The 144,179-nt window shown below is 38.8% G+C and overlaps 3 protein-coding genes and 8 pseudogenes across 8 annotated transcripts in view; 3 read left to right on the top strand and 8 right to left on the bottom strand.

The window, feature by feature from the left end:
- The first annotated feature begins 5,698 nt into the window (after positions 1 to 5,698).
- On the top strand, positions 5,699 to 8,135 carry LOC143548516 (DNAJ protein JJJ1 homolog; annotated as a pseudogene). The gene is made up of 3 exons (XR_013137969.1): positions 5,699 to 7,308; positions 7,393 to 7,458; positions 7,871 to 8,135. The product of XR_013137969.1 is annotated as a DNAJ protein JJJ1 homolog (transcript).
- Positions 8,136 to 8,216: 81 nt separating this feature from the next.
- LOC143548515 (histone deacetylase 5-like) lies at positions 8,217 to 12,067 on the bottom strand. Its single transcript, XM_077039653.1, has 14 exons — positions 11,918 to 12,067; positions 10,974 to 11,175; positions 10,738 to 10,884; positions 10,539 to 10,648; positions 10,245 to 10,456; positions 10,097 to 10,161; positions 9,851 to 10,021; positions 9,679 to 9,765; positions 9,472 to 9,574; positions 9,268 to 9,392; positions 8,998 to 9,191; positions 8,775 to 8,901; positions 8,632 to 8,696; positions 8,217 to 8,558 (listed from the first exon to the last, which is right to left on the bottom strand). Exons 1-14 carry the CDS (start codon positions 12,016 to 12,018, stop codon positions 8,393 to 8,395), a joined length of 1,875 nt encoding a protein of 624 aa, XP_076895768.1. The 5' UTR covers positions 12,019 to 12,067; the 3' UTR covers positions 8,217 to 8,392.
- Positions 12,068 to 43,303: 31,236 nt separating this feature from the next.
- Positions 43,304 to 44,483, top strand: LOC143548489 (uncharacterized). The gene has a single exon (XM_077039642.1). The coding sequence runs from the start codon at positions 43,334 to 43,336 to the stop codon at positions 44,243 to 44,245; it is 912 nt and encodes a 303-aa protein (XP_076895757.1). The 5' UTR covers positions 43,304 to 43,333; the 3' UTR covers positions 44,246 to 44,483.
- Positions 44,484 to 62,178: 17,695 nt separating this feature from the next.
- On the bottom strand, positions 62,179 to 67,874 carry LOC143548505 (chaperone protein ClpB1-like; annotated as a pseudogene). The gene is made up of 4 exons (XR_013137963.1): positions 67,686 to 67,874; positions 63,527 to 64,190; positions 63,086 to 63,281; positions 62,179 to 63,043 (listed from the first exon to the last, which is right to left on the bottom strand). The product of XR_013137963.1 is annotated as a chaperone protein ClpB1-like (transcript).
- Positions 67,875 to 71,589: 3,715 nt separating this feature from the next.
- Positions 71,590 to 72,451, bottom strand: LOC143548504 (chaperone protein ClpB1 pseudogene; annotated as a pseudogene).
- Positions 72,452 to 76,779: 4,328 nt separating this feature from the next.
- Positions 76,780 to 79,927, top strand: LOC143548512 (chaperone protein ClpB1-like). The gene is made up of 3 exons (XM_077039652.1): positions 76,780 to 77,995; positions 78,083 to 78,264; positions 78,350 to 79,927. Exons 1-3 carry the CDS (start codon positions 76,846 to 76,848, stop codon positions 79,754 to 79,756), a joined length of 2,739 nt encoding a protein of 912 aa, XP_076895767.1. The 5' UTR covers positions 76,780 to 76,845; the 3' UTR covers positions 79,757 to 79,927.
- A 1,687-nt stretch (positions 79,928 to 81,614) lies between these two features.
- Positions 81,615 to 85,798, bottom strand: LOC143548514 (chaperone protein ClpB1-like; annotated as a pseudogene). The gene is made up of 6 exons (XR_013137968.1): positions 84,584 to 85,798; positions 84,305 to 84,486; positions 83,656 to 84,230; positions 82,720 to 83,260; positions 81,873 to 82,648; positions 81,615 to 81,753 (listed from the first exon to the last, which is right to left on the bottom strand). The product of XR_013137968.1 is annotated as a chaperone protein ClpB1-like (transcript).
- Positions 85,799 to 93,628: 7,830 nt separating this feature from the next.
- LOC143548513 (chaperone protein ClpB1-like) lies at positions 93,629 to 100,255 on the bottom strand (annotated as a pseudogene). The gene is made up of 5 exons (XR_013137967.1): positions 98,029 to 100,255; positions 96,563 to 97,802; positions 96,313 to 96,494; positions 95,143 to 96,223; positions 93,629 to 95,066 (listed from the first exon to the last, which is right to left on the bottom strand). The product of XR_013137967.1 is annotated as a chaperone protein ClpB1-like (transcript).
- Positions 100,256 to 104,303: 4,048 nt separating this feature from the next.
- LOC143548503 (chaperone protein ClpB1 pseudogene) lies at positions 104,304 to 104,784 on the bottom strand (annotated as a pseudogene).
- Positions 104,785 to 105,830: 1,046 nt separating this feature from the next.
- Positions 105,831 to 117,264, bottom strand: LOC143548502 (chaperone protein ClpB1-like; annotated as a pseudogene).
- Positions 117,265 to 144,156: 26,892 nt separating this feature from the next.
- Positions 144,157 to 144,179, bottom strand: part of LOC143548501 (chaperone protein ClpB1-like) — a 3,324-nt pseudogene continuing 3,301 nt past the window's right edge. Inside the window, exon 5 of the transcript XR_013137962.1 lies at positions 144,157 to 144,179. This exon is cut by the window's right edge and continues 557 nt beyond it. The product of XR_013137962.1 is annotated as a chaperone protein ClpB1-like (transcript).

Here is a 144,179-nt window from a genome sequence, read left to right as displayed (position 1 = left end):
ATCTTCTTGGCGCAAATAACTTCGGCGCGATTATGCGTAAGCCAGTCCATACCAATGATAACATCAAAGCTCCCAAGAGGCATGGGGATGAGGTCGATTAGAAAATCGTTTTCGTTAAGGTTAAGCGTGCAATCTTTAATCACTGAGTTAATTAAAACAGTTTCGCCATTAGCCAATTCAACTGAAAAATTTTCTTTTAAATCGTTGCGCGGATCGCGCAAGCTTCTGCTCAAACGCGCGAGAAATAAAACTTCGATCGGCGCCAGTATCAAAAAGTACAGAAGCATAAAATCCGTTAAGCAAAAATGTACCATTAACTACGTCATTATTCGCTTGCGCTTGGTGCGCGGTTATGCTAAAAGCTCGTCCGCGTGTCACTTGGTTCGAAATCTGGTTCACCGGATTCGCTTGCGTAATCTGAACTTGTAGTCTCGGGCACGCGTTCCGGAAATGACTGGGTTCACCGCAGTTATAGCACGACCTGGGTCGTGGGTTTTGGTATGTTGGTTGTGGGTTCTGCGGGTAGGCTGGTGGTGTTGGCGCGATTGGGTTGGCGGGAAGGACTCTACAGAACTCAGCAGAGTGGCCAACGCGGCCACATCGATTACATTGACGACACGGGGTTTGGGTTGGGTGGTGAAGTCTACAGGTTGGGCAAAAGGGTTGGTTTCCTGTGTAAGGTTTCTTAGGTGGCAGGGCAGGGAGTGCGGGGTTGGTTAAGGCATAGTTGTGGACTATAGGGGGAGTTGGGTAGGCTGACAAAGGGTTAGGCGCGTATACTGGAGGTTGGTAGGCGGGTTGCTGGACTATGGGCGGGTTGGTAAGCGCATAGGCTTTGCGCCTGCGCTTGAGGTTGTTACGGTTTGAGGGTTCTGGTTTGGTTTCTGTTGGTTCAGGGGCAGTCTTGGTGGGTTTGGTCTTCTCAGTTCCCCGCAGGAACAGGGTTCCTGCTCTGACATGGTTGTCGCTGAGCACAGCGGCCAACTCGATGGCGTCAGAGAGGGTTAGTGGGTTTCTGGCCCATACAGAATCTTGAATTTCCATGGGGAGACCCCCAAGGAATTTCTCTATGGCTCGGCGGGAAGGGGTAACAAGGTGAGGGACAAGCAGGCTTAGTTCATGGAAACGCGTCGCGTACTCGCGCGCTTCACCGCTGTATTGCTTCAAGTTCCAGAATTCCTCCTCCAGGCGCTTAACTTCGTTGGGAGGGCAGAATTCTCGCGTCAGAATTTCCTTGAATTCCTCCCATGTCATGCTAGAAGCAGTTTCTGCGCCACGCGCATGAGCCACTCCGTTCCACCATGTAAGCGCTCTAGATTCCAAGACACTGGAAGCATATAGGGTTCGTCTGTCTGAGGGGCATTGGGTGTGGAGGAAAGTGTTTTCTATTTTCTCAAGCCACTGGAGCATCACGGTGGCTCCTTCAAGACCTGTGAACTTTGGAGGGTTACCCGCGTTAAAGGACTTAATGTTGTAACCAGAGGTGTTGGTATTGTTTTGGCTCAAAGCTTGGGCTATTGCGGCGGCCATTTCCTGGGAACGTTGCTGCGAACGTCTGCGCGCGGCTTCTTTCTTGAGATGGCGAGCTGATAGCGGAGGCATTCTATAAAAGTTTTAATTTTAGTTAATATCTTGGTTTTATCGCAAAGTATAACCCTATAAAGCTTGGTTTCGCGGAGTTAGATACTATCAAAAGTTAAAGTAAAATAAATGACCCTAAATGCAGACTTAATAAAGGTAACAAATCCGAATCAAGAATCGACAATTCATGTATCACCATGACTTTCCGAATTCCCAATTTAAAATATACGAGCAAACGAGTATTGGGGATTGACGATTCATGTATCACCATGACTTTTCAACCTTCAATACAAAACATACAAGAAAATGAGTATTGGAGGTTGACAATTCATGTACCACCATGACTTTTCAAGTCTCTAACCTCAGAACATAATCGTAAATGGAAATTGAAAATCAACTATTCATGTATCACCATGACTTTTCGGATTTTCAAATCCAACAAACGAATATGTAAGTAAAATCAATAAAAATCGAAATTCGACAAAAATCAAAATATCGCGGAATAAAACATAAAATCATATACTGCGCAAGCGCGAGCATATTCATAAATAACGAGTAATTAACAATAAGCGTGCAAACATGAGATTTCTCTCATGCGCGAGAAGGGACTCTTAGGTATTCTAGGCCGTTACGTCTAACCACCTATCCTAAAGTCAACGAGCTCTGATACCAATCTGTAACACCCCGACCAAAGGCGGATTATACATCGGGGCGCCACATATTGTTTCATTACTCGTGACACTATTGGGTGTCAATATTTAATAAATACATTCATTCGCGCACAGCGCAAGGTAAACATAAGATAACATAAATCATCATAAATCAATATATTATAAATCATAATATTCGAACAGCAATAACTTGTCTTGATACATTTTAATCTAGGTCCAAAATAAAGAAAACTTCCTACGTGTTCTCAAGCTCCAAAACAGCTACTGCAAACCTGAACATGTGTTAAAATAAACGTCAAACACTTGCGTGTTGGTGAGAAATCAAGTTTAATACAATACATAGATAGCCATAAATCTGCGCGCAACACGTGTATGTCTGGTGTTTAACAAGGGTGCAATCAGATTGTGATCAAGCCTAAATAGATCATAGCTCATAGTTCATAGTTCAATCCGTGCTCCCAATTGAGCACAAAAACAAGAAAACATCTGTGCAAGTGTAAACAAAGAAAACCGTAAACGATAGGTCTCCCGTGTTCATCTAATGGATCCATGAAAACTTCGGAATAGGCCGAACAAAGCGGTTAATGATACACACATACAAATAAACAGCCAAGTAAACGTCCTCAACACATGGGATACTGCGCGAGATAAACAAGTTTGACTCTAAGTTTGTACGAACACATGAACATCCCAAAACGTTAAAAATAAAAAGGGATTAAGTACGAGATTACTCACTTGATAAACGATGCGGTGTAAGATAAAGCAAGAACCAACTTTAAACAAGCACAAGTTAACCTATAAATAAGATTATTGTTTTAATGATTTGTTTTAAGTCTTGATTACAAGTTAGCATAATTAATAAGTAAATTATTATATATAATATATTACCGGAAAAGCAGGGCAGAACAGGGAGGAAGACGGAGGCAGAGAGGAAGACGGCAGAGAGAGCAAGGAGGAAGTTAAATTAAGTGTTTGTGTGTGATGTGTTAGGAAAATATTATTATTATTTATAGAGAAACCCTAGGGAACACAATCCCTAGAAAAAGGGGAAAAGATCTCAAAAAGTAAAAGATTCCAAAAGCAAAAGATATCAAAAGATATGGTAGCAGGGAAAAGAGAAAAAGCTGACAGGGAACAGTAAAAAGCATGGGCGGATCAGATAACGGTACTGGTCAAGCATGGAAAAAGCAGATCTCAAAAGATAATGTCAGTCACTTTTTCTGTCAACCAATGGGGTTGGTGCGCATACTGCGCCAAAAGTGGCTTTTCAGACATAAGATAGGTCAGGTCAACAGCACAGAAGATAAGACAACACAAAAGCAAACGGCTAGATTCAACAGAAGAAAACTCAAAGGGTTTAGCGCGAGAAGGCTAAGGCGCGCCGCGGGAAGAATCACATTTCTTAGCGCGCCGCGGGAGGAACTATAATTCCTAGCGCGCCGCGGGAAGAACTATAATTCTTCGCGCGTCGAGGGATGAACTACAATTCTTAGCGCGCTGCGAGAAGAACTACAAATCCTTAGCGCGTTGCGGGAAGAACTGCCGTTCTTCGCGCGCTGCGAGAAGAATTACAATTCTTAGCGCGCTGCGAGAAGAGTTCGTCTCGCGTATCGCTGGAACAGATGGTCTTCACGCAGGCTTCCTTGAAAGGAGTCTGGCGCGTGGAGCTGCGCAGACAACCTTAGGCGGGAAGGAACAAAGGACAAGCAAAGAGAGGGAAACAAGGCTTAAGGGCGGGACGGCGACAAGAGGGAAAAGAAGGCGGAGAGAGAAGAGGGACGGGACGGCGGAAAGAAAGAGAGGGAAAGAGGCGGGAAGGAAAATATATTATTATTATTAAAAGTAAAATATAAGTATAAATAAATATTAAATCATAAAAGAAAGAGATCGGGTCAGAGAAACGGGTACCTGGGTCAGGTCGGATCGGGACAGATGTCACACTAAAGGGTTAGAAGTTAGTCATAAGTGATATGTATAATAAGTTATGTGTGTGTAAATATATATCAAGAACACGAAGTCCTCCATGAAGCCTTGCCTTATGACATTCGAAACTTAACCAACCAAAGTCGGTGAAGTAACAAATAAAGGAAACAAGGGGTGTGTATTATATATATGTTGTACCACCATATTCAAGAGTTAGTAATGTTAGATGAACAAGTTAGAATGAAAGACTATAGTTAGTTTGACTTGAGAAGTCAAAACTTCAAGAATACATAAGAAATAACAACCTTGAATCTATGGAGTTTTGAGAGAGTTTTTGGATATGTAGCAAGAGTAAAATGAAGAAGATAGGTGTGTATATATAGAGAAGGAGTGAAGGGTTGGGTATAAAGATAGTTTTATGGTTTGCATAAAAATGGGTATGTTTAAATGGTCAAACAATGCATAATATAAAAAAAACAATATTTTATATATTTTATATATTTTAAATGACAAGATCCAATATTTTATATATTTGAAATGTTCGGGTTACAAACGGGTCGGGTTTACATAACAAAAGTGACCCGAAATTGACGAATGTCACACATGTACTTTGTTTCCTTGGACTTGGCACCACCATGGTGTTTCCTTACCACATTAAGTTTGTTTCTTGCCACATCACCCAAATCTTTAGGGGTGTGGCTTGTTGTAGATGCTCTTACTCATGATTAGTTCCTTTTCTTACGAGTTAAAATTACCAATTGTTGCACATAGGCACTCATTCTTTCATGTCTCATTGCTGAAGAAAGCACACGCTTAGCATACTAATCCTCAGTTTCCTCATCCCTGGCTTTCAAAACTATCTACACAAAAGGGTCCCTTATTTACAAAATGTGTCATCATGAATACATAGGCTAATCTTCGCCCACTTGGAAGATCTGTCATCTTCTAATTGGTTTGAACATACTTACTTTTCAGCAGGCTAAAAATCTGAACGTGTAGGCTAAATTTATGAAACATGTGTCATCTTCTGACTGATCTAAACTTACTATATATAATTTTTACTGCCCAAAAAGTGACGACTAAGACTTAACCTTCTTAGCCGACTTATCTCTCATGACAAGTCTAGAAGTGGTAGAGGTATGCCCTCCTTGACTCCCTTAGTGGAGACAAGCTTTGATTTCACTTGAGCCAGTTTGAAGAATATATGGATGAATGGACGAATCATGATTTTAATTTTAAGTTCGAACCCGACATGTGGCGAGGGTTTACGAATTTCATTCGGTTCCCATACATCTGAGTGTACAGTCTCAAGGCGGTCGAGAAGTCAACCTTAAACATATCCTTCAAAAAATAAACTTACACGTAAGATTTTTTACCGTTTAAAAAAACGACTTAAAACTAAAAGTCAAAAGTCTATTTCTAAAAATAAAAATAAAAAAACAATATGCCTATTTAAGTAATTTCCCCTGCAATTTATACTTCCGTTTTATTACGTATCACAGGTTACCATTACCATTCACCCACCACCAATGACATCGCCGGAGAAGCGTTGCCTATACGAAGTCCTGGGCCTCAGCCGCGACTGCACCGCCGACGAGATCCGATCAGCCTACCGCAAGCTCGCCCTCCAACGCCACCCAGACAAACTTATTAAATCCGGCATCTCAGAATCCGAAGCCACCGCTTCATTCCAAGAACTCGTCAACGCCTACGAGGTACTCTCCGACGTCAAAGAACGCGCCTGGTACGATTCTCACCGCTCACAAATCCTCTTCTCAGGCACAAACCCATCATCATCGGCATCAGCTGTCGTTCCTGATTTGTTTAGTTATTTTTCGAATTCGCTGTATTCGGGGTTTTCGGATAAGGGTAAAGGGTTTTATAAGGTGTATGGTGATGTGTTTGATAGGGTTTATCAGAATGAGTTGAATTATGTTAGGATGTTGGGGTTGGGTGGTAGTGTGGCGGTGAAGGAGGCCCCGTTGATGGGGAATGCGGAGAGTCCGTACGCGCAGGTGAATGCGTTTTACAGGTATTGGTTAGGGTTTGTGACGGTGATGGATTTTGCGTGGGCGGATGTGTATGACGTGATGGCGGGGGGGATAGACGGAGTAGGAGGAAGATGGAGGAGGAGAATAAGAAGGTTAGGAAGAAGGCGAGACGGGAGTTTAATGAGACGGTTAGGGGGTTGGCGGAGTTTGTGAAGAAGAGGGATAAACGGGTGATTGATATGCAGGTGAAGAGGCAGGAGGAGGTTGAGAGGAAGAGGGAGGAGGAGAGGGTGAGGAAGATGGAGTTGGCGAGGGAGAAGGCGGAGAGGGCGAGGGCGTATGAGGTGCCGGAATGGGCCAAGGTGGAGGATGATGATGTGGCGGATGAGGTGGATGAAGTGAGGAAGAATGAGTTGTATTGTGTGGCGTGTGGGAAGAAGTTTAAGAGTGATAAGCAATGGAAGAATCATGAGCAGTCGAGGAAGCATAAGGATAAAGTTGCGGAGTTGAGGGAGGCTTTTGGGGAAGAAGATCAAGAAAACCAAGATGATGACGAAGATGAGTTTGTGTCGGGTGATGAGGTTGAAAAGCTAAAAGAAGAATTTGAAGGTGTTGATATACGGACGGAAGAAAAGGATGATGATGAAGAAAGTCGGTCAGAGGAGTTTGTTGATGTTAATGATAATGGAAAGGGAACGGATGATGACGACAAAGAAGAAGAAGATGACGATGATGAGGATAGTGTTTTGAAAGCAATGTTGAAGAATAGAAAGAATCTTGGAGCGACAAGGAAGCTGAAGAAGGTTTATGTTGAAGTTGAAGATGAAGAAGAGGTAGACTTGATGGAGTATAATAATAAGAAAGGTAGACGAAAGAGGGGAGGTAGGAAAGAAACTGCTAAAAGAGATGAAGGTGAAGAACAGGGAAGAAGTGATAAACCCGAGATTAGTAACAAAGTTGAGGCGGATGAGAAACGTGAGGACGGTTTACACACAGAGGAACCATCTTGTGCAAACAATGAGAACAATGGTGGGCCGACGGAAAAGATCAAGGTTTCCAAGCAAGCTCCTGCAACTAAAGTTACAACCAAAAAGGAGGCAAATTCTAAAGCCAAAAATCCGCCCAAAGGGAAGAAGCAAAAGGTATTACTAACATAGTTGTTAACCTGGTTTTTCAATTTGTGCAACGTTTGGTCTAAAATCATGTTATGTCTTGTTTGATTGCAGGCAACATCAAGAAATGCTGGGACTGAATGCGATACTTGTGGAGTAGACTTTGAATCAAGGTGTGAAGTTAAGATTCTATGTGCTGCATGCCCCTTTATCCGTTCTAGGAGTGCAAAGTGCAAATGAGTCAAGCTGAGCCCGAGCCTGAGCATTACACTACTCGAGCTTGGCTCGATTTAAGTCTACGTTTTTGGGCTTGAGCTCGGCTTGTATACAGAAATTGAAGCTCGATTTTTGCTCAGCTCGAGTTAATTTAAGAAAAACCTTAAACGAGGTTGGACTGAATATTAGTTAGTATATTGAAGTCCAAAAGTAGTTGACTTAAAACATAAAATCACATAGATGAGCCCGATAATTTGAGGCTTGGCTCATTTAGAGTGTTTTATCGTTTTGATTTCGAGTGACTCGTGAGTGGCTCAGCTCGTTTGCACCCGTTTCTGTTGGCAGCTGAGCTTATTATGGTTGTTTATGTGGCAAGACTAAATTACATAAACATTTGAGTGACACGGGTCATGCTACACTGAAATCACGTTGACAATGAAGTCAGAAAGAAGTTGCAGATGTTTACTCTCAATAAGTCATTCCAGGGTTCCTGGGGCTTGAGTGGTATCAATTTTGTTTACATTTATACTATTTTATGCAGAGTAGGATTCTATTTATTAATGGTGCTGAGTGAAAAAGTGCCAAGTGCTTTATAGTTGTAATTGAGTTGATATAAAAGACAAAAGTATTCAAAATTCTGTTTTAAATGTTTGTTATTTGTTGGTGTATAACATCATGCTCTATTTAGAAATAATTTCACAATTCCTATAATTAAACAGACCTAAAAGCCTAAAAGGTCTTTAACATTAACAGAAGTTCAATACCAAGTTACAAAATAGAAGTTGTCAGTGGACTCCAGAAAGTCAAAAGCATATATCTTAGTTGAGAAATGAGAGCTACCAGCACAAGTTGTTCAAGCAACGTCTTTAAAGAAAATACACATAATTTAAGGTTGCAATCATAACGGTTTAGTAGCTGCTTCCTGTATATAAGCAAAAGCTTCATCTTCTGACAGTTGTTTCCCCTGTACAAGCCCTCTAACCAAGGTGTCCGCATATCCTTTAGCCGGTGCACAAATTGGTATCTTTCCAGATTTAAATCCCTCAACATGAGCATCGGTGCACCTGAATTTGAATAAGAACTGTTCAAAAACCTTAAAAGAAAGAAATTTACATTTTCCAGGCAAAACAAGCTTACGTCATTGTTAAAATTGGAATATCATTCTCCTTCCCCAAGTAAACAACATTATGGTACCAACCGTCCTGTGCAAAATCGACATTTGGTTAACATTATACTGTTTTGACTTTTGAAAGTCAACTCAAAGAAGTTGCAGTGTGTACCTTGAGAGCTTTCAAAGAAATATTCTTTTCATATTCAATGGAATCTAAAGCATCCAGGTCAAAGAAAGGAGAATTTGTGTCTGTACACACATTTTCCTGAAGTAGAACATCATTAAACTGCTCAAGACTGCAAAATTGACAAATCAAAATCAATGTGAGAAGGATTATTGATATAAAGATATAAATAAAATAAAAATATGAATAAAATTTTAATATAACATACGTGATCCGATAAAGGCACATGAAGGTCTTTTCCTGATTATTAATTTCAGGATTAAGAAAAGCAACACCTCCAGGACCCCAAGTTACTGTACTCTCTCTACCAAAGAATAAACGATGCGGGACCATCTTCCACATTACCTCTGTTGGCTTCGTTTTATCCACCGCACCTCGACAAGGTTTTTTCATACCTTCCGCCTGCAAATTAGGTTAAAACAAGGGTAAGGCGGTAATTTGACCCCCAACATTATAAATGGTTATGCAACTGTTTTACCTGGCCACCTTGTATGTAACAAAGGAATCTTGACTCGCTCATGTTTGACCCAAAAGATGCATACCAAACATGAACTGTTGATAACTCGGATCTCCAAGCTCGAGAAGAAGTAGCAATAACTTTATCTAGATTCAGTTGCAACTAATTAGATTCTAAAGGACAGATAAAATTGAAGATTTTTGGAACAGGAATGGAGAATTCAACCTGCAACATTACCGTCTTCACTGAGACTCAGTTTTGAAAGTGGTATTGTAACATCCTCTTGAAGATCATCATCATATTCGTCTTCTGATTGCGAGCTATATATCTGTAGTCACATATGGAAAGAAAACACCCAATTGTTTAATCTAAATTTGATGATTATGACAAAAGTTTCTTAACATAAATAAAGTAGAATCGCAAAACTGCCACCTGAAGTTGAGGTGTTACTTTAGTGGTCAACTCTTCAGGCAACTTTTCTGCTAGTATTGGCCAAAAGGTCCTTAATTCCTCGCGAACCTGAACAAATGTAATGTGTAACGACAACCATTATTATGCATAACTGCGTAAGAAAGATGAAATTTTGAAAATTTCTGGATCTTACCGCCTTGATCACGGTCCATGTGGATTCAAATGGATAAACATCAACAGATTCAGAAATAGGTTTGTCTTCTAGCAAAGTTTCCACACAAGCAACTACTGAATTTGCTAATGAGTTGAGACTGTATCCTCCTTCTAATGCCATGATAATCTTTCCACTGCTAAACTTCATCAGCTAGACAAATCACCAAAAATACTGTTAAAACATGTAAACTGCGAAAAACACAATCCTAGGCTATTGGACGCTAACCTTTTTCAACAGTATAGAATAACCATGTGGTGTGATACGACAGCCTCCAAGTGGGTCACCAATGGCTGCTCAATGATAAGATAAAAAGTTTCATATACATGCGGACAGTATATATATATTAAGTTCATTGACAGTTAGTAGAGGTGACCTGCATCAAATCCTGCTGAGATTATTATTATGTCAGGGTTGAACTCTGTTGCAACTGGGATTAATATATGGTCCCAAACCGCAATGTAATCTGCATCCCCACATTGACCATTCTCCCATGGAACATTTATATTATATCCAGCACTGGGTCCCTCACCAATCATGATGTGTGAACCATCATCACCAGTAGGATAAAAACTCCCAAACTCATGCCTGCATGTTTACAGTGTATCTATAAATAAGCATCATAAATTGATTATCTGTTTTACAAACAAAAGGAAATCATGTATTTTACCTGTGAACAGAGAAGAAAAGCACATTGGAATCTTTATAGAACATCTTTTGAGTACCGTTTCCATGATGAACGTCCCAATCGACAATTAGTATCTTGTTGATACCTAATTCCTAAAACATAACAAGAGTTAAGTTACTTAATGATGCACTATGGTCATGTGCGTACATGTTAATGATACAAAAACGCATATCACTCTCACTTTTTGGTTAAGAAGAAAGCTGGTTGCAATTGCAACATTGTTGAACAGGCAGAACCCCATTGGTTCATCTTCTTCTGCATGGTGTCCCGGAGGTCTAACTATAGCAAAGGCAGAGTTAAGTTCCCCCTTTGCAACTTTCTCAGCAGCCTGTTAAACACATCTTTTATTAATACTTTACAGTCAAATAAAATATATCATATAACACGTAATTACAAGTATGTATCAGAGGTTCTCACCTCAAGCACAGAACCAGCAGCAAGATAAGCAGATTCTGATGAACCTTCATTGAAATATATAGAATTGTATTTACTAGCTACCCTGTTTCTTTTTGAAGCTGGCTTTTGGGAGCTTATTGTCTTGATCAGATTAATCTGATTACTGGTATGAACTGCAGCTATATATTTGTCCTCCACTTCTTTGGCATCAAAGACCATGCATCTGAAACACAAGTTCAAGTATTAAAAAGGGGGTGGCGGCGCAGCTTGTTGCCCGCTTACCAGCCTCTCTGTTGTAATTTGGATCCTTTTGTTCAGTATTAATGAAAAGTAAAGTTACAATAATAAAAAAAAAATCATGAATACATCACAAAACCGATTTAACACTTGTTAATGCAATCCAGATTTCCATCATATGATAAGGGTAGAAAAAAGAAACATTTACAGAGTCACTACAGTCTACAGTAACAAGATAGCCTTCTAGCATCCGTTCCCCCCCCCCCCCCCCCTTCCAAAATAATAATAATCAAAAAAAATCTTTCCATAGGTCAAAAGTTACAACTTAAGGATTAAGATACAGATATTGTTGATTAAATAAAAAAAAAAAAAAAACTGGTACTGAAAATGAAGTTTCTTTGTTTTTTTACCTCTAATCATGCTAGGTAAGAAAAGATTTGCATAAACTTAGGTGGCAATGTGAAATGTGATAATTAAGTAAAAACAGTAGCAAGAAAGGAAATTTATTTACTAAATAAATACTTATAATTGTAAGCAGCACAGTCAACATGAAAATAATTAGTATCAAATGACAAAGCCATTAGAAACCCTAATAATTCCATTAAAAACTAATAATATAAAGTATCAAACACTAAAAGAAGCTTACAAGTACATATACATTATATATAGTGAAGTGAAGGTATGCATGTATTGAGTGAGTAAGAAAGAGAAGTAAGTGTGCGAGTTACCTGTGAAGAAGTTGAGTGGAGGTAAGTTTGTTCCAAATAGCACGGATACGATTGGGGTTTTCGGGATGAGGTTCGCCTTTAGGTGTTGAGTGCTTACACATCCTTTCATCGTACACCAAACCAACACGACGTTGAGTTCCATGGACGTGATCGGGCAGAGGCGGAGGCGGACACTCCATGGACACAGAGGTTGAGAAAGAAAGTGAGGTTTGAAATTTGAAACAAGGCTAGGCTGTGATTGCTACTTCCTCCGAGTAAAAGAGCTAAAGCCAAGTAATCATATCATCCACTTTTTGTTTCCGTAGATTGTTTGACGGGCCACGCAAACTAAATTTGGGATTTTTGTTTGGCTATGGATGATACCATAGTCAAATGGTTAGTTAACTTTAGATAAGTTTTCGGTTAAGTTTAGTTACTTGTCTAATGTATTTTATTTTCCTTTGTACTAGTTGAATATGGTTTAGTTATGATGATCCAAGCTTAATTATAAAGTTTTGAAGCGAAATGTATTTTTTTTTTTAAATTTGGCTATGGTTGGAACATGAAGATGGAAATAGAGGTATAAAACTTACAAACACACAAACATAAATGTTATGTTTGGTTTCGGTTATCGTCGGTTAATCAGATTCACATAGCCATTACTATCGATTTTATTCGGTTATTGGTAGTTTCGGTTAATTGTTTGTTTATTCATTATGGTTCGGTTTTTCTCACCCATAACGCGAATGTAAGTAGATTAATTACATAAATGACTCAATTGAAATATGGGTTTAAATAGAATCTCGAATTGTGTAGTAGATAATTTTATGTATTCAAATTTGTCTCGTTTGTTAAATTAAATGTAAATACCCTTTTTCATTTACTTATATAAATTGTTATTCTGATATCCAAGAATAACTTGAAGTTAGTTCTCAAGACCAAGTATGATTGGTTATCTTTTTGTTTTCTATATTTTCATATTCTTTTTATGAACATTCGTTCCAACACTTTTACTAGGCTTTTATTTTTAAAAGATTAAGAAAGCAAAAACATATTTTGAGTGGTTAATCTATACACACCAAAAAAATCTTAATTTCAAGATTAAACCAACATATTGTACAAAAGAAACTTGAAAAACTTATATTCTCATTTTACATTACATGTATAATGCGATCATGAAAGCCAAATACCAATGGTTTATCCCTTTCATTATGTATTATATACTATAGATCAATGTTGTAAAACTCGCTAGGCGGTCCTTAGGCGGCTGACCTCCTTGTAGGAAGTACTCGGAGTACCCGGGGAGTACTCGGCGTGTACTCGGACATGATAAATATAACATAAAATATTTATTGGATATCTTACAATACTAATAAACAAAAATAATGATGCATAGGTGTCCTAACCACATTCATTCCTAGATTAAAATTTCATATTAATCTTCTAATCTCTCTTCTCCTTAATCCATGTTATCCATTGGGTTATTGGTGAAAATGGTTTGACCCATGAGTTACGTCTCAAGATATAATACATACATTAATGACTGTTTACAATAATATAAAACCTAAAACATAATTTTGCTCTATGTATATATTACTTTTTATTAAAAATGTCAACACATGTTTTAACAATAAGGACTTGTGAATTCAGTTTGAATTATGCGAGACTTCTCACTTCATATATATAAATTCTTAATTATTCTGTTTAATTTAAATTTCCAATTAATGTGATTATTAATTTTGTATCTTTAATTTAATATTCTAAACGTAGACATACTAAAAAAAATTTAAGCATTAAAACAATTATTAGTTATACCTAAAGAAATTTGGAGTCCTGTAATTGTAATTCATATTTTTTTCTAAAATGTTAAAAACCCGAATTCTTTGTTTTTTTGGAAACTGTAAAATTTTGTTTTTTTATTTCATAAACATTTATTACATAATCAATTTCAACAAAACAAATCTTATGTTACTCTACTAATAAAAAATAAAGTGTTAATGCTTAGGTGTCAAGACTACATTCACTCATAGCTTAATTTTTCTTCATAATTCCTAATATCTCATCTCATTTATCCTAATTATCCATAGTCAAAACCATTTTATCAGTTGGGTTATAGGATAGTTAGATGGATTTTATTAACTATTTAAAGGTGTATAAATGTCACGTTTATAATCACCATTCAAGAAGAATTGATGCTAAATATAATCAATTATTGGGTTGGTTGTGGTTTTTCAACATCGCATAAAGTATATATTTAGGTGTGCATATATGTAATCTGATGACATTATACTAAAGATTATTGTCTATATACACATTGATCATCATCTTTTAAACATTGTTACACAAAAAATTACATTAAGTTCATATTATCCACCATGTGTAGTACACGTAGTGAAACATGAAGAAGATACATTTTATAAGTCATGAAACGTGAAAATTTTATAATTCATAAATCGTATACTTTGTCTAATACATTAATATCCATGGTAAATGAAACCTTAAAGTGATTATTACAAATTCGAAAATACTTATTTGTATAGAAAATTTGTATCATATGTTGCGTTTAATATGAAGACACATTTTGGACATGCAATCGTATTACCAAATTGTGTTTGTCGCATTTCGAACTACAATTGTATCTCATGTTTCGTTCTGATTTGACATGAGACAATCATCGAATACGTACGGGTCATTTTAAAAAATGGTGACTTTGGTTCATTTCAAAACAACTTCACTAAAAACTAATATAGCCTCAAAGGCTTGTGGATGACCTTGCATAAAAACAACTCGGTTTATCATCATCAATGAATCTTTTAGATTTATTATATGGTATGTTAAGCTACACATAATATCAATCATGAGAAGTATTTTAAGATTCATAATTAAAATATCATACCTGATTTATTTAATTTATCTTTACCTTTCATTTTGTTTATTTTTTTTAAATATCAGAATTTATTTATTTTTGTCGTTTGACAAATCCCGTGTAATACACGGGTTCAAAAGCTAGTTATATATATGTTAAGATAAACATAATTCATGTCAAGATAAACATAATTCATATGAAAAAAACATAATTCAAAAATCCATGTTTTGTTGTTATTTTTAATTTTTTACTAAAGTAAAAATAAATAAAAATTATGGCCGAGTTGACCTTGGAGGCCGAGTAATCCCGAGTACTCTGACTTTTGACCGAGTTGGACCTTGGCGAGTAATGGTGGCCGAGTTGGGAAAAAGCTGCAAAGTTGATGTCCGAGAACCTTGGAATCGCCGATTCCAAGACCTTGGAATCCGACTTTTACAACACTGTTATAGATAGTAATTCACGTGTCGGTGCCATAGAAAATTAATGTGCTCCTCTTATTAGTTTTTAATGGTTTTATCTGACTTTTAATCAATTGTGCTGGCATGATGTCTTGGTTCTTAGTAAATGTTTATTTAGACTTGAGCCCACATTTCAACCCAAGTTCAGGCATATATTTATTAGCTTCTTTTATTATGTGTTATATTTTTGATTATTTTGTGTGGTTTTCTTTTGTTTTATAATTTTAATTTGATGAATTTGTTATTTGGGTTTATTTGTTGAACCATCACGAATATTTTTGATATCGGCCGAATTCACATTGAATTGTTGTCGCAACGTCCGAGTTTTATCAACACCCTGGTTATATCTATCGAATAAACATCGTTTTAAATATGTTATTTTTGTGTATTATTAGCTATACGAGTGCTACCACTATTATGGGGTCTACTAACTTAAGTGTCAATACTGTAACGAACCTAACCGATACCGATCAAATTCTTGTCATTTTGATTATAAGTTGTACATTGTCATTACCATTTTGGACGTTTACAGATTTATCCGGTTGATTTAGTGTCGGTGTTGTAACGAATTTAACCGACACCGACCGAGTTTGTCGCCGCGACGCGACGGATATTATATAGTTACCTTTTAAATAGCCATTTGTACATCGTTGTCAAAACTGTGTGAAAGGCCCCTCTTGATAGAAGAAGAATGTGTAAACACACTAGTAGTAGTGTGATGATTTTTTTTTCTCTTATTTACTTTTGTTAATTAAAATATATTGATACTGAAGAAACACTAAATGTCTCCGGTAGATTACGAATAATCTTAGGGTTAAGTAGATGTTTCCCACGAGGGTTAGGTCCGGCAAAGATGGTTATTCTTCTCGACCTGCAAAACAGACACCGTGAGCTCGTCACTGAGAAGGGGGGGGGGGGTTCCTCCTTGTGACCACCCTCCGGTGTGAGAATCAGACTAGATTGCTCTGAATATAAGTGTATATTGAGAGAAATAGCTAGAGAGAAGATAAGATGCTGATACCGTTCCAAGGTGTTGGAGTATTTATAGCCGAAGGTAGGTTTCCAAGCAGGTACGACCAGCTGTGTATAATATTCCTTTTCCACCAACTACAGGCTACGTACGTGCCACGATGGGAGTTGGTGGGTAGGCAGCGGCTGATAGTGACATTTTGTACTGGAGCGTGCTCCTCCTCGTACTATTGTCGGTGAGCTGTCACCCTGTGATTGGTTCATGGGCTGCTTTTGTCAGATCTTGTCTATTTTGTCCATACCTTGGCATGTATAGTACAAAAGATCATCCAGAAGCGTACGGACTAGCTCTTTGGGGCGGGAATATTCTCGCCTTGCTCATTCTTTCCTCAGGTGACATTGCTGAAGTATGAGTTAGTGCCTTATGCGTGTAGCTTTACTGTTAGTGCGGGTAGCCTTCCTTCTTGGCTTGTACCCACAGCTGCGGGAACAGGTAGGATACTGTACCAAGGGAGGCTATCCTGCGGGAACAGCTGGCTTACTGCGTGTAAGGTCTTCATCTCTGAGCATGGTGGGTCCTACGGAACCAGCTGGTCTAGACGTACCTCTTCAAGGTGTGTCTTGCGGGTCCAACTGGGCTTTGCGGGGACCTACCGCTGGTCCTGACACCCAGTTGGACCCGCAAGACACACCTTGAAGAGGTACGTCTGCGCAAAGACCAGCTGGTTCCGCAGGACCCACCATGCTCAGAGATGAAGACCTTACATGCAGTAAGCCAGCTGTTCCCGCAGGAAAGCCTCCCTTGGTACAGTACCCTACCTGTTCCCGCAGCTGTGGGTACAAGCCAAGAAGGAAGGCTACCCGCACTAACAGTAAAGCTACACGCATAAGGCACTAACTCATACTTCAGCGATGTCACCTGAGGAAAGAATGAGCAAGGCGGGAATATTCCCGCCCAAAAGAGCCAGTCCGTACGCTTCTGGAAGATCTTTTGTACTATACCTACCAAGGTATGGACAAAATAGACAAGATCTGACAAAAGCAGCCCATGAACCAATCACAGGGTGACAGCTCACCGACAATAGTACGAGGAGGAGCACGCTCCAGTGCAAAATGTCACTATCAGCCGCTGCCTACCCACCAACTCCCATCGTGGCACGTACGTAGCCTGTAGTTGGTGGAAAAGGAATATTATATACAGCTGGCCGTACCTGCTTGGAAACCTACCTTCGGCTATAAATACTCCAACACCTTGGAACGGTATCAGCATCTTATCTTCTCTCTAGCTATTTCTCTCAATATACACTTATATTCAGAGCAATCTAGTCTGATTCTCACGCCGGAAGGTGGTCACAAGGAGGAACCCCCCCTTCTCAGTGACGAGCTCACGGTGTCTGTTTTGCAGGTCGAGAAGAATAACCATCTTTGCCAGACCTAACCCTCGTGGGAAACATTTACTTAACCCTAAGATTATTCGTAATTTGCCGGGGACATTTAGTGTTTCTTCATTGGCGCCATCCGTGCATAAGCTAGAACTAATTCTTCTTTTCTCAGTTTTTTCAAAACTTCTGGAAAGATGGTTAACGTTACTCCGATGCCAAAGCCACCGGGTAACCAAGAAGCTCCGGTAACCACAACCCCAGCCACTGGGAGGAACACCGGAGAATACACGAATGTTACGAACACTACCCCGGTTACCCAAGCCGGGGCAAGTGCAGTAAACAACCCTCCCCTATGATTCACTGATACCCAGGTAGAGAAGCAACAGACGAGGCTTCCCCGCCAAACACTAGATCAAGTTAAAGCTTGGGCGGAAGCACGTCAGAAAGAATTCCAAGCTGAGTTGGATGAACGTTTACGTTCACTCCAACAGGCTAATGACGAATTCGGAAGCACTCGACAACAGCTCAACATGAGCAATGATTGCGAGTATTCGGATGATGAGTGGGAAGAATCTGACAGTGACGCAAACCTTCGTCATAAGGCGAAATGGAAGCGTAAAGAAGCAGACTTCCGCTCGAAAAGAAGTTTTGGAGAAACTTTCAAGCCAAAGAGCGCGGGGGGAAATCCACGTGACTTCTCCAAAACTTTCAGACCGACTGTTGCAAACGCGGGAACGTCCAAGTTTACACGAGACATTGCGGAAGCAATCGCTCCAAAGAGTGCCAAACAGATGTCCAAATAGGCACTTACGACGGCGTATCTGACCCGGACGATCACTTGAACAAATTTATAGCGGGGGAAACCGTCAGCAATTGGACGGAATCCACATGGTGCTACATGTTCCAGATGACGCTCGTCGGGGCAGCCAGAGCGTGGTTTGATCGTCTACCGGTCCACCACATCTATGATTGGGCAGACTTCCAGCACAAGTTCAGCCAGCACTTCAGTCAACAAAGAAAATATACTGAAGAGCAGTGGACGATCCTCAACTGCGTCAGAGATGAAGACGAATCTTTGCTAGACTTCATCACTCGCTTCAACTCAAAGAAGCTAAGTCTGGGCACCATCAGTGAAGATCTTGTTCGCGCCGCTTTCATCCAGGGCGCTAAGTACCCAGAGCTTATCCGCACGTTGACGGGTAAAGATGGCATGCCATCCACGTGGGATGCCATCATGACGGCAGCTAAACGCTTTGCCGAGACGGAGAAGCAACTGGGTAGAAATCTTCCCCAGCGCACAAATCTCTACACGCAGAAGACCAGAGAAAATAACGTCCGTACTGCCCGACAAAATAAGAAGAGGAAGCTTGGAATTTGGCAGTCAAGGATAAACTTTGACACCTCATCCAGCTCTCGCCCTCTCTTAGGCGGAAGGGACAACACGCACTCATCAAACAGGAATCCCAGATGGACGCCACTCACCAAAAGCGTCACCGAGATATTTGCCACCGAGAAACTCCCATGGCCAAAGGCTCCAATAATCCGACAGCGTCATAACGCTGATCAGAGCAAATCCTGTGACTTCCACGGGACCAAAGACCAGACCACTGAGGAATGCACATCTTTGAAGGATATCGTCGAAACATTCGTCAAAGATGGGAAACTCACACACCTCGTGGCGTCAATCAAGAACGGAGGGAGGAACGACAATCGGTATAAGGGCAATGGACGAAAGCCCGTCGACATCAGCATCTACATGGTTCATGGCAACATCAGAAAAAGAAAACGATGAACAACAGAGCCAAGTGCGTGGAAGGAAGCTGAAGTGCGCTTCCCGCGTGTGCCAGGAGGGCCCAACAAAGAAGGCCCCATAGTCATCAAAAGCCAGCTGGGGCACTACATCACTTCCCGCACTCTTGCTGATAATGGCGCTTCGTCAACCGTCATGTATAGGCAGTTCTTCGACAAACTAGACAACGAAGACAAAGAACGCCTAGAAACGGTTTACGCCTCGATGGAAAGGTTTGACGGCAGCACAAACACCCCCTTGGGGATCCTATCCTTCCCCGTCACTCTCACAGACGGGAAGTACTCCCGCACAGAAGACGTGGACTTCGTCGTAATGAGGAAGCCACACCACACGTACGACATTCTCTTCGGGAGAGACGGGATGGCAAGGTTCAATGCTGTGGTGTCGTCGGTCCATGGTATGATGGGATGGCCAACAGCTGAGGGCGTTGCTATGATCACGGGCATTCCCCAGGTATGCATCGCATCTGTCACATCCAAACCTAAACCAAAGATGGCTAAACCAACAACCTCTGAGCCAGAAGAATGGGCCTTCAATGGCAAATACCCTGACCAGGCTGTTACCATTGGCCCAACGATCACTCATCCCACACGCACCCTGCTCAAACGCTTGTTGCAAAAAAATGCTGACATCTTCGCGTGGACATCAGCCGACATGACTGGTGTACCCCGAAGTAAGGCTGAGCATAAGCTCAAGTGTGACCCGGCGTTTACGCCGGTCATACAAAAGCGTCGCGTGATGGGGACTGAGCAGGCTAACGCGTGTAGAACCCAAGTCAAGGAACTCCTTGACGCAGGCATCGTACGCGTTAGTAAATATCAAACATGGGTTGCAAATCCCGTCATGGTACCGAAGTCAAACAAACAATGGCGCATGTGCATAGACTTTAAAGACCTAAACAAAGCATGCCCCAAAGATTGTTACCCGTTACCCGAAATTGACCTTAAGGTAGATTCGTTAGCACCGTTTCGCCTTAAATGCTTCATTGATGCGTATAAGGGATACCATCAAATCCACATGGCCGTTGACGATCAGGACAAAACCGCATTTCGGACGCTCGATGGCACATTTTGTTATCAAATGATGCCATTCGGACTTAAGAATGCCGGGTCCACATACCAACGCCTGATGGACAAAGAGTTCCATGCCCAAATCGGGAGGAACTTGGAAGTTTACATGGATGACTTGGTCATCAAAAGCCTTGAGCCAGAAGCGATGTTGAAAGACATCGAAGAAACTTTCAACACGCTCAGACGGATAAACATGAAGCTCAACCCGAGCAAGTGTTCCTTTGGGATGGAAGAAGGGAAGTTCTTAGGAGTCATCGTCACCAAAGATGGCTTCAGAGCGAACCCTGAGAAGGTCAAGGCCATTATGAAAATGGAATCACCTACTACCATCAAACAGGCTCAAACACTGAATGGACGACTAGTCGCACTTAACCGCTTTTTGGCAAACCATGCGGATAGGTCATTCCCATTCGTGTCAACATTGAGAAATTGCTTGAAGAAAACGCACTTCCGCTGGACACCAGAAGCGGAAGCAGCTTTTCAAGAGATTCGGTCACGCTTGATCGAACTCCCAACACTCACAGCACCAGAAGTGGGGGAGGAATTAATTCTTTACCTCTCCGCCACAGACAGAGCAACCGGGGCAGTCCTACTAGTAGAACGAAAAGGCATCCAGATGCCTATCTACTATGTTAGCCGCGTCTTAACAGATGTAGAAACCCGGTACTCTACCCTGGAAAAATTAGTCTTAGCGCTTGTACAGGCTTCACGCAGGCTAAGACGATATTTCCAAGGCCACCCAATCACCATTCTCACCAACTTCAAACTTGCAAACGTTCTAGGCAAACCCGAGTTGTCAGGGCGCCTAGCCAAATGGGCAATTGAATTGGGAGAATACGCGATAAAGTACAAGCTAAGACCAACCATAAAAGGCCAGGTCTTGGCCGACTTTATTGTAGAAGTCCCCGCTTCGCGGGAAAAAGAGTGCCAGGAAGAGGCTCAACCCTCTCCAGCACAGGACATTGATGATGTCTGGCGACTCTATACTGATGGAGCAGCCAACAACGAGGGTTCAGGCGCAGGGTTGAAACTAACTAACCCAGCAGGTCAAGAGTACACTTAAGCTATTCGGCTGGATTTCCAAGTACGAATAACGAAGCGGAGGATGAAGCATTCTTGGCCGGATTAAGAATTGCGCGTAAGATGGGGGTGAAAAACTTGGAAGCCCACGTGGATTCCATGTTAGTAGCCAACCAGATAAACGGGACGTACACGGCCGTGAACGACACAATGGCCCTGTACCTCGCACAAGCAAAAACCCTTATGCGCGATTTTAACGATTGCAAAGTTATGCACATCAAGCGAAGCGAAAACAAATATGCGGATGCGTTAAGCAAGCTTGCATCGTTAGCCTTCACACACTTAGGAAAGGACATCCGCGTTGAACTTCTTGGAGCACCATCAGTCCCGCACAAGGAAATTTGTGTCATCCAAACCGGCACGGAAACATGGATGACACCAATCATAAATTACCTTGCAACGGGTATATTACCAGAATCGAAGACACGGGCAAGAAAGATACGCTGTAAATCACTGAACTATCAACTTGTTGATGACATACTTTACATGCGTAATTTTCTTGGCCCACTACTCAGATGCGTTGACAACCAAGATGCCGACTACCTCCTAAGGGAAGTACACGAAGGCATCTGTGGAGTACACGCAGGTCCATGCGCAGTTGTAGCTTAGCTAAACAACACGGGATACTTTTGGCCGGGGATGCATACAGATGCGCTGGCCTACATCAGAAAATGTAGGTCCTGCCAGCTCTACGCACCCAACACGCATCGCCCGAAGAACGAACTTGTTCCAGTCACTTCTTCATGGCCATTTCAGAAGTGGGCCATCGATGTGACAGGCCCATTTCCCACAGCAGCAGGGAACGTTCAGTTCCTAGTGGTAGCCATCGACTACTTCACTAAGTGGATAGAAGCAAAACCCTTAGCCCAAACAACCGCAAAACATATCAAAAAATTTATTTGGGAATTTATTATTTGTCGTTTTGGACTTCCACAGAATTTGGTGAGCGATAACGGCACCAACTTTGCTGACCAGAAGCTACAAAAGTGGCTGAAAGAACTTCAAATCACCCACACCTTTACCTCAGTGGCACACCCGCAGGGTAATGGTGAGGTGGAAAGAGCAAACAAGAGCATCGTCGATGGCATAAAGAAAAGACTCTTGGAACATAGATCCGGCTGGGTGGACGAAGTTCCACATGTCCTTTGGGCGAACAGAACGCTAAAAAAGGCAAGCACGGGCGAAACCTCGTTCAGCCTCACCTATGGCACTGAAGCCATGGTCCCGGTCGAAATTGGTCTACCCTCACCAAGAGTCATAACTCAACCAGAAGAAAATGATGCGGAAAGATGGTGTCACACCCCGACTAGGTAGTTGCGGAAGCGTAATACGGGAATGTAACAGATAACACTGGTATCAACAACATTGTTTATAAAGAAAATTCAACAGCTAATTTACATCATATTACATGGGTAGGTACTATGTTTACAAACTAGGTGAAAAACACATAACCGGTTTACGAGCTTCTTAAACAGTATTATATCAGCGTCTATTCACAGCTATTCAACTTGTCTTTCTAACACCAAGCATGTAAGCAAATCATTCCACTTTTGCTTTACCTGAAAATCATGTTAAAACGGGTCAACTACGTCTAGTTGGTGAGTTTCAAGTTTCACGAGTTTCAATGAAATCAGTACACGAGTTCGTAAAGTTTACAGTGTGTATGTATATATGTCTGTGTATGATGCATTATACTAAGCCACAAGTGAAACCGAAACGAGCTATACTGCATGGCCTCTCCTGCCCATGCACTCCTGTTGGCATTTAACAGCCAATTTGCCCCATGTATGTACTATGTCTAACACCACATAGCAGTATGTAAATATATAATGACAATGTGCAACTGGTTTTTACATATGTTCCGGCTTACCCCACCGGCTCTGTCACAGTTGGGTTTGTCAAACCGATAGTACTATCCACACGCCACCGGCACGAAGTTAATCACTTGTGTTTGTGGGGACTTGTCAAGTGTTAGTACTTAGATAATCCACATCATCACACGTTTTCAAGTATATCAGTATATGTAAACATGCTTTTCACCCCAAAAGTTCGTAAAACAGTTTAGAAAGTGGGGGTCGTGAAACTCACCTTATCGTAGTTCGCACAGAAATCACGTATCAAATAGTCAGATGTCTCGTTTATAGCCTGATTCCTATAAACGGTATCGTATTGTTATTACTAGTACAGTGTTTAAGCTAAGTCGGGCTGTATAGATAATCTGGGTATAGCTGTTAGGCCCAGAACATGACCATAGTCTTAGATTGTGACGTTGTATACTATGAAATGTTTAAAACTGGATTTGGCTCAGTTTCACCGTTTTCCGAGCCTAGCTCAGTTGATCGTTTATACGTTTCGGGATTAGGTAAGATCACATAAAACTTAAGTAAATATATTGATTGATAAAATGATTTGATTTATGAAAGAATTTTAAAGTTTCGGTGTCTGGTTTGATTGCAGGGTTCGTTTCCGTTTTTACACGGTTTTGATTATACAAAACGCGCACAATTCACCCGAATTGTCCGGAATTTTCGTAAAAAGTTCGTTTTTATTAATATCATTCAAAAATATGATATTTGGCCACTTTTGAGATTTTGACATACCAGTCAGTCCGTTAAACACAAAACTGCCGGTTTCGTTAAAACAATTATAATTTAAATCTTTGATTAATTATAACTAAATATGTACTTATATATAAATTATGTAAATTTTTGTAAAAATACATTAAGACATGGAGAATTTTATAAAAATATTTTCAGAAATTTTATGATTATTTATTTATTTATAAAAATTCATTTTATAGGTTATAATCGTGTAATAAATGGCCCGTTTATATCAAACGACCTCCGAAAAATCCGATAATTTTTACCAATGGCCTTAATGTCATTACATAGCCCCTGAAAAATTTCCAGAACCTAACTCTTTTGACAAAATGCCTTTTTGTGCGTTTTTCGGCTGTTAAAATTCGGTTAAGCCATGATCGCACAAACCATACTTAGACATTTCCAATGATTCCCAAACTTTACCAGTGATCTTACCATCCCATATAAAACTCCAAAACCAAGTTTCATAATTTTTCAATATGTTTAGCTATTTTTCCCAAATAAACGCTCATAAACGGGAATAAATTCACCAAATATTCTCCGTTTATCGAAAAATTACCAAATTTGAACAGGGACTCATTTATATGATCCCTAATGTCCCTGAAAGTTTTCACAAGCTAAAAACAAGCACGTCACAACCTAATACTAAACAGCCCCTAAACGAGTATTACGGGTTTACCTTGTCGGTTTTCGATGAATTTTGCTAGCTTAAACGACTTTCCGGGTCTCGGGTTGCAAACTCAGTATATCTACATATCATGTAACATCAAACCAAGCATAAATCATCCATGTAACAGCCTTGATAATTAGGGTTTCGGTTTTGGGTTCAAACCGAACTTTCTAACCGTAAAAACGTTGTATTCATGTTCTAATCCGCGTTTTTGACCAAAAAAGTATATGTTCCTGGTTTGTAAACATGTTTAACATCAAAACATAATTTTACTTGATTTTTAGGGTTTTTGGATGGTTAAACATGTTTAAAACTAATTAAAACATGTTTATATGTTAATCATATGCATCAAACTTTGTTAAAACTTGATAGAATTGGATCTTACCTTAGGGTTTGAAAGGAAGTTGAGAGAACAGAGGTTTTGAGCTGCTGGACTTGAAAATGGTTTGTATGTTAAAATGAATGAAAATGACTTAAGGTTTAAGTTATGTAAAAAAAAACAATTGTGTGGTATATGGTGGGGCTAGCGATCGGAACTTTGGGAAACCCCTTAATGGGCTGTTTTGGCCCATTAACCTGATTATACCAGCCCAAACATGAAAAGCCCACTTCAAGTTTAGTTCGGGTTCGGTTTTTCGCAAGAAAATTAATTCGGGTGTGAGAGATAGCGCAAAAACGCGTGTTTTTCAGCTTATTTTTGTAAAATAAGAAAAACGTACTGACTCGTTGTAAAATTCCAAAATATTTTCACGGATTGCTTAGAACATATCATATAAGTGTTTTATAAATCTTTTTCGGCTTAACGGATGCTACAATGCTTGTTTTGACATTAACGATTGCGTTTAAGCTTATAGCGTATCGATAAACGAAACCTTTTTCGTTTAAAGAGTTTTAAACGTACCGAGGCCTAAATATCAATATGTTAGCCTCTATAACATATATATAACTCGTATATGACCCCTCAGTATGTATACGGGTCATAGTTAGTATCAGTCGGTTACTCGTTTAAGCACTACGAATTAACCGATTTATCGTTTACTTGTTACATAATGAATATAGTGTACTTCGTTTTATTATGAATGTCACATTCTCCCCCCGTTAAGAAATTTCGTCCCCGAAATTTAATGTGTCATCGGTTTTCTAGGGAACAGGTGTGGGTATTTCTTTCGGAATTCGTCCTTTCGTTCCCAAGTATATTCGGGTCCTTGTTTTGAATTCCACCGAACTTTTACCAATGAAATTTTGTTGTGTCGTAACTGTTTGGTTTTCCCGTCTACAATTTCTACCGGTTCCTCTACGAAGTTAAGCTTTTCGTTGATCTGAACATCTTCCAGTGGTACTATTGTCGTTTCCTCAGTCAAACACTTTTTCAGATTCGATACATGAAACACGTCGTGAATAGTGCTCAGTTCTAAGGGTAGTTTTAATCTGTAAGCTACGGGACCAATTTTTGCGACAATCTCAAAAGGTCCGATGTATCTCGGGGCTAGTTTCCCAGTCTTTCCAAATCTTATAACACCCTTCCATGGCGATACTTTTAAGAATACCTTATCACCTATTTCAAAAGATAACGGTTTTCTGCGAATATCGGCATAACTCTTTTGTCGGTCACGGGCAGCTTTCAATTTTTGTTTAACCTGGTGGATCTTATCGGTGGTTTCCTGAATTAAATCGGATCTTGAAATTTGAGTATCACCCACTTCTGTCCAACATAGTGGTGATCTACATTTTCGCCCGTATAGAGCTTCATAAGGTGCTGCTTGTATGCTACTGTGATAACTGTTATTGTAAGAGAATTCAATGAGCGGGAGGTGTTGATCTCAATTCCCTTTGAAGTCCAGTACACAAGCATGAAGTAAATCTTCTAAGGTTTGGATGGTTCGTTCAGATTGACCATCGGTTTGGGGGTGGTAAGCCGTACTTAGGTCGATTCGGGTTCCTAAGGCTTCTTGTACTGCTTGCCAGAAATGTGAAGTAAAGTGACTGTCTCGATCGGAAATAATAGAAAGAGGTACTCCGTGCCGAGATACTATTTCATCGATGTAAATTTGAGCGAGTTTTTCGGTGGTGTAGTTGTTACGGATGGGAATAAAGTGTGCGGATTTGGTTAATCGGTCCACAATTACCCAAATTGCGTTGTGTCCTCGAGAAGTTTTAGGAAGGTGTGTCACAAAGTCCATGGTAATTTGTTCCCATTTCCATTGTGGGATTTCGGGTTGTCGTAACATTCCCGAAGGTTTTTGATATTCCGCCTTTACTCTTGCACATGTTGCACATTTACTTACATACACGGCTATATCCTTTTTCATACCAGGCCACCAGTAAAATTCTTTGACATCCTTATACATCTTATCAGTACCTGGATGAATAGAACATTTGGATTTGTGTGCTTCATCAAGAATCAGCTTTCGGAGTTTATGAAGTGTTGGAATCCAGACCCGGTTTTTGTAATAATATACTTCATCGGTTTTCTTCTCAAAATTCCTTTCATTTCCATGTAGTTCTTCTTTTTCTAGCTGATTTGTCTTCAAGGCCTCATCTTGTGCAATGCGAACTTGTTCGGTTAGGCTACTTTGAACAATCATTCCGAGTGCTCGTACCCTTAATGGTCTGATTCTGTCTTTTCGGCTTAAAGCATCAGCTACTACGTTAGCCTTACCCGGATGGTATTTAATCTCACAATCATAATCATTTAACAGTTCTACCCATCTCCTTTGTCTCATGTTTAGCTCTTTCTGATCGAATATGTGTTGTAGGCTTTTGTGATCAGTATAGATGGTACATTTAGTGCCATACAAGTAATGTCTCCAAATCTTCAATGCAAAGATAACTGCTCCCAATTCCAAATCATGGGTCGTATAATTCTTTTCATGTACTTTTAATTGTCGGGAAGCATATGCTATTACTTTCTTTCTTTGCATCAGTACGCATCCTAAACCTTTACGAGATGCGTCACAATATACCACCAATTCATCAGTTCCATCTGGAAGGCTTAATATTGGAGCCTCACATAACTTCTGTTTTAACGTTTGGAAGGCCATTTCTTGTTCTTCTCCCCATTCATATGCTCGATCTTTTTGAGTTAGGAGGGTTAGAGGTTGTGCAATACTTGAAAAGTTTTCAATGAATCTTCTATAATACCTGGCTAGCCCTAAGAATTGACGAATTTCTCTTGGTGACTTAGGCACTTGCCAATTCTTAATAGCCTCAATTTTACTTGGGTCTACTTGGATTCCTTGATGGTTCACAATGTGTCCCAAAAACTGTACTTCTTGTAGCCAAAACTCACATTTGGACAACTTTGCGTATAACTTCTCTTGCCTCAATAATTTTAAGATTTCCCGCAAATGTTGTTCGTGTTCCTCCTTACTTCTCGAATATATCAAAATATCATCGATAAACACTATCACAAACTTGTCAAGGTAAGGTTTGCAAACTCGGTTCATGAGGTCCATAAACACTGCAGGTGCATTTGTCAACCCAAACGGCATAACCAAAAATTCATAGTGACCATACCGAGTTCGGAAGGCTGTTTTTGGTACGTCTTCTTCCTGAATTCTCACTTGATGATAACCAGATCTAAGATCAATTTTTGAAAAATACTTCGCACCTTGGAGCTGATCAAACAAGTCATCAATTCGAGGTAAGGGGTATCTATTCTTTACAGTCACTTTATTCAATTCCCGGTAATCAATACACATTCGAAAACTCCCATCCTTCTTCTTTACAAACAACACTGGTGCTCCCCACGGTGAGTAACTAGGGCGAATAAAACCCCTATCCAGTAACTCTTGTAACTGGTTGGACAGTTCTTGCATTTCAGAAGGTGCATGTCGATAAGGTGCCTTAGCAATGGGTGCTGCTCCCGGTATCAAGTCAATACGGAATTCAACTTGTCGGGTTGGTGGTAAACCAGGCAACTCATCGGGGAATACATCTAAATACTCGTGTACCACTGGGATGTCTTCCATTCGTTTTTCCTCGGGTTCCTTAACTGTTACGCTCGCCAAGTATAAAGTACAACCTTGGCGTAAATATCTCAATGCCTTAAGTTGAGATATGAGAGGCAGTACCGTACCAGATTTCTCACCTTGAACAATTATAGCCTCATCATTCGAAAGAGGTATTCTAACGGTCTTATCCTTACAGACAATTTCAGCTTTATACTTAGATAGCCAGTCCATACCGACTATAACATCGAAACTTCCCAATTCTACTGGAAGTAAATCAATAAGGAATGGGTGGTCGTTTAGGATAAGGGAACAGTCTCGGACTATTCGGTTAACAAGTATAGGCTTACCGTTAGCGAGTTCTATAGTATATGGTTTTGTTAGTTCACTAGCCGGCATATTTTCTAAAGGTAAGAAATTAACAGATACGAAACTTCTATCGGCACCCGTATCAAACAAAACTGAAGCATACTGACCCGAAACTAAGAATGTACCTGTCACCACATTAGGATCATGACGCGCTTCACCCGGTCCTAATACAAACGCGCGTCCCTTATCCTTACAGACAATTTCAGCTTTATACTTAGATAGCCAGTCCATACCGACTATAACATCGAAACTTCCCAATTCTACTGGAAGTAAATCAATAAGGAATGGGTGGTCGTTTAGGATAAGGGAACAGTCTCGGACTATTCGGTTAACAAGTATAGGCTTACCGTTAGCGAGTTCTATAGTATATGGTTTTGTTAGTTCACTAACCGGCATATTTTCTAAAGGTAAGAAATTAACAGATACGAAACTTCTATCGGCACCCGTATCAAACAAAACTGAAGCATACTGACCCGAAACTAAGAATGTACCTGTCACCACATTAGGATCATGACGCGCTTCACCCGGTCCTAATACAAACGCGCGTCCCTTAGCTGCATTGGAGGTTGATGTTTGTGCTTGGTTCTGCCTTCTCACTGCACCCGAGTTCAAATTGGGGCAGTATCTCCGAAAGTGTTCCGTACTGCCACATTCATAGCAGGCACGGAGGTTCGTGGTAGGTGGGGTTTGTTGGTTGAGTTGTGGGCGGTTTGATTGAGGTCGAGGGAGTTGAGTTGATTGCGGTGGACGGTTAACAGTGTTGGTGGGAGTTCTACAGTTGGGGGCATAGTGTCCCGTTCTTCCACACTTTTGACAAACGATCGGTTTGCAATCACCCACATGATGAAAGTTACATCTTCTGCACTTCGGTAACGTCCCTTTATAGGCCTCTTGTTTTATATTAGAACAGGTCATGGCATAACTTCGGGTATTCGGACGAGCCCGCTTGTTTTGAAGATTCCCTTGCATTCTTGTCCCGTAATCAGTTCGTTTTAAACTTGTTGTTTCACCTGGCATTCTTATCACTCCACTTCTCATCAGATCAAAAGTAACGACACCCGTTTGAGATACAGCACTTTCTAATGTCGGGTGGGCAACTGAATTTACTATACTTCTCACAGCAGGGGTCAGTCCCCAGATATAACGTTCAATTCGCTTCGCTTCCGGTGTAACTAACCATGGGACTAAGCGGGACAGTTCGTTAAAATGATTCGTGTATCGCACATGATCTGCTCCTTTCATTTCCAGATTCCATAACTCGTGTTCCAACCTCTGAATCTCACTTTTAGGACAAAAATGCTCTAGCATGAGGGTTTTTAATTCAGTCCATGACATACGATTAATAGCATCTTGTCCCCTTATTTGGACTACTGTGTTCCACCACATCAGCGCTTGGTCTAGAAACATACTGGTAGCAAATTTGACCACGCGGTTCGGTGGACACTCACTGATATTAATTACTGACTCGGTCTTTTCTATCCATTTGACTAGTCCACTAGGTCCTTCAATACCCTTAAACTCAATCGGTTTACATGATGTAAATTGTTTGTATAAGTACTCCTGACGCGGGGGTTCTCGGTTATTATTATTGTTATTATCGGTATTGGTCTGAGTATTATCATTGTTAGTTGTGTTAGCAACCGGTACAGGGTTCGGGATATTATCAGGGTGCACAACAGGTTCTGGGTTCCCAGTGACATTCATAGTTGGGAGAGTGTTATTATTGTTTATGACATTATCAGTATTCACCGGGGTAGTAACACCCGGGGCTACATTAGTGTCCGGCGGAGGTGTATTAACAGTGGCCGTGGTGGTGCTCGTAGGTTGATTAACAGTATTGTTAGCACGTATGCCTGCAGTGACTTGGGCTACAATTGTTGGTATCACTGCTTGTAGTTGACGAGCAATCATTGCGGCCACTTCCGCCTCAGACAAAGGGTTTGTTTTCCTCGGGGCCATTCTATAGAATAATCAATTATATAATAATCAATATCGTTTCACTATGATCAACACAACTTTACGATATTACACCTTCACAACACATAACTATGCCAAAGAAAACACGTTTGTATTAATTATAATCATTACTGTACATATGCATCCAAAATTAGCGCATAGGCTTAACCTGGTATAGGCCAGCGCTTGTATATGCGTATCAAAATTTGTCACTAAGTGACATGTAGACTTAACCCGATAAGGGCCAGTGCTTGAGATAGTACTAAACCACAAACAACTCCCAAGTCAGCCCAACATGCTGTAACAAAATGCTGCTTGGGATATCAAAAGACTATATACATAAGATCAGACTACGATGTCCTATCCATTCTTTGCGACATGGAACCACAACCAAACAACAGCAGCCACTAGGGCCGCATTAACCGCTAAACACGCTCCCAGTAGTATCATCGCTCGATCCTGACGCCCATGGCTGTGAGCACTGGATCTTTGCACAATTCTGATTTCCTGTTGCATATACCTCATGTGATCATACATATCATGTCTATGCTGGTTTAGGCTATTTATCGAATGTGAGTGTTCTAAGAGCTGATCAGTTGCTAAACCAAACCATGCTGAATCAGAATGACGAGGTGGCTCGGGTACCGGGGCGTGTAAACCCCAAGTAGGAATAGGTATCTCGGTTACCTGGACACGCGATGTTTCTCCCCTATGGTACGTAGATCGAGGTGGGAGAGAAGCGTGCTCAGGTGGACGCACTGAAATGCGAGCGGTCTGACGGTTTCTAATAGTGGGTGGGGGTACTGGTGTATGCTGTACAGGTGGAGTAGGGGATCTGGGTGCTCTAACAGGTGAACGATAAGCACTAGTAGCTCCCTGTCCTGTAACATTCCTAGGGGATTCCCTAGGGGGATAGGTGTCACAACGATAACCCGATAAGTCGTGTTGATCTGCGGGTACCTCGTAAGGAACTACTGCATCTGCACCTTCTCCTATTTCTGGTTCCTCCTCGGTTTCCTCTTCCGGATCCTCCTCTTCCTCCTCAGGCCCTGTTGGTAGGGTATTAAGTAAACGATCAGTAGTTCTTGACATATTCCTGCACAATTGTTAGTGATAAGAATAATATCCTTCTATATTAATCATAGTAGAATACATGTAGGTATTTATACACATAAGCACAAATAATCGTTTATATACACAGATATTTATCTATTATTATATTTTATACACATATGTTGCTGTTTTTACCTATTCGATTGTTTATCGACTTCTTCTCGAATTTCCTCGTACAAACAAGTCTGTTATTACGTTCCGGACCATAATAACCCACTTGTCCATTCGCGTTCATCACGAGAATCATTGGTGTATATTAATTAATATTATTTTATTCCCAGAGTTAATCGAGCCTACGGTTATCTTAGGGTATCCTAAGGGACATCCTAATTCTTTATAACCAATGGCTCTGATACCAACTTCTGTCACACCCCGACTAGGTAGTTGCGGAAGCGTAATACGGGAATGTAACAGATAACACTGGTATCAACAACATTGTTTATAAAGAAAATTCAACAGCTAATTTACATCATATTACATGGGTAGGTACTATGTTTACAAACTAGGTGAAAAACACATAACCGGTTTACGAGCTTCTTAAACAGTATTATATCAGCGTCTATTCACAGCTATTCAACTTGTCTTTCTAACACCAAGCATGTAAGCAAATCATTCCACTTTTGCTTTACCTGAAAATCATGTTAAAACGGGTCAACTACGTCTAGTTGGTGAGTTTCAAGTTTCACGAGTTTCAATGAAATCAGTACACGAGTTCGTAAAGTTTACAGTGTGTATGTATATATGTCTGTGTATGATGCATTATACTAAGCCACAAGTGAAACCGAAACGAGCTATACTGCATGGCCTCTCCTGCCCATGCACTCCTGTTGGCATTTAACAGCCAATTTGCCCCATGTATGTACTATGTCTAACACCACATAGCAGTATGTAAATATATAATGACAATGTGCAACTGGTTTTTACATATGTTCCGGCTTACCCCACCGGCTCTGTCACAGTTGGGTTTGTCAAACCGATAGTACTATCCACACGCCACCGGCACGAAGTTAATCACTTGTGTTTGTGGGGACTTGTCAAGTGTTAGTACTTAGATAATCCACATCATCACACGTTTTCAAGTATATCAGTATATGTAAACATGCTTTTCACCCCAAAAGTTCGTAAAACAGTTTAGAAAGTGGGGGTCGTGAAACTCACCTTATCGTAGTTCGCACAGAAATCACGTATCAAATAGTCAGATGTCTCGTTTATAGCCTGATTCCTATAAACGGTATCGTATTGTTATTACTAGTACAGTGTTTAAGCTAAGTCGGGCTGTATAGATAATCTGGGTATAGCTGTTAGGCCCAGAACATGACCATAGTCTTAGATTGTGACGTTGTATACTATGAAATGTTTAAAACTGGATTTGGCTCAGTTTCACCGTTTTCCGAGCCTAGCTCAGTTGATCGTTTATACGTTTCGGGATTAGGTAAGATCACATAAAACTTAAGTAAATATATTGATTGATAAAATGATTTGATTTATGAAAGAATTTTAAAGTTTCGGTGTCTGGTTTGATTGCAGGGTTCGTTTCCGTTTTTACACGGTTTTGATTATACAAAACGCGCACAATTCACCCGAATTGTCCGGAATTTTCGTAAAAAGTTCGTTTTTATTAATATCATTCAAAAATATGATATTTGGCCACTTTTGAGATTTTGACATACCAGTCAGTCCGTTAAACACAAAACTGCCGGTTTCGTTAAAACAATTATAATTTAAATCTTTGATTAATTATAACTAAATATGTACTTATATATAAATTATGTAAATTTTTGTAAAAATACATTAAGACATGGAGAATTTTATAAAAATATTTTCAGAAATTTTATGATTATTTATTTATTTATAAAAATTCATTTTATAGGTTATAATCGTGTAATAAATGGCCCGTTTATATCAAACGACCTCCGAAAAATCCGATAATTTTTACCAATGGCCTTAATGTCATTACATAGCCCCTGCAAAATTTCCAGAACCTAACTCTTTTGAAAAAATGCCTTTTTGTGCGTATTTCGGCTGTTAAAATTCTGTTAAGCCATGATCGCACAAACCATACTTAGACATTTCCAATGATTCCCAAACTTTACCAGTGATCTTACCATCCCATATCAAACTCCAAAACCAAGTTTCATAATTTTTCAATATGTTTAGCTATATTTCCCAAATAAACGCTCATAAACGGGAATAAATTCACCAAATATTCTCCGTTTATCGAAAAATTACCAAATTTGAACAGGGACTCATTTATATGATCCCTAATGTCCCTGCAAGTTTTCACAAGCTAAAAACAAGCACGTCACAACCTAATACTAAACAGCCCCTAAACGAGTATTACGGGTTTACCTTGTCGGTTTTCGATGAATTTTGCTAGCTTAAACGACTTTCCGGGTCTCGGGTTGCAAACTCAGTATATCTACATATCATGTAACATCAAACCAAGCATAAATCATCCATGTAACAGCCTTGATAATTAGGGTTTCGGTTTTGGGTTCAAACCGAACTTTCTAACCGTAAAAACGTTGTATTCATGTTCTAATCCGCGTTTTTGACCAAAAAAGTATATGTTCCTGGTTTGTAAACATGTTTAACATCAAAACATAATTTTACTTGATTTTTAGGGTTTTTGGATGGTTAAACATGTTTAAAACTAATTAAAACATGTTTATATGTTAATCATATGCATCAAACTTTGTTAAAACTTGATAGAATTGGATCTTACCTTAGGGTTTGAAAGGAAGTTGAGAGAACAGAGGTTTTGAGCTGCTGGACTTGAAAATGGTTTGTATGTTAAAATGAATGAAAATGACTTAAGGTTTAAGTTATGTAAAAAAAAAACAATTGTGTGGTATATGGTGGGGCTAGCGATCGGAACTTTGGGAAACCCCTTAATGGGCTGTTTTGGCCCATTAACCTGATTATACCAGCCCAAACATGAAAAGCCCACTTCAAGTTTAGTTCGGGTTCGGTTTTTCGCAAGAAAATTAATTCGGGTGTGAGAGATAGCGCAAAAACGCGTGTTTTTCAGCTTATTTTTGTAAAATAAGAAAAACGTACTGACTCGTTGTAAAATTCCAAAATATTTTCACGGATTGCTTAGAACATATCATATAAGTGTTTTATAAATCTTTTTCGGCTTAACGGATGCTACAATGCTTGTTTTGACATTAACGATTGCGTTTAAGCTTATAGCGTATCGATAAACGAAACCTTTTTCGTTTAAAGAGTTTTAAACGTACCGAGGCCTAAATATCAATATGTTAGCCTCTATAACATATATATAACTCGTATATGACCCCTCAGTATGTATACGGGTCATAGTTAGTATCAGTCGGTTACTCGTTTAAGCACTACGAATTAACCGATTTATCGTTTACTTGTTACATAATGAATATAGTGTACTTCGTTTTATCATGAATGTCACAGACGGTTAGACCTTATGCTGACCGAAGAACGCAGAGACTTAGCCGCAGCGCGTGAAGAGAACTACAAGCGACAAATGCAAAAGTAATACAAAACGCGGGTAAAACTCTGCAACTTCAATGTCGGAGACTACATACTGCGTAACAACGAGGCTTCGAACCAATAACGCCCAGGAAAGCTGGCCCCGGTCTGGGAAGGGCCATACATCATTAAAGAAGTTTTGGGAAAGGGCGCATACCAGCTCGAAAGGCTCGATGGCACTCCCATCCCAAGAACATGGAATGGAGCTCAATTACGCAAATGTTACATGTAGATCAATTCCAAACTTGTAAAGAAAAGGCCTAGAGCCACTTCTAATGGAAATGATTCTTCTTTCACATTATGTTGATAGCCTTACCTTTATACTTATGAACTGACCACACTGATATGCCGGTATTCACCGCATAAATAAGTGTGGGAAGAAGTAAGTCGTTGCGTGTGGAAAGCGGCACAACCCGCGTAAACACAAAAACAGTAAATATTTCTAAGAGGAAGATGAGGAAAACCTTCACGCATGTCAGATATAGGTAAAGTTTGGTCATCCTACTAAGTGAAAGTGACGGTTCTACCCACACAACCATATAGAGGAAACAGAACAGTAACCTATTATCCAACACGCGTCGAAAGGTTAACTTATTCAAAACACTTAGAAAATTGCTAAGTTAAACTAAAATATGCATGAGCAATTCATATAATGTTTACAAGGCAAGGCGTTAACAAAATATTTATATTTACAATAAAAATTCAAACATTACAAGAATGGCTAGGTATTTACCCGCCTACAAAAATACAAATCTATCCTAACGGTTGGAAGGGATCTCAAGGTTCAAGCTTCAGGACCACTCCCTCCAAACCCACTCGAACCTGCACCATCAGTTGTCTGCGGCGGTTCGAGGAAAGCCTTGAGAACAGCTAGCCCGTCATCAGCAGCCGCAATTTCGTTCACCTTCTCCACAACCGGATGCGGGAAGGCAGCATACTGGTTCACAGCTTGGTCGTAGGCAGCTTCAGTGTCTACATCGTGTAAAGGAAAGGTTGAAGGCGGGATGCCCTTCTCTGCAAATCCTAGACCAAGCAGGAAACCAGCCTCCTCTCCATCCTCATGAGAAACGTTGAGGGCTGCACTTATGGCATCGTCATAAGATGTGTTCGCGAAAATCCGATGCACAACCTACAAAAAAAAGTATATATAAAAGAACTTTTCTAAGTATAAAGAAAAGCGTAAATAAATTATGGAGCTACGCGTACCTGCGGCAACGCTTCTCGTAGAAGCCATTCCTTAGTGATCAGAGCTTCTTGGAGGGTAGCTTGAGCTTGATCGCGGGCGCGTTCGGCTTCATTCTTGTTGAGGTTGGCAAGCAACACATCCTTAGCAGCAGCCTCTTCAACGCCCTTGAGCTTGCGCTCAGTGCGATCAAGCATACCCTTCTGATCCAGGAGCTCTTGGAGCTTCTTGGCATCTTCTAAAGCCAAAGCATCATGAGCCTGCTGAAGCTTCTCTAGTTTGGCTTTGAGCTCTTCGTTCTCAGTGCGCAGAGGCTCAGCAACGGCTTCAGCTTTGGTGGCCCTCTCGGTCGCATTACGCGCAGTTTCCTTGGCCAACCTAAGCTGTTCGTTAACAGCTTGGGTAGCTTTGGAACGGGCCTCATGCCTGGCCTGAATCTCGACCTCAAGGTCCTTGAAGGCCTTCTCCTTCTCTGTGGCGGTGGCAGCAAGCCTCTTGTTCTCCTCCCGCAATGCTCGCGCCTGAGCCACTTCCAGGCTACGCGCAGTCTTTAACTTGTCGTTTTCACGACAAAGTAGCTCGACGCGCGGCTGCATCCGGGCAAGGAGGATTCGGAGCTCGTTGGACAGCCTACCCTCCTGGTAGCTGGCCATTGCCTCCCCTAACGCACCGCTTGGGGCGGCATGGCGCGCCTAGTCGACGCAGTCCGCAGCCGTTCAGAGGGTCGTTCCCCGGCGGATATTCCACCGTGGAGCGTACACCTCATTGGAATCCGAAACTACAAAAACAAAAAACAGTTAGAAAAAAAAATGACAAAAATGGATAATAGGCCCAAATAACCCCACGCACCTGTAGGGTCGATAACAGGCCGGTAGCCGCCGAACCCGTCACCCGAACCTAAGGGATATCCATCCAAGAGGTCAGGGAGATGGGAAGGAGGCAAAGATTGGCTAGAGGTCCCAACCCCAAACATACCTGAAGAACCGGCCATAGACGATGTAGTCGCTGACACCGGAGGGGGCATGGTAGAAGCCACCGTGGTAGAGACCATCGGAGGTGAACTCAGTGAAGATGAACTCACAACCGTGGTCGCCGCTGCGGATGAGCTTGCAGAAAAAGTCACCGCCGGCCCAGTGAAAGATGTGGTAAAGATAACACTGACGGCCGGCGGAGATGAAGTAATAACTGGAACAGTTGCCTCAACAGTAGGGGCAACTGAACCAGCACCGGAAACAGGCGCAGCCTCCTGGGTCATCGCCTCGGATAGGTTGACCAAACCTATCGTCGTGGGTCCTAAACTGCTTCCTCCCGCACCGCTCTGAAAAGCAGATACGTCCACTCCTGCATAAAGAACAAAATTATACTTACGGGTTTTCTTAATCTTGAAAGACCTGACGGGCGGAGACGAACCCGATGGAACTGGCCTCTTCACGCCAGTCACCATCGCAACGCTTGGTTGCTCGGAGGTGACAGCCGTCTCAACCTCCGAGACAATGGTCTCGCCAGCACCAAGGTCCCCCGCCGCCTCCTCACTCTCAGTCTCGGAATCCGACTGATTCCCCAGGTCGACGACGGAAGCGACCTTCGCCTTGCCCTTCCCGCCAGCAGCCTTCTTCTTCCTCACAAAGAAGGGCCCATCTGCAGATTCCTCATCAAAAGATGACAAAATCAGAGGAATTCCAGCAGAAGTTTGAGCATGAAGAGGACGAGGATTGAAGAACTTATTACCTGGCCGAGTGGCGCTTAGGATCTCATGACCTGCCGGATAGACTTCTACGAACCTATCCGCAGTTTGCTCCTAGATGGGCAACTCGTTCTCGTCAAGATCACGAGTACCCAACCGTGCGGGACCACCAGTCTCCCGCGGATGCAGGGGCGATTGTAAGTCGTTCCCCTCTGAAATAAGAAAAGATAACAGTGTTAGTAGAAAAACCCTAAACCAACACAAAAAATGGAGCATACCGTAAGGAGTAGAGATCAAACCGTATTCAAGGACGATGGGTATTTGCGGCGTCCCAGACCCGACATCCTTCCACACGCGGCTCATCCCGAACATCACCATCCCAGACTCCGCGAAGCGATAAACCGGAGTCTGGATCTGGGAGATCTTGGCGAACCATTCCGCCTCCTGTTAATTGGAGGCGTGAAGGTTATGGAGCGCCCTCCCGTTCTTGAACGTCATCGCGATGGGGACGACGCGAGCGGAGATGTAGAAAAACTCCCGCTTCCAAGACCGAAGACTGCGCTCGGTAGCGCAGATCTTCAACCCCTTGATCCGAGTGACCAGGGTATACCAACCTTGGATGCACCTCCAGGAGTAGAAGGTCATCAAGCGGTCGACGCGGGACTCGATGCCCAGAATACAGCACACCCATTCGAAGTGGCGAACTTTAGCAATCGCCATCGGGTGCACCTCCGTCAAATGCACACCGTGTTTCTCCAAAACACGGTATACGAACTTCGTTAATGGGAATAGATTCCCATATATGAAGAATGAGACATAAACCCCTATCTTGCCCTTAGGGGCATCATACACCGTCTGGTGGGGCTCCGGAAACTCAGGCTCGTAAGGATCGAGCATGAACTTCTTGACGATATAGTGGTATAAATCGACAGAAAGAGTACACTGGCACTCGCCAACAGTACTCTTATCGTCCTTATCAGACGTGGACGTCGGGTTCTCGAGGTATACATCGGACTCCTCGACGTTAACCTCGGGATCATGTGTAGAAGAAGACATTTTTTAGATGTTAAAGAGCGATTTCAGGAGAATGCTCGACGGAAAATTTAAGAGTATTCGCCGGAAATCGCATAGAAAAAGAAGAGTGAAGTGAAAGTATGGAATGAGATACACCCTCCCCCCTTATATACTCATCGCAATGAATGCGATGAATTTAATGCGGAGGAGAGAGAGAGCGCAGGTGCAATGAAACGGCGACACGTGGATAAAGCAAGCTGGCAACATGTGTCAGGATGGCGCGTGACATGAAACTCGCGCCCACGCGCCTGAAAAAGCGTCCTGATTGACCACATGCTGTCACGTCATCATAACTTCCTGTACGTCCTGAAACCGTCAGAAGACGCCAACGTCCCTTCAGCCGTTTGGACTGTCCTTATCCTTTCACCAACTCTTTGAATTTCAGAAAGATTCAAAAAGATTCAAAAATAAGAGGGAATATACCCCCTTACATTGGAAAACAAGAAACCATAAGACAAGTGCGGGTACAGTGTCAAGGTGAAACCCTTCACATACTTAGCACTTGCAGGGAATTGAAGCCAAGATACCTTGGAAAACAAGGAACCGTAAGACAAGTGCGGGTACAGTGTCAAGGCGAAACCCTTCACATACTCAGCACTTGCAGGGAATTGAACCCAAGAAGGATCTTATGGGCCATGCTTGCGGAAAGAGAAATAACACCTCCGCATGGCGGGAACGTTGAGAACTAGATTGTTTGAAGCTTCAAGGTGGAATTGGTGGTTTAACATAACTGATCACTATGTCCAAAACTACCAAAACCTCGTGAAGAATCTATACAAGTGAAACTCAACGCTCCCGACTTGCGAAGAGGTTAAACACCTACCCGCATCATAACCAAAGATCAGGCAGAAAAGTCGGGAATTTCTGCAAGTGACATTAGGAAAACCGCGGGAAGAATCCCCACGGAAAACCTAAAAAAAAAAAAACCCCTCTTTAAAACCCCTTGCTTAAAGTCCAAAAGTTCACCTCACTTATTAACAATTCATGAGAATAACAATGGACTGGGGGGACTTGAAGAGGTAGGTCCCCGCAAAGCCCAGTTGGACCCGCAAGACACACCTTGAAGAGGTACGTCTGCGCAAAGACCAGCTGGTTCCGTAGGACCCACCATGCTCAGAGATGAAGACCTTACACGCAGTAAGCCATCTGTTCCCGCAGGAAAGCCTCCCTTGGTACAGTACCCTACCTGTTCCCGCAGCTGTGGGTACAAGCCAAGAAGGAAGGCTACCCGCACTAACAGTAAAGCTACACGCATAAGGCACTAACTCATACTACAGCAATGTCACCTGAGGAAAGAATGAGCAAGGCGGGAATATTCCCGCCCAAAAGAGCCAGTCCGTACGCTTCTGGAAGATCTTTTGTACTATACCTGCCAAGGTATGGACAAAATAGACAAGATCTGACAAAAGCAGCCCATGAACCAATCACAGGGTGACAGCTCACCGACAATAGTACGAGGAGGAGCACGCTCCAGTACAAAATGTCACTATTAGCCGCTGCCTACCCACCAACTCCCATCGTGGCACGTACGTAGCCTGTAGTTGGTGGAAAATGAATATTATATACAGCTGGCCGTACCTGCTTGGAAACCTACCTTCGGCTATAAATACTCCAACACCTTGGAACGGTATCAGCATCTTATCTTCTCTCTAGCTATTTCTCTTAATATACACTTATATTCAGAGCAATCTAGTCTGATTCTCACGCCAGAGGGTGGTCACAAGGAGGAACCCCCCCCCCCTTCTCAGTGACGAGCTCACGGTGTATGTTTTGCAGGTCGAGAAGAATAACCATCTTTGCCGGACCTAACCCTCGTGGGAAACATCTACTTAACCCTAAGATTATTCGTAATCTGCCGGGGACATTTAGTGTTTCTTCAGATACTATATAGTAATAAATTTTATACAAATCCAAAGAAATATATTCATCCGATTTTCACGCTTCCATCTTACATAAGTTAATATTCTCTTTTGACGGTCTGCATAAGAAATATGTATACTTTTATAAACTTAAAAAGTAGTTACTCCTTACAAACATTGTCTAGCTTGAGTTCGACTTGAGTTTCAAGCTGAAGCTCAATGAATTAACATATACTTTTGAGCTTGGCTTAGCTCTAATATAATAAATTATTTTATGTTGGGGATTTTAAGTTTGGTTTGGCTCAATAAATTATCATTAGTGGTTGGGGATTTTAAGTTTGGTTTGGCTCGACTAGACGAGATAACAAAATATAGACTTACATACAAGGATACGCATGTAAAACAACACAAACCTAAAATCAAGTCTTGTATATTCTATCTACAAGTACTTTAGATTTTTATATATACTTAAGGTGCAAAATATGAACATGTGGGAAACTTGGAGGGTTGAAATGCAACGTGCGCCTAACCACATGGGTCATGGGCGGACTAATTTAGGGTCACTCTGCCACCACACGACCACCTTCAACAATATCTCGCCGGCGGTAGATCCACCGTCCGTAACCACCGTTCACTTCTGATTACTATGCTATTCAGGTACGCTTTTCAATCCGTCACTAACTGTTTTTAAGAGCGAGGGTTTAAATTGCTAGCCATTTTACTCTCAAATCTAACCTATATCTATTTTGCCTTTGAGATTACTAGTTTTAACAAACTTTGTGGTGTTTATATTAGACTGTTTAGGATCAATCATGACAGATTTTTTCATTACGAAAGCTTAAGTAAGCATGATCGTGAGTATTATATACACATATTTTAGGTTAGTTTCAACATTTTCATTTGTGCTTGTTTGTTTGATAAATGATAACATGAACAAGGGATTCCGTTCGATTAACTAAATGAACGAACACGAATAGAGGCCATTTTCGTTCAAGTGTGTTCGTGAGCGTTCGATAATGGGTTTGTTTACATCCGTTAATGTTTGTTTGCTTATGTTTGTTCATTAAAGGTTTTTTAATACTTTTTGATTGTTTTTTTTTTAAATTTATCATATAGATATAAGCAAAATTATTAACTATAAAATATATCTAATGATTATTAAGTGATAAATTATATGTAAAGCTAACATATGAATATGAATGCTAAAGATATATATTTAGAAGGGTGTGGTACTTGGAAAATCCCAAAATCAAAAAAAGATCTATCTTTCTTTTCACAAAATGCTTAACACGATTAGATTCTTTCATGATTCTTTGCCTGTCCCAGCTGATGTTTCTACTCCCAGCGAGAGAAACCTCTCATAGCTGAGGTTGTTCAAATAAATGTTCTAATTCCAGGGTAAGACACCCGTATAGAACTGGGAAAAGCCCTAGTTGTATCCATGCTCGCCATCTAATCGTATATCATGGCAACACAAACTTGGTATCCGGACTGAACCGTTGACCCTGACTATTCTTGGTTACCCGAATTAAATAAAACATTGTTTGTGTTCATTTGTGTTCGTTGAATTAACTGTTTGTGAACCGATCTTTTGTCCGATAAAAGCTTGATGGATGAACATGAACAAGACCTTTTTCAGTTTGGTTTGGTTCAGTTCAGTTCGTATACAGCCCTAAGTTGTTGCCTAAATCTAGTTGAATGAGTTTGTCTTTCTGTAATTAGTCAATAAACAAGTTAGATAATGAAACAAGAAAAAAGCGACAAAACCTTCTAGTAATATCCTAACCAAATTACATGGTGTTTCAGGCCATAATCATACATTCATAATCGAGTTTAAATGAGTGGTGCTTCTACTTCATGCAGCTTAAAAGCTGCATTTTCACACTGTGTACAACAAGTCAGAACCTATGACTACCATCACTATCTCTGCCTACTTGAACTACCTGCATGCATACGCAGGGCCGGTTTTGCTCTGCGTGCCTTTAATGTTGAAACATCTCGAGCAATGGACGTTGCTTCCGACCCCAAAATTGGGTTGATGCGTCTTCTTTGGTGGCAAGATGCCATTGACAAAATCTTCAAAAACAAAGTTATTGAACATCCAACAGCCCAGGCTCTTGCATCTGTCATATCTGAGCAAAAAGTTAGCAAAATCTGGTTGAAACGGTCCGTTGAGGCGCGTATAAATGATGCTCAAAGGGGTGTTGATGATGTTTACCAAACAGTTGAAGAGCTGGAGAAATATGCAGAAGATACATCTTCAACTATATTGTATACGACTCTTCAAGCAGGCGGTATAACATCCACTGCAGCAGATCATGCAGCTTCACATATTGGGAAGGCGAGTGGATTGCTTTTGCTTATTAAGTCACTTCCTTATCATGCGCACCGTAGCCACCAGTTTAGTTACATACCGGTTAAAGTGGCTGAAAAACACGGGTTGGTTTTAAAGCAAGGTGAGAAATTGGAGATAAGAATGGATTCACGTGAGAGACTTAGTGAAGCGGTTTTTGATATGGCATCAACGGCTAATGCTCATTTGCAGAAGGCTCAAGCCTTGGTGGAAATCGTGCCTAAAGAGGCTCGATCGGTTCTTTTGCCTGCCGTGGGGTCGCAAGCTGTTTTGGATTCTTTGAATCGGGTGGGGTTTGATGTGTTTGATCCCAGGTTGAATCGAGGGATTTTGGGTGTGAATCCGTTGGTTTTTCAGTTGAGTTTGAAGTGGCATTCATGGAGGGGTGTGTACTAATGGATGTTTTTACAGAGATTGTTTTGGACCATTTTTGGTGAGTAAAATAACACAGGCATTTGGTACTGATTATAGAAGGATGTCTTAAGAATGTTTATTCATTTGTTGTTTATGATGTTATGGCATGTAACAGTTGTTTTATGACTCAAGTTGCCTATTGTTCTTCTCCAAACATAGAATCATTTGAATCAACTTAAATTATATAGTGAATCTATTTGAGTCTACTCAATTTATACAATATCTCTTGCCATTAGGATGTGTTTACATGCGGGAAGAGTGTGCAGGGGTTGAGGTGGCACCTATGTGATCACAGGGAACACTGCACGCTCCTCATCACTCGCTTTTGCATTTGAGAAGTAATCATCATCATCATCGTACTCAGTATATCCTGCCAATAGCAAAGCTATGGTAGGGTCTGAGGAGGGTAAGATGTAGACAGCCTTACCTCTACCCCATAGGGATAGAGAGGCTGCTTCCGGTGAGACCCCCGGCTCGATAGTAGTTTTGCATCAAGCCTTGGATATAAGGCACATAACACTCAATCATCGGGACATCGGCTGATTGGTGCATGTACCCTTGTCTTTCGGCTATCAACGCCACCACATGATGCCTGATTAATCTTCCGTCACTTTTAACGTTATTTTCACGAGATTAGTAAAATAACGTCAAAATTAGTGTAATTTCACTTTTGCCCACCCGTGGGTTCACACATATATACATTATATGCGCGCACCGCAAGCAGGGCGTGCATTTGAGAAGTAATTCTATTTCAATATTCAACACTGTGAAAGAGGAGGGTTGATTCATCATATAGATTGTACTATGCTAGATTGTGCTACTCACATAAGGAGCGTCATGAAGTTTGAAATAGGCCGGTTTGGATTGTCGAAATTCAACCTTGCATAAATAAAATATAATCGGTTTAAAAAGAAATTTCTCAGGTACAAGTGTAAAATACAATCAAGAAACTTGAAGAAAAGACTGAAAGTACTAATTTTTTTAGGCTCAGGATCCTCCCACATTACCTATGATCCTCACAAACCATTTTTTTCCTATACAGCTCGTATAGGGCTATACGGTCGTATAGCACCTAAATGGTGTCAGTTTGTGTCTGATGTTGTCCGCCATCGTTTATAGTGCCTCGTATAGCCCTATACGGGTCGTATAGGCCTATACGGCTGTATATACATTTTTTTTAAAAAAAATGTATATATTATCTGACTTGCATCATATTTTTTTTAGCAATTTTAAACGTTCTTCTTTTCAACCCTTTCATATGTTGTATAGCACCACTGAAAATCTCTCTATACGGCTCGTATAGTCGTTTTCTGGCAGCAATTAATAGTGGTCAAAAGGCAACTTAAATTTTATGCAAATGTTTTCTTTACGGTCATATAGCCTTATACAACCGTATAGGTTTTATGGTTTGTCAGGGAGGAATACGAGCCATTTAATGCCTATACGAGCCTTTTTTCCCCTTGTCAGTCATTTGTACACTATACGGCCGTATAAGCCTATACGAGCCGTAAAGCATATGGGGGTGGTGTATGAGTACTCTTACTGATGAAAGCAGAGGCGGCCCAACCATTTTGGTGGCCTAAAACGAATAAAATATTCGGGGCCTTTTTAAAAAAAAAATTATAATGCGTTTCTACGTTTTAATTTTTTATTTGTTCAGCTCCACATTTAATTAATTAGATGAATAAGTTAAATATAAGACCATAGTTTCATTTATCTTTTGACCCTTTATTCTATAACATAAGTTTGTACATGTTTGTCTCTTAAAAGAAACCAAACAAAATATAAATGTTTTGAAACACAACATGAAAATAACTTGATTGAAAAATATTGAAAAAATTTGTGGATAAAACTAGGGGTGTGCGTGGTGCGGTTTGGTGCGGTTTTTGACTGAAACCGAACCGAAAACCAAACTTTCGGTTTTATGACTTTTTAAAACCGTTCGGTTTCGGTTTTTTGTTTTCGGATTCGGTTTGGTTTTGGATGCGGTTTTTTCGGTTTTGCTTCGAGGCAAAACGTTTTGGGCCAAAATAAACTTGACCCAGGATATTGAAATTGGGCATGATATTTGTTTTTTTATTTAAACAAATGGTAATAGAATATTGAATGTTTAAACCTCAAATATTATTAAAAGCTTATAAAAGATAGATTTAAAATCAAAACTAAAATTACTAGTACTATTATTTAGTAATATGTAGAAAACAAATATATTTGTTATTAACCATATGTTAAAACTAAACAAATAGTTATCGGTAGATTTTCTTTTAATGGTTACAGTTAAGATGTTATGGTTATTTTGATTTTTTTTTGTTATTTCGGTTCGGTTCGGTTTTTGCGGTTTTTAACAAAATACAAAACCAAACCAAAACCAATATTTCGGTTTTTGCTAAAGTTCAAAACCGAACCGCTGGTTTCTAATTCGGTTTGGTTTGTTCGGTTCGGTTTTTTGGTTATTTCGGTTTCGAATCGGTTTTTTGGGTTTTGTGTACACCCCTAGATAAAACCCTATACATTGTATAAAATAATTGTAATGTTAATATATCATCCTAATTATATAAAATAAAATAATGAAGCATATAACTAATGTAATGTTAAAATTTAATCTTCTTAACTCAAAATATTTTGGATGCAACTGAAAACCAAATGTAGGATTATTTTTATTATAAGAAAAACAAAAAGTATTTAAAGCATTAGCTGAAATTATTGAGCTAATCCTTTTTTCTAAAAAATAAATGTAGGATTTGAGCTGATTCCAAAAACTAAATTTAAGAAAGATACTGACGGAATTTGATGCCTGGTGACCCAAAGTAAAAGAACTACCCTAAACCATTGCATCAAAGCCATCTCGTTTAAACTGGATTCAACTTAAAAATTTATACATACAATATATACTTTTTATATTTCTTAAAGTTAGGGTCTCAAAATTTTGTGGGCCTAAGAGCATTCCCAACTCATTCTCTGTATTATTGTGAGAAGATTTTGTAAATTATAGGGTAATGTTTTGAGTGGTTGTAAGTGTAAGTTATAGGGTGAAGAGAGAAAATGTAGTGATTTTTTGTAAATTTGGGAATACTTTGTTTGAACATGAGAGAGAAATGTAGTGTTTTGTAGTGTAATTATAAAGATGGGGATGGAGATCCGGATAAGAATGCTCTAAAGCCCTTGCTTTAGTTTCTAACATATACGGGCCGGCCCTGGATGAAAGCACAACAGAACAGAAACAAGCGTATGAAAGGTGGGAAAGATCTAACCGAATATGTCTGATGGTAATCAAGAATTCCAACTCAATTGCTATCAGGGGAGCAATGCTTAACTCTGAAAATGCTAAAACTTATCTAGACTCAGTGGAAGAGCAGTTCAAAGGATCTTCAAAAGCGCATGCGAGCACCTTAATTCTGAAGATGCTTAAGTAATGTCAGGACTCGGTTGGGTGAAAAAAGTGAAACTGGGAATTGAACATATGGGCCATTGGTCCATATTTGTTATTTCTTCAATTAATATACTCTAATTAATTTGTGAAATTAGTGATTCTTCAAAAGAAGTGCAATACAAGATTTGCATTGTATTTTAGTACCACCAGACCACGAATACTGTAGTTTTAACAGTTCGATAAGATATAACTTTTGTATAACTTAAATTAATCCAAAAAAAGTCAATAAATAAATTGCTATAGTGGTTACTATCTTTGGAACACAGTAGTAGACTACTAGTCTTATTTAAAATATTTGAAGGGGTTGTTTTGCTTACTATTTGAACTTCTGTTAGCAGAACGATGATAAAAGAACGCAGATAATATTTAATCCTTACAATGTAAGACGATATTTACAAACACCAATGGTTTCCATATAGTGTTGCATGATTTCTATGATTCATTTATGTGATGTTCAAAATAGCCATGTGCGGGTATCATTCATGTCAGATTTGGTGTTAAATCTCAAGGTATGTTTGGTCCTGTTCTAAAAGACTATAGATAATCTAGACAGATTATAGATTTAACACCTTGAGATTTGGTGTTAAATCTCAAGGTATTCATGTCAGATTTGAAAACCTAATGGCACTATTCCATGTTTAAAAAATAGCCTAAACCAAACCATTTTGAGCGGTTTGCCGTTTGGCCTACCTAGCCCAGTGAAGAAACACTAAGTGAACCCTGGACAGATTATAGATAATCTAGACAGATTATAGATAATCTGGGGGTTAAGTAATGTTTCCCACGGATGAGATCTAACTGAGAAGGCTGTTCTTCAGGAGACCTGCAAAACAAACACCGTAAGCTCGTCACTGAGAAGGGGGGGTTCCTCCTTGTGACCACCCTCCGGCGTGAGAATCAGACTAGGTTGCTCTGAATATAAGTGTATATTAAGAGATTGCTAGATAACTGGGTAGCAGATGATCTTACCATTCCAAGATGTTGGAGTATTTATAGCCGAAGGTAGGTTAGGAGGTATAGCCGGCTGAATAGTATTCCTGTTCTACCAACAGTGGACTATGCACAGGCCATACTGGTTGGTGGATAGGTTACGGCCAACAGTAACTATGTCGGCTACACTATTCCTCCAACTGTAGGTTATGCACGTCCTACCTACTGTGGATTATACGCAGGCCATGCTGGTTGGTGAATAGGTTACGGCCCACAGTAACACTATTTCACCAACTGTAGGCTGCGCATGCCCTGCAGTAAGGGTTGGTGAGTAGGCAGCGGCTAATAGTAACAAACAGTACTAGAGGGTGCTCCTCCTCGTACTGTTGTCGGTGAGCTGTCACCCTGTGATTGGCTTATGGGCTGTTCTGGTCAGATTGTCTGTCCTATCCATACCTTGGTAGGTATAGTACAGATCTTTCAGAATCATACGGACTGGCTCATTTTGGCGGGATTGTTCCCGTCTTGCTCATTCCTTCATGTGACTACTGAAGTATCTATTGTCTTGTGCGTGTAGCCCTGCTGTCTGCGGGTAGCCTTCCCATCAGGCTTGTATCCGCAACTGCGGGAACAGGCGGGGTACTTCACCATTGGGAGGCTTTCCCTGCGTGTACAGCTTGCGTACTGCGCGTAAGGTTCTCTGAGCATGGTGGGTCCTGCGGAAGCAGATGGTCTTTGCGCAGACGTCCCTGTTCAAGGTGAGTCTTGCGGGACCAACTGGGCTCTGCTGGGACCTACCTCTTCAAGTCCCCCCAGTCCAATGTTCTTCTCATGAATGTTTAATAAAGTGAGGTGAACTTTTGGACTTTGAGTAAGGGGTTTTGAAAAGGCTTTTTAGTTTTAAGGTTCTCCGTGGGGATTCTTCCCGCGGGTTTCCTAGTGTCACTTGCAAAAATTCCCGATTTTTTTGCTTGATCTTTGGGTATGATGCGGGTAGGTATGTAACCTTCTCGCAAGGCAGGAGCGTTGAGGCTTACTTGTATATAGTCTCCATGAGGTTCTGGTGGTTTTCAACATAGTGATCAATTATGCTAAGACCACCAATTCCATTACGGAGTTTCAAACAATATAATTCTCGACGTTCCCGTTATGCGGGGATGTTATTCCTCTATCCGCAAGCATTGCCTAGAAGATCCTTCTTGGCTTCAATTCTCTGCGGGTGCTAGGTATGTGAAGGGTTTTGCCTTAACACTGTACCCGCACCTGTCTTATAGTTATTTGGTTGCCAAGGTATTCTTGGCTTCAATTCCCTGCGGGTGCTAGGTATGTGAAGGGTTTTGCCTTAACACTGTACCCGCACCCGGCTTATGGTTACTTGTTTGCCAAGGTAAGGGGTGTTTTCCCGCTTACTTTTGAATCTTTTTTGAATTTTGAATTTCAAAATTCGAAGAGTTGGTAGAAAGATAGGAACAGTCCAAACGTCTGAAACGTCGTGCGACGGTTTCTTCTGACTGTGTCAGGACGTGCAGGAAGTTATGGTAACGTGACATTATATGGTCATTCCAGTCTCTTTTTCAGGCGCGTGGGCGCGATTTTTCGGGCGCGTGGCCGCGAAATTGCTGGCACACGTCCTGTCAACAGCTGTTGCCAGCCTGCTTTATGCCACGTGTCATAGTTTCATTGCACCTTCGATTTCTCTCTCCTCCGCATTAAATTCATCGCATTAATTGCGATTAGTATATAAAGGGGGAGAGGGCTGTTTGTAATCCACACTTTCACCCTTCTCTTCTTCTTCTTTAGCGATTTCCGGCAAATACTCCCCTTTTCAGGCTAGCATTTTCCCGAAATCGCTTTCTTTTTTCTGCACAATGTCTTCTCGTGATCTTGAGTCTTCGGCCGATGACAAGAGTACTGCTGGTGAGTGCCAGTGTGCTCTGCCCGGCGATCAGTACCGGTATGTTGTTAGGAAGTTCATGCTCGATCCTCTCGAGCCTGAGTTTCCTGAACCCCACCAGACCGTGTACGATGCCCCCAGTGGCAAGATCGGGGTATATGCTGCATTCTTTGTTTATGGGAACCTTAGGTTCCCATTGACAAAATTTGTTTACCGTGTCCTCGAAAGGCACGGTGTTCATCTCACCGAGCTGCACCCAATGGCGATCGCGAAGATTCGCCACTTCGAGTGGGTGTGCCGGATATTGGGTGTTGAGCCCTACGTGGACCGCCTGATGACCTTCTATACTTGGAGGTGCATCCAGGGGTGGTACACCCTGACAACCCGAATCAAGGGTTTGAAGATTTGCGCGACAGAGCGTAGTCTCCGATCGTGGAAGCGGGAGTTCTTCTACATTTCTGCTCGCGCCGTCCCCATTGCCATGAAGTTTAAAAATGGCCAAGCCATTCCGAGCCACCACGCCACAAACTACCAGGAGGCGGAATGGTTTGCAAAGATATCCCTGGTCCAATCCCCGGTTTTCCGGTTTCCGGAGTCCGGGATGGTGATGTTGGGGATGAGCCGAGTGTGGAAAGAGGCTGACGCGCAAAAGGTTCCAATCGTCCTCGAATACGGTTCGAACTCTATCCCTTACGGTATGCTCCGTTTCTCTTTGCTTATACGAGTTTATCTTCTAACTGTTTATTTTCTTTCAGAGGGGAACAACTTGGAGTCGCTCCTGTACCCGCGGGAAGCTGATGGTCCCGCGCGGATGGGTACTCGTGCTCTAGACGAGAACGAGTTGCCCATCCTGGAACAAATGACGGATCGGTTTGTGGAGGTCTATCCGCCGGGCCAAGAGATCCTGAGCCACCGGCGGCCAGGTAAGTCAATAGATGATGATTGTTTCTGATTGGAACAGTCTAGTTCTAACTAATGTACAACTTCTATAACATCAAGTACAAGCCAGCAATGCATAACACAATAAAGAAAGATTTTTGTATCCGCCTTTTAAGGTTTAGCTTTTTATGGATTAAGACATACTGTTTGTTATTTTTCCTATTTTGTTGGTGGTTACATGAACAAAGATTTTGTTAGGTAAAAACTTAAAACACATATAATAATAATAATAATAACTTTTATTATTATCCTACTTTCTTTTTTTTTTTGTTGAATCAGTTAAGAAATGGGAAAGAAAAATATAAATGCTTACTTGAGTGAGAAACCATAGAGAAAATGAGCAGAAGAAGAACCAAAGCAGCCATTGCTGTGATAAGTGTCGTAGAACAAGAACAAGAAGCTTGGAGAAAAATGAAGAGAGAAATGATGGCTTTAAACTTTAAATGGAAAAGGTTAATCTTCTCTCATGTGAAAAGAAAAATGAAAGTCCAGGTAAATATATTTTAAATGGATGTACAAAATGCATTACAAGTTGTACAATAGTTTGAATTTGTATATTGTAACTCTGGGATAGGAAATAAGTAATTTACTGAAGATAAATGGTTATTTTTTTAAAAATGTGACTGTTTAAATAAGAGTATTTATTTTTGTTTTAAAGTGTGTGGACGTGGTGGGCTGACACGGGCCCAGACAGCGAATGTACTATTGTGTTTTAAATTTGGTTATTCGGCATTTTTATGCAACGGGTATATTTTGGATTTCAAACCAACCGAATTATTTTATGGATATATCCTTGGATTTCTTGATTTAAATTTAGTTATATTTGACTGTAGGTTTTACTTCTTATGAAAACTGAAAAATCATACGAGAAAGGATATAATTAACAAAAGAGTTCATGGTCTACTTCTAATTCTAACCATTGGATGAATATATTAAAAATTCTTATGATTCACATAATTTATTGAAACTGAAATTAGAATATCAATGAATCCAACCTAAATAAGAAAGTTGGGTAAGGGGTTATAGTGAAGAAAGCTGGGTATGAGCATACCTAGTACCTATAAGGTATTAGTCGGTTTCATATTATGGTTTAAAATTGGCTCTAACATGGTTATACCAAACCTAAACCCGAAAAAAAACCAGAAACTTGCAAGTTATCTATTGCACTCAGTCTCTTGGGCGTAAGCCTTTGCCTTTAGGGTCTTGTCACTTTTGGGCCTGTGGATTATGTCACTTGAGATATGGATCATTGTCTTATTCTTACAAAATAATTTCTTCATAAGTATGAGATGTGTTTAGAGATATGTTTGAACAGCAGCAACCGCAACCCCAACCGCAACAAGTTTCTAAACTTGTGATCAATCCCAAAGCATCTTCGAGATTGCCTTCAAAGTAACATCAATCATTCATTCAAAACATCAATAATTCCAACAATAATAAACTACACAAATTGTATAAAACCTACAAACCTCATAAGGTACAAGCTGTCATTGATGACAGCGCGTTTGATAGAAACCGAAAACTAAAGTACTGAAATTAAGATAATAGTCACATTCGAGATAGGCTTGATCTCCAATTACAAGGTTAAAGAACCCTAATTCTGATAAGCATAAACATCCATATCTTACAAAGGAAAAACAAAGCAATTAATACTAATCTTAAAACGGTTACTAGAATCTGATAAAAACTTCCCCACTACTTTCCCTCCATTATATTCTTTTAATTTATATTGTTTAGGCGGAACTTGAATATGTGACTTGACCCGTTTACTATTATGGGTATAGACCCGAACCAGGTTCCTATCAATACATCCCGACCCGGGGTTACTATCATTGGTTCCATTGCCGGGAATCGAATTAATGATCCAGCGTAAACATCAGGGACTTGAATTAGTATATGAGACTTGTGCCTTGTCGTCGCAACATTCTCCAATCCACCATTTATCTCAACGATGTAAAGTAGTTATGAATCATTCATGCTTGTATCTATGTACACTACACTGTTGAGTTTTCATCAATCTTAAATTAACATCTTTGATAATTTGGTCACAATCTTCATTTCCAAACATCTTCAGATAAGACGGGCCACATATGTCAAACCAATCCGGTGAGTTAGATACTAAGATGTGTGTGTGTATAACCAGATCATTGGTTCGTGTTTCGATTTGTTTTTCGGTTTATATTACATGCAAAACCAAAACCAAATTGTAAGTTCAGTTTTCACAAAAATATAAAACCAAACCACCGGTTTATCTTTCGGTTAAGTTTTTTCGGTTTCAAGCACACCCATAATAATAAATATATAACGGATAACAGTATACGTATGTATTAGAATTATACACATAGCTAATGAGAGCCGAGAAAGAAAATAAATATTGTTTTCCGACCGCTCTACGAAACATCTTAAATCTTTAAAATTTCATTCCACCCTTCATATAGCCGACTCATCTTCGATGACTGATCATAAAACAATTACAAAATTTCTGTAAATTCAAACAAATCCTAGTGAGGCATTTCATCAAACAGTTGGCGTGCACACCAATATCAAGTGGATACTTGCAGCATATTGAATGTAAAAAAAAATTAAAATATGATGATCGGGATGAAGAATGGATCAGCCTTGAAAGTGAGACATATCCATCCAGCAACAAACAAATCAAAATGTTGGCGAAGGCAGATCCATCTCGCAAACTGTACACACGTATGCGGTTATGGGAATTACCTGATCAATACGTCGTGGAGCCTAGTGACGGTTAGTAATGGAGTTGTGAAATGAGATGGATCTGGTGGATGGGATGATTTTCATTGGGAGTGAGATTGGGATGATGGGAATAAGTGGGTTGGAATTAGGGGTGCAAACGAGTCGAGCTCGGCTTGTTTAACTTTCGGTTCGTTTAATTTACATAGAGCTCGAGCTCAAGCTCGGCTCGTTTCGAGCTCTATTTCTAAAGCTCGAGCTCGGCTCGGGCTCGCTTTATAAGTTATTTTTTAAATAATATAATATTTTTATATATTTTTTCTATATATATATATATATGGGGTAGGGTTAATGTAAAAAATAATAATTTTGTGAGAAACATAAGAAGAGATCTAGACTCTTGGACCTAGGATCTGACGGTTGAGATTGGTAGTTTCTAAAAACCGTATAGTTTCCTATTTATATTGTATAGTTTCTTATTAGGTGGTTTGCTTTATTTTAAAGCATTCTTACACTTCTCACAAAACAATTGTTTTTTATTTGAACACTCTTCTCTCTATATATATATATATATATATATATATATATATATATATATAATTATTAAATATAAACATGTTGTCAAATATGTGTTTCAAAATAGCTCTTATCATGTATTATTGTGTTTTTTCATGTATACAAAGTATTAAAAGGTTCGTGTTCGTGTTTTGGATGCATGTACACGATAAGTTTTCGTGTCGTGTACAGGAATACACATTTCGTGTTCGTGTCTTATCGTCTACGGGCACACACGATATGCCAGCCCTAGTGCCAAGCCCCGAATTTCTGGAAATTTAAGCCCCAGTTGCGACATAGAATATAAGTGCTGCTCGTTCAAGCTTAGGCATATAAACTCTAAATACCTGTGTAGGGTATGAGTTCTGTTTAAGTTATTATTTTATTATTATACTATATGACTTAGACCGTAGTCAGAGGTACTGTCACACCCCAAAAATCGTTAACTTAACAGCGAAAGACTTAATCAACTAAATTGAGCGGTGACAGACGCTGTTCAGCCAATCATATTAAAAGAAATAATGAACCAATAGTTGGACTTTATTAAATATCAGAGTTTTACACGTGTCAAACATGCACGATTCTATTTTAAATTACAAGTCCAACTATCATTCATTCAAACGCACAACACCATTTTCCCGAATCCTTTACGAAGTATCCATTTTCTTCATTTACCTGAAAAGTATGTTAAAATAATTTTGTCAACACGAATGTTGGTGAGTTTCTCAATTAAAAACCGGTATGTAACAGTTCTCGACTGTACTCCCATTTATTCATCATTCTTATCAATGATAAATTTCATTGTTCACCATTCTTATCAATGGGAATTTAATTTTTCACTTTTTCAAACAAAGCTATATATTTCTTAAACAAAACGTGTTAGTTGTAAACGAGCAAAGAGTACAACACATGTATGACTATCAATATGATAAACCTGATACATACCAAAATCAAAATATTCCCACCTTTTCAACCAGAGCGACTGGAAGAGTGGGGGGCGTCGCCCCGATAGATCTACCAATATTTTTAGGCCCTTTCTCTCTAGGTTAACGGTTTTTCCTTTCATAATGACTCATCCCATTTAACACAATTTGTAAAATATATAGCCCTTTCTTTACAAACTTTTTCCCCAAAAACATTTATAAATCATTAAAACATTTAAAAGTGGGGATTCATGTACGAGAAAACTCACCTTTAGCGGTATAATATTGGTAAACATCCAAACACTTGTGTCCTATCAATATAGTACAAGTTTTAATATTCTGTTCACATTTATAATATAAGTTGTTCATCAAACTTAAAGTGTTCACACAAACGTTTTATTCTTTAAAAACGTTTATTTATTTTCATTATTTTATTATTTTTGTGTTCAAACGATCGGCTGGCGACCTTTGGTTCGGATAAGTCCAAATTGTTTATTCTCATACAAGCATACAAGATTCTAATATATTATAAACATCTAATTATCTAACTATCCATTCCTATGCACATAAAACACTTAATAATTAAACAAATTGATGCACATAAATATTGCTATTAATTACTTAATAAAACTTATATTAATTAAAGATTATTTATTTTTATCAAACCCAAGTTTAAGTATAACTTTATTACTAAAATTTAACATAATCTTATTCCAAGTTTTATAAACTTTTTGTTTTTAAACCATTTTTCCGGTTTTGTCGATCTCACGTCTAATGGCGAACCGATTACGTTTTAATATGAAAATTTACTATTTTAAATACGAAAACACTTTATATATATAAGTTTAACGATTTAATTTATAAATATATTTCTGTTTTTGGTTTCGCTAACATTTTTATAAAAATGTTCATTTTTAACGTTTCCACGTCATCTCTCGCCACGCGACTCGTCTATTGTCAACTTTTACCATCTTGACCTCATTATATTTATTATCTTGTGTAGTTCATATGAGTTTTTGAGTTTTAGGGGCTATTTCAAAACACACCTAAAATCTCGTCGGTTTCGCGTTAAAAGCCGAATTTTCGACTATTTAAGCAACCGACACTTAAATTATACCAAGTGAAGCATGTACTTGGTATAACACATAAAATAAACAAATATAAACATGTAACACTTAAAAATTTTCCAAGATTTGACTATTTATTTAAAAAAATGCATTTTTACTAGTTAAAGTGTGCACTTTTTGATGTAACACTTAGTCTTTTGTCACATTCTTACTATGTTGACTTTATAAATTATTTTAAATCATTGTGAAACCCTTTTTATTTCTTAAAAATCCAGATTACATATAAACTTTTTACTGATATATGTATAACAAAATTAACTTTTTAAAGATTATTGACTAACAAACTTTTATCAACTAACAAATATACATATTTGTATACTTTTTCTAACAAAAATCCCAACTTATCATATTTTAATGTATCCTATGAAATCCTTATTCATGTATAACAAGTTTACCAAAACTTTACACATCCTCACACAATTTTCATATCCAAATGATAATCAAGTGACATGCATGTATGTATTTACACAAATATAAGTGGATTTAATTTTAGTTCAAAAAGCCTAAATAATAACATCATTTTTCATCATGTATGTATTTACACAAATATAAGTGGATTTTATTTTAGTTCAAAAAGCCTAAATAATAACATCATTTTTCATCAAGCATTTTGTACCAAGATGTGAACATGCATGTACAATTTTATCACTTAGGCCTACTAGCATACACATATTCTCTCTTACTTTATGTTTTTAAGAAACTCATTTCAATCTTCAAACTTTACAAGAACAATCAACTAAAACATAACCATTCTTGTAAATGGAAACGAGATACATTTAAGTCATGTGTATGTATATGTGTGTATGGCACACATATACACACACACATACACCCCACGGCCACACACACACACAACACATAAGTCACACACTCTTGTTTCATTTATATGTATTTATGTGCTTGTTTGCTTGTGTGAACTCTTTCAAGATGTATGAACAACATGAAGCTTCAAGACTTAAGAAATTAAGATTCATGGTTATGGGTTTTTACCCTTATGGTTTGATAAATGTAAGAGATGGTGAGCTTTACGGATCTCTAAAATGTGTGTTTCTTGCTTGAATCCTCGTGTTTTGCTTCCATACACTTTAATCTTAAACAAATCTTGAAGTTTTGATCATAAAAGGTAAGTACGAAGTGAAAAATAAAGGAAGAGAGAGGCAGGGAGGGGAGTGGGCGATTGATATGGGTGAGGGAACGAGAGAGATGGATGATGGTTTGTGTTGGTATGCGGTGAAAATTATAATTAAGTTTAAAAGCTTGTGTGTATTGGGAGATGTGTGCACATAGGGTCTTGTGTCACACATGCATGCATTTAGGCATTACACAAGTAAAACTAGGTGGTGTGGTGGAGGTGAAGGCTAAGGGAGGGATGGGTTTGGTTATTATTTTATTCTTTTTATATAAAACTTGCTTTAATCTTACTCCATTTTGTTACATTTTGCAAAATATAACAATTTTAGTAATGTTTTGTACAAAACTAACTTGACCACTAAATCCATCATAAAATTACCTACAGAACGATATAAGGATATAAATTACTGGAGATAGTTAGATTCAGGTCCACACGGTGTCCTGTACCGGCTTCTACTTGCCTAATTTCTAGTTTTCGTGAACTGAAACCTCTAAAAGTAAGTTTATAACTTATTATTAATGTTTTCACTAACAATATATTATTTTAGGTTATTCTCGACGTTTTGGAATACTTTTGGACTTTTAACTATACTCGGGTCATTGCCTGTGTTAGTTTTGCGCAGTTTTCGCTACGCGTCAAAAACTTAACTTTTTGAACACAATAAAATATATCTCATATATTTTTGGACTAAAATAACTTCATAATATTTTATTCACTTAATCACGGATTACATAAGTACTGGATTAGGCTTAAAATAGCCGGGTGTCACAGGTATAGCCCAAACATTGATCATATTTATGTTTACTTAAGCTTTATACATGCAAATGTAATAGTTAAAATAATGTTTCTTTACAAATAAGAAACACATAATTTTACATACATGAGGATATAGTCGAAATATAGTTTCTTTACGATTAAGAAATGTAACTTTTATATACAAGGAATATAGTTAAAATATTGTTTCTTCATGATTAAGAAACATAAGATTTTATATACACATGTAGTAATCAATGAACGTATCTTCTAGAAAACAAAACCTATTATAGATGTTTCTTCATGAAGAAGAAACTCAGCACATGAATGAGAAATAAATAGAAAGACTACATGTTTAAATATTTTATTCAAATAAATGATCAATCAAGGTTGAAAGCTATTAAAACCAAACTAAATGTCTGTAGCCGGATCAACAGACGATCTAAATATTTATATAAACCTATTTTACTATAGGTTAACCGTCATTCGTTCACAATAGTTTTCAAACGAGATCACCACATCATTAAGAATAGACAGTCACATGTGAATACGTTAAACCTTTTATAGACGGACAGATTTACTCTTGTAATGAACAAGTTGTTTATTACAAAGAGTCAGATAAACATTTGCATGAGATTACATGATTTCTAAAATCGTTATAATACAAAGTAGAAAATAAAAACAACTCATAACGATTACACATGTGTCTGGATCCAAACATAACTAACTAAGATGCACATAAAGTTAGTTAATTGGTACAAATCCCGGGAATGACCAACATTCCTACAGAGATTGTGAACAGAAAACTACATTTGTATTTAACAACTATTGTAAAAATCTCTTAAGAGTCACTCAACGTTTCACCATCTACTCGCTGGCATATCCCCCCCCCCCCACCCACCCACACACATTTCAGGGAAACATATTTAACACATGTAGCAAGGAACTAGAGTCACTCATGGAGTTAGATGATCGCTGTATGAAGATGGCTCAGCTTTTTATATTATAAACAAATTTAACAGAAGATGTAAAGCAAACACTCGGGTATTTAAAGATCCGAGAAATTTTCAAATAAATGAATATTTTATTATAAACAAAGTCTTACGTTAAATAATCCACAACTCTGATATATTTACAAAACAGGTACCAACTGACGGTCACACTTCTATACCCTAAGTCGGGGTGTGACATATTATTAGCTTAGTTTCTCATTATGTATTGTATCAAGCTCGAGTAAGATCTTACACCTCCCCCACGTTCGTGGAGAAGACATGTGTGCCACATTATACCCACTGCTTGCTTATGTTACTTATTCATATTGTTCATGTTGGCATATTAACATGTGATTGGTTTATTTTACACTACATATATTACAAAACTTTCGTTTACTCATCGACTACTTGTTAGTTGACACATTTTTATGGATGTTACAGGTACAACTAGTTGATTTGTTCAAGAGACGACCGCATAGATGATACCTGAAGTTATCTCAAAAAGAAAGACTTGAATGTTATTCGTTGTTTATCTCTTTATTTATGACAAACTTTATGTATTTGTAACATGAAATGAATAAATGTAAAATAAATATTGTTGCTTTAATAGTGTCATATGTGATAAACAATCATGCTACGTCCCAATGTATAATTCGCCCTAGGTTAGGGTGTTACAAAAAGGCCATCTAAATAATAATAATATTAGTAATAATAATAATTATAATAATAATAATAATAATAATAATATTAATAATAATAATATTATTATTATCATTAATATTATTATTATTATACATGCGTTCAAATTAACATCTGTAACAAGGCTGAGGGGTGTGGGGGGCTTTAATGGGGGCTCCAACCAATAATATTATGACGTGTGGCAGAGAGAGAAACTGGATAAGGGGGGTGTTGGAGCCCCGGTTGGAGTCTCTGGCCCTGGTGTGGAGGGGCTCCAGCGAATTTTTTTTTATTTTTTTATAAATATATTCAAACAACGTATTAATAAAAAAACTCATAAATTATTAAAAAAAACACACATTAATAAAAAAACACATTAATATCTAAAAATAAAATAAAAATTAAAGTACTAAAAAAAACATTCTTCTTATTCTTCGGCTTGGTCTTCTTCGATCAACCTCTTTCGGATACGTTCCTTTTACTTTTCCATTAGCATTTGATCGACCGGATTTAGGTTACTGAAGTCTCTAGTAAGAAAGTCCAAATCTCTCATTCGACTTTTTTCCTTTTTGTCATAAGAGACCACCTCCATGGTTTTGTTGAATTTATTGAGGGATTCAACAAGATTGGCGATGTTTACGGCTTCCCCCTCAGCCGGTTTTTTCCCCTTGGCGTCCCTTCCCAATGGCCACCTCCTCAGCGGTGAAGACGTTTCCTCCTCCGCAATGTTTAGGTCGAATCCAACGAGGCAATCCGACCCGGTTGAAGTGCTATACGCTCCAGACGAACTAGTTTTAGTCCGTTTCGGCCTTACTTCCGCATCAAAGTCCGGCGCCACCAGCTCAACCCACTTGGAACACCTTTTCAACCTCTCCCACAACTTTAAATCGTCCCACGTCTTCACCATCCCATATCTCCGCAAACACTCCTGCTTCCACTCTTCGACCGTGAAATTGTAAACCGCCAAATCATCACTGCCACTTAGTCTCATACGACCGCTGTTCCTGTTGAAAAGATTAGTAAACAAGCCGACAAATTTTCTGATTTCGGACCACCGACCCGAAATCATATCGGCGTTCCGCTTTGTACTCCCAACGAGCATGAAGAACGTCTCCCTAACCTTTGTCCAAAAAATCTTGCTCTTTTGGTAGTCGGCTGCAAAATGACTAAATAAATTAGATTTCCATTTAACTTTTTTATTTAACTTTTTTATTAAAAATCATTTTTAAAAACGTTAAAACAATTACCGCAACGCCGATCCTCAGAAATGACTATCCAAGCCGACATAAGGCTTCCTTCTCATCCGATGACCACGGAGTGGCTTTCCGTTTCGTCCTCGGAGTCGAAGCCGGTCCCGACCCGTCCGTTGCAACTTGTTTTTTCCGGTGGACGCGTCTTTTTGGTCCCGTAGCTTCACCGTGTGATTCTTGTGTCTCCGGAACAACAAAGTTAGGAGACGGTTGTGTGTTGGATGGTTGAAAGCCGGATGATTCTTGTGGCTCCGAATAAAACATCGGTTGGTGCGGTGACGACCATAAATCATCGTCAAGATAATCTGAATCAAGGTTTGGGAACCAATTTCCAGCCATTTTTTTTAAAAAAAAAGTTGAGAAGATGAATTGATTTTGGGTGAAGGTTTGAAGTTTTGGTATAAAAATGGGTGAAATTGGGTATAATTATATAGGAAAAATATATTTTTTTTTTTGGTTTGTTCGGCTCCCAACAGTCAAAAAACCATCAAAAGTTGTGCAGCCCTCTCTCTTCTCCCGCTAACTGGCTCACGCCTGCATTGTTTTCCGCGTTAGCGCCCCCGCTAGCGCCCTGGTGGTGTGGTGTTAGTGCCTGGGGGCGCGAGCGGAAGGACTCTAGCGCCCCCGTTGAAGCCCCACACCCCTCAGGCCTCTATCAGCAAGGCGAACCGCCACATCGTTCAACCGAAGTTTTGCAACTTTTCTTAACTCCACATTCAAAAGTGAATGGAACACCACTATCTGATCAAGCCTATTCAACAGCTCAGGTTTAAAGTGCCTCTTCACCTCTTGCATCACCATTTCATGAGCATTGACCGTTGCGGTTTTCCCTGACAGCCCGTTTTAACATATGTTCAGCTCCAAGATTAGAAGTCATGATAATGACTGTATTTGTGAAGTCAACGGTGTGGCCTTGACCGTCGGTCAACCTTCCATCATCCAACACTTGAAGTAGGATGTTGAAAACCGATTGATGAGCTTCATCAAATAATACAACACTGTAAGGTCTTCTCCTCACGGCTTCTGTAAGTTGACCGCCTTCTTCATGACCAACATATCCGGGTGGAGCACCGATTAGTCGGGCCACTGAATGTTGCTCCGTGTACTCAGACATATCAATCCTTATAATAAGCTTTTCATCATCAAATAACTGCTCTGCAAGAGCCTTAGCAAGCTCTGTTTTCCCAACACCAGTGGGACCCAAGAAGAGGAACGAACCGGTTGGCTGCTGGGCTCGTCCCAAACCAGCACGCGACCTCAAAATCGCCTCGGCTACAGCCCCAACCGCTTGATCTTGGCCCACAACTCGCTGATGCAACCTGCAACTCTTGAACTATCACGTTTTCTTTCTGCTTCTTGTAATGCCCCAAAAAGTTCTTCCCGTTTCTGTCTTAACCAGCGAATTGTTTCAGCACATTCTTTTTCCTTCTTATATGCCCTCATTTGTGCTTCAAGTCTACCTCTCAAGTCCTTTTTCCACCTACAAAAGTCAGCACACTATAGTTAAAATTAAGCAAAAGACTTAAAAGAACTCACTGCAACAAGACGAGCTTTGTTCACTTCGTCTTTTTCCTTCTCTAAAGCATGAAGCTCAACCTCTAGCTGTACCCGCTTTCTTTCAAGATTATCAATTTCTTCAGGTTGGCTATCTAATTGCACCCTCACATTTGCACATGCTTCATCCATAAGGTCAATAGCCTTATCTGGCAAGAAACGTGCTGCATACAAATTCCAACAAATTTATATAAGTGATTATATCTTGGATAAAGTTTGTACTTACAACAGAGTAGAAACCCTCAATATATAAAAGACTTGAAATTAGAAACATAACTTGGGCATGCGGGCTAAATGAAACTAACACCTAGTAATCTAATACCTATGTTTAACCGCTAGAAAATAACACCTAATAATCTAATACATGTGTTCAACCACTACTAAATATTTTATAAGAAATGAATCATACTTGTTATGTAACGGCTTGAAAGTTGAGCTGCAACCACAAGAGCACGATCAAGGATTCGAACTCCATGGTGGCCTTCATACCTCTCTTTCAACCCTCTAAGAATGCTTATGGTGTCTGGAACACTCGGTTCAGCCACCAAAATCTGTTGAAACCGTCTCTCAAAGGCTGCATCTTTCTCCTCATATTTCCTATACTCTTCCAAAGTAGTTCCACCAATGCACCTAAGCTGACCCCTAGCCAACATGGGCTTCAAAAGATTTGCAGCATCCATGGACCCTTCTATTCGACCCGCTCCAAGAACAAGATGAATCTCATCAATAAATAATATCACCTTCCCTTCGGCTTCTTCCACTTCTTTCAAAACCGCTTTCAACCTCTCCTCAAACTCCCCTCTGTATTTGGTTCCAGCAACCAATGCCCCCATATCCAACGCCACAACGCGTGCGTCACTAAGATCTTTGGGTACATCACCTCTTACTATTCGCTTTACTAAACCTTCAACAATAGCAGTCTTGCCCACACCAGGCTCCCCAATAAGAACAGGGTTGTTCTTTGTTCTTTTGGATAGAACCCTAATCACTCTTCTAATTTCCTCGTCTCGCCCGATCACAGGATCAATCTTTTCCGCTTCCTCCATGAGATCACGACCGTAGGTTTGAAGTGCCTGCAAATTTGTATCCGCAATTGTAAGTATTAGAATTAGAGTATTCATGATTTCATGCTTTGTTTATTCAATGTGTATAAATAGTTGCTAGGTAATTTTGGTTAGGATGGTATCCATATCACATAGAATCAACTATTTTGATTACAATATAACTAAATAATATAATATCAATTAATGATATTGTTTTTATTTCTATTACACCCTAGTAGTCAAAGCAGAAGTGAATCGAATGCTCAGACTAGCCTGAAAGTCTTCCAAGAGAGCACACAGTAGTCCTATGAAAATGTCAGCCACTTGATACCGTGATGGAACACTGAGAACACGCATTTGTCCTCGTTGTACTTGTTCGTGAACGATGAGGACGTCTAGCTCAATACGCTTGGTTCGTTGGTGTTGAAGCAGGTTTTTAAAAGGTAGATGACACTCACATTGTCACAATAAACAAGAGTGGCACGTGAGAGAGGATTATGAAGTCCGAGGAGCAGTTTGCGGAGCCAATAAATTTCGACTAGAAGGTTCGCAACGCCGCGATATTCTACTTCGGCGCTCGAAGGAGATATGGTGGCATGTCTCTTGGATGACCATGAGATGAGGTTATCGCCCAAATAAAGTGACGCAGGCCCAGGGGGTGTGCGAGCCGCACCTTCGACCGGGGCACGTAATTTTTGGGGGCCAAGACCTTTTTTATGTATATATATATTTATTGGTGAAAGATCTTGAATCAAACGACATCATAAATTTGTCGATTTGGTAGATAATTGTGGTGTTTAAAACTCGCCGGAAACTTAGCCTTGTCGAAAAAATACGTCGGAAATTCAACAGGTTTAAGGATGAAGATGATTCAAAATTCAGGTTTTAAGAAATGGCAAAAATGTCCCCTGTACTTTATTTCATAATTAAATCTATTATTTACGCACTCACCCCTTTTAGTTTTGTTTTAATTATACTTCACCCTTAACTTAACAATTTTTTATTCAACAACATACCATTTCGGCAATTAATCTATTAGTGTTTCAAAAATTAGGGTATTAAGTTAATAATATATTTTTGTTATGTTTATTGTAATAACATTAATTGTCGTTTATAAATATTAGCTTATATTTTTCGTTTTTCGTTAAGGCCTGTGGGCCTTTTTTTTTTTGCTCGACCGAGGTATTTAAATTTTCAGAGACGCCCTCTGATAAACACAGTACCCTGAAGTGGAGCGGCCGGTGTCTAGGCAACCCGCCCAATCAACATCTGTATAAGCGAGCATGAACGAAGAGGATGAAGGTCCTAATGTAAGGCCATAATCGACCGTCCCCTGAAAGTATTTAAGTATACGTTTTAACGCATCCTAATGATCTGACCGTGGGGAGTGCATGTACATGCACACTTGCTGTATCGCTTATGTGATATCGGGTTGTAAGTGTCAAATATTGTAACGTGCCTGCGAGACTTCAATACAAAGTCGGATAGGTGAACATATGACTCGAGGTTGCGCCGAGCTTACTGTTAGTATTAACCGGGGTGGCAATCGGCTTACAAGATTCCATACCTGCACGCTTGAGAATATATTGTGTATATACTTTCTGTGAGAGAAACATGGTGTTACCGATTCCATTTACTGAGATACCCAAGAAGTAGGTAAGGATCCAAGGTCTTTCATGAAAAATTCAGTTGCAAGGCATTTCAGGAGGCTCTGCCTAAAGGTTGAAGAGAAGGTTACCAATAGTATGTCAACTACATATAGTAAAAGATAAGCGATCTAATTGGCTTTATGAAAGGTGAAAAGTGACGTGTCACACAGACTTTGTTAAAACCCCATGGTGAGAACATAATCCGTGAACTATTGATACCACGCTCGAGGGGCTTTCTTGAGACCGTAGAGAGAGTTTTTAAGAGATAACACATGATTTGGGAATCGTTTATCCCTGAAACTTAATGGATGCATGTAAACTTTTCATTCAACAAGTCGTGTAGAAAAGTGCTTCTCACGTCCAATTGATGACTGGCCAAAATTTGCAAAGTGCTATTGACAAAACTGTCTGAATCATGATAGGGTTACCACAGGACTAAACATTTCTCCACAATCTATGCCCACCTATTGTAACTGACTTTCACATACGAGTCATGCCTTGTACCTTTCCAAACTGCCATATGCTTACAATTTATGTTTAAACAACCACATGCTACGTATGGCGTTCATATGTGGTTGACGTGGAAAATTTTTCCCAAGTCTCATTTTCAATTAGAGCATTGTACTCGTTAGTCATAACATTCGAACATTATGGTATATTGGTATTGATAAGGTGTGTATGGGGTTATTGGGAATAGGTATGATAGATTAGATGTGGAAATTTAGGAAGCGTTCTAGTTTGTATATCCCCTCCATGCCTCGTGTTCTCATTGTACAAGTCGGTGGTGTTGGAAATATGTACGGTTCGGGTCAAGTCAACGCGAGCTGACCCGGTTGTGACCCGAGAGAGTTACACCGAGGATAACGAACATCAAGCCCACTTAAATAGTTAACTAGGCTAGACACAATTAAATGAGATTATTGGTGGACAAAGGCTAGTGTGGTGATTGAGCTCGAAGCCCATTAGGTTTAATGGAGGATTAAACCCTAATCCCTTTCTATAAATATATTATATCTTTATCATATTATCTAACATATTCACTTAACACTAAAACCCTAGCCACCATCACCTACATACCGCCACCACCGCCACCCTGCTCCGGCGCCGCCACCCTGCCGGCTCCGCCACTGCCGGATTCCGGTCACCGCAGCTGCCAGCCACTGCCGGTGCCGCTGCTGTTGTCTGCTGCTGCTATTTGCGACTCCTGCCGCCGCCGTCCGCAGCCGTTGCCGTCATCGGATTTTGTTGTGTCGTCTCCTAGGTCCGCTTGTTACTCCTTGGTGTCTCTACTGGTTATTCGTAACCGAGATACAATTTAAATACTGTTATTTACGTTTAATGTTATTTGGTTGTTTAAATCTCGTACTCGTATCGTTTGTAACCGGATATGGTGGTTATTAGTTTTGTCTTCCGCTATATTTTATTTGTTTACTTGTTAATATGATTAATATTTGTTAAACGACTATTAAAAACGGTAACCCTCGAATAAGTTGTATTCTTTAAATATCTACTCTGTCTAATTAGTGTTCCTATGTACGTTTTGGTATTCATTACTTGATTGTGAATGAAATTTATATTATGGTTGATTTGTTTCATTTTTAGTTTTCATATAATGTATTGATTGTGGTATTACCGTTTTGGTTGTTGTATTACGGTTTGGTATTATAGATAATTGATTGTCGCTACCATACTATTATCGATACCAAATTTTGTTGAAAAAAATGAATAAAGTGGTACCAAAGCGAGTACCGTACCTAAAGTACTCGTACCATAAAATTTGGTATGGGTATGGATACCAGATTTACCGATTTTTGGTACGGTTACTTTCAGGTACATGTACGGATACTGATACGGGTACGGTACAGTTAGTGCTCACCATGGATGCACCAACACCGACTTCTTCCGACCGATCTCTAATTAGGGCATCTTGGAGAAGACTTAAAATCAACATATCCATGCTTGTCATTGTGGTTGATGTGTTTTCCCAGAAACAAAGAAAGAAATTTAGGATTTCTTTTATCGGCTCAATTAACGCTCCGCCAATATCAATGTCTATAATGTACTGTTTTCAGCTGCAGCAGTATGCACAAGTCAAACTGGATTAAGAGTTTTTCTTTTTTGAAATGCTTACTTGAGTGAGAAACCATGGAAAAAATGATCAGAGAACTAGAGCAGCCATTGTTATGAATGTGGAAAGAAGCTTGGAAAAGATGAAGAGAGAGATAGAGCTCTAGCACCACCCAATGTGTAGACCGTGTTGGTCAGTTAATTCGTTAGGTTTGAAATAACAATTTTTAAATAATGGGCAAAATTGGAGCAACCAGGACCAATCAACAAGGTTGAATGAAACCTTTGATTTGACTTTTCTTGGCACACCCTCATTGACTAATATTTGATTTTCATTTTTTTTTCTTTTTGCAAACTTGATTTTACGTATAACTGAAGTTTTCTTTAATGACTTACAATATCTAGATACTTTTTGAATGATAAATACGCAGTCTCATTTAGTTCTTTTTAACATGTCGAAATAAGTTTTGTGAAAAATGGATTTCTTGAGATTTTTTTTATAATATGGTGTAGTATAATGTTTTAGTGAAATTTTGGATTGAATTAAGTTGTGTAGGTTAGGTATGAGCGTTTTCAGTACCGGTATCGAATTTGGTATCGATTTAGTACCGTCGATACTAAATCGGTACCAAATTTTGAGTTTTTGGTACTGGTACTTACCTGTATATCCCGAATTTTGCACGAAATACAGGTACTAAATCGATACTGATACTAGAATGAATATTTTGGTACCAGTATCAAATATTTCAAATTTTCAGATAATGTAGTGTTTTCGATGTCTATAATGTATTGATCTATAATTTTCAGGATCAATGTCTATAATGTACTGTTTTCAACTCATCCCTGGTGTAGATAGAACAAATGGAAATCATAATCATAGGTTTTTCGGCTTGAACCACCCATTGATTTTTCAAAATCCATTGATGTAAAAGCGTAGAAATACCGTTGGAAAATGTGTATATCTTTTGGTGTATAACTTTTAATTTAGATTGATTAATATTTATAGTGGTAAAATTTATTATTATTATTATTATTATTGAAAATGACCCATATAATGGCCACATTACCTTTTTAATTACAACGTACACAATACTCGGGTAGGAGAACCAAAAATATGCTACCGGATTTTGGTACCCGAGTTACGCCCCTAAGAGTATTCTTAAGCCGTCTTTTATAATTATGTGAGGGGAATTTGTAATTATAGGGTGTGGTTGTGAGTGTAAATTATATGGTGAAGAGATAAATGTAGTGATTTTTTGTAAATCTTGAGAAAACTTTGTTTGCCCATATTTAATTTTTAATATTTGTTGAATTAATTTTGAGTAAAGAAGAGAGAAAACTGTAATGATAAAGGTATAAAAAATATTATTTCATTGAATAGGAGAGAGATATCAGATATGTAGTGTTTTTTAGTGTAATTATAGATATATGGATGGAGGACAGGCTAGGAATGCTCTAATATCATTATTAAAAATTGGATTATGTAGATGGTCTAAGAGAGAAAAACTAAACATCAAATATATGGTAATTTGATTTACTAAAGGCCAAAGTGTCTTACTGTGGACACCCCAGACACCCCTAAATACGAAGTGTAGAACACTATGTGTAGTGTATAGGGTACACTTTTGTCTTATATATTATACTCTTTTCGTCGCGTACAGTGCTATACGCGGCGTATATGGTACAACTAACAACCAAGGACTAGTTATGATTGTCCTAGGTTGTCGGGGCGTTGTTGGGTCTACATTTAGTGGTTTGTACTTAGTTCATTTTGATGTATTTTATGTCTGAGTGTTTGGGTATGTAAACCGAGGTCATCTAAAAGGATCTCGATGGGCTTGGGCTTTGTTGGGCTAGGTTGTTTGTTTCCCTATATATATAGATAACATGTATTGGGTTGGGGATGACCGTTCATATTTGTTACCGTGGTGAACGAGTTTGTGTAACCTACTGCTTAAGCACCCGAAATTAATACAACGTGTGTTTTGAAGCAAGATCTTGTGTTCTTTACGTATTGTTATTAATTGTCTTGAATCACCCTACGTTATTATCCGCAATAACGTTGGTTTGTTGATATCATATTGCTTAGATCCGGTTTCGGGACTTACAATTGGTATGAGAGCCTTTTGAACCATTCAAGGCTCGGTTTGATATTAACAAGATTCGAGATCTCGAGGTTTTTGTGGTGTTTGTGTGTTTTTCCGGCGAGGTTCTGATCGGAGAAGAAGGAGATTTTCTGGTTTGGTCAAGGATCTCATTATCCTTGGAAACAATTTGAATCCCATAAAATTAGGGATTTAGTTGTTACCAAAGTAAGCATGTCAAACGCGTTTTGGATGTTCTCGGTTGTGTTTCTTAGTTTTTGCTTATTAAACAAGAGCTCTTTGCCAAAAAATAAGGGTTTTCGGCCAAGATCTAGTGATTTCGGCCAGACTAGATCGTTCGGCTTCCAATTAGTGTTCTCGGCTAAAACCGGGAGTTCTTCATCACTTTTGATCATTCTCGGTCAAAATTGTGGGTTCTCGGTCAACGCTCTCTGTTCTCGGTCAACGATTGGTTCTCGTTCAACGCATACTGTAATTTAAATTTGGGCCTGATAGACCTTACTTGGGTTTTGGTTCCTGGACTATAAAACATTTGGACTTACTAAAATGAAATGGATCATATAATTAGTACTAATGTATCATCCAATGCTTCTCTTCATTAAGAACTGGACTCCATTATGGGAACCACTACTCGCTTACCCCGTCTGCTGTCTCATGGGGGGTTTAGCGAGTGGAAATTTAGATTCGAGAAATATGTTAAGATGAAAGATGCCAAAATTTGGATAAGCATAGTTAGGGGTCCCCAAGTCATCACTTACCAACGTAAGAATTCTACGGAAATTGCTGTGAAACCTGTTGCGATGTATGATGATGATGATCTTGTTAAATAGAAGAGGATGAAAAGACACTTTCAACTTTGACTATGGCACTCTTACCTGAGATTGCCCTAGGTTTTAGAGAACTGCAATCTGCTAAGGAACTGTGGGAAGCATTGATTGAGGTGTATGAAGGGAATGAAGACATGAAGAGAAGTCGACAAGATCTGCTACGACAAAAATTTAATATGTTTAATCATGTTTTAGAAACTCAGCTTCATAGGTTCATAGCTCTTGTGACTGAGATGAGATCTGCAAGCATCAATTTAACAGCTGCTGAAACAAACAACAAGTTGGTGAACTCATTGCCTCAAAGTTGGGATATGAATGTTGCAGCTATTAAGAAGACGAAAGACTTCAACAAGCTAACACTGTCTGATGTATATCACTACAAGAAAAGTGACCATCAGGGACTAAATTTTTAGGGACTAATATATCAGTCTCGAATACATGGTATCTAGGATTGATTTATCAGTCACTGATAATATTAGGGACTGGGTTTTATATGCCTGATGTTAGTGACTGATAATCAGTTGCCAATACTTTGACATCTTATCTAAGACTAAATTTCAGTCCCAAATGTGTCTAGGAAATATAAGGTTGTTGTGAAAATTTATTAACGACTGAATTTCAGTCCCAAATATGTACCGAAAAATTAGTTAAATGAATGGTGACCGATAATGAGTCTCTAACTGAGAAGGAACATATTAGAGACTAGGACTAAACTATTAAAGACTTGTGTTTTAGTCTCAAATACTTGGTAATTGGGACTGTTTTTTTAGTTGCTGATGCATTAGGGACTGATTTTTACGCAACATATTTTAGTGTCGGAAACACTCGGTTCAACCACCAAAACCTGTTGAAACCGTCTTTCAAATGCTGCATATTCCTTCTCCACATATTTCCTATACTCTTCCAAAGTGGTTGCTCCAATGCACCTAAGCTGACCCCTAGCCAGCATAGGCTTGAAAAGATTAGCAGCATCCATGGACCCTTCGGTTCGACCAGTTCCAAGAACAAGATGAATCTCACCAATGAATAATATCACCTTCCCTTGTGCTTCTTCCACTTCTTTCAAAACCGCTTTCACCCTCTCCTCAACCCCCTCCCTCTGCATTTGGTTCCAGCAACCAACGCACCCATATCCAACGCCACAACACGTGTGTTGCTAAGATTGTTGGGTACATCATCTCTTATTATCCTCTTTGCTAAACCTTCAACAACCGCGGTCTTGCCCACATAGGGCTCAAGAACAGGGTTGTTCTCTGTTCTTCTTGACTGAACCCTGATCACTCTCCTAATTTCCTCGTCTCGCCCAATCACTGGATCAAGCTTTCCCGCTTGCTCCACAAGATCACGATCATAGGTTTTAAGAGCCTGCAAAGTAGTATTTGCAATTTTAAGGTTTTGTACTCCAGTTCTCACTCCAGGTGTACTAACTTTAGCTTTTTTTAACAGACCCCGACTAGGGAATCTTCTAGAAGACCTAAAATAAGCTGATCCACCGTTTTGATTATAAAGGTATTTGCTTGATTAAAAACCATGCCAGCTAAATTGGATGCATCTGCACCACCTGCATTGCTAATTGCTTGCCAGAATATGTCGTTCGGGTCGGAGATCAAAGCAGCCGCGATATGTATCAGTGTGAACATCATGTATCTTATTGTCGTTGATATGTACAATACCAAAATTAGCAATTTCCCACAAAACAAAGAAAGAAGAGTTAAGTGTCATTTTAGTACATGTGGTTTGTTTGATTACGCAATTTTAGTACCGTTTTTGAATTTTATGCAAATGGCTACTTCACATTTCTAAAACTTGCCATTTTAGTACCTTTTTCTAACCTCGTTAATTTTTGCTCGTTAAGTTGGGGGTAAAATGGTAATTTCATTTATATTATTTATTTAACAAATCAAAAGTTTGCTTTATATTAAATATATACACAGGTACTTCTAAATTTCCCCAATCCTCAAGAACCCTAGTTTTCAAATTCCCTAATTGATTGATGAAATGCCCACGTTCATGGAAGTTGGCAGAGGGTGTTACACCACGGTGATAGGTTGAGTTGATTGAACATAAAATGATACCTGGGTGATGTCGAATTGATGGGTAGTAGGCTTGTTCGGAGTTTAGGTCGCGACGGCGAGTCCTGATTTGGTCATACAGAGGGTGTTGAGAAAAATTGAGGGCATTGGTGTTCGAAATCCACAGACAAGTATGCTAAGGGGTTTTATAAGGTTCGATTTAACTTTTGTAAGGTTCTGATTGATTATTATTAAGTGGTGGTTTCATGTTTGTTCCATCCAATCAATGATTTGTTAAAGATGTAAATTAATGATTGTAATTGGCCTCTGAATACATTCGTATTGCGTTTGAATTAATAATCAACGATTAACAAGCCTATCCTTGCATGGCTGGAGAGGAGCCGGGTTTCCGGCGGCGGGAATGTTTGGCCGTCGGGGAAAACGGGAGAGAAAGGGGTTGGGGATTGTTTAGTTTAAGGAGTTGACACAATTAGTCCATAGGGTTTTGAAATGTTTAGAAACAACACAAAACTTTAACAAAGGGGTATTTGATTAAAAATAAATGAAATTACCAATTTACCCCTGACTTAACGAGCAAAAATTAACGAGGTTAGAAAAATGTACTAAAATGGCAAGTTTTAGAAATGTGAAGTAGCCATTTGCATAAAATTCAAAAATGGTACTAAGTTGCGTAATCAAACATACCACAGGTAATAAAATGGCACTTAACTCAAGAAAGAAATATAGGATTTTTATACCAGCTCGATCAATGCACTATTTTCACTGTAGCAATATATACAAGTTACAATATCAAAAAATATAATGGATTTAGCAATCATTTCCAGCAGGTTTGATTTTTTATGGCTTGAGAGATATATTTTCTATTTTCTTGGTGGTGCATGAACAAAGATTTATTGTGAGCTAGAAACTTAAAGTACATATAAATCAAAAAAAGAAATGCTTACATACTTGAGTGAGAAACCATGGAGAAAATGAGCATAAGAAGAACCAGAGAAGCCATTGTTGTTGTGAATGTAGAAGAACAAGAAGCTTTGAAAAGATCAAAGGCTCTAGGACCACCCACTGTGTTGATCTGGGTTGGTCATTACTCATTAGATATTAAGGTTACAAAGAGTCAAAAGACAATTTAAAATAAAAATAAAAATAATAATGGGTAATATGACGATGGGGGCTTCATAACGATGGGCGTCAAGGAAGTGGTGGTGGGGCCATGTGTTTGTCTCCCTCTCATACACACACATACATATATATGTGTAGAAGGATTTTGATGCCCCTAGTGCTCATGTGACGCAGGCGTGGCATGATAGAGAGGATTCGATGCCCCCCTATAGAACAACTTAGAGACTTGATGTTCTTTTTCTTTCTCTTTTTTCTTTGCAAACTATTCATTCTACATATAGTTCTTTTTCTTTCTCATTTTTTCTTTGCAAACTATTCATTTTACATATAGTTCAATTTTTCTAATCAGGCCCTATATATTATTGTAGTTGATAGATGTAAAATTTAGCTTAAAGTGATGCTCTAAATAAAATTAAGTGTTTTGAACAGAAGGAGGATACGAGTCGCTTGATATAAAGAAAGAAAATAAAAAAATGAAGAAAACTCAATGACTTTTAAGAGTTTTATAACCTATTTTATACAAAAAAATTTAGAACTAAATAAAGAATCGTCTTTTTAGTTAACAAAAAAAAAAAAACTAAAAATGGCTTCTCTAACGAAATAATAGAAATTGTTTTTTTATTATTTATAAAATGTATTTTTTTAAAAAATAGCGTCTTTATAACAATGATAAAATTAGGTTTTGCTAATTTTTATTTTATCATATGCCTTTTGTCTCATAAAAAGAATTCAAAACAATTTGATTTTTTTGTTAGGTTCGGATGCATTAGCTTAATCTCATGTGAAAAGAACAAAACTCGTTGATCAAGTCGTATATTGTTATATTTTTTTATTCTATTAAAAAGCAATACCATTTTCTTTATATATAAATTATTTCTAAAAGTATTTTTAATATAATACTCTAAAAATATTAAAACATTTAGAGAAAAATAAAAAATATTTTTGGTTATTTGAAAAAAATAACTTTTTTTTATAATATATAAAAAACAAAACTTCTTTGAAAAGGAAAAAAAGCGTTTTTTTTCTAAATAATAATGATAATTAAAGAATACAAAATGTAAAAAAAAAAGAATAAAAAGTAAAATTAAATCGTATTAATGTAAAACTTGAAGAGTACACTTTACTTATAGAAGAAGAATCATATAAAAGAAGAATATATTTAACAACACCCACCGTAAAAAAGATAAAACTAATACCCAAACTCAACCAAACTTAAAACCAAAAACTTATTACTTTTAAGGGTAAGACTAAAATACAAAGTACGACAAAAATAAGAAGTGTGAGAAGAAATTTTATCCATTGATCTTAATTTGGATTGAGAAGATTAATTTAAGAATTAAAATTAATGAGAAGAGTATGAAGGTAATAACCCATTTATGATGACTTTCTCTATCCACATGCAAAACACATGTCAATTCCTCCATCATTTTAAAACGTCTATAATTTTTTCATACGACATTTTTTTAAAAATTATTTTTACCATAATTACAAGTGATTTTTATCTTTAATATGAATATCATATTGTTATATAAAAATAAAAAAAGTTTGTGGGTTTTTTAATATTGTGTTATTTAGTTGTCCATTGTGTTTTTTAATTGAGTTTTTCTACGCATTGTGTTATAGATTTTTGGTCATTGTGTTTTTTCAATTGGTACTCATATTAAAGATAAAAATTAAAATAAAGATTAAATCATTGTGTCTTTTTGTTTAAAAATAAAAACCGAAAATTCAAAAACGGGTAGGATTTTCGGGTTTGAAAAGTAACGAATGTTACAAGCATAATCCAAAATAAAACGTTTTTGGTTATTTGAAAATTTTAAATTATTTTTGTAATATATAGAAAACAAAAACAAACCTCTTTAAAAAGAATGAAAAACGTTTTTTAAAGTAACAATGAAAATAAAAGAAAACAAAATGCGAAATTATTTCTTTTGAATTGTATTAATGTAAAACTTGAAGTAAGGAACACACTTAGTAAAACTAGAGAGAAAGGGTACATTTAACACCACCGTAGAAAAGTTAAAACTAATACCTAAACTCAACAAAACTTAAAGCCGACAAATTTTTGCATTTAAAGTCATGGGATGAGATCCAGTACAAACAAATTTAACCTATTATATATACAAATAACTAGAATAATTAGAGTGTTGAACTAGAATATTTACGTATAAGAAATAAAATAGTGCAAAAGTTATAGAATAATAATAACTACTCTAATGTTAACATAATTACTCTAGTTATTTATACACTTCTCATAATAAAAAATATTTGTATTTGATCAAAACCCTAAAGTCTAAATGCATTACAAATCTTTAAGATATCATATAGGAAGTGAAATTTTTATAGTATTTTCTCAAATCTCTTGGACTCATCTTGTACTATCTAGAAACCATAAGGGTAATAAATAACGGACGCAACTTTATTATTATCCTTAAAAACAAGAAAATCAGAAAACTCTCGAACATGTATGTCTGGTAAGTTCCAGATAACACAACGGTTTCGTTCCAGATGTCTCTCGTGGCCCCTAACAATATGTATAAATCACTTCAGTTCGTCCTCTTCATCATTCATTCGTCAACTACATACAAAACAAATCTACAATTCTATCTCTAAATTCGCTAAATAAAACAATTGTTATTGTTTTCACACGCTCTAACATATCATTTCATTTCATTTCATTTAGCTGTTCAAGGTAATAACATTACGTTCCTTAATCTTCAATTGCATATCATTCTTTGAATTATTATTAAATTTTAAATTGATGAACTAGACTAAAGCTTATTATATGTTATGCTGTTTATTCATGATGTTCATTGAAGATAAGACTGAATTTACTGTTATTGTGTTTGTAGGTTTATACATAGGCATTAATATTATTATCAGATATGAATCCTGACAAGTTCACACACAAGACAAACGAGGCATTGGCTGCAGGCCATGAGCTCGCTATGAACGCTGGCCACGCACAGTTCACACCGTTGCATATCGCGGTTGCTTTGATCTCTGATCCTAATGGCATATTCAGGCAAGCAGTTAGCAATGCCGGTGGTGAAGAGGCGGCTAATTCCGCTGAGAGGGTTTTCAATCAAGCGTTGAAAAGGCTTCCTTCTCAGTCCCCTGCACCAGATGAAGTTCCAGCAAGTAGTTCTCTGATTAAAGTGATCCGTCGTGCGCAAAGCTCGCAGAAATCCCGTGGGGACACTCATTTAGCTGTGGATCAGTTGATTCTGGGACTTCTTGAGGATTCACAAATTGGGGAGTTGTTGAAAGAAGCTGGAGTTAGCGCGTCCCGGGTGAAAGGTGAAGTCGAAAAGCTTAGAGGTAAAGAGGGGAAGAAGGTGGAAAGCGCTTCCGGAGATACTAATTTCGAGGCTCTTAAAACCTACGGTCGTGATCTTGTTGAGCAGGCCGGAAAGCTTGATCCTGTAATCGGGAGAGATGAGGAAATCAGGAGAGTGATTAGGATTCTATCAAGAAGAACAAAGAATAACCCTGTTCTTATTGGTGAGCCCGGTGTAGGCAAGACTGCTGTTGTTGAAGGGTTAGCACAGAGGATTCTAAGAGGTGATGTGCCAAATAATCTTAGTGACGTGCGTGTTGTGGCGCTAGATATGGGGGCGTTGGTTGCTGGAGCCAAGTACAGAGGGGAGTTTGAGGAGAGGTTGAAAGCGGTTTTGAAAGAAGTGGAAGAAGCGGAAGGGAAGGTGATATTATTCATTGATGAGATTCATCTTGTTCTTGGAGCGGGTCGAACCGAAGGGTCCATGGATGCTGCTAATCTTTTTAAGCCCATGTTGGCTAGGGGTCAGCTTCGGTGCATTGGTGCGACCACTTTGGAAGAGTATAGGAAGTATGTGGAGAAGGATGCAGCCTTTGAGAGACGGTTTCAACAGGTTTTGGTGGCTGAACCGAGTGTTCCTGATACCATAAGCATTCTTAGAGGATTGAAAGAAAGATATGAAGGTCATCATGGTGTTCGGATTCTTGATCGTGCTCTTGTGGTTGCAGCTCAACTTTCTAGTCGATACATAACTGGTATGATTCATTTCTTTGATTGGTTTGAACCAGATCTTATGAAATTATATAGTAGTAGGCTAATAATTTTTTGGAAACTGTATGCAGCACGTTTCTTGCCGGATAAGGCTATTGACCTCGTGGATGAAGCATGTGCGAATGTGAGAGTGCAATTGGACAGCCAGCCTGAAGAAATTGATAATCTTGAAAGGAAACGGATGCAGTTGGAGGTTGAGCTCCATGCTTTAGAGAAAGAAAAAGATAAAGCAAGTAAAGCTCGTCTTGTTGAAGTGAGTTATTTAAGCTGATAGCAGATTCGTTCCTGTCTTTTTGTTAATTTTAACTATATTGTGCTAACTTGTGCCATTTTTGCAGGTGAAAAAAGAACTTGATGACTTGAGGGATAGACTTCAACCGTTGATGATGAAATACAAGAAGGAAAAAGAACGCGTTGATGAAATTCGCAGGTTGAAACAGAAACGAGAAGAACTGTTGGTGGCTTTACAAGAAGCTGAAAGAAGATATGATTTAGCAAGAGCTGCAGACTTGAAATATGGAGCAGTTCAGGAAGTGGAGACTGCTATAGCAAGAATTGAAGGCACTGTAGATGAAAATGTAATGCTGACAGAGACCGTGGGACCAGACCAGATTGCTGAGGTGGTGAGTAGGTGGACTGGTATTCCGGTGACTAGACTCGGGACCAATGAGAAAGATAGGCTTATCGGTCTAGCCGACCGGTTGCATCAGAGGGTGGTCGGTCAAGATCAAGCGGTAAGTGCTGTAGCCGAGGCGGTTTTGAGGTCTCGAGCCGGTTTGGGACGAGCCCAGCAGCCAACCGGTTCGTTTCTCTTCTTGGGTCCCACTGGTGTTGGTAAAACCGAGCTTGCCAAAGCTCTCGCAGAGCAGTTATTTGATGATGAAAAGCTTATGATAAGGATTGATATGTCTGAATACATGGAGCAACACTCTGTGGCTCGACTAATCGGTGCACCGCCCGGATATGTTGGTCATGAAGAAGGCGGTCAACTCACAGAAGCCGTGAGGAGAAGACCGTACAGTGTTGTATTATTCGATGAAGTGGAGAAAGCTCATCAATCGGTTTTCAACACTCTACTTCAAATGCTGGATGATGGAAGGTTGACCGACAGTCAAGGCCGTACCATTGACTTCACAAACACGGTCATCATCATGACTTCCAATCTTGGAGCTGAATGTCTGTTGAAAGGCTTATCAGGGAAGACCACAATGGTTAAAGCTCGGGAAATGGTGATGCAAGAGGTGAGAAGACACTTTAAACCCGAGCTATTGAACCGGCTTGATGAGATCGTGGTTTTCGACCCGCTTTCTCATGATCAGTTAAGAAAAGTTGCTAGACTTCAGTTGAAGGATGTGGCGGTCCGCCTTGCTGATAGGGGCGTTGCCTTGGGGGTTACAGAAGCAGCTTTAGATGTTATATTAAACAAGAGTTATGATCCGGTGTATGGGGCCCGTCCGATCAGGAGATGGCTGGAAAGGAGGGTAGTGACTGAATTATCAAAGATGTTAATTAGAGAAGAGATTGATGAGAACTCGACGGTGTATATAGATGCAGGAATGGATGGTGAAGAGCTGAGTTATAGTGTAGTGCGGAATGGTGGATTGGTGAATGCTGCGACAGGGCAGAAGACTGATTTATTGATTCAAGTTCCTAGTGCGAACGGTGGGACTCGCAGTGATGCTGCACAGGCTGTGAAGAGGATGAAGATTGAGGAGATAGATGATGATTATGAAATGGATGAATAATGAAATAATCCTCAAGCTTAATTTGCCTGTTTTTATTGAATTTGAGTGTGGAGAATGTTAATTTCTGTTTTGGATGTTTAGTTAAGCTGTCAAAAGTAGGGACAGCTTGTAAGTTGTGTATCTGATAAGGTTTGTTGTATGTTTGAATATGTGAATGCAGCAAATATATGAATAAATATCTTTTTAAACCTTTTTCTGTAAGTTGACTAAAAATATCTAAGAAGTTAAGAGCTTTTGAATTAAAAGAGTAAGTTTCAACAATATTATAATAAGCTCAAAATCTGATAAATCAAGCTTGGATGGTTATATTTGGTTAGTTCAAAACTTAATATAAACTAGTATTAAGGCCTGCGTTGTGGCGGGAGGCGTAAAACCAAGAAAAAGTAATGTTAAATTTTTTTGTTCAAGTTGTGTGTTAAAGGTGGCGGATCCGTGCTTTGCATCGAGATTGTTAAACCTAACGAGCATTAGATGTAAAACGTTCAATCACGCACATTTGTTCCGACGTGTTTACGTGCAAAAATATGAAACGTAAATAATGTAAAAAAACACTAAAAAGTTTGTGTTTTGTTCTTACGCACAAATATTAAACTGGAACGTAAATAATATAAAAACAATACTAAAAAGTTTATGTTTTGTATATTTGAAGTAAAGGTACAACCCCTTAAGCTAGGGTTACAACTCATTAATCTCAAGAAAGTGGATACAACCCTTTAAGCTTAAAAAGTTGAAAATTACTATATATATAATAATTTGGACTTCATTTGTAAAAGCCACCTATCCCATATATTCTGCATCTTCCTTTTCTGATATTAACTTTCACAATCATTTTGGATAAGTTTTGGTTAGCCCTAATTCCTTTATTTGGCTGCTAGATTGATTTCTTTGTGTGTTTGATCTAATTTCCTGAAATTTATGTTTATTATGGTGATTCATAGCTTTGATGATTAGAAACCATGAAATGTTGAATTTATGGAATGGTGTAAGTGGAGGTCCTGATGAAGTAAGCCTTAGAACCCCAGATCTTGAAAATTTTGATAAATTTGGTGTTTATTGATGTTTATAACACATCATAAGTTATGTTTATATTTGTTAGAATGCATAAATTTGGATACTGTGGATAACATAATTTTGAGATTTTCTAACGGGCCAGCGAATAAAAACAACTGAAAGGCTCATATTGTATTGTAGCCATTTAAATGGGAACAGATGACTTAAAATGCTCTATTATGCATAAATGAAAGTTGTTGGAAAAATAAAATGGTGTTAAGTGACCATATAATAGTGGATTATGCAACTGTGTTCTTTGGCTATTTTTGACTTGTTGGAAGTAGCAAGGGGCCAACAAGACAAAGAAAGTAGAATCAACATGTATCGAGTTAGCAGATTTAAATGAGTTTATACCTTTTTATTGGTATGTCATGACTTCTTGCCACTACTTGCTCTTAACCTTGAAAGATATTAAACGGGTCAAAATTTCCAGGCTTCAAATAAAAGATTTCTGTTTTATACGAATGCATGTATCAAATGCAAAATCATAAGGAACCTTCCTATATACATATTTGTTATGGTATGGAACACAATGGATTGATGTATCAAGTTAAAACCATCAAAAACTGTAAGTCTGGGTTGTTGGGGGCGTATGGGTACGCCCATGGGCGTTCAGTACGCCACATGTAGGGCAAATGAGTACACCCATTCTTAAATTAGTGTCTTGTGAGTTTTATACGTTCTTATGTAAATTCATATTTTTAATTTTGAAGCCACTCAAGTATAACGTTCTGTTTGAAACTTTTATATCAAAAACTGTAAGTCTGGGTTGTTGGGGGCGTATGGGTACGCCCATGGGCGTTCAGTACGCCACATGTAGGGCAAATGAGTACACCCATTCTTAAATTAGTGTCTTGTGAGTTTTATACGTTCTTATGTAAATTCATATTTTTAATTTTGAAGCCACTCAAGTATAACGTTCTGTTTGAAACTTTTATATCAATTACCTTTTGATTTACTTCCGCTTAAATATAAACCAAAATGTGAAGCCTTGGAACTATTTAATAAAACTAATGCATTAGACGGTATTAATTTGTTATTAAAAATGTGGGTGTTACATAAGTACCGCTTACCAATGTGTGTGATGCAAAAGGCAAAAAGACACTCCGTTGTTGCCTACCATAACATGACCCAAGCTTTATTTGAGGCTCGGGCTTGGCTTGAGCTTTAAAATGGTCAGCTCGTTTCAAGCTTTTCATCGATTCGATTTAGAGTAGCTCGGCTCGTTTGCACCCTACTCAGAACCCTATCGAAGAATCACAATGGTTCGTTAATAATTACCATTTAAATCATCATGAGTGGACACATAACGAATAGTCATGATGATTCATTTTAACTTGTAATCTAAAGGTTATACCCTTTGAACCATCACCATTTAAGAATCACAACTCTCCATTAAACCAATTCTATGTTTCTCTTTCTCTATTTTTTCAAAAACTTCGACCAAGAATAATGAACAATTTGAAAATATTCCCTAACAAGTGTCTCTAATGTTGAAAGCTTAACTAAACATCCAAAACATAAACGGATTAAATAAAAATAGAGCAATTGTGCTTCCTGGTTATTCATCAACATCAATAACATCGACATCAATTACCTCAATCTTCCTCTTCTTCACAGCCTGTGCGGTAGGGACTTGAATCAGTATATCAGAGTTATGCCCGGTCGCAACATTACCCGATTCACCATTTTCTCCACAACGTAACTCAATTCTTCACCGTTGATGCCTGCATCAATGTGCACTGTTGAGTTTTCATCTATCTCTTCTTTAAGTAACATCTTTGACAATTCAGTCACAACCCTCCTTTCTAGCCATCTCCTAATCGGGCGTGCCTCGTACACCTGCATGTCAAATCAAATGCCAGGTTAGTACGATATATAAATATCAATACCAACAATATTTTTTTGCTCACCGGATCATAACTCTCTTTCAAAATAACATCTAAAGCTGCTTCTGTAACTCCCAAAGCAATACCCCTGTCAGCAAGGCGAACTGCCACATCTTTCAACTGAAGTCTACCAACTTTTCTTAACTGATCATGAGAAAGCGGGTCGAAAACCACAATCTCATCAAGCCTGTTCAACAGCTCGGGTTTAAAGTGTTTCTTCACCTCCTGCATCACCATTTCGCGAGCTTTGGCCATTGTGGTCTTCCCTGACAACCCTTGTAACATATGTTCAGCACCGAGATTGGAAGTCATGATGTTGACCGTGTCGGTGAAGTCAACTGTGCGGCCTTGACCGTCAGTCAGCCTTCCATCATCCAGCATTTGAAGAAGAATGTTGAAAACGGATTGGTGAGCTTTCTCTACCTCATCAAATAACACAACACTGTAAGGTCTTCTCGTCACAGCTTCTGTAAGTTGGCCGCCTTCTTCATGACCAGCATATCCAGGTGGAGCACCGATTAGCCGGGCCACAGAGTGTTGCTCCATGTATTCAGACATGTCTAACCTAATCATAAGTTTCATCATCATCATCATCATCATCGTACTCAGTATATCCCACCAATAGCAATGCTATGGTAGGGTCTGAGGAGGGTAAGATGTAGACAGCCTTACCTCTATCCCATAGGGATAGAGAGGCTGCTTCCGGTGAGACCCCCGGCTCGATAGTAGTTTTGCATCAAGCCTTGGACATAAGGCACATAGCACTCAATCATCGGGACACCGGCTGATCGGTGCATGTGCCCTTGTCTTTCGGCTATCAACGCCACCACATGATGCCTGATTAACCTTCCGCCACTTTTAACGTTATTTTCACGAGATTAGTAAAATAACGTCAAAATTAGTGCAATTTTACTTTTGCCCACCCGAGGGTTCACACATATATACATTATATGCGCGCACCGCAAGCAGGGCGTTCTAATCATAAGTTTCTCATCATCAAATAACTGTTCTGCAAGAGCCTTAGCAAGCTCGGTTTTCCCAACACCAGTGGGTCCCAAGAAGAGGAAAGAACCAGTTGGTTGTTGTGCACGTCCTAAACCAGCACGCGACCTCAAAACCGCCTCAGCTACAGCACTAACCGCTTGATCTTGGCCTACAACTCGTTGATGCAATCGGTCGGCAAGATCAATAAGCCTCTTTTTCTCAATGGTCCCGAGCTTCGACACAGCTATACCAGTCCACCTGCTCACCACTTCAGCAATCTGGTCAGGTCCAACCATCTCTGTCAGCATTACATTTTCACCTGAATTAACTTGAATATTTGTTATAGCTGTCTCCACTTCTTGAACGGCTCCATATTTCAGTTCTGCAGCTCTTGCTAAATCATATATTCTTTCTGCTTGTTGTAATTCCACCAAAAGTTCTTCCCTTTTTTGTTTCAGCCCGCGTATTTTATCAATGCGTATTTGTTCCTTCTTATACTCCATCATCAATGGCTGAAGCTTATTTGTCAAGTCTTCAAGCTCTTTTATCACCTAAAAGAATGGCACAATATGGTTAAAAACTAACCAAAAATCATAAGACTCTGCTATCAGCTTAAAAAGCTCACTTCAACAAGACGAGCTTTGTTCGCTTTATCTTTATCCTTCTCTAAAGCATGAAGCTCAACCTCCAGCTGCATCCGCTTCCTTTCCAAATTATCAATTTCTTCAGGCTGACTATCCAACAGCACCCTCACATTTGCACATGCTTCATCCACAAGATCAATAGCCTTATCTGGCAACAAACGTGCTGCAAACAAATTCCAATAAATTACTAGTTTACTACTACATAATCTCATAATGACAGGTTATATTATATTAAAACCAATCAAAGAAAAGAATCATACAAGTTATGTAGCGGCTTGAAAGTTGAGCTGCAATCACAAGAGCATGGTCAAGAATCCGAACACCATGGTGGCTTTCATATCTCTCTCTCAATCCTCTAAGAATGCTTATGGTGTCAGGAACACTAGGTTCGGCCACCAAAACTTGTTGAAACCGTCTCTCAAAGGCTGCATCTTTCTCCACATATTTCCTATATTCTTTCAAAGTGGTTGCACCAATGCACCGAAGCTGCCCCCTAGCCAGCATGGGCTTGAAAAGATTAGCAGCATGGACCCTTCGACTCGACCCGCTCCAAGAACAAGATGAATCTCATCAATGAATAATATCACCTTCCCTTGTGCTTCCTCCACTTCTTTCAAAACCGCTTTCAACTTTTCCTCAAACTCCCCTCTGTATTTGGTTCCAGCAACCAACGCCCCCATATCTAATGCCACAACGCGCACATCGCTAAGATTATTTGGCACATCACCTCTTAGAATCCTCTGTGCTAAACCTTCAACAACAGCAGTCTTGCCTACACCAGGCTCCCCAATAAGAACAGGGTTATTCTTTGTTCTTCTTGATAGAATCCTAATCACTCTCCTGATTTCCTCATCTCGCCCTATTACAGGATCAAACTTTCCAGCTTGCTCAACAAGATCACGAGCGTAGGTTTCAAGACCGTGGGTTTCAAGACCGTGGGTTTTAAGACCGTAGCCTTTAAGACCGTAGGCATTAAGAGCCTGGAAACTTCGACATCTGGTAGCGCTTTGCACCTTCTTCCCTTGTTCACCTGATCTAAGCTTTTCTACCTCAGTTCTCACCCGGGATGCACTAACACCAGCTTCTTTTAAAAGATTCTCAATTTGGGAATCTTGAAGAAGACCTAATATCAACTGATGCACAGTTAAATGTCTGTCCCCATGTGATATTTGTAAACTTTGAGCATGACTAAGCACTTTAGTTGTAGAATAAGTTGCTGGAGTAATAGCAGGTTTAGGATATTGGGAAGGGAGTCTTTTTAATGCTTGATTGAAAACCCTGTCGGCTGAATCACCTATTCCCGCACCACCACCAGCGGCACTAATAAGTGCTTGCCTGAAAATTCCACTAGGGTCAGAGATCAAAGCAACCGCAATATGTACCGGTGTGTACTGTGCATGGCCAGCCTTCATGGCTAGTTCATTGGCTGAAGCCAATGCCTGTTTTGTCTTCTGGTTGTAATTGTTAGGATTCATGTCTGATAGATAGTACGTAGTAACAATAATACTAATAATAATAATACCTGCAAACCCTAACACAATAACAGTATTTCAGTCCATCTTAAACAAACGATCATGTCATAAGAAAACCAGATGATATGCAATCAAACTTCAAGGATCACGATCTTATTACCTTGCCTTGAATGGTTACCTCAACAGTACGTGGAATGAAATCACTCGGCAACAAAACCCTATATGTGTTCTCCGTAAGTTATAAACTTATAACCTACCACACATTATTATTATTATTATTATTATTATTATTATTATTATTATTATTATTATTATTATTCGAAATTTCTCACCTTTAAGGGATGATATTGGATTTTGTTCCCGAAACACAACCCAAAACCACAAAAAAGAAAAGCAAAAAAGAAACGAGTGAAACCCGAAGCAATAGTTCGTAAAGTTCAAAGTGTACCCCGAATGAGGAACTCACATTGACTCTGGCTTGGACTAACGCATCCAAGGATCCAAAGACCGGTGATAACTTTTGCTATAGTATTACACTTATAATGGTCTATGCGGTTTTACCTAAAGTTACAATTTGTATAATGTAAGTGGATATCAGTTAATATATTATAAACAAAGATTAGATCAGAGAATTGGGAGAACTAGACTTGTATTTCACACTTTGAACTATAGCATTCATTACATATTTATACTAGATAAAACTAGGGTAGAGATACTGTACAATAATGCCGAGGTACGCGAGACACTCAAAGGCAAAAGTACTAAAACGCTCAAAAACGTTTAGCCAAACCCTAAAACGTTTAGCCAAAAACCTAAAATGCTCAAAAACAGTTTTCATGAAAAATAGTAAAAAATTGATCGATTAATCATCCAAAACTGTTTTTTCGGTGAACCAATGATTAATTGGATATGTATTGATGATTCCGAGATGTTTGGATGTGATTACATGGATCGATTTCGTGAAAAAATGGATTCACATACCTATTGTACGTTAAGACATTATTGTATTGGATTTTTTCCGATATTAGTTAACATATTATAAACAAAGATTAGAACAGAGAATTGGGAGAAATAGACTTGTATTTCACACTTTGACTATAACATTCATTACATATTTATACTAGATAAAACTAATATAATACTATACAAGGTGCAACATTATTGAAGACACTTGCAGGATAACTTGTTGCTATACTTTATTATCCAAATTGTCAATACTTTAATATTATACTCTTCAACACTCCCCCTTAAGCTGGAGCATATATGTTAATCATGCCCAGCTTTTTACAAATATAGCTGATTTTTCTTCCGGATAAGGCTTTAGTGAATACGTCTCTCCATACGTGGGGGTTTTAATTGTTCAATCTTCAAGTTTCTCTCGAGTGAAGTGACAATCACTTCCTATATGTTTGGTTCTTTCATAGAATACACGATTGTTTGCAATATGAATAGCTGCTTGATTATCATACCATAGGTTCATTGGTTGTATCTGCTTAAACCCAATTTCGCTTAGAAGATTCCGAACCCAGACTAGTTCACAAGTAGTTTGTGTCATGGCTCTGTATTCTGATTCTGCACTTGAACGAGATACAACACTTTGTTTCTTGCTTTTCCAAGACACCAGATTACCTCCCACAAGAACACAATAGCTAGTTGTAGAGCGCCTACTTGTTGGTCACCATTACAATCAGCATCAGTAAATCCTCCTAATGTATGATGACCATTGTTTTGATATAAAATTCCATCACCTCGTGCGTCCTTTAGATATCTAAGAGTGTGACACATAGCTTCCCAATGTGTAGCTCTAGGGCACGACATGAACGGCTAACCATACTCACAGGAAAAGCATTATCTGGCCTGGATAGCTTAACTTATTGATGATTCTTCTATACTTCTCGGGATTTGTTAGAATATCTCCTTCATCTGCTTTCAACTTTGCATTTGGTATCATTGGTGCATCACAAGTCTTTGCTTCAATCATTCCAGATTCTCTTAATACATCTAAGCAACATCTTTGCTGATTCAAACATATTCCCTTACTGCAACGAAAGACTTCATTCCCCAGAAAGTATTTTAGTGTTCCTAGATCTTTTGTTTGAAATCGTGCTCCAAGGAAGTCTTTCAATTTCTTCATACAAATTTCATCGTTGTATACCACTAGAAGAATATACCCTGATTTTGAAGATTTAAAGAACACCGAGTGGTCATACGAACTTCTCTTTAACCCAAATTTAGTAACCACGGTATTGAACTTTCTAAACCACGCACGTGGAGATTGTTTTAGCCCATACAAAAATTTCTTTAATCTACACACTTTGCCAGACTCCCCTCCCCTGAGCAACAAACCCAGGTGGTTGCTCAATATAGACTTCTTCCTTTAAGTCTCCGTGTAAGAATGCATTTTTGACATCAAGCTGATATAATCCCTAATCATATGTTGCAGCTAACGAGCTGAATAAACAGACACATGATAACTTGGCTACATGAGAAAAAGTTTCTGAATAATCCAAACCATATGTTTGAGCGTAGCCTTTTGCTACTAACCGAGCTTTTAATCGTGCAAGCGAACCATCGGGATTAACTTAAACAGTATACACCCATTTCCAGCCAGTTGCCTTTTTGTTGACTGGTATATTTACAAGGGACCAGGTATCATTGTCTTCGAGGGCTTCCCTTTCTTCGATCACAGCTTTACGCTACCAGGGTGAGCAAGTGCTTCACTTACAGTTTTGGAAGTAGAAATGGAATTGACTGTTGCCACGAATGCCCGAGAGGTTTGAGATAATTTGTCATATGAGACAAATGAAGCAATGGGGTACGTACATGTACGTTTACCTTTCCGAAGGGCAATTGGAAGATCGGTATGAGGTTACTTCTAGAAGATTCATTTGGTAAATCTGTCAGCAAATCAGTTGGTTTGGGAACATTATTCGATGTTGATTTGTTTCGCCTTTGATATACTTGAATAAAGGGAGGACGTTGGTTGGATTTGAAGGTGGTTGTGAGACAGTTGACGGCTCGACACTTTGGGAATGACAGGCTCGGATTCCTGGGACTTAATAGACTTTGGTTAGACAATCTCATGTGTTTGACATTTGAGCAGATTCTTATTGGACAGACTCGGATGTTTGAGAGTGAGTAGACTCTGGCCGAGCAGGATTGCTAATCGGTTGAGATGGTGGCAGTGGCGGATCCAAGAATTTTTTTAGGTGGTGCACTACTTTTAGATTCTTCAATTTCATAGAGTCGAGTATAAAAAAATCCAGGCTGTTTGAGGTACGAGTCAGTTCGATATGCCCGGTTAGTTGACAAGAACCTCTAAAGAGATATGCCCATCTAATATCATCCTAATGTCAAAAATGCATTCTTTTGACGGTGTTTCTTGGAATTGGAGAAGAGAGATTAGAGGGGGAAGAGAAAGTGAACAATTTGATAATTTGATGGTTGAGTTAGGACATGTAAGTTTAACGGATTCTCAAGATAGATGGGTTTGGAGTTTTGGGGATATGACAGATTTCATAGTTAAAGGTGTTAGGAAGGTTATTGATGACTTTATTCTTCCATCGTGGGCTCGAAAGACAATATGGTTCAAATTTCTTCCTAGAAAAGTTAATATTTGTGCTTGGAGGGTGTTGCTTAAGAGACTTCCTACGAGAGTCAATTTGGTGAGTAAGGGAATAGATATTCTGAGTTGTTTATGTCCTATCTGTAATGATCATGAGGAGTCTATTGACCATGTTTTCGGTATGTGCTCGGTGGCTAATCGGATTTGGGGTCTTATTGCTTCTTGGCTTGGCCTTCTGTTGTCTTCCTCTTTGGTTCCAATTGAGTTGATGTCTTGGTGGGACACGTTAAGAGTTCAAACTCATAAAAAAGATTTGATCGGGATGATTTTTGTCACTTGGTGGATTATTTGGAGATTTAGAAATGACTTGGTATTTGAGAAGACTGTTTTTTTATTATATAAAATACCTCCTTTCCAAATATATATATATATATATATATATATATATATATATCATCCTTTTGACTTGGGTAATAAGATGAAATTGGTTGCCTTTTGGAATGATCCCATGAAAGATCATCCAAATTTATTTTTGACGGTTTACTACTTGAAGATGATGATCCAAGGTTCAATGATTCACTTTGGAAATGTCTCTTGATATTCATAATATCTACAAATCAGCAATTACAAACTAACAAATTAAAAACTAATAAACTAACAAATTAAAACTAACAATCTAACAAAGTAAAACTAAATTTAACAAATAACTTAACAGTAAAGAATAATTAACAAGAAGTCAAGAACAATTAATATTTAACAAATGAATCTAAACTTACCTTCAAAGTGGGAGGATTCGAGCAATCGAGCTTCAAGGAAGAGTAGAAGGTAGGAGGATTGGAGGAAAGCAGAGGTGTGTGGTCGGCCGGAAAAGTAGCAAGCAACGGCGGTGGTCGAAGAACAGGATTCGAAGAACAGCATGAGTATGAAGAGGGGATATAGGCAGCCGTTGTGTGTTTTATTACTTTATAAAACTCTAATTGATATAAGGCTAAAGGCTGAGTTGGTAAAAAAAATTCAAAAAAATCCGCTTGGAACAGGATTTGAACCTGTGATCATCATGTTACAAAACTACAAAACCAATAGATTACCAGCTAGACCAAAGCTTGTACTGAGAGTAAGGTGGTTCCTTCATAATTTATAAGGTGGCTCATATGATATTTTCTACATATAAATACACTATTATTCCGAAACTAGGGTGATTCCGAGGAACCACCCTTTTACTATATAAATCCGCCCCTAGATGGTGGTGGCAATATAGTTAGAGGATAGGATAGAAAATTGTCATCGTTGAGAATAGCATCTTCCTTGGATGGATATGTAGCATGGTAAAGAAAGGAACGTTTTCATGAAATGCTACATCCCGAGATACTAGGTATCGCTGAAGAGTAGGAGAATAGCATTTGTAACCTTTTTGTAAACGACTAAGCCAACAAAGACACATCTAAGGGATTTTGAATCTAATTTGCTGAGATGTGGACGAGTATCCGAACACAACAAGTGCTTCCGAATATTTTAGGAGGAACGGGATACAAAGGTTTTATAGGAAACATGACAGAGTATGGAATATCCTCATTGAGAACGACTGATGGCATGTGATTAATAAGAAAGCATGTCGTGGAGACTGCATATGCTCAAAAGGATTTTGGAACATTCATTTAAAATAACAAAGCTCTAGTTACTTCAAGGAGGTGCCTGTTTTTTCGTTCAGCCACTTCGTTTTGGGCAGGTGTATCGACAATGAGATTTCATGGAGCATCCCATTTTGCAAGAAGTAAGATTGAAATGATCCTAATAGATATTCTTTAGCATTATCGCTTCGTAATGTACGAACCGATGCATGAAACTATGTTTTAACTTTAGCATGTAAGTTGCAAAAATGGTAAAATACTTCAGAACAACATTTCATAAAATATATCCACGTTACACGAGAATAGTCATCAACAAACGTTACAAAATACTTGAAACCTAGTTTAGAAGTTATAGGACAAGGACCCCTAACATCCATGTGGATCAACTCAAAAGGGGGCGTAGCCCATTTATTGACTGACTCGAGGGCTTAGAGGTACACGTTGGTGTTTAGCAAACTGACATGAGTCATATTGTAGAGATGACAAACTAGAAAACTTGGGACACAATTTCTTTAGACTTTGGATAGGTGGATGACCTAACCGATAGTGTGCTTGTAATGGTGATGAACTTGGACAGGTTAGAGAGTAGGGTGTCTGTGTTTCGAGGGTGTTTGGCCTAGCTTTTTTAACAAAGCTTATAGCTTTTTTAGCTTTTTTTTTTTTTACAAAATAAGCTTAACTTGGTGTTTGGTTTAGCTTTTTAAGCTAATTTAAAGAAGCTTATTTGAAGATGGTTTTTTAGCTTATGTGAAGAAGTTTATTTTGTGTAAGGATGTAAGTTACTCATTTGCCCTCAAATGGTGGTGGATTAATAATTATTGAAGAAACTATTACCATAACAGATCAAAGAATGATGGATTTAACAACTTATTAAGACGCATAATTAAAAAGAGGCAAATGGTGGATAATTAATAAGAGGCCATGTTTGCTTAAACCTTATGTTTTACTTAACTTTTATATAAGAAATACTATATATTTTATTCATTATAGATAGATATTACGTTGTTGATGCTGGATATCCAAATACTAGAGGTTATCTTGTTCCATATAAAGGAACCAACATTCGTTATCATATACCAGATTTTCGTCGTGGAAAAACGGTTGCTAGTCGTGCTCCTAGAGGACCTAAAGAGATATTTAACTACCATCATTCATCATTGAGAAATGTCATTGAACGAACTTTTGGAGTATGGATGGTTAGATGGGAGATATTACAACATATGCATGTCAATTACACCTATGAGACACAAGTGAAGATCGTGCTAGAATTTATGGCAATTCATAATTACATTAGAAGAAAAGACAAATGTGATGAAAGATTTAACAAGGTGCAACAAATATCTTACACCTCAAATAATGGTATTGATAGTCGAGGATCTAGTTACATTAATGAAATAGATGAAGACACAATTACACAACGTAGAATAGATGATTTATACATGAGTGCAGTTAGAGATATGATTGAAGGAGATCTAGCCAAACCAAGATGAATGTTTATTGAATATTAATGTATTTTTGTAGAAGTTTTACGTCATCCTCGATATAAATTTATCCAAAAATGATGGTATAACTCATAAAAACAAAGTAGATACATATAAAATATAAGTTATGTGATAACATGTAACCATGCCCGTTTAGGTCATTTTACTAACATAAGCTAAATAAAGCTAACACAAACACTTAAAAAGAGCTTATCAACTTATTGAATATAAGCTAATACAAACACTTAAAAAGAGCTTATCGAATAATAAATAATAAGCTATAAGTTACTTCAAGTATATCCAGGCCATCTAATTTCCGACCTTTACCAATTATCTGTTTTGTCGACAGATCCTGAAAAATACAAAAATCAAAATAGAATAAGGCACTACAATTCAAGTCACGAGTGATTTTACTAACGGGTAGTAAATTGAGTGGGAAATTGGGTAAATTTAACACAGATGACAGATGAACTGAGGGAGTAATATTTGCACTTCTTGAATCAAGAACTTTTGGAGTTGATCCATCCGTGAGATGATTGTGAATGTTAATGAAAATTTGAAAGGAGTTTGTGATTACCAGTCATGTGTTCACAAGCTCCAAAATCAATGACCTATTTGGAAGTAGTAGTAGATTAACCTGCTTCAGCAAATGTGGCAATCGGATTTGTGTTGGGCAGTCACGTTGGGCTGATAAATAAATTGCTCATCTTATGAGTTGCCTTCATTATTGTTCGCTGCTAGATGAGCAGAAGAGTTTCTTGCGTTTCGAGCTAGTCTTTTTATGCCCAAACTCAGGACAATAATTGCATTCGATATTTCCATTGTTGGTTGTGGGAGTACGATCTCTTTGACCAAGGTTATAATTGTTGAACCACCTCGTGAGTTACTTTGATAGTTGCCTCGTGAACAGCTTTGATAACGACCTCTTGAGCTCCCACGAAACCCTCCTCGACTGACTAGTGCACTGTTATGAGCTAATGGATTTGGAAGTGGAATGCTTTCATGACGTAGCATTCGAGCAAATGCCTCTTGGAGAGATGGAATTGTTGATTCATTTAGAAGCTGAGATCAAACAACATCAAATTCCGGTCGTAAATCGGTCAGAAAACTCATCACTGCTATTTGTTCTCGTTGGGCTTGCATTACACGTACATCAGTGCTGAGGGGTGAAAGTGTGTTTAGTTCCTCATATGTCTTCTTGAATCCCATCACACACGCCGTTAGGGATTGATCAAGTTGCAAACATTATATATTCTAGACATATTGCTTTGTCCACAATATAGAAATTCCAAGTAGTCCATCAGTTCTTTCACATATTCACAATGATTGACGAGTGACATAACAGACACATCAATAGAGTTCCTGATTTGCAGGAACAATCGAGCGTTATTTTTTGCAACCATTGATCTTGAGTTTCATCTGTTGGAGGATTAGAGGTGAGATTTGAGGCTTTCCTGATGCTACACAAATAGATGCGAATGGTCTTGCTCCATTCGAAGAAATTGGTGCCATCGAGTTTGTTGTTGGTTAGTCGAGTTGGTAGAGATGACACATCTGCAAGATTAGGAATAACAGAAGAACTAGTGATCTTTTCAGAGTCACTTTTGGTTTTACCAGAGTCCAGACATTTTTTTTTGTTTTACCAGAAGTCTGAGTCAAATGTTAATCAGAAAACAGGAAACAAATGAGAATCTATTAGCTGAGAGGTCTGATGTGCAGAACAGAGCAGGTTTTCTGATGTAACTTGGAAATTATTCCAATGATGAACTAGCCAGCTTGTCTACGGTGGATGGTATTCGCTTAAACACTCGGAAATTATAATACACCAAATTTGCATCACAATTAAGGAAAATTATCAAAGACTCTTGATGACAGTCTTTTGTTAGTCACAGTTATGTCATCAAATCAAATCATTCAGTGACTTAAGTTCTTTATGTTACTAAAGATTGGTTGGTGTCCCAACAGAACTGTTAAGCACGGTGTGTTTGTTAGTCATGAATTCTAAGAGTGTTTCTTGGGTTTTATACGAACTGTAAAGCACGGTGTGTTTGGTAATAATTTATAGGTGATTTGTAACAAGTAACAGCCCTAGGTTCGTTCGTAACTATTATTTGAGCCAGCATGTGCCTTTGAATAAACACATTAAGAAATAGTCATGATAGTTCATTTTAACTCTAATCGAAAGATCACAACCGTTTGAACCTTCACCATTTAACAAGCATAACTCTCCATGAAAGCAATTCTATGTTTCTCTTTTCCTATAAAACTCGACCTAAAAAAAACAATTTAAAAACAGACCAATTGTGCGTCTTGATTTATATCAGACCCATTTCATCGAGATCAACTACCTCCTCAATCTTCCTCCTCTTCGCAGCCTGTGCAGTAGGGACTTGAATCAGTATATCAGACTTGTGCCCGGTTGCAGCATTCCCCAATCCACCATTTTTCTTCACATTATAACACAAATCTTCACCATTCATGTCTGCATCTATATAAACCGTTGAGTTTACATCAATCTCTCCTCTAACTAACATCTTCGATAATTCAGTCACAACCTTCATTTCCAACCATCTCCTGATTGGGCGGGCACCATATACCTACATGTCAAACCAACTTGGTGAGTAAGATGTATATATACATATATATCATAATTAACAAGATTTTGATGCTTACCGGATCATAAATCTCATTTAGTATGACATTTAAAGCCGTTTCTGTAACTCCCAAAGCAACACCGCTATCAGCTAGACGAACACCCACATCTTTCAACTGAAGTCTAGCCACTTTTCTTAACTGATCAATTGAAAGTGAATGAAACACTACTATCTGATCAAGCCTGTTCAATAGCTCAGGTTTAAAGTGTTTCTTCACCTCCTGCATCACCAACTCATGAGCATTGACCATTGTGGTCTTCCCTGACAGCCCGTTTAACATATGCTCAGCTTCGAGATTGGAAGTCATAATAATGATTGTGTTGGTGAAGTCAACGGTACGGCCTTGACCGTCAGTCAATCTTCCATCATCCAACATTTGAAGTAAAATGTTGAAAATCGATTGATGGGCTTTTTCTACTTCATCAAATAATATAACACTATAAGGTTTTCTCCTCACGGCTTCTGTAAGTTGGCCACCTTGATCATAACCAACATACCCCGGTGGAGAACCAATTAGCCGTGACACAGAGTATTGCTCCATGTATTCAGACATATCAATCCTAATCATAAGTTTCACATTGTCAAATAATTGCTCTGCAAGAGCCTTAGCAAGCTCGGTTTTCCCAACACCAGTGGGACCCAAGAAAAGAAATGAACCATTTGGCTGTTGTGCCCGGCCCAAACCAGCATGCGACCTCAAAACCGCCTCAGCTACAACATTTACAGCTTCATCTTGACCTACTACTCGTTGATGCAACCTGTCGGCTAGACCAATAACGTAGCGTGGTCACTGGTATACCAGTCAACCTACTCACCACCCTAGCAATTTGGTCAGGTCCCACAGTCTCTGTTAGCATTACATTTTCACCTACAGTACCTTCAATTCTTGCTATATCAATCTCCAAATCTTGCATTACTCCAAATTTCAAATATGCAGCATTTGTGGAATCACATCTTCTTCCTGTTCCTTGTAGTAACAACAACAGTTCTTCCCTTTTCTGTTTCAACCTGCGAATTTCATCAGCACGTTCTTTTTCCTTCTTATACTTCATCATCAATGTTTGAAGTCTATCTCTCAAGTCATCAAGTTCTTTTTTCACCTGAAAACCAGCCACACGCTACGTTAGTACCCTATAAGTAAAATCATCCAAAAAAATCTAACAGTGTTCAATCAACTTAATGAACTCACTTCAACAAGACGAGCTTTGCTTGCTTTATCTTCTTCCTTCTCAAAATCATGAAGCTCAGCCTCCAACTGCAGCTTCTTTCTTTCAAGATTATCAATTTCTTCGGGTTGACTATCTAACTGGACCCTCACATTTGCGCATGCTTCGTCCACAAGGTCTATAGCTTTCTCCGGCAAAAAGCGTCCTGCATACAAATTCCAACAATTTATATAAAGTTAACTAGTTTAAACGGATCAAAGAAATGAATCATACCAGTTATGTAGCGGTTTGAAAGTTGAGCTGCAACCACAAGAGCACGATAAAGAATCCGAACACCATGGTGTCCTTCATATCTCTTTTTCAATCCTCTAAGAATGCTTATGGTGTCAGGAACACTAGGTTCAGCCACCAAAACCTTTTGAAAACGTCTCTCAAAGGCTGTATCTTTCTCTACATATTTCCTATATTCTTCCAAAGTGGTTGCAACAATGCACCGAAGCTGACCCCTAGCCAACGTGGGCTTCATAAGATTTGCAACATTCATGGACCCTCCTGTTCCACCCCCACCCGCTCCAAGTACCATATGAATTTCATCAATGAATAATATCACCTTCCCTTCAGCTTCTTCCACTTCTTTCAAAACCGTTTTCACCCTCACCTCAAACTCCCCTTTAAAGGCAGCTCCAGCAACCATTTCCCCTATATCTAACGCCACAACACGTACATTGTTAAGATTAGTTGGAACATCACCTCTTAGAATCCTCTGTGCTAATCCTTCAACAACAGCAGTCTTGCCTACACCAGGCTCTCCAATAAGAATAGGGTTGTTCTTTGTTCTTCTTGATAGAACATTAATAACTTGCCTGATTTCCTCGTCTCGCCCTATTACAGGATCAAACTTTCCAGCTTGCTCAACAAGATCACGACCGTAGGTTTTAAGAGCCTGGAAATTAGTATCTCCAGAAGCACTTTCCACATTGTTCACTTCTTTACCTCTAAGCTTTTCTACCTCATTTTTAACATTGGGTGCATTTTCCACCTTCTTCACTTGTTTACCTCTAAGCTTTTCTACCTCAATACTCACACTGGGTGCACTAACTCCAGCTTCTTTTAACAGATCCCCAACTTGGGAATCTTCAAGAAGACCTAAAAATAACTGATCCAGAGAAAAAGGTTGAGCCCTAACGCTACAATACACTTTTTTCAAAGAAGGAGCATTTTGTGGAAGTGTATTGAATTCAGGGGGCTGTGAAGGGAGCTTTTCCAAAGCTTAATTGAAAAGCCTGCAAACGTAATTACCTGCCTCTGCACCACCAGCATTGATAATTGCTTGCCTGAATACGCCATTAAGGTCGAAGATCAAAGCAGCTGCAATATGTAACGGTGTGAATTGTGTATGGCGAGCGTTGTTTGCAAGTTGAAGACCGGAACGCAATATCACTGCTGTCTCGGGGTGAATCCGTAAAGATTCATTCTGATAATAATAATAATAATAATAATAGCGCATATAAACCTACAAACACAATAACAATGAATTCAATCCATCTTAAACGAACAACATGATATGCAATCTGATAACTTTAATTGGCCAAAATCATCAATAGTACTTATATTCTATGATCAAAATTTAATAGCCCTAACCCTAACTAAATTCATAAGTAACGGCATTTATATGCAAACGATCGATGACATAATAAAAGTGATATGCAATTAATAATCAAAGAACATAATGCTATTACCTTGAATTGTTACTTCAACAATGGAATGAAATCCCGAGTTGCAGTGTTTATCAGCCTATGCATTCAAGAGCTTCGGTTTTCACGCTTTTAAAGGACAAAGGTACACCAATTATCCCTAAGGTTTTTCAATATTACAAGATAAGTCCAACGGCTTGAGAAATTACAATTAACATTCCACTTCTTATACTTAAAGCATACCTAAAACCAGGATTGTATATGAGCTGAGCCTAGTCAGGTTGGGCTCAAAATTGAACACGACAGTCGACAGCTTAGTTCAGATCCTTTATTTTGATGAGATGAAATGTTAAGTTTGAGCTCTATTCATATAAAGCTCGAGTCAGTTTAAATGGATGTATAACTTTTGTCAAAAAAAAAATGGAATATGCGCTTGTTTATATACTACTAGCTTCAGTCCCGTGTAATACATGGGTAAAAAATAGATATAAGAAAGCACATGTTCTGATAAGATTATATCTAAGGACTACATTTATTACTACCTACTAATTAATGAACATTACAATGGTTTCATGATATGCTTTGAAAATTGATGTTTTAAATGTTGAAACTATGAAAAAAATTATAACCATAATTTAAGTGTATGATTTTTATGATTATATACATAACATACTTTAATTGCTGTAAATATAAATATTTAACAAATGACAGATTAATGATAAATTATATTTTAAAACACATGATCTGATTCCAGTATAGAAGTTAAGAAATTAAAGTTATATGTGATGAATCATAAACATAAACAAAAAAAAATACATAACTAAATTAAGTTTTATTATTAATAGAATCATGTTTTACAATACATTTACAAGAGCCATTGTTTTACATTTAAATTTATCAAATGGGTTTAAGAATTTTGAAAAATATAATGTACAGCCTGGTGAACCAACTGACACATCCGTTCCAGACATTATGGTGGAAGTCTTTGAAACCAATGGTATAGACTGCAAACATTTAACTGATAGCAAAGAGTTTAAATCACCCATCAAAAAAATATATAAAAAATAATAAAACTAAAACTATGCGCATATGTAGATGTATTATAATTATATTATATGAGGGCTAAGCCGAATAGGCAAATACTTTGAAATGTTTCTACCACATTGGAAAGGAGTTGTTCTCTGCAACAAAAGGGGTACTTTACCTCAAAATCAAAATCTTGGTTAAGTGGCAGATGCATGTGCATCCATTCCGTCAGATGGGACCGCGATGGGTCGCCTCACGGGGTAAGGCTGTTGTGATACTGGAATATGGCTTGGGAAAACAAAGGGTGCTTGATCCCACGGTTCCCACCTATAAATGGGGGACCCACACATAGTTGCAATGCTTGAGCCGCTACGGTTCCTATACCAGTAATAATGTAGCGTTTAGATGTGTTTTTTCTGTTTGAATTTTCTAATAATCAAAAGTTTAAAAGTTGTTTATACCTTGGTGCTTAGTGTCTGTCTATATACATGATGTGGAATTAAAACAGAGAAGCTATTCGTTTTCGGGATCATGCCTTATATCAATAAAACATAATCATTAAGTCCCAAGTAACCATAAAATGATTTAAACACACTTATATTTAACAAATCTTACTTGAGAAACAGGATAAACAAACAACATGTCCCAATCCCCAATCATTACCTGTAGCAATCGATGGAAAAATGCCTCAAATCATCGGTCTTGTTTGCAAAATATACATAAACTTAGTATTTTTAGAAAAATAAAATTAGTACATTCTGAGAGCTTGGTAGGACATAGGTAGGTGTTGTTTACGGGACAACACCAAATGTCCTCGTGTCTTGCACACATAGCATCTCGCTCTCTTCATCCTCTTCGCCAAACTCATGATAAGCGGAAACTTTCTGTTAAGAAAAATCATATGAGCAGATAGATACCCAACTCATGAACAAAATAAAAAAACATTTTTAACAATTAAAAACTTTCAAACCACTATCTCCTTCTAGTTATCCCACAAAAGATATAACTGCCAGACTACTAACAGCAAATGGATTTAATCAGTAATCACTTTTATGAACATACATGTAATGAATGAAATGTATGATGTAACCATATTGTTTCAATGTTTAATCATTCTTCGATCACATTTCAGATCATGATAAATGTTATGTACTTGTTAAGACTTTTAAAGAGTCAGGCATTATAGAGATGTAAATGAACCGAACTGAACGAAGCCTTGTTGGTGTTCTTTTGTTACGCTTTTATCGGACAACCGAACGGTTCACGAACACATATGAAATTTCTTGTCCGTGTTCGTCTATTAACGAATTCGTTAACTTTCTAGATGAACGCAAATGAACACAAACGAACATATATTTATTTATTTAGAAATATAAAACATTAGATATAACCATCCAAAAGATAAATCACATTAACATAATAATAATCATAATCATCATTATTAAAACAACATATAAACGAACGTAAATGAACAAACACTTAATCAAACAACCCTAAATGAATTGCAGTAAAGATCTCTACATTAATTAACCAACAATAATCATTCATGAATTGAATTGAAGGGATAATCTGTTCGATTCATGGAAAACATACCTTAATTGAACGGAACGGAAGGAAGAGTATTGCGTACTTGAGGATTGGTTGAACCATTTTGTTAGGGTTTCAGAATCTAAACAACACAAACAAACGGGTTAATGAATATAACCCGGTGGGTCGCGCTAAACAGATACCATTTAACTAAACGGGTATAAAATATCTAATTAAACTCAATCATTGTGTGGTTAGGTTGACCCAACTATTAGAAGGTCCTTCATATTATTATAAGTAGTTTTTTTTACATACAAAATAACAAAATTAGTCCTTTATTTTATTTTTTTATGTTTTTTTAATGGCTGTCTTTTAACATATTTAATGACATAAAATATTCTTTTATGTTTAAAAACTATATCACGTTTTCTCCTGTATTCCTAACTCAGTTAACTTTTCTTGTTAAATTATTAGGTCATATACAAAGCACATGAGAGCAAATGGATATTTTTACCATATTTATTTAAAAAAAATTAATTTAAAAAAATGAATAAAATAAACAAAATAAATTTGTTAAATTAACAATAGGCCACACTAAATTATAATTATAATAAAATAATATATGTATAAAATGTATACATAAAAATGTATGTATTATATACAGTGGCCATCGTGGCATTATCTCCACGTCTCCGGCAACACCACTTCGCCAGGTCGTCCCCGGCCGGTGACCATCACCATCTTCAACAACCACCACCATCACCTAAACTACCACCATCACCATCGATCCACTATACCCTAACAGCCACAAACCACCACCATCAATCCAATATACCCCTCTGTTTCACCTCACCTTTTAACATCTTGAAAAATAACATATTTAGTTTTAGGTTAAAAATGTCAACTTTGAAAATAGAATGAACCAAAAATATTTTAATAATAAATATGGTAAAGAAATAATAAGATATATATTCAATAATATGTCCTCTTCGTTAAACCCATTTGAGACTAGGAACTTATAGTCTCGTCCCATTTGCCGCAATTCAAATAGACCGACAAGCCGTTCTTTGGTTTCATTGCTATGCTGGAATGTAGCGGTACGTTCCACGTTTTGGGTTTCGAAATGACTGAACATATTTTGTTAGTCGGACCAGTTCTTCGTGGGCCCCCATATCGGCTCGTGTCGACGACGAACCCTCCACATTTTTTCCATTATTTTTTCTTCCTCTACTTGGGGATCGAGCCAATTCTTGTACGTCATCGTCCCCTAAATTAACCGTGTCATCCTCGTCTTCGTCAACGAGGTTGAAGTTACCAGCATCAGAAGGTGTTGCAGGTGTGCTCCGATTTGTCGAAATGAGGTCTTTAACCATTTTGTAGCTCGAGATGATGTGACAGATCTTCGAGCGATCGGAACGGTGGGTGCCCTGGTTTGTTTCGGACAAACCGAAGTTTCTCTCAAGAAGTTAAATGCTTAAATGCCTTCCCTTTCCGCCCTTCCGGTTACCCTTGAGTTTGAAATTGGTTAACGCTTGAGGTTGGATGTTGGCGTCGTTTTGCCCACTACGCCAACCGGGTCCCTTTAATCGGCTGTATATCCCAAAATATTTTTGGCATCTTGGTTTATGACATTCCAATTGGCTTGAACCGCTTATTTAACCCGGTATTCTAGCCGGTTTGCCCTTTATCTTGAACCAAACTTCAAGTATTCTCTTCCAAAATATTCCGGCGGCTTGATAGTTTGCTAAAACTAAAACTATTTTCACAATTAATATTAATTTTAAATAAATAATAAATAAAGTTAAATAAGTGTTTAATATTAATAACTTCCAAACAGTTGGGATCCTCCGAAATGGCGATCCAAGCTTGTGTGAGAGCTACTTCCTCCTCCTCTTCCTCATCCGTCCAAACTAAGTATTCACGTGGCGCCGCCAGCTCCTTGGGTTCTTTTTTTTATGCTTACGGGCCGCCTTTCGGGTTAAACCAGAGGCCTGCGCCGATTGAGTTTTCGGCACCGTCACCGGCTCCGGTTGGCTAGACCCGAACACCGGCATGGGGTTTTAGGGGTTGAGGAAGTTGGCGTACATGTTTAAGTTTGGGTCGGGAAAAGGAAATATATAGTTTAGGTTCGGTTGGTTCCCGGTGTTCGGGAAGTTGGTTTGTTGGTTTTGCGGAGTAGGGTGTTGGCCGAAACTGAGCCATGGAAAGTTTAGGCTTGGTTGGTTAATTCGGTTGGTTTTGCGGAGCATGGTATTTTCCGAAAGGGGGGAATAGGTGGTTCGGGGTGTTTCTTTTTTAGAAGATATGTGGTATTTTTTTTGTAAGATTAAAAATGTTGGAGAAAAAGGTTGGAGAAGAAGAGGGTATATGTGTATATATTGCTTTTTTATTTATATTTTTTTAGTTTTTGACCGTTTAACGGTCAAAATATTAAAAATAATATTATTTTCAAAAAATGCGACAAATATTCGCCGCCCCTCTAATCGCCGAAGGGGTGGGGGTCAAGAAAATATGCTACTTGTCGGCTGATTTGTCGCGCCACTACATATTGTCTAATGGGTACTTTGCGTATCGCGATGGTTAAGGAGGTAAGTCCATCGCGTAGCGCAAGACCGTCCAAAATATCATATATTTTCAAGTCCTTGATTTGCGTATCGCGACGAACATGTGTTTTATCCGTCGCGATGCGCGACGGATGGCCAAATCTTATTTTTCTTGCTAGTTTTCGTCGTATGTATTGGTATTTGGGGTTTTGGTTTCTAATCATTTTAGGAATATTTTCGGTCCTTCATATTTCCTCAATTGTCAAAAACATATCGAAAGCTTTAGGATGTTACACAAATATTTGTGTTCATGTTTGTTCCTTAAAAAAATCAACATGTTTGTGTTCATTTATCTTTGTTCGTTAACAATCTAAAAACCTACACATCTTAATTGAAAGAGTCCAAACATTAAAAAATATAATGTATGTAACAAAGTAATACAACGTATTAAATACTTTGTTACGTATTAAAATGTATTCACTTGTTATTGAAATGTGGGGGTTACATAATCACAACGTACCAATGTGTGTGATAAGAAGACATACTAATGTGTGGATGGTTGCCACCGCCTCAAATTCTAAACCTGTTGCAGCTTGAACTCCTCCAATCCAAACGTCCCCTCACTCCTGCTGCGATTTGGACCAGTAGGTGTGATTGGGCTGCGGCTCCAACCATACCTCTAGGCCATATGTAATGGAGGGTTGCCGTGATCGGGTGCCCAGCCATGCTTGATGGTTCATATTAACTTGTAATCTAAAGGTTATAACGCTTTGAACCATCGCCTTTTAAGAAACACAACTCTCCGTCAAACCAATTCTATGTTTCTCTTTCTCTAATTTTCCTAAAACTTGACCCAAAAATAATAAACATTTTGCAAAAATTCAAAATATGAATTAATGTTGAAAGTCTAACTAAAAATCCAAAACATGAATTAACTTTCTTCATAGTCAGATTAAATAAAAATAGACCGATTGTGCTTTCCAATTATTCATGCATTTCATCATAAACAATCCCAACCATCATCATCATCATCATCATCTTCACAGTTTGTGTTGTAGGTACTTGAATCGATATCTTCTGATGCAGCATTCACCAATCCATCATTTTTCTCCACATTGTAACTCAATTTTTCACCATTCATGCCTGCGTCAATGTACACTGTTGAGTTTTCATCTATCTCTTCTCCAACTAACAACTCTGATAATTCAATCAGAACCTTCTTTTCTAGCTATCTCCTGATTGGGCGTGCCCCGTATACCTGCATGTCAAACCAAACCGATTAGTATGATACACAAATATCAAAACCATGCAACAAGATTTTTTTTGCTCACCGGGTCATAACTCTCATTCAGTACGACATCTAAAGCTGCTTCAGTAACTACCAAAGCAACACCATTTCACGAGCATTGGCCATTGTAGTATCCCCTGACAACCCTTGTAACATATATTCAGCTCCAAGGTTGGAAGTCATGATGATGACAGTGTTGGTGAAGTCAACTGTGAGGCCTTGACCGTCAGACAGCCTTCCATCATCCAGCATTTGAAGAAGAGTGTTGAAAACGGATTGATGAGCTTTCTCTACTTCATCAAATAACACAACACTGTAAGGTCTTCTCGTCACAGCTAACGTAAGTTGACCGCCTTCTGCATGACCAACATATCCAGGTGGAGCACCGATTAGCCGAGCCACAGAGTGTTGCTCCATGTATTCAGACATATCAATCCTTATCATAAGTTTCTCATCATCAAATAGTTGTTCTGCAAGAGCCTTAGCAAGCTCCGTTTTCCCAACACCAGTTGGTCCCAGAAAAGGAACGAACCAGTTGGTTGTTGTGCACGTCCCAAACCAGCACGTGATCTCAAAACCGCCTCGGTTACAGCACTAACTGCTTGATCTTGACCTACAACTTGTTGATGCAACCGGTCAGCCAGACCAATAAGCCTCTTTTTATCATCGGTCCTGAGTCTGGAGTCTGGACACTGGTATACCAGTCCACCTGCTCACCACCTCAGCGATCTGGTCAGCTATATAAGTTATTATTTTATAGGATTCGATTTTCCCTCGTTTAATGGATGATATTTGATACCAGTTAACCCTATGGTTATTAAATATTTCAAGATAAGTCCAAACGATTTCAGAAATTGTCACTTCTTATATTTAAAGCATAACCAAGTTGGGTTCGTCGTTTGGTTTTGATTGGCTGTCGGTACTAAAACTAAAACGATAAGGGTCAATTTAGCTATACTAAAACTAGACAATGCTATTTAACATGTTAATTTTTCTTTTTTAAAAGTCCGAATGGATTATTATCATCACGATGGAGCATTTTTTTTGTCTCTACAACCTACTGCATGTAGTCGGCAACGGCAACGCCACCACTTTCTAAACCATACGAATTATCCCATGCACTTTGGTGGTATAGTTCATTATTCAACATGGTACATTGTTATATATTTTACCAAATACTCTCCTGCTCCATCTTATTTCTTTATATATCTTTAAAAATCCTAGTCTCAAATTCTCAATCCACCACCATGAATTCAAACAGCCCAAAACCACAAATTAAATTCAAAACGAAACGTCAAAACCCTTTAAACCTTCACCATTTAATAATCATGACTCTCCATTATGTCTCTCTTTTCCTATAAAACTTGACCCAAAAATAATCGACGACTCAAAAATAGACCAATTGTACTTCTAGGTTATGCATCCGTGTCATCGACATCAACCACCTCCTGAACAATCTTCCTCTACTTCACAGCACGTGCGGTAGTGACTTGAATCAGTATATCAGAGTATGCCCGGTTGCAACATTACCCGATTCACCATTTTTCTCCACAACGTAACTCAATTCTTCAACATTCATGCCTGCATCTATGTACACTGTTGAGTTTTCATCAATCTCTTCTCCAATTAACATCTTTGATAATACAGTCACAACCTTCATTTCCAGCCATTTCCTGATGGGGCGGGCCCCATAAGCCTGCATGTCAAACCAATTCAATCAGTAAGATGAATATGTATCATAATAATTAACAAGATTTTTTTGATGCTTACCGGATCAGAACTCTCATTTAGTATGACATTTAAAGCTGATTCAGTAACACCTAAAGCAACGCCCTATCAGCGAGACGAGCAGCCACATTTTTTAATTGAAGTCTAGCCACTTTTTTTAACTGGTCATTTGATAGTGAATGAAACATCACTATCTGATCAAGCCTGTTCAACAGCTCGGGTTTAAAGCGCTTCTTCACCTCCTGCATCACCATTTCACGAGCATTGGCCATTGTGGTCTTCCCTGACAGCCCGTTTAACATATGTTGAGCACCAAGATTGGAAGTCATGACAATTACTGTGTTAGTGAAGTCAACGGTACGGCCTTGACCATCAGTCAATCTTCCATCATCCAACATTTGAAGTAAAATGTTGAAACCAATTCATGAGCTTTCTCTACTTCATCAAATAATATTACACTATAAGGTTTTCTCCTAACGGCTTCTGTAAGTTGACCGCCTTGATAATAACCAATATACCCGGGTGGAGCACCAATTAGTCGGGCCACAGAGTATTCCAGCATGTATTCAGACATATCAATCCTGATCATAAGTTTCTCGTCGTCAAATAATTGCTCTGCAAGAGCCTTAGCAAGCTCGGTTTTCCCAACACCAGTTGGTCCCAGAAAAAGGAACGAGATGTTAACAATGATAATAGTGTTATTCATGATAATCAGAGAGAATGATAAGGAATGGAATTGATAAACTTTGTATATTTGATGATCTTTTCTTGAACATGATACACTGAATAAATAGCCTACTACATTTTGATAAACAAGGAAATGTAATAAATGACATTGAAAGGAAAGGCTGTCAATTAGTAAGCCTAGAAATCAGCCCCAAATATATTATGATCTTGATTGTAAAGGGTCAATGGACTATCTTGGGAAATGATGTTGACGGATCCCTTGAATATTTCAACATTCCCCCTCAAGTTGAGTAGTGGGATTTCCAATATTCAACTTGTCAAGACAACGCATAAAAATTTTCCCATTAACCGCCTTTGTTAATATATCTGCGAGTTGATCTTCTGATCGGATAAATGGAAGCTCAATGATCTTGTTCTCTAATTTCTCTTTGATAAAATGTCGATCCACCTCAACATGTTTTGTGCGATCATGTTGAACTGGATTTTCTGAAATCTGAATAGCCGCCTTGTTATCGCACATAATTTTGCTACTTTGAGTTGGAGGTATCCAATTTCATTTAAGAGCTTTCGTATCCACAATGCTTCTGTCAGGCCTCGTGCTATCCCTTGAAATTCTGCTTCAGCACTTGAGAGGGCTACCACTTTCTGTTTCTTGCTTCTCCAGGTAACAAGGTTTCCACCAACAAGAGTAAAATAACCAGATGTTGATCTCCGATTTCCTTTATCTCCCGCCCAATCCGCATCAGTATACACTTGGGTCTCTAAGTGCCCATTTGCCTTGAATAGGACTCCATGGCCGGGTGTCCCTTTAAGGTATCTGATTATTCTTAAGGCAGCTTCCATGTGGGAAACTTGAGGTTGATGCGTGAATTGGCTTACAACTCCTACTGCATAAATGATGTCTGGACGGGTATGTGAAAGATATATTAGCTTTCCTACTATCCGCTGATATCTTCCCTTGTCGGCCAACTCCGCCTCTTCTTCCATATAGAGTTTTGGTTCACCACCGTAGGAGTATCCACAGGTTTGCAATCAATCATCCCTGTTTCAGCCAATAGATCAAGAACATATTTCTTTTGGCAGATAAAAATTCCCTGTTTAGACCTCAGAACTTCAATTCCAAGGAAGTATTTGAGTCTTCCAAGATCTTTCATTTCGAATTCTTTAAACAGACTAGTTCTCAACCTCTTTATCTCTTCCTCATCATTACCTGTGATTATCATATCGTCAACATAAATAATTAAGCACGTAACGAGTTTACCCTTCCGTTTAAGGAATAGAGTATGGTCAGAGTTACTTTGTTTGAAGCCATATTTTTTCATGGCTAAAGTGAATCTGCCAAACCAGGCTCGAGGAGACTGTTTCAATCCATATAAGGATTTCTTCAAACGACACACTTCTCTTGGATTAGAACTTTCCATGAATCCCGGGGGGGGGGGGGGGGGGTGTTCATATAGACTTCCTTCTCAAGTTCTCCATGCAAGAAGGCATTTGTCACATCAAACTGATGAAGAGGCCAATTTTTATTTGCAGCTATAGAGAACAGAACTCTGATTGTGTCAATCTTGGCTACCGGAGAAAATGTCTTGGAATAATCTATCCCGTACATCTGAGTGTACCCCTTTGCAACCAGTCGGGCTTTGTATCTTTCGATGGTTCCATCCGGCTTGTGTTTTATAGTAAAGACCCAATGACATCCCACTGTTTTCTTTCCATGGGGAAGAATACATCTTTCCCATGTGTCATTCTTGCTTAATGCATCCATTTCAGTTTTCATTGCCTCTCTCCAATTTTTTGACTCTAAAGCTTGTTCGATGGAAGTTGGAATTTCTTCAGATTATAGAGAGGTAGTAAAGGTCTCGGCCTCTAATGATAAGTTCCCTTTTGCTATGTTAGCCATCGGATATCTCGAGCCTCTAGCTTCTTTCTCAGGGGAGTATCTTTTTGGAGGTACACCCGTGTTAGTTCTAGGCGGGAGTTCATATCTAACCGGCTCTTCTTTAGTGTGATTCTCTTGTTCAACCTGTGAAGACTGTTGTTCTGATTCATGGTTAGATGAGTCAGAAGGTTCACTATTTTCATGCGTTTCACAATTAATGTTTGAATCGGAGAGATAAGAGTCAGTAGGAGACTCCTACTCGGCTCTTGAGTTTGAGAATTACTTACCTTAGACATTAGATTGGGGAGATCATTGTTAGCGGTACTATTTCCTGGGCATGTGGATTGTGGTAGTGACGTGTGAATAATTTCCTCTGATGACGGCATCCACTTCAACCAACTCAATGCGTCAATGTACTCCTTTTCCCCCTCACTAGTGTGTTGGGTGTCGTAGAAGTATTCGGTTTCAAGGAAATCACAGTTCATCGTGGTGAACGTGTGACGTTTGCTCGGGTTGTAGCACCGGTAACCATGTTGGTTTATTCCATAGCCCACAAACACACATTTTTCAGCACATGGGTCAATTTTGGAACGTTCCGTTTTTGGTATATGAACAAAAACCGAACATCCAAAGACACGAGGTTCTAGGGTAAGTGTAGATGGGAGTTTATGGAATTTGGACAGAACTTGGAGTGGGTTTTTCAAACCAAGGGCTCTTGTTGGGAGACGGTTCACAAGGTAGGTTGCGGTAACAAGAGCCTCGGACCAAAAATAATTTGGAACTTGGGATTCAATCATGAGGGCACGGGTTAATTCTAATAGAAAACGGTTTTTTTCTTTCGGATACCCCGTTTTGTTCGGGTGTATGAGCACAGGAGGTCTGATGAATTATTCCCCCCTTTTGACGGAACTCTTTCATGGGGTTATTTACATATTCTCCTCCATTATCAGATCTGAGAATTTGTATGTTCGCTTTTAAATTGGGTTTTGACCATGGCACAAAAATTTGTGAATTTTGTAAATACTTCGGACTTACTTCTCAAAAGGTAAGTCCAAGTCATGCGTGTGAAATCGTCAATAAATAGCAAAAAATAACGGAAATTTTGTCCCCGTCTCCCAACTTTTGCTGGACCCCACACATCCGAATGTATTAATGAAAAAGGAAAGTCAACCTTAGTATCATTCGATTTGAAAGTATGTCTATGACTCTCGGCAAAAAAACATGTCTCACAATTCAAGACTTTATTCGTAGGAAATAACTTAGGAAACAAATGATGTAAAAAAACGGTGGATGGGTGTCCCAATCTTCGGTGCCATAACCAAGCCTCCCTATCTGCAGATCCATGAGCTAGCATCACAGTTCCTTGTTGAGTCACTACTTCATCCACATAATACAACCCTTGGCGCTTAGTACCACACCCAATGATCTTCCCCGTCCTGATGTCCTGTAAAATACAAAATGTAGGGTGCATTAGAACCACACAGTTCAGTTCTTTTGTAACATGACTGATCGATAATAGTTTATAAGATATGGAGGGAACATAGAGAGAGTTTGATAATTCCATGTCTTGCGTTACTTTAATCGTCCCTCCCCCTTTTACTTGAATAATCTATCCATTTGCGGTATGAATACAAGATTCCGAGGTTTTGACTTTGTACATATGTCGGAAATCTCAATAGGTCATTGTATCCGTGGCACCGCAATCAAATATCCATGAGTCAACTTTTTTACCACTAGCTGTCATGTTAACTTCCCCATTAGAAAAGGGAGTATTTAATTCTCCTTTAGAAACATCAGGGGGCTGTTCTGGGCTGTTCTGTTACTTCTTTATTTTGAGATTTGTTTATTTGTTCAAGTAAAAAAGGATCTGATGAGTAACAGGAAAAGGAGGGTTTTGAGGGATATTCCTCAAACCCTATACCTGTTACAGTAGTTTCTTCCTCCTCTTCATCTCCTCCTACGACCGCCATGAAACCAGTCCCTCTGCCCTCATTTCCAGTAAGTTTCTGATGATTATTGCTACTACCACTGTTGGTGGTCTCTTGGCTACCCATGGTGGCGGCTCCCTTACCCCTTTTGTGGCCATCGGCCCACCACTCAAGGTATCCTACAAGTCAGAAACACTGCTCTTTCATGTGTTTATTCATACCACAGTGATCACATTTAAGCTTGCTTTTGTCAACCCGGAATGAAGACAGATTAACTTTTTAGTCTGACCGGCGACCCTTTGAAACGAGCCCTACCCCCATCGAAGTCACTGGTCAGATTCACCCCTGATGCCGCCTCTTGTTGTGTCGCCCCCAGAATTCTGATGGGCTGTTTCTTTCCGAACAGTTGCGTAGGCGGCTTCAGCTGTCGGCAAGGGGTCCCACCGGAGTATCTCCCTTTTCATGGGATCGTATTTCCGATCAAGGGCGTTGAGAAACTGACACAATTTATATTCTGACCTGATTTTGTTATACGCAGCAATGTCGGTGAGGCACGTCATTGGATTGGGATCTCTTCGTTCAATCTCCCCCCAAATACCATGCATCACGATCCAGAATTCTTCTAACGGTATGCCATTTTGCTTCAACCCATTTGCTTTGACATGGAGATCGAAGGTCTGAAGCTTATCCTTGCCGCTACTATATGTAACCGTAAGAGCTTCCCACAACGTTTTTGCTGTCGGGAACTCTGTTAAGTTACTAGCAATGGTCGGCTCAATATTTTGAATAAGCCATGAAAACACGATCAGATCATCCTGCTCCCACTGTTCATATTTTTCATCTGTGGATTCCGGTGGGTCTTTGGTGAGATGGTTTAAGAGAACTTTCGATTTTCCCCCTATGGCAACTCGTATCATTCGAGCCCATAGAGGATAGTTTTGGCTTGTGAGATTGAGGCTAATTTTAAGGTTATCGGACTGATTTGGTTTGGTATTCTGGATTTGGGTTTGGTTTTGAACTCCATTTTTAAGGAGATTGGCAATCTGGATGGCCAGATTGTTGGTATCTTCTTCGGACATGTTTCAGATTTTCGGTAGATGATGAGCACAACCGGGTTTTTGGATCACGAACACTGCTCTGATACCATGTTAACAATGATAATAGTGTTAATGATGATAATCAGAGAGAATGATAAGGAATGGAATTGATAAACTTTGTATATTTGATGATCTTTTCGTGAACATGATACACTGAATAAATAGCCTACTACATTTTGATAAACAAGGAAATGTAATGAATGACATTGAAAGGAAAGGCTGTCAATTAGTAAGCCTAGAAATCAGCCCCAAATATATTATGATCTTGATTGTAAAGGGTCAATGGACTATCTTGGGAAATGATGTTGACGGATCCCTTGAATATTTCAACACGAACCAGTTGGTTGTTGTGCACGTCCCAAACCAGCACGTGCTGATCCCTTGAATATTTCAATCACCTCACTTATCGAACCACCCGAATCACTCTTCACATTTTTACACCTTTTAATTGCAGGCCCTCTTAAATTCTTACACTTCAAAAACAGAGCATTACCCAAATAACCAAATAAACCCAGTGACATTAATTATTAGTTGCAGAAAAAGTGAGAACAGAAAAACATCCTGATCCACACCTTATTTATATCTTATGCAAAAAGCATGCGCAAATCGCCCATATACGAGTGGCTACATATTTTTGCATAAAGTTCTCTCTACATACGAAATAATAATTAGGAAAGCAAATGAACTAGATGAAAAAAACATAGCATGTTTGCTCGATTAAGTTTAACCGAACAAACAAACTATACATGTTTTCATGTTCGTTTGTTTAAAAAAATGAACAAAAAAATTTGTTCATGTTTGTTTGCTTATTAAATAAATAAACTTTCCACTGAAAGGTTCATTGAACGTTCGGTTCATTTACATACCTAACAATAATATATAATTAAAATATGAGTTTATTATGTCAGCTAAATTTATTAATGAGAGAGAAAGGAACACCTTAGTGAACTGTGATGGCAAAAGCAAAAGTGCAGCTATAAAGCAGCCCTCAAATTAATTAAATTAGTATTTGTTATATCTTTGTTGTCTACATTTATACGCACCTGAAATACAAACAAACAAAAAAAATAAAGCATTAGTAACAGACAGTTGGCTACAACAGTTATACGAGAAAACACGCGGGCTTTTGCAAGCGACCACTAATATAAACTAATATAAAACTTCTTCCAGCTCATCATATCTTCAACTAGATTATCCATACGAACAACGCCATACTTATACATATGTCACGTTTTCTAGATTTAAAGAAATCTTAAGAGTCAGTCCCTTTATATGAATATTTTGCCTTTACACTAATAATTTTAAAACTCACCCGTTACAGAACGGAAAATTGGTAAGAGGAAGAACCAGTTTTGCTCCACCGAGAGATGCCATCCATGACACATAGTGATCCCAGCTCATATTCAGATTCTTGAATTATAAAAAAATATAAAAACTTAAAAACTATTCAAAAACATAGAAGCATAAAAAAATTGATACTGAATTACCTCATAATGCCATTGATGGTGAGTTGATTACACCAAGAATATAATCTTCCATCGATGACTATAATATCACAAACAAAAACATGACTAAAAATATAAAACCGAAAAGAATAAAAGCAACTTCAATCTAAGTTAGAAAAATAACCTTGAAACGTATACGCAAAAAAAATCTACTGGTGGTAAAATTTTCAGCAAACTCCCCATATTAGTTCTTGCTTCCATGGCTGCATAAAGTTAAAGGTAAACATTCTTAATTAAAAAAGTAAAAAAATCTGAGTTAATAGGTTTAATACATGAAGAGCATGTTATATGATCACATTACCAAACACATTTTAATAACCTATGTTGTGTTAACTATCAAAATGTAGACTAACGGAGATCATAATCCCAAAACCACCTCAAATACTCACACAGGCATTTCATCGAACAGGTGGTATGCATATATTGAATCAAATAAGAGGAGTCCTCAACGGGAAATAACAGTAAGCTAATCAAATAAGTATTTAGATTCCATGACTTTATTCATGATCAAATTTAAAATCTATCTAATAATGCATCTCCATCGTTTCAATTACCTTTACTCAAGTCAATAATTAAGCTTTCTACAGATTTAGTTACTCAAATCAATCTATAATACATTAATTAATAGAAATTAGAAAACCTCAGCCTTATTTTAAACCTAATTTGATAAATTCTCACAAGCATCTACAATTATAACAGCTAGGGTTTCGAATCAAGCATAAACGAATGTATCAAATCATGCAACAGAAACTGAAAGCTAATGAACAATAGAACAAACCTGCTTGTTGTACCAAAGTCCAAACTTCGACCTCGAAAACGCTGCCGCATCACCGCCGTCGGAACAATCAGGTACAAAAGGCCGGTTGAACCTCATAGAAGATCGAATTAACGCTCCGAAACTGGTGAATACGAGTTGAAATCCAGTGACCTAGGTTTTTAGGTGAAGATAAACAGTAAATTGCCGAGTGGAAACACCATTAATAGGGCAACAATTGACGGAAGATAGGTAGGATTGAGCCTATGCTTACGAGGCTTAAGATTTGAAATCGAATTGGAGAGATTGAAGGAAGAGAGAGAAGAGGGATGTGAAATAAAATGAGGTCAATGGTATTTTAATTTTAATATATCTTTTATTTACTTTGCAACCATAGTTTGGTCGCTGTTTTTCCGATCGTTTTGCCATCACATCTTGTTTGTAGGGTAAGTTTGCAACCGTGCTGACTTCGGTCGGTAATTTTTTGATCTTTTCCATTATGGTCGCAAAATTTGCAACCGTTAATTTCGGTTGCAAAATTTTGGTAGCAATAGCCCACTTTTCTAGTAGTGCACGTGATCTCAAAACCGCCTCGGCTACAGCACTAACCGCTTGATCTTGGCCTACAACTCGTTGATGCAACCGATCGGCTAGACCAATAAGCCTATTTTTCTCATTGGTCCCCAGCTTGGTCACTGGTATACCAGTCCACCTACTCACCACCTCAGCAATCTGGTCTGGTTCCTCAGTCTCTGTCACCATTACATTTTCACCTGCTTCACTTTCAATTCTTACTATATCAGTCTCCACTGCTTCGATTGCATCATAATTCAAATTTGCAACTCTTTTGGAATGACGTATCCGCTTTACTTCTTCCAACGACGCCAACAGTTCTTCCCGTTTTTGTTTCAAACTTCGAATTTCATCGATGCTTTCTTTTTCCTTGTTATACTTCAACATCAATGTCAGAAGTCTATCTTTCAAGTCATCAAGTTCTGTTGTCACCTGAAAAACGGCCACACTTTAGTTTATACACTATAAGTAAAATCAACCAAAATTCTTAACAATGCGTGCTATCAAATTAATGAACTCACTTCAACAAGGCGAGCTTTGCTTGCTTTATCTTCTTCCTTCTCTAAAGCATGAACTCCAACTGCATCTGCTTCCTTTCAAGATTATCAATTTCTACATGCTGACTATTTAATTGCACCCTCACATTTGCACATGCTTCATCCATAAGGTCAATAGCCTTATCCGGCAAGAAACGTGCTGCATATAATTTCCAACAAGTTTATGTAAATGACTGCATCTTGACTAAATTTTGTAATTACAATAGAGCGGGAACCCTCAATATATAAGAAACTTGAAACTTAACTCGAACCCGTGGGCTAAAAGTAAATAAAACCTGATAATTTAATACCTACATTTAACTACTAAATATTTTTTTTAAAGAAATAAGTTATACCAGTTATGTAACGGCTTGAAAGTTGAGCTGCAGCCACAAGAGCGCAATCAAGAATCCGAACACCATGGTGGCCTTCATATCTCTATTTCAACCCTCTAAGAATGCTTATGGTGTCAGGAACACTCGGTTCGGCCACCAAAACCTTTTGAAAACGTCTCTCAAAGGCTGCATCCTTCTCCACATGTGTCGTGTACTCTTCCAAAGTGGTTGCTCCAATGCACCTAATCTGACCCCTAGCCAGCATAGGCTTGAAAAGATTTGCCGCATCCATGGACCCACTGCACCGACCCGCTCCAAGAACAAGATGCATCTCATCAATGAATAATATCACCTTCCCTTGCGATTCTTCCGCTTCTTCAAAAACCGTCATAAACCTCTTCTCAAAATCACCTCTGTATCTGGTTCCAGCAACCAACGCCCCCATATCTAACGCCACAACACGCACATCACTAAGATTATTTGGCACATCACCTGCTAGAATCCTCTGTGCTAATCCCTCAACAACAACAGTCTTGCCTACACCGGGCTCTCCAATAAGAACTGGGTTGTTCTTTGTTCTTCTTAATAGAACACTAATCACCTCCTAACTTCCTCATCTCTCCCAATTACAGGATCAAACTTTCCAGCTTGCTCAGCAAGATCACGACCGTAGGTTTTAAGAGCCTCGAAATTAGCATCTCCATTTCCAGAAGCACCTTCCACTTTCTTCACTTCTTTATCTCTAAGTCTTTCAACCTCATTGTTCACTTGGGGTTCACCTTTCACCTTCATCACTTGTTTACCTCTCTGAGTTTTTACATCATTTTTCACCGGGGTTGCACTTTCTTGTACCTTCACATGCATACCTGATCTAAGATTTTTTACCTCGGTTCTCACCCCGGTTGCACTAACTCCAGCTTCTTTTAACAGACCCCTGACTTGGGTATCTTTAAGAAGATTTAATATCAACTGATACAGTTCGATACCCGTTTATTACAGAAGTATCTGGTAGACGTTGTTGGAGTTAATTCCCGAACCGAGTTATGGGTCGGGAAGGTGGGGCCGGTTCGAGCCAATGGATTGATCTCATTATTTATTTAATTATTGCAGTTAGAGATAATTATCTATTTTATTTATTAGATAGAGAGGAATTTTATTTAATAGATAAATAGGAGTTTGTGTTTTACTCAAACTGTAATCGAGCCTCTATATAAACCCAAAGAATTCATGTAAGGGTTAAGAGAGAATTGATCAAGTTTTGAGTTATTTTCTTGATTAATAAAATTGGTGAGTTGTGCCAAATATATTCTCGTGTTTAATTCGATCTGGGCCACTAATTGGCATCAGAGCAAGGATTAGTTAACCTCAAGATCGCAGGAGGAGCAGACCAAGAACAACCGGGTTTGTGTTCGAGCAGTGAGACGAGGGTTGCATATCGAACAAAAGGAGTTGTTCGGTTCAAACAGTGTTCGGTTCCAACTGGTTTCGCAGGTTCTGTTCAAGCAAGGCAGACGCAGGTTTTTTGTGTTCAAGAACAAGGGTTTGATTCTGTAACGGGCTAAGGTGTGTTAGGCAACAGGAGGATCGATGCATTCTTTCTGGGTTGTGTTTTGTGATTAAGAAACTAATAAAGAGTGTCACAAAAGTCAAAACTCAAAAAGAATAAAAGTGCAGAGGTGTTGTGCGTACAAAGGAATTGAAAAAAAAAGTTTACAATAATTGTGTTGCAATTGTATTTATTTTGCACGATTTATTTTTTCTTTAAGAGGTATTTGTGATTCGGGTGTTGCGAGCAAACGGGTTCGGTTCTGAAAAGTTATTCGGGACTGATTTGTTTGTGTTTGTTCCAACGGACTGAGCAAGGGAGTTCGACATCGTTAAGTGTTTACCAACGGAAGAGAAAAAAGACGTCAATGGCGGATGCCGAAGAAAGACTGATAATCCCACCCAAAGCGAAGGGGGATATCAGTGCAGGTTACAAAGCTGAACGGAACAAATTACATCACATGGGCGATTGTGGTGGAAGCGATTTTGGACGATCAAGGATTATGGGAAGTCGTTCAACCGGAAGAGGGCGCGGCTATTGATGCGAAGAAGAATAAAACGGCAAGGTCGTTTTTGTTCCAAGTTATGGAAGGTAATATTCTTCTTCAGGTTGCTCAATACAAGAATGCTCGAGAAATATGGGCGGCTTTGAAGGCACAGTTTGTTGGGGCCGAGCGAGTCCAAAAGGCTCGACTCCTAACTTTGAAAAGTGAATTTGAGAAACTCAAGATGGCGGAAGACGAGACTGTTGATTAGTTTGCGGGAAAAATAACCGGTATGGTTTCAAAGGCAACGGGTCTTGGTCACGTATTCGAGCAAGATGTTTTGGTGAAAAAGTTACTCGACGCGGTTCCAGACAAATACTTCAATCTGGTAGCTTCAATCGAGCAAACGGTTGATCTCGATAGTATGAGGTTTGAAGATGCTGTAGGAAGACTTAAGGCGTTTGAGGAACGTTTACGAGGAAGATAGCGCGCTGCTTCGGAGTCTCAAAGTCAGTTACTTTTCAATCGATCAGAAGGTAGTTACAAAGGTAAATCGTATGATCAGTCCGGTAACCAAGGTAAAGGTGGGTCGAGTTCATTGGAACGTGGAAGAGGCCGGGATACCGGAGGACAAGGATCGTACCAAACCGAAGGACAGGTAAGAGAAAGGAAAGACCGCTCCCAGATTAAATGTTTTCGGTGTGACGAGATGGGACACTTTGCGTCCTCGTGTCCGGAACGAAGACGAGAATATCAGGAAGCAAATCTCACTAAAACGAATGAACCAGACGATCGTGATCTGGCAGGTTATTTAAATCTTCATGAGACGGTTTACTTAAACGAAGAACGAGTTAACCCGAAAAGGCTTGAAGCCGAGAAAGTGGAAAAGGACACTTGGTATCTCGACAACGGAGCGTCGAACCACATGACTGGTAACCAGTCGTATTTTTCCGAACTCAACAAAAATATAACAGGTAAGGTAAAATTCGGGGACGGGTCGTGTGTTGATATATGCGGTAAAGGAAAGATTTTGTTAAAATCGAAAACCGGAGGTAATCGGGTTTTATCCGATGTTTATTTTATACCAAGTTTGAAAGATAATATAATAAGTCTCGGTCAAGCAACGGAGAACGGGTGTAATGTTCATATGAAGGAAAATTATTTGCTCTTGTACGATGACGAGGGTAAACTTATGATGAAGGCGTTTCGATTAAATTAACCGTGGGAGTTCCGGGTTATGTTATGTGACATTCGTCAAATTCAGATCTCGAATTATATTTGTTTTTGTAAACTTTTAATACGTAAACCCGACTCAAATTTTTTTAGAACCTTATTAAATTATTATATAATATTATTATGGACCTCGATTTTAAATAAATCGGTGTTTGTCATAATATAGTGTCGTTAAGAAGAACATAAGGGGTCCAAACTGATTTTCGTAAAGTTATTATTAGTTTTAAGAACCTATAAACTCATTTTAAACTTTGATTGAACTTTGAGGGGCTTTTATGTCACACCCTCAAAATCCACTAACGGAGTTTTACCGTCAGAGGGTGTGAACTAACAGGATCGGAATCATTAGTTATAATCAAACCATAAAAACGTTTAAATGAAAATAAGTGCGGAAGCGTAAAAACCAAAAGATAAACGTTGCGTCACGCAGGACGACTTAAAAACCCATGTAATAATTGTTAAAAACATGTTTGCATATCAGAATATTCAAAAACCATGCATGATCTTATACCGCGCGCCCGCCTCGGCTACCTGAGAATAACATACTAAAAGTGTCAACACGGGGTTGGTGAGTTCACACGTTTATATAAAATAAAGCGTTTAGCGTTTGCGTTCAGCGTTTTGCGTTCAGCGTTTTGCGTTAAGCGTTTTGCGTTACCAGATAGTGTTATGTCAATTATATATCTATAGGTAGCTAGCCTATAAAACAAGTATTACTAAGTGTTCGACACCGAAGCTGACTGTTTATCATTTGCCTTGCCACCAGGTCTATCCCGACCATGGTATGTGTTTAGCCAAGATTACACCCACTCGACCTCCAGTCGAGTTTAGCGTTGGGTGGGGTTTGTCAAACCCAGTAGTACTACTCAACAATGACTCGCTATTATCCAATATTAAACGGTTCGATGTGAATGAAGGACTTTAGTTATTGCGTTTGCCACTTAGTCTTTACAAGTGATATATAATCTATATTAACAAAATCTTAAATGCGTTTTCGGAGTATGTTATCTCCCCCAAGTGAAAAGCGTTTGAAAACATTTTAAAAGGGGTAAGTGAACTCACTGTTTGCGAAGTATTCCCAAAATAATTCACCAAGATGCGCGTCACAGAAAAACTCTCTCTAGCGTTCTAAAACAACAAAGAGATTTTTCTAAGTGTCGGAATATTATCGAGTCTCTAGACCCGGCACATAATACCTATGCACACAACATGTTTCGTGTTTCGTTTGTGAATCGTGTGTGACTTTAACAAGTGTATTTGTGATACGTTACATGTGTGAGCAATTATTTACGGGTCATGTATTCATAATGTACATCACTAGCAATTACTTCCCGTAAGGGCAATTTGGTCATCACATAACAATTAACTAGCAATTATTCCCCGCAAGGGCAATTTGGTCAAATCATGACAATCAATTAGCAATTATTCCCCGCAAGGGTATTTTGGTCAAAACACGACAATTAATCAGCAATCATTCCCCTCAAGGGCAATTTGGTCAAAACACGATAATAAATTAGCAATCACGTTGTTTCATGCATCTTTCACAAAATTCAGCAACTAGTTTCTTAACGACAGAATTCTACTTGAAAAACTAGTCTATCCCACCGATCATAGCATCACAATTAATTTACCAAAAATCATCACAAAAGCATATATGTCTTAGGTTTCCAGAACATATTTTATTATATTTTTATTCCACAGAGGTTTCTCACAATAATCAAATCATTACAGCAAACTCATAACAGTCAAATTCATGCGCAACAGAATGTTATTTGAAATTCCCGTTAAACGAAAAATCCAATAATTGCAAGACCACTTGGGTTAGGTTCCTAACTCAACAAGTCAACTTTCAGAAGTGGAACCAACCTAATTGGTCTCGTAGTTCATGAGATATAACATTTACAAAACAACCTAACAGCAGGTATAACAACTCAGCTTTGCACAACGTTTTGTAAAATCATAAAGGTTAACTTTTACACGTCCAAAAATTGAAAATTTACATTCTTTAGAAACTAGACTCAACTTAGTTTACTGTAGTATCAATTATCTCAACCAATTTTCACATTTACACCCCATTACAGTCAATTGAACATCAACAACCCAATCTGTCCAGAAACTGTTTGCATCCAAACTCAACATATTAACTATCTATGGACCACAAATCATTCATATAACATTCTAGAGACTATAACCACTATCCATACATATCAATTACCATACACACATGGTTAGGGTTTTATTTGATCTCAAACTCAAAGACACAACAATTAACATGCAATAGCACCAATACTAGCTATCAATTCAACAATCAATACATCTTTCAATCAAAACAAGACACATGAACACCATCACATATAAAAATCAGACCTAGGGTTTATAATTAACCCATTAAAATCGAAATTAAGCATAGAGGATGCATATGATAGTTGTTTATACCTTCCTAACACCTTAATCTTCAATCAAACTTGAACAATCTTGATTGTATGTGTGTATATGAGGCCGATTGCAGGGGGGGGGGGGGCTTAGAGCTGCCGTCGGGTTTGGGAGGGAGAGAAAGAGTGTTAGGGTTTTAGTTTATGTTATTATTTATAATAACATGTTACACTTTAGTCCCTCAACTTCTAGTTTGTATTTTTCTAGCTTAATTAACTAGTTCTAGCACATTGAGTTAACGTTTATAATAATGTTATCACATAACACATAAGTCTAACACATAATTATCACATAATTTTTGTTTTGACATTTTTCGTTTATTCCCCAATCGTTTGCGTCAACTCGTTTGCGTTTCGGTGCAATTCCCGAAATACTACACATGTAGTAAGTGTTAAGCGTCATTTAAACCCTAGTTTAAATGTAATGAGGTGTGCGTTATAGATTCAATGATCTTTAAGTTTGAATTGACGGAGTTGAGTTAACGGAGTTAACCTGAAATTGACGATTGTCACATCATTCCCATGTTAAAGAATTTTCGTCCCGAAAATTTGAGTAAGTCGTAATGAGTGTCTGAAAAAGTAAGAAAAATTTTCAGTTTGTCATATCATCCCCTAGTAGAAAGAAATTTCGTCCCGAAATTTAATTCATACCTACGGTGATTTATGACGGTTTGTCGGGTTTCACGGTTTCCGGTGTTTGGTCAGCCCTTCAAAAAGGTGAGGATACTTTTTCATCATTTGATCCTCGCGTTCCCACGTGAACTCCGGTCCACGTCTTGAGTTCCAACGAACCTTAACGATTGGAATTTTGCTGTGCTTGAGTGTTTTGGTTTCCCAGTCCAAAACTTCAACTGGTTCTTCAATGAAGCGTAGCTGTTCATCAATTTGCAGTTCGTCCAAAGGGACTACTTGGGTTTCATCGGATAAGCATTTCTTCAAATTGGATACGTGGAAAACATTGTGTACACTGCTGAGTTCCGCTGGTAAGTCCAGTCGGTACGCCACCGGACCAACGCGTTCCGTTATCCGGTAAGGACCAACGTATCGTGGGTTGAGTTTGTTTCGCTTCCCAAAGCGAATCACACCTTTCCAAGGTGAGACTTTGATTAACACTTGGTCATTCACTTGAAATTCGAGAGGTTTTCGGCGCTTGTTGGGGTAACTCTTTTGGCGATCTCGTGCTGCTGCCATGCGATTTCGGATTTGAACAATCTTTTCTGAAGTTTCGAGTACCAGTTCTGGACCAGTGATTTGGCTGTCACCCACCTCTGCCCAGCAGAGTGGTGATCGACACTTCCGTCCGTACAGTGCTTCAAACGGCGCTGCTTTAATACTTGCGTGGTAGCTGTTATTATACGAAAACTCTACCAAAGGTAAGTGAGGTTCCCAACTTTTTCCGAAATCCAACACACATGCACGCAACATGTCCTCTAAGGTCTGAATAGTTCGTTCACTTTGCCCATCCGTCTGAGGATGGTATGCTGTGCTCATATCAAGACGGGTGCCTAGCGCGCTTTGCAGTGACTTCCAAAAGTGCGAAGTGAAACGGGAATCTCGATCAGAAATGATTGAGACAGGCACTCCGTGTCTAGACACTACTTCCTTCATGTAGACGCGAGTCAGTCTTTCCATTTTGTCCGATTCCTTAATCACTAAGAAGTGTGCAGACTTAGTCAACCGGTCAACGATCACCCAGATGGTATCGCATCCCGTCGGTGTCTTAGGTAAACCCGTGATAAAATCCATTGAAATGTGTTCCCATTTCCACATTGGAAGTTCCGGTTGTTGTAGTAGGCCAGATGGTTTCTGGTATTCTATTTTGACTCTGGCACAAGTTAAGCATTTGCTCACGTAGGTGGCAATGTCGGCTTTCATATTCGGCCACCAGTAAAGTGCCTTTAAGTCATGATACATTTTATCTGAGCCAGGGTGGATAGAATATCTGGACTTGTGTGCTTCGTCCATCACCAGAGTTCTCAACTCTCCGTATCGTGGAACCCAAATCCGGTTCTCAAAATATCGGACTCCGTCCGATTTGGTTTCAAGTTGCTTGTTCATGCCCCGCATGAGTTCCGATGGAAGATTATCATCTTTCAAAGCTTCAAGTTGTGCATCGCGAATCTGATCGGGTAAGCTGACATGAATCGTGAGTTGCAATGCTCGCACTCGCCTGGGTTTATCGGTTTCTTTTCTACTGAGGGTGTCGGCCACTACATTGGCCTTGCCAGGGTGGTACTTGATGGCACAATCATAATCTTTAAGCAACTCGACCCAACGACGCTGTCGCATGTTCAGCTCCTTCTGATCGTAGATATGCTGGAGACTCTTGTGGTCGGTGTAAATGGTAAACTTGGTACCGTACAAGTAATGCCTCCATATCTTAAGGGCAAACACCACAGCTCCGAGTTCCAAATCATGGGTCGTGTAGTTCTTCTCGTGAACCCGTAGTTGTCGAGAGGCATAAGCTATAGCCTTCTCGAGTTGCATCAGCACACAACCGAGACCTTGTATCGATGCGTCACAATGTACTCAAAATTCTCCGTTCCCTCGGGTAGGGCTAGAATAGGGGCGCTACAGAGTTTGGTTTTCAACAGTTGAAAAGCGGATTCTTGCGCGTCACCCCAATTGTACTTAGTACCCTTGTGTGTCAAAGCGGTGAGGGGTTGGGCAATCTTTGAAAATCCTTCAATGAAACGCCGGTAGTAGCCGGCCAGTCCTAGGAATTGCCGCACCTTAATCGGGGTCTTAGGTGCTTCCCAGTTTTTGATGGCCTCTACCTTACCGGGATCGACATGGATACCATTCTCGTTGATCACATGTCCTAAAAAGTGAACCTCGCGAAGCCAAAATTCGCATTTCGAGAGTTTTGCGTACAGTTGTTCCTTCTTCAATAATTCCATAATTACCCTTAAGTGTTCCTCATGGTCAGCCTTGTCCTTGGAGTAGACCAGGATATCGTCAATAAACACAATCACAAACTTGTCGAGGTACGCCTTGCATACTCGATTCATAAGATCCATAAATACGGCTGGTGCGTTGGTTAAGCCAAAAGGCATAACTGAAAACTCATAGTGACCATACCGTGTTCTGAAAGCCGTCTTTGATATATCTTCTTCGCGCACTCTTAGTTGATGGTAACCAGACCGCAGATCGATCTTCGAGTAGTAACTCGATCCTTGGAGCTGGTCAAACAGATCAACAATTCGGGGTAAAGGATAACGGTTCTTGACCGTCACCTTGTTCAACTCCCGGTGCGAGCCGATACGGGGCTCGTGCTATGGGTGCTGCACCGGGTGTCAACTCGATTTGGAATTCGACTTGTCGAATAGGAGGGAGTCCAGGCAAATCCTCCGGGAAAACTTCCGGAAAATCTCGCACAATCGGTATCTCTTCAATTCGCTTCTCCTCCGCGGGTTTCTCAACAATCTGCGCCAAAATTTCCGGATGACCCTTTCGTAGATACTTCTGCGCCTTCATGAGGGTAATGACGCTGGTGGTCATGCCGTTTCTCTCGCCCCGGATCGAAATGATCTCGCCGGAAGGGGTAGTAATGTGGACTATCTTGTCGTGACTATAATCTCCGCTCAGTTCTCGGATAACCAGTCCATGCCTACCACGACATCGAAACTACTAAGCGTAAAAGGAATAAGGTCGATATCAAAAACATGACCTGACAGTTTTAACTTACATCCCGCAAGTACATGAGTCGTTATTATAGTCTTACCGTCAGCTAATTCAACAGGAAACTTAGCATCTAACGGGGTTGGAGTTAAGTCTAAGAGTTGACCAAAGGCTTTTAATACAAAACTCCTATCAGCTCCAGTGTCAAACAATACAGAAGCAAAACAATCGTTCACAGGGAACTTACCAGTCACCACGTACGGATCATTGCGGGCTTGACCCGACCCAATAACAAAAGCTCTTCCTTTACCATTGTTTCCACCACCACTGCCACTTCCATTACCTCCATTGTTGTCATTCTGTTTCAGCTTAGGGCAGTCTTTCTTAAAATGTCCCTCTTGTCCACACTCAAAACATCCCTTGGTTGTCATGGGTGGTTTAGGAGCACCCTTTGCCGCAAGGTCTCCTCTACATTCCTTTGCCTGGTGACCCATCTTTCCGCATCTCTGACACTTGACACGGTCACACGGGCCAGCATGATGATAGTTGCACCTGTTGCACTTCGGATATTTTCCAGCATAGCCGCTCGAACCCTGCCCGCTACCGTTGTTATTATTGTTGTGACTCTGATTGTTGAAGCTCTGAATGGGTTCGGGCTTACGGTAGTGGTGTTGCTGTGGGGGGTTCGAGGATGAGGATCTGGTGTTGTCAAACTTTCTCTTTCCGCTGCTCGGGTTGCTGTTGTTGTTGTCAGTGCTCGGGTTGTCACGGGCTTTAGTGGTTGAACCCTTAGGTGGTAGCGCACCTTGGGTCACTGCTTGATCCGTTAGTTTGTGAGCTAACCGAATCGCTTGCTGAATCGTGGCTGGTCTGGAAGACGTCACCATGCCCTGAATCTGCGGTGCTAACCCATCAATATACATTTCAATCCTCTTACTCGGCGGATCCACTATCCGCGGACACATCACAGCTAACTCGTGAGAACGGGTAGTGTAGGCTTCGATTTCTGAACCCACAATCTTCAATGACCAAAACTCAGATTCCAACTTTGCAATCTCCTCTCTCGGACAGTACTTTTCTCGCATCATGTTCTTGAACTCCTCCCAGTTCATCGCGTTAACCAGTTCCAATCCAAGAATCTGTATGTTCGAATTCCACCAAGTGAGGGCAGAATCTTCGAGTGTTCCAGCAGCAAATTTGACCCTACTGGCAGGTGGGCAATTACACATCTCAAAAGCTGATTCGGCCTTCTCAGCCCAACGCAGGAAACCTATAGCTCCCTCGGTGCCCTTAAACGTACTGGGCTTGCAGTCAAGGTAATTCTTGAAGGTACACGTTCCAATTGGACCTCCAGCTTGGTTCTGGACATGTGCGGCTAGAGCGGCCGCCGCATGGTCGTTCAGCAGAGTTTGGAGTTCTGCTGCAGTCAAGTTGATGTTACCACGTCCGTGTCCAGCGTTTCTTCCAGCCATTCCCTAGAATCACAGTATAAAATGTTAAACATGAATTTTTCTTTCATATACAACACACCATACATGTAATAAAAAGATAGGTAAGAAAGAAATAAGAAACAACATCACATCACAACCATATATTAATCCAAATAATAATTCATGATTAAAACCATTGTATTCGCTACAAAGTATTTCCAATCAATCCTTAAATTCATAGAAAATAATAGTTCGGATGGAGACAACCCCTCCATCTAGGTGTCATCATCACTAGATGTCATCATCTGAGGACACCTCTGAGTGTGCCTCCTCCTCAGCCGGTTCTTCCTCCGGTTCTTCTTCAGGTTTCTCCTCGGGATCTTCCTCGGGATCCTCCTCAGGCTCCTCTTCGGGATCTTCTTCAGGTTCCTCTTCAGGCTCTGCCTCAGGCTCGGCCTCAGGCTCTGCCTCAGGTTCGGCTGCGTTCTGAGCAATTTGCATTTGTAAGACATCGCAACGCTCTAGAGCTATCTCGGTTCGGGTCCTTGCTACTTGGAGTTGCTCTTGCAAGTCTATCATCTCGGCTTGCATCTTTCTCATAATCTTCATCTGTTGATCACTAGCCTCTTGCATTTCCTTCATTGCCGCTGTCATGCGGGAAATTTCCTCCTTAGCCTCGGTTCCATCTTTTAACAGTCCGGAAACGTTAGCTCTCGTATAGCGCATGTAACCCACATCACGCTCCAAACAAGAAACGACAGCTGCGAGAACTCGCTCTAACAGGTTCGGTTATGGGTGGTAGGGTGTTGGGATAAGCAGGGTGGTTCGGGTGAGGTAGCGGGGGAACTTGTTCTCGGTAGACCATACGCCTGATCATATTAGGGTACCAATCCCAGCTAACTTCGTTTTCGTACATGCCTCCGGATAAGCGATGCCTCTTCGGTGCAGGCGCTTCGAGTTCCGGGGACTACACGGGGTGGCGATGAGGTAGGTAACTGCGGTTCCTTCCCATGTGCATGAGTCATCGGATCGGATGATGATGAGGGGTGGCGTCGACATCCCTACAGGTAAGCCGTGTATGCGCGCGTATGAGTGAAAGAGGTAAAGAGATAAGATACAAAGACTACACAAACATATGCAGTGCGTATCATTATAACTAATGGGTCGTCGCGGTTATAGTCTAGTATGCATGCAGCTTCTAGTTCGCTATAACCAATGGCTCTGATAACAATCTGTCACACCCTCAAAATCCACTAACGGAGTTTTACCGTCAGAGGGTGTGAACTAACAGGATCGGAATCATTAGTTATAATCAAACTATAAAAAACGTTTAAATGAAAATAAGTGCGGAAGCGTAAAAACCCAAAAGATAACGTTGCGTCACGCAGGACGACATAAAAAACCCATGTAATAATTGTTAAAAACATGTTTGCATATCAGAATATTCAAAAACCATGCATGATCTTATACCGCGCGCACCGCCTCGGCTACCTGAGAATAACATACTAAAAGTGTCAACACGGGGTTGGTGAGTTCACACGTTTATATAAAATAAAGCGTTTAGCGTTTGCGTTCAGCGTTTTGCGTTCAGCGTTTTGCGTTAAGCGTTTTGCGTTACCAGATAGTGTTATGTCAATTATATATCTATAGGTAGCTAGCCTATAAAACAAGTATTACTAAGTGTTCGACACCGAAGCTGACTGTTTATCATTTGCCTTGCCACCAGGTCTATCCCGACCATGGTATGTGTTTAGCCAAGATTACACCCACTCGACCTCCAGTCGAGTTTAGCGTTGGGTGGGGTTTGTCAAACCCAGTAGTACTACTCAACAATGACTCGCTATTATCCAATATTAAACGGTTCGATGTGAATGAAGGACTTTAGTTATTGCGTTTGCCACTTAGTCTTTACAAGTGATATATAATCTATATTAACAAAATCTTAAATGCGTTTTCGGAGTATGTTATCTCCCCCAAGTGAAAAGCGTTTGAAAACAGTTTAAAAGGGGTAAGTGAACTCACTGTTTGCGAAGTATTCCCAAAATAATTCACCAAGATGCGCGTCACAGAAAAACTCTCTCTAGCGTTCTAAAACAACAAAGAGATTTTTCTAAGTGTCGGAATATTATCGAGTCCCTAGACCCGGCACATAATACCTATGCACACAACATGTTTCGTGTTTCGTTTGTGAATCGTGTGTGACTTTAACAAGTGTATTTGTGATACGTTACATGTGTGAGCAATTATTTACGTGTCATGTATTCATAATGTACATCACTAGCAATTACTTCCCGTAAGGGCAATTTGGTCATCACATAACAATTAACTAGCAATTATTCCCCGCAAGGGCAATTTGGTCAAATCATGACAATCAATTAGCAATTATTCCCCGCAAGGGCATTTTGGTCAAAACACGACAATTAATCAGCAATCATTCCCCTCAAGGGCAATTTGGTCAAAACACGATAATAAATTAGCAATCACGTTGTTTCATGCATCTTTCACAAAATTCAGCAACTAGTTTCTTAACGACAGAATTCTACTTGAAAAACTAGTCTATCCCACCGATCATAGCATCACAATTAATTTACCAAAAATCATCACAAAAGCATATATGTCTTAGGTTTCCAGAACATATTTTATTATATTTTTATTCCACATAGGTTTCTCACAATAATCAAATCATTACAGCAAACTCATAACAGTCAAATTCATGCGCAACAGAATATTATTTGAAATTCCCGTTAAAAGAAAAATCCAATAATTGCAAGACCACTTTGGTTAGGTTCCTAACTCAACAAGTCAACTTTCAGAAGTGGAACCAACCCAATTGGTTTCGTAATTCATGAGATATAACATTTACAAAACAACCTAACAGCAGGTCTAACAACTCAGCTTTGCACAATGTTTTTGTAAAATCATAAAGGTTAACTTTTACAAGTCCAAAAATTGCAAATTTACATTCTTTAGAAACTAGACTCAACCTAGTTTACTGTAGTATCAATTATCTCAACCAATTTTCACATTTACACCCCGTTACAGTCAATTGAACATCAACAACCCAATCTGTCCAGAAACTGTTTGCATCCAAACTCAACATATTAACTATCTATGGACCACAAATCATTCATATAACATTCTAGACACTATAACCACTATCCATGCATATCAATTACACCATACACACATGGTTAGGGTTTTATTTGATCTCAAACTCAAAGACACAACAATTAACATGCAATAGCACCAATACTAGCTATCAATTCAACAATCAATACATCTTTCAATCAAAACAAGACACATGAACACCATCACATATAAAAATCAGACCTAGGGTTTATAATTAACCCATTAAAATCGAAATTAAGCATAGAGGATGCATATGATAGTTGTTTATACCTTCCTAACACCTTAATCTTCAATCAAACTTGAACAATCTTGATTGTATGTGTGTATATGAGGCCGATTGCAGGGGGGGGGCTTAGAGCTGCCGTCGGGTTTGGGAGGGAGAGAAAGAGTGTTAGGGTTTTAGTTTATGTTATTATTTATAATAACATGTTACACTTTAGTCCCTCAACTTCTAGTTTGTATTTTTCTAGCTTAATTAACTAGTTCTAGCACATTGAGTTAACGTTTATAATAATGTTATCACATAACACATAAGTCTAACACATAATTATCACATAATTATTGTTTTGACGTTTTTCGTTTATTCCCCAATCGGTTGCGTCAACTCGTTTGCGTTTCGGTGCAATTCCCGAAAGACTACACATGTAGTAAGTGTTAAGCGTCATTTAAACCCTAGTTTAAATGTAAGGAGGTGTGCGTTATAGATTCAGTGATCTTTAAGTTTGAATTGACGGAGTTGAGTTAACGGAGTTAACCTGAAATTGACGATTGTCACATCATTCCCATGTTAAAGAATTTTCGTCCCGAAAATTTGAGTCAAGTCGTGATGAGTGTCTGAAAAAGTAAAAAAAATTTTCAGTTTGTCATATTTTATGTAAATATGTATATATATATAAAAAAATCAACCCTAACTCTATCTTTATATTAAACCATAGCCGCCACCACCTTGAGCCGTTTTCCGGCGAACGTAATAGCTCCGGCTAGAATCCGGCGACGCCAAACACCTCCGGCCACCACCTCGCACTGCATCACCACCATCTCAGCCCCCCTCAACCCGACACCACCACACCCTTTCCCTCGTTTTTCCGGCGACCGGAAAAACCAAGCCGTGCTCTCCCTCTCCATCAACCGATCGTTACTCCCCCTTTAATTTTCGACAGAAAATCCAGCCACTGTTTGCATCACTGGCAATAGTTCCGGTGGCAGCAGATGGCGGCGCTAGTTCAAGGCAGTAGCTCTTAGCGACGCGGTCGCGTGGATATATTATTTGCTTGATTTCGAGCTCGTATGGCCAAGTTATGAGCAAAACAAGAAAGGGCTCGTATTCCGGCTGACGGTTCGTATCTCCAGCTGACTGTTTGGTTTTCCGGCGATGGTGAAGGTGATTTCCAGTGACGAAAACAGGTATAAATAGTGGAGGTCAATGAGACGAATGCATGAATATCTTATTTGCCTTAATCGGAGTTCGTTTGTTATGGTTTCGAGCTATCCGACTATTTTTTTAAGTATTTTAAAGTTTATAAAATTTATAGAAATTTATATTAAATTTAAATAAACTTTTTCGTATTAAAACCGAACATCATTATAACCTGTTTTCTCGGCTCGACTCGTTAAACTAATTTTATCTATATATATATGTATAAATATATATTTATACAATGTTTAATAAATACGTTTTAATTAACTAAAAATCATAATAAATATTAAAAATAGTTTCTAATAAACTTATAAAAACCGACACTTTTATGTCGATCTCGTTTCAAGGTTTTCGTGCTTATGTATGTATATATATCTATATATATATGTATGTATGTATATATCGTAAATATATAAATAACGAACTATAACTTATTTAAACCCGACACCATCTTTTGGGTAAAGTTGTTTTTATAAAAGATGTACATTTTCGCATGATAAACGTAAGCCTTAAATCAAAATCTGTAAATTTGGAGCTTTCGGTGGTCAAATCGATCCCGGCCCGTTAAGGGGCATTTTAGTCAATTTTGGAATAATTCGAATACTCTATCTTCTGGTTAGAACTAGCTTTCGGACCAGAAGACTTTTCTGTTCGTCATAATATTTTGAGTGTAGTGGTCAGAGCCCGACTCCATACTCGCAGTTCGGATTCTGAACAGTACCACCTCGCTTAAACATTGTTTATTTCATAACTCAAATTCTAGACATCCGTTAGACCTGATTCCAGCGGTTACGTTCTCGCTTTTAATTTTATATTATTCCCTCAAAGTTTCAGGTTTATTTATTTTCTGACCAGTCAGCTCGCTTAACCGCATCCTTAAATTTCTCGTTAACTTTATTATTGCAAGGTGAGTACTTTCATACCCCTTTTTCCATCTTTCTTTTTGGGGTGACATTTCATACTTATCAAACTAAATGCTTTATTTACTTGAGTCTTAAACCCACAAACGTGATTGTATACTTGACTTGAATAATTGCTGGATTTGGTGTTCTATGCTTATTTGCCTATGTGTTTACAGCTTTTGGATGGTGGAACTATAAATCCTATACCATTTGGCAATGGCAAGGTGTCTTTAACGTAATGCAATTAACGATAATTATAAAATCCTACACTTCTTGGCAACCCCTTGTAGCTAGGTGGTGCTAATGTAAGCTTATTAGCAATTGTCAATAAAATCCTAGACTAATTGCCAATAGCTAGGTGTCGCTAACTTGTTTTGCGATAACTATTTTATCCAGGTTTATAGCTCTTATTTATTGTTTTGTATACTAGTTTTGTGGCTTTTCATACTATATATTATTGTTTCTCAAACTTATGAATTGCTCACCAACCTTTGTGTTGACAAACTTTATTTTATGAAATGTCACAGGTTTGACTATTGTTGACTCGAGCACTTGACGAAAACGTTACCAAGACTATTAGGATATTAGTAAAACGAACAATATATTTGCTAATTGTATTTAACTTGGTTGTGTGAATGAGATGTGTTGTTTATTGATTTGTTGAACTAAAATGAGTTGAATAAATATTGTCACTTTAAATAGTGTCTTGTGTATTTGTCCAATCACGTTGCACCCCGGTATGTTCCGCCGTCTTTGGTCGGGGTGTGACAGATTGGTATCAGAGCCACAAGACTATAGGATAGGTGGTTAGACGTAACGACCTAGTATAGTCTTTACTTTAGGGTCCTTATACGTGTTGCTTATACATGTTTACCCTACTTGATTGTTCAATGCACTTGTTTATTTATATACTTATTTATTTTATCAAATCATAAATATACACATACACACACTTTCATAGTACTCTAAGGTATCCTTACCTTAAAACACAAAAACATTAGATTTTTATTGTGTTTTATGGATCACGAGCTTAACTTGGATCCCGTTGTTTCAAATCTCCTTAAAGATTGTCTCATATGAGATGACCACTTTAAGTAGTCGAATGCGAGCGTTCCGCTCGCCATCCTAATTTTCGGTGTTGAAACAATAGAACCGCGGTGGTTCGTGGACTAGAGTTTTGACATGCCGTTGTATCTCGATTTATTGTGTTATTATTGTTATTTGAGTCAAAAACATGAAAAGTCGCGGTGGTTCGTGCACATGTTTGGAATCCAACGTGGTGTTTTGTAAATGTATTTTTTTAGAGTTGGAATATCAAGTCATGGTGGTTCATGCACGATTTTTCCATCTTTAAATTCTTAAGACATTGTTTACAAATTTCAAGAATTTATACCATTTTTCCTTTATTTTGTTATAAATTCTTATCACAAGTCTTCATTTATAAATGTTATATTTTTCTTATTGTTATTAATTCTTTTATATCTTTGAATTTTATGTGGTAAAATTTTACACCAATTTTCTCAATTTGATTTCACAAGGAACTTTATTGCAAATTTCGTTCATTAAAAATCTCTTCGATATAAGTTAAAAAAATATGATAATAATAACTATATGTATATATATAGTTTGATCTATTTATAATGATTTTAATATGCCATTTATTTTCATTAAGACTATTTACAAAACAAAAATCTTATTATATAAATTTCATCATATCAAGAAGGTTATGATAAATTTCACCTCAACTTTTCAAGTAAATTTCTTATTGAATAAACTTTAAAATTGTCTTTAAAGTCCTTGTACAAAATTTTATAAAATTTTATTTTTATAACTATCCTGTTTATTTTGTATGACCACTTCAAAAATTTAAATTACTTAAACTTCTCATGACATTTTTTTTATTATACTACATTAAATACACGTGATAGAATTCTCATTACCTAAAACCTTTACAACAACTTTCATTATGCATTTTTGCTTCATTATAAATCTTCACCAATAAAACTTGCATTTTATGGTACAACTCGTTTAAAATTTCTTATGGTAGTTTCGCTTTGATTTTTCAAGAAAATTCGCAAACTTATAGTTCGTAACTTTCTTGAAACCCTCACGCAAAACTTCAAAAAAAAACCGTTTACTTGTGATTTATTGATTTACAATGCTGGTCATTTTAACTTACCATGATATTCTTCATTACACGATATTAAATAACGAACTTGGTAAAAAAGAAGGATTTCATCTTGCAACTTTATATTTACAAGACGACATTCATCATTTAATATTGAAACCTCATAACAAATTTTAACATTCAATTTAGGTATTTTAAATTTTCCTCATAAGAAATAAATAAATAAAGTTATTTTAATCTTTATAAAAAAAATATTTTAATCTTTATATAAAAAGAAAAAAAAAATTTGTGTGATTCACACGCTCGGATCTCAAAAATTCTATTTATATAATATATATATATATATATATATATTTATATATATTAACTTACAATTTCAATCATCAAAATTTTAATTGACATTTCAAACATTATTTATAAATTATGATATTTTCAATTTAATACCTACTATTAGTCAAAATTTCCCTAAACGCAACCACAAGTTCCCAAACACCCGTATCTCATCTCAAACCACCGCCTTAAATCAAACCATCCTTACACTTCAAAAGTTTCCCGCGCACTCAAATCCTTCCGTAATATGAACGAAACCTAAACATCCAAAAGTATACCCTCACCAACTCAAGCCCCATGCAAAATCCAAGATGTACAACAGTAACCCAACAAAAAGCCTTAAATACCGACACTCCCACGACACGAAAACCTATCAAACTCACTATCCTAATACTTCAAAGACACCGACAACATACTCACAAAATACCTTGAACATATAATAACCAAAGCTTACCCAACTATGACTCAAATCTTTCGACCCATGCTATTTCAATTCACCAAACCATATCGCCACACCATTCCCATCCAACCATAGAGTTTGATATCAAATTGGCAACCCAAATACTCTTTACGAAATACACAAGTAAAACCCTAACTACAATCCATAAAGGGCCCATGGGCTTTAGCAAACTACATGGGCTAAAACCCTAACATAAACTACTAGCAATACATTTAACACTCCTCCTCAAGTTAGAACATAGATGTTAATCATGCCCAACTTGTTACAAATGAAATATATCTGAGCTTTCCGGAGCGGTTTAGTTAGAATGTCTGCAAGCTGAAATTTTGTCTTCACATGAACCGGTTGAATGGATGGAGGATCAATTTGTGTGCCTACTACTCGATCTCTGATAAGGTGGCAGTCGACCTCAATATGTTTTGTCCTTTCATGAAATACTTGATTCTTGGCTATGTGAATGGCTGATTGATTATCACAGTATAACCTCATCAAGTCATTAGAAACAACCCCGAGTTCTATGAGAAGACGACGTACCCATGTCATCTCTGATGTTACATCTTCCATGACTCTATACTCCGATTCGGCACTCGATCGGGAAACCGTGTGTTGCTTCTTACTCTTCCATGATACAAGATTTCCTCCAACAAACACAAAATATCCGGTGGTAGATCGTTGAGAAATCGGACAACCTGCCCAATCTGCATCTGAGAACCCTGATATCTGATGACCGTCGTTTGAGTCATGCAAAAACCTAAATAACCTAAGTAGATAGGGTAAATAAGGTATCGTATCCACCAGGAGTATGTGGTCAATGTAATCGTGTAACATATTTCTAATATTATGAAGTAGCAGGTTTTAGTGCTGATCACACAAGCAAGTAAGTTGGTTTAAGTAATGATTAAACAAATTCACGAATTCAAGCAATTAACAAAAGCAAATCACACCCGGGACTTCAAGTATGTAACTAACAGTAATATCATGCAACCTAACAGATTAATCATTAACGGTTAACTACAGACTGATCAACTAGACAAAACCTTAGGCAACAATAATCGCTTTACACACGGCACTGGTTATCAAACAGTCCCTGCCAGTGTGACTCGGTTAAGGGCAATTATATGCTTTGTCGTATTCAACCTACTCAAACAACCCTATGAGCAATTATTATAGCAACCGATAACAAATCATTCAGATCAACGTAAACCTAAACTGATTGAACACACAGAAATACCAAACATCAATAATCATAGATTAACCATAAACAATTATACATAAAAGTTCTTAGTCACATGAGAAAACTGAAAGTAATACAAACTTTACATCCCGGATATGATTCGAAGAGGATTAGCCTCTCATGGTAGCCATTAGATCTTCAATTGATGATTGGAATCCGTTAGGCATCGATCAAATGATGTTTGTTGATGTTTCTTAGCACCCAAAATCGTCCCAAGATGTTCCAAAACGGCCAAGAGAAGTTCTCCCCGAGTTAGGGTTTATTATTTATTTTTTATCCCCTCAAAAACTCGTAAGTTCGCGTCATATATTAACACCCGGCGTAAGTTACTCCCTACCCGGCGTAAGTTACGCCGGGTCTTGTTTTCCTACGCCAAACACCACTGTTTTATAATTTGCTTACGCCCTTTGTGTCAGGTCCTGGAGTAAGTTACGCCGGGACCAGAGTAACTTACGCTGAGACCTAAAATTCCATATTTTCGTCTTGTTTCCAATCCAACGCTTGTATAACATGCTGAGGCTCAATTCGCCACATTGATTAGCTTCCGTTTACTCTCCGATCATCCCAAGACTTCATCCCATGCTCATACAAGTCCCAATTTAGCGTATTTATCATTCAATAACCTGAAATCCAATAATACACGTATGAAGTATCGATAGTTCTAGAATAAACAGTTAAAACTAAATAATAAACGAACTAAAACATATACTAATTAACCGACCATCAATATCCGACCATCTCCTTCTTCCGTGAAGGCACCCACACGACAATGACCCTGATCAGAGTATAATATACCCAAACCAGGTGAGGTCTTAAGATATCTTAAGACACGAAGGGCAGCATCCCAGTGACCAGTGTATGGTGCAGCCATAAATTGGCTCAGAACACTGACAGTAAAGGAGATATCCGGTCGTGTGATGGTTAAATAATTAAGTTTACCAACCAATCGTCTGTATCGCTCAGAATCTTTTATTTGATCTCCTTCCTTTGGGAGGAGTTTCTTTGTAGGAAGCATTGGGGTATCAACAGGTTTACAACCTAGTAAGCCACATTCGGTCAACATATCAAGGACATACTTTCGTTGGGAGAGAAATATTCCTTGTGGAGAGCGAGATACTTCTATGCCAAGGAAATACCTCAATCGACCTAAGTCGCTGACCTGAAACTAAGACTGAAGAAACTGCTTGAGTTCGGTGATCCCGACCTCGTCATCACCTGTGATTATAATGTCATCCACATAAACAACTACGATAATCCTCTTTCATTTCTGGTGTCTAAAGAAGACAGAGTGATCGTAGGCACTCCGAGTCATCCCAAACTGTCCCATAACACTAGAGAATCGACCAAACCATGCCCTGGGAGACTGTTTAAGACCATATAGAGAACGACGTAGTCTGCAAACTTTCGAGGCCTCCTCCTCAACAACGAACCCTGGTGGCTGCTCCATATATACCTCCTCCTCAAGAACACCATTAAGAAAGGCGTTCTTGACATCAAGCTGGTGGAGCGGCCAATGATTAATGGCAGCAAGAGCGATACAAATACGGACAGATGGCATATTAGCAACTGGCGAGAACGTCTCATCATAATCAATGCCATATGCCTGAGAATACCCTTTTGCAACCAACCGAGCCTTTAAGCGGTGTAAGGAGCCGTCCGGGTGTAGTTTAACTGTAAACACCCAACGACAACCAACAATACGCTTCCCTTTAGGAAGTGTTTCAAGATCCCATGTATGATTGGACTTTAGAGCCCCAATTTCATCTTCCATAGCATGTCGCCATCCTGGGTGAGCGAGAGCCCTCGTCACATTTTTGGGAATCGGGTAGGAATCAAGGGTAGTGGTGTACGCATGGGATTTAGAATATAGGTGTGTGTAGGCAACATAGTCCTGAATCGGGTAACAAGTGCATTTCCGGGGTTCTTTGCGAAAAGAAATAGGTATATCGGGTAGTGGTGCACCAGGAGGATCATAAACGGGTGTATCAGGGATAGTGTCTGGTAAAGGTGTCGGATCGGGTAAGGATGTATCAGTGAGAGGTGTAGATTGTTCGGATGCAGACGGAAGATCTGAGGAGATCTCGGGGTTGCGGTCTGGATGTGAATCAAGTGTCTCTGATATTTGACCCTTACCTCGCCTAGCATATGTGAAAAGTAGTGGCGGAGGTTCAGTCGGTGGGTCAGAATCAGCAGATATAGGATCTGTAGAGGGAATCGACACAGGAATGGTGGGGAGGAAGGGAGATGTGGGTATATCGAGGTCAGGAAACGGGTCAGAAACAGGAGTGGAACACTCGAGAAAGTAAGGGTACTCATGAAAGGTGACATCAGCACTAGTAAAGTATCGGTGAAGTGATGGGCTATAGCACCGATACCCTTTTTGAACCGGTGAGTAACCAAGGAAGACACAACGAATGGCTCGGGGATCAAGTTTGATGGTTTTCGGTCGATGGTCATGAACATAGGCGATGCAACCAAATACTTTAGGTGTGAGAGGAAATGGATCATCGTTGGGAAATAGTATAGAAAACGGTGTTTTACCATGAAGAACGGGTGTGGGCATGCGGTTAATCAGATATGTGGCAGTGAGAACGACATCTCCCCAAAAATGATGAGGAACACGTGATTGGATCATGATTGTGCGAGCGACATCCAATATGTGACGATTTTTGCTTTCGGATACACCATTTTGTTGAGATGTATACGCACACGATGATTCATGAATAATGCCGTTGGTTTTAAGTATGAAGAAAAGTCGGTGGAAAAGTATTCTTTAGCATTATCAGATCGTAAAATTTTAATGGTGGTGTTAAATTGGTTTTGAACATAAGCATTAAATTCTCGAAATATGGAAAATACCTCACTACGAGATTTCATCAAATAAACCCAAGTAGTGCGAGAATAGTCATCAATAAAGTTAATAAAATATTCAAACCCCAACGTAGATTTGATAGGGCAAGGACCCCATACGTCAGAATGTAACAGTTCAAAACAAGAACTGACTCGATTAGGCACCCTAGGGGGATAGGGACGCCTGGTATGTTTACCAAGTTGACACGACTCACAATGAAAATTAAAAGACGAAAGTGGTAAATCTGGTCGCATTTGCCTTAGAACCGCTGTAGAGGGATGACCTAACCGACAGTGAGCCTCCCTGACAGCGGAATCACATAAGTTTGCTACAGGATGCGAAAACGGGGATATACGATAGAGACCTCCTGATTCAAAACCAGTACCAATTACCCGGTTTGTTCCTAGCTCATGAAAAACGCAGTGAGTTGGGTAAAAGGTCACAGAACAGTTGTTTTGTTTGGTAATCTGACTCACTGAACAAAGACTGGTAGAAAATTTAGGAACAAATAGGATAGAAGACAGTTTTAGGTTTTCCGAGTTGCTGATGGATCCTATGCCGAGAACGGGACATGAAGATCCATCGGCAAGACGTACCGGTGCATGGGAAACGTTTTGAAGACTAGAAAAAATACCCCGATTCCCAGTCATGTGATGTGTGGCTCCAGAATCGATTACCCACGATGAGTCGAGGCTAGAAAACTTACCCGGATGTGCTGAGTTGGTTTGAGGAGGATTCAACTGAGAGGCAAGAAACCGTTGAATCAGATCATACTCCTCCTTAGTAAATGTATACGTGTGTTTTTCGTTTCCCATGGTAGATTCCGGCAGTGAACAGTAACTTCCGGCTGCGAACAGTATTTCCGGCAGCGACAGTAACTTTTCCGGCAGTGAACAGTAACTTCCGGCAGCGAACAGTATTTCCGACAGCGAACAGTAACTCTTCCGGTAGTGAACAATAACTCGTCGTGAACAGTAAATCCGGCGTGAACAGTGACAGTACTACGACAGTGGCTTGCTGGACGGGTTTGAAACAAATCCGGAAACCGGTGCTGGGGTTTGTTTCAGATCTGGTGGCTTGGGTGCTTGAACAAACTCGAACACAATAACCGAGACAGATGGAAAAAGGTTGTCGTATCAGAAAATTAACAACACATGGAGCTTCGAACGGGAAAGATAATAAATCTGGAAAAAATACGGTGACCGGAGAGTGGGTCACGCGCCGTCACGCGACGGCGCGTGGGCGGCAGTGATGACGGCGAGGTGGCGCGTGGGAGCGCGTGGGGAGGCGGTTGGACGTCGGATTTTCAGGGAAGGCAAATCGGAGGGTGGTGAGTACGATGGTGGCGGCAGTGAGTTGTAAAAGTCTGCCGAAAAAAGAATTGTTTCGAACAGCAACTCAAACAGTGACTTGGAACTTCAAACAGATCTGAACTTGAAAAGGTCTTGGAACGGAAGTCGGGACGGGAACCGGGACTCAGGTTTGTACCGAGAGCCAAGAGTCTTGGCTCTGATACCATGTAAAGAAGATGGTTGTAGTGAAAGTAATTTTTATTACTTGAAGATGTGTCTAATACAAAGGGGGAACCACCTATATATACACAAGTAACACCCTAACTACAATCCATAAAGGGCCCATGGGCTTTAGCAAACTACATGGGCTAAAACCCTAACAAAAACTACTAGCAATACATTTAACAATACCCATCTTAAAAGAACTATATCATGCTGATGCATGCATGATACACAATCTGATAACTTAAATTGGCCAAAATCATCAATACTTTTTATCCAAGTAAAACCACTGGAAAATAGTCTTATACTCTATGATCAATGACATAATAAAAAAAACAGATGATATGCAAACAATACTCAAAGAACATAATGTTATTACCTTGAATTGTTACTTCCACAGCAGAATGAAATCAATAAGAAGCAAACCTTTGATTTTCTTCTTAAGGTGTGTTTTTCAACAAGTGCTGTCTGCCTGTCGTCTGTATTAATAGAGATAAGTACTAGGTTTTCCGGTTTATAAGGATTAAGTTACATTAATTATCCCTATGGTTTTTCAGTATTACATAATAATTGCAAGAGATTTGAGAAATTAGATCAACATTCATATTTAAAGTTTAAACCGATAAAGTTGCATCAAATGTTCCTAAGGTCGTTCAATATTGCATGATAAGTTAAAAGATTAAGAAATTATGATTGTTTATGAGCCGAGTCAGCTTCAGCTTGGGATTGAAGTTAAACACGTTAGTTTAGTTCAGATAGATTATTTGACGAGTTTAAATGAACACTTCACGAATGCAAGCAAACCCAAATGAACATAAACAAACTTAAATGAACATAACTGGCTAAACATAAACAAACGTAAGTTAGCGTCAATGAACACAAACGATATACGTCACACTTACTCCAAACATATGTTTTTATGTTTATATTTATGTGAATATAACTACTTATCATTTACTAAAATTTAAATGCATGAACGAACATAAGTTAGCGAATATAAATGGGCGTTCACGACACAAATGAACGAATAACCATGTGTTCATATTCGTTCATTCAAGTGAATGTTAACTAAATCCCTTTCAAGTTATTTTGTTTTCATGAGCGTGTTCAAAATTAGCATGTATAGGGACTTTTATGTGCAAAAATATTGTTAATGAACTTTTATGACAAAAAAGAGGAAATTTTTTTTATGGTATTTGTCCTATAATAAAGTCATAAAATAAGTGGTACCAAATAGGCAAATACTACACGCTTAAGATAGAAAGTATATATTCAACTAAAATAACTTAACTTCTTAATCACTAAATTATAATCCTAAGTTTAGAAACTAGAGCATGAATAATTTTATATCTTAACAAAAGGAATAAAAACGTTATACCTTTTAATTGGTTTAGGATTAAAAGATCAGTCAACATATATAAGTGAAACCTTAATTATTTTTTTTAACGGCTATCGGCAAAATTAATCACATTCGAATACACTCGTTAAGTTGGGCAGAAACTCTTGTCAAGTCATTCTGACCCCTCTTAGACGACTACACAGAAGAATCATCAATTGGTGATGGTCATCAAAATATTAAAGTCAATATGCAGAATTTTATGCATCAGGCCGGATATGGAACACTAATGTAGAGTAATGTAACCAAATGACTGAAAACATAAATCAAAACACTAGTGACAGATGACAATACTACTACAGTCTTGTATACTAGTTGTTTTGGTATAACAGAGATTGAAGAGCGTAAATTCTTGAATGCTAAAACAAGTACATTGATTACCAAAATGTGTTAAAAAGAGATTACATAGGTTGAAGTCTTAAACAGGGTTAATTTGTGCAAACATCCAGACAACTTCTTTTCATGTTATATTTTATCCAGATTTTATCAAGGCTTAATAGTCCCAACTCGTGAAACCAAACTGGAACCAAACTGTTAGTAACGGTTCAGTTTGGTACAGTTGTAGCTTAGAGTAGTTTAGTTTCGGTTTTCGATGGTAAAAACCGTTATTAATAAATTGGTTTTACTAAAACTGGTTCCAATAAGTCAAAACTCCTATTTTGACATGTTGAAGTGCTGGAACCAAGAAAAGTAATTAATCATAAAAATTATGCCAGATTAAGATTTTCTTAGTGGGTCAACGAATAAAAAGTGCGAAGGTTATGAGAGACCCATGGTGTCCCGATCACCCCCATTTTTTTGCTTAGTAGTGTAAATATTCATGATTTTGTCTGAAAGATTTTATAGGTATTGTCCCCGGACACCCCTAAAATATTTGTTTGTGACTTTAGTCACCCCTTTGATTAAGTCCAAGCTTCGCCACTGGCTCCAATGTAGATATTTAGATGGGAACAAATGAGTTTTAATGCACTATTATGCATAAACGAAAGTTGTTGGAAAGATAAAATGGTGTTATTGACCATATGATGGCAATCGGACCTTCAAATTATCAAATATTTGATCCATGACACTGGCCTATTTTTTGACTTATAGGATGTCAATAAGGAGTCAACAACACAAACAAAGTAGAATCTAGTCATCTACCGGTACTCAAGGAAAGTTTCAATTCTAATCGTAGCACTACACATGTATTGAGTTAGCAGATTTAATGAGTGTATACCTTTTTATTGGTATGACATGACTATTTTGTGTTAAGCAGCTTAATTTCATGAGATACTTAAGCCTAGTAATATAACTTTAATACATTTTTGAGAAACATGAATTAATGAGGTAAGTCACTTCTTAATCTCCTTGTTAATACTTGCTCTTAACATGTTATGTAGAAAGTACTATACGAATATATGCGGTCCATGTTTTACTTGGGAGTTGACTGGTTTAATAGTGATTTTGAAAACCTGATAAGATATTAAATGGGTCAAAATTTATTGTTTTCAGATAAAAAGATTTTCTTCTATATGAATGCCTGTATCCGATGCAGCGGTGCAAAATCATAAGAAATCTTCCTATATACATATTCTTATGGTATGGAACACTATGGAACTTGCATCAAAAACTGAAAGTATGAGCTGCTGAGCGTGTATGGGTACACCCATGGCATATCAGTTGCCATGACCGGCTCTACAATTTTGGAGGCCTAAATCGAAATGAGAATTTGTTGCCCTTTCATACCAATTGTGAGGAAAAAAACGCTTAGAACATCTTTTGAACTCATGACCTATAGCTGAGCAACACACAAGTTTACCAACAAACCAATACACAATCTTGTTTTTAATATATGTTCCCATTATAATATATTAATATTTAATGTTCTTTTTTGTTAGATTAGGGGTCTTACATAAGTGTGGGCTTAAAGCTCTTGTTTGGTTTCGCTGGCCCACAAGCCGGCCCTGTCAGTTGTCACATGTGAGGTGAACGAGTACCCCCACTCCTTAAATTAACGTCTTGTGAGTTTTAAAACGATCTTATTAATTTGCATTAATCATATTTTAACTAATCTTGACTATATAATACCTATTAGGTTAGAGATTGCACATGGATGGATGATCTAGTTGGAGTTCTTGGATTTGAAGACAAAGTTAATAGGAGTTACACAACTAGCGATCTTGTCTTATGCTAACTTTTGAAACCCCAGTCAAGCATAATGTTTTGTTTGAACTATTATATCCAATTTCTTGTAGATTTGTTATATTTTATACATAACATGGTATACATTTGTTATTGAAAATGCGGATGTTAATTAGATGAGCACAATGCGTCAATGTACCAATGTGTGTGCTGCAAAGAGACATGTCAGTAGATTACGAAAACAACCTCATCCTTTCTTCTCAAAAGCGAAAAGCCGATTTACAAGTTATATCTCGCTAGCTTGCATTTGAGGTCACTGTGAACACATAAACAAGATGTTTTGAAGGTCGAGATGGAGTTTTCAAACAAAAAACATGTAGTTGTAGGGTGACGTAAAGTTATTCGCGAGATGGTGCCGCCTTCGAGTTAACTAGGTTAAGGATGGAGAAATATAAGGTGAGATGATACGATGCTGGTCAATATACAAACTAATTCCTAGGTCAATTTTACAAACTAAAACATGTTGAATATTTAAGGCATTAATTCCAGTTCCATCAAA

This window comes from Bidens hawaiensis, unplaced genomic scaffold, assembly GCF_021521415.1.
Source record: "Bidens hawaiensis isolate Kalapana, Puna unplaced genomic scaffold, B.hawaiensis_p1.1 tig00015188_1, whole genome shotgun sequence".
NCBI lineage: Eukaryota > Viridiplantae > Streptophyta > Magnoliopsida > Asterales > Asteraceae > Bidens > Bidens hawaiensis.
Note: the sequence above shows the minus strand (reverse complement) of the source record. Positions and strands in the feature narration are given on the sequence as shown.

What these genes read in the sequence shown, in the direction of transcription:
- LOC143548515 (XM_077039653.1), bottom strand. Translation starts at nt 12,018, where the DNA reads ATGTGTAAGCACTCAACACCTAAAGGCGAACCTCATCCCGAAAACCCC. An exon ending in CATGGACCGTGATCAAGGCG is followed by an intron (nt 9,766 to 9,850) that starts GTAAGATCCAGA and finishes ACATTTGTTCAG; the next exon opens with GTTCGCGAGGAATTAAGGAC. An exon ending in GTTACATACAAGGTGGCCAG is followed by an intron (nt 9,192 to 9,267) that starts GTAAAACAGTTG and finishes CCTAATTTGCAG; the next exon opens with GCGGAAGGTATGAAAAAACC.
- LOC143548489 (XM_077039642.1), top strand. Translation starts at nt 43,334, where the DNA reads ATGAGTGGTGCTTCTACTTCATGCAGCTTAAAAGCTGCATTTTCACAC.
- LOC143548512 (XM_077039652.1), top strand. Translation starts at nt 76,846, where the DNA reads ATGAATCCTGACAAGTTCACACACAAGACAAACGAGGCATTGGCTGCA. An exon ending in TTCTAGTCGATACATAACTG is followed by an intron (nt 77,996 to 78,082) that starts GTATGATTCATT and finishes AACTGTATGCAG; the next exon opens with CACGTTTCTTGCCGGATAAG. An exon ending in GTAAAGCTCGTCTTGTTGAA is followed by an intron (nt 78,265 to 78,349) that starts GTGAGTTATTTA and finishes CCATTTTTGCAG; the next exon opens with GTGAAAAAAGAACTTGATGA.